This window comes from Microcebus murinus, chromosome X (assembly GCF_040939455.1).
Source record: "Microcebus murinus isolate Inina chromosome X, M.murinus_Inina_mat1.0, whole genome shotgun sequence".
Lineage (NCBI taxonomy): Eukaryota > Metazoa > Chordata > Mammalia > Primates > Cheirogaleidae > Microcebus > Microcebus murinus.
In genome coordinates this window covers 122,129,160-122,251,055 of record NC_134136.1, presented here as the reverse complement: position 1 = coordinate 122,251,055, position 121,896 = coordinate 122,129,160, and the positions used below count along the sequence as shown (strand labels likewise).

The 121,896-nt window shown below is 44.9% G+C and overlaps 3 protein-coding genes, 1 long non-coding RNA gene, 1 other non-coding gene and 1 pseudogene across 12 annotated transcripts in view; 2 read left to right on the top strand and 4 right to left on the bottom strand.

Moving 5' to 3' along the window:
* Window positions 1-13,133: 13,133 nt before the first annotated feature.
* Window positions 13,134-41,461, top strand: LOC105856405 (uncharacterized). Of its 3 annotated transcripts, none has more exons than XR_001147111.3 (7): window positions 13,134-13,264; window positions 13,351-13,414; window positions 17,312-17,394; window positions 18,057-18,149; window positions 19,478-28,279; window positions 35,870-35,999; window positions 36,138-41,461. It is a non-coding gene; the product is annotated as an uncharacterized LOC105856405 (long non-coding RNA). The 3 variants fall into 3 exon arrangements; XR_012916040.1 differs by having other exon boundaries at window positions 13,157-13,273; XR_001147110.3 differs by lacking the exon at window positions 18,057-18,149.
* Window positions 16,909-17,012, bottom strand: LOC142866151 (small nucleolar RNA U13). Its single transcript, XR_012916210.1, has one exon. It is a non-coding gene; the product is annotated as a small nucleolar RNA U13 (small nucleolar RNA).
* Window positions 41,462-41,558: 97 nt separating the features above from the next.
* SUV39H1 (SUV39H1 histone lysine methyltransferase) lies at window positions 41,559-55,007 on the bottom strand. Of its 3 annotated transcripts, none has more exons than XM_012738062.2 (6): window positions 54,792-55,007; window positions 52,592-52,737; window positions 50,632-51,294; window positions 44,050-44,196; window positions 43,836-43,965; window positions 41,559-43,104 (listed from the first exon to the last, which is right to left on the bottom strand). In XM_012738062.2, exons 1-6 carry the CDS (start codon window positions 54,808-54,810, stop codon window positions 42,971-42,973), a joined length of 1,239 nt encoding a protein of 412 aa, XP_012593516.1. In that variant the 5' UTR covers window positions 54,811-55,007; the 3' UTR covers window positions 41,559-42,970. The 3 variants fall into 3 exon arrangements, with proteins under 3 accessions (XP_012593516.1, XP_012593514.1, XP_012593512.2); XM_012738060.2 differs by lacking the exon at window positions 54,792-55,007 and adding an exon at window positions 54,116-54,444; XM_012738058.3 differs by lacking the exon at window positions 54,792-55,007 and adding an exon at window positions 54,167-54,444.
* Window positions 55,008-59,756: 4,749 nt separating this feature from the next.
* On the bottom strand, window positions 59,757-67,956 carry WAS (WASP actin nucleation promoting factor). Its single transcript, XM_012738055.3, has 12 exons — window positions 67,741-67,956; window positions 67,272-67,412; window positions 66,096-66,182; window positions 65,894-65,996; window positions 65,738-65,779; window positions 65,591-65,644; window positions 64,367-64,541; window positions 62,220-62,262; window positions 61,868-62,021; window positions 61,256-61,665; window positions 60,890-61,004; window positions 59,757-59,946 (listed from the first exon to the last, which is right to left on the bottom strand). The coding sequence occupies exons 1-12, from the start codon at window positions 67,870-67,872 to the stop codon at window positions 59,891-59,893; spliced, it is 1,512 nt and encodes a 503-aa protein (XP_012593509.1). The 5' UTR covers window positions 67,873-67,956; the 3' UTR covers window positions 59,757-59,890.
* Window positions 67,957-86,185: 18,229 nt separating this feature from the next.
* Window positions 86,186-86,282, top strand: LOC142866149 (uncharacterized; annotated as a pseudogene).
* Window positions 86,283-120,894: 34,612 nt separating this feature from the next.
* WDR13 (WD repeat domain 13) overlaps window positions 120,895-121,896 on the bottom strand; it is a 6,909-nt gene continuing 5,907 nt past the window's right edge. For all 4 annotated transcript variants that reach the window (XM_075999662.1, XM_012738043.3, XM_012738048.3 and 1 more), the window contains 2 exons: window positions 121,657-121,775; window positions 120,895-121,229 (listed from right to left, as the gene is read on the bottom strand). In XM_075999662.1, the coding sequence (XP_075855777.1) occupies window positions 121,045-121,229; window positions 121,657-121,775 (304 nt within the window). In that variant the 3' untranslated portion in view covers window positions 120,895-121,044. The remainder of the gene's footprint in view (window positions 121,230-121,656; window positions 121,776-121,896) is intronic.

Sequence of the window (121,896 nt, the reverse complement as noted above, 5' to 3'; positions counted from 1 at the left end):
CCAGATTTCTCCCTGACTTTTCTAGGTTTTCAGAGAGCCCAGTTGGCAGGGGAAGGTGAAGGAAGAGGTAGAGATGGAGTCAGAGCACGTCTCAAACTCAAATGCCTGGAGGGCCTGGTTTTCTTATAAATGAAACCAACCTGGCAGTGGGCATAGATGGCATTAGGGACCCTGTGACCTACCCAAGAGGGGAGTCATACCCACTCCAGTCTACTGTTGCTGCACAGATGGTCAGATCTTCCAATGTCTCAACAAAAGCCAGATACTGCCAATTTAGTAGACAATCTTTTACTTTTTAAAGGTTGGCCACTAATTAAATATATTTTAAAAAAAATCTCTTGTTGCCAATAGGCAAGTGGGCAAAAGATTTGAACAGTCACACTACAGAAGAGGCTCTCCAAATGTCCAATAAACATGCAAAAGATGTTCAACCTTATTACTCATCAGAGAAAGGAAAAATAAAATCATAAGAGGAACATTGCATCATATCAGATTAGTAAGTTTTTAAAAATGCGATTGTTTGTTCTCACCAGGAAATTGGTTTCACTGATCGACATTTAAGGGAAATATAGGAATAACATTTATCGGGCGTAGGGCAGATGGGGCAGGGGAGGAGGGGATGGGTATATACATACATAACAAGTGCAATGTGCACCATCTGCGGGATGGACACGCTTGAAGCTCAGACTTGAGGGGGGAGGGAGTGGCAAGGGAACATACGTAACCTAAATATTTGTACCCCCATAATGTGCTGAAATTTAAAAAAAAAGAGAAAATGTGATTGTTTATACACCGTTGATGGGAGTGTGAAAGCATGCAACCACTTTGGAAAACCATTTGGAATTATTTAAGAAAGTTTAAAGATATGTATCCCTGGTGACCCAGAAATTCCACTCTATAGATAAACAAATTGTAGAATATCTACCCAATGGAATACTCCATAGCCATGAGAATGCATAGATCACAGCTACACCCAAAAATATAGATGCACCTCACTGATGTAATTTTGAGTAAAAAGAGCAAGACACAAAAAATATATCACATATGAGTTCACTTATATACTATTGAAAACAGGTAAAACTAAACCATGTTGCTTAGGTTCACAGATGTAGGTGGCAAAGAAAAAGGAAAACAAGGAAATCATGACCAAAAAAGTCAGGAAGGTGGTTTTCTCGGGGAGCAGAGAGGATGATGGGCTTGAGAAGGGGCCCTCTCAGGACTCTGCTGTCCTGGTGATGCTGCTGTCTTTCAGGGACCAGCAAACTACACTCAGAGGGCCAAATCTAGCCTGCTGCCTATTTCTGTATGGCTGTGATACTAAGATTGGTTTTTACCTTTTTAAATGATTAAAAAAGAATAAAAATAGAATATTTTGTGACATGTGAAAATGATATGAAATTCAAATTTCAGCATCCATGAATAAAGTTTTATTGGAACACAGTCACCCTCAATTCATTTACCTGTTGTCTATGGCTACTTTCTGCACAGCGACAGAGTTGACTAGTTGTGATAGAGACAATATGGTGGCTTGCAAAGCCTAAAATATTTACTACCTGGCCCTTTGCAGACATCTGTTCTATTTCTTGATCTGGCAGGCAGTTTTTCTGGTGTTCGCTTTATACTGTAGTGCATCAATTCTATGAGACACACTTTTCTGTGTATGGTGGCTGGGTCCAAGGTAGGATTGCAGGTGTCCTGTATTGACTTTGTCAGGATGCCTCCAAAATTCTGTTTAGCTTTTTTCAATAAATCACAAAAATTCAGCAGTTGAAACTATTTTGCAGCCACAGTAAATTGGCTCTTAAATCACCTAAATGGCAAGAGTACTGAAAATCCTACCTCCCCAAATAAAGATCTGGACAATTCCTTATGGTTTCTCCCACATATTTGGCTGAGAGAAAACCAAAAGGGGTGACTGAGGAATAAAATTACTTATTTTTCATATTGAAGAAAGAAAAGGACTGTTGGTGGACCAAGTCCCAATTTGTGAACAAGTAACCATTGTTAATAAGAGATAGCTCTGGGTCCGTACTCTGAAAATCAGCCAATAAGCGATAGCCAATAAGTGACCACACTTCTGAGAGTTAGCAAATTAATGACAGCCCCAAGTTTCCAAAAGTCAATAGACAAATGGGCAAAAGATTTAAATATGCGCATTAGAGAAGAGGATGCCCAAATGTCCAATAAATGTGAAAGATGTTTCACCTCAGTATTCATGGGGAAAAGCGAATTAAAACCACAGTAAGGACCATCACAATAATGGTTAATTTTATGTATTAACTCGACTGGGCTAAGGGATACTTAGACAGCAGGTAAAGCATTGTTTCTAGGAGGGTCTGTGAGGGGGTTTCTGGAAGGGATTATTAGCATTTGAATCAGTAGACTGAGTGAAGAAGATCCTCCCTCACCAATGTGGGCAGGCATCATCTTCTCTGCTAGGGGCCCCCTCAAATAGAGCAAAAGGCTAAGGAAGGGCAAATTTTCTCCTCTCTTCTAGAGCTGAGACCTTTATCTTTTCCTGCTCTAGGACATAGAATCTCCTGGTTTTTGGGCCTTGGGACTCAGGGACTTACACCAACTCCCACCTGATTCTCAGGCCTTCGGCCTCTGACAGTTACACCATTGGCTTCCCTGGTTCTTAGGACTTCAGACTGGGACTGAATTACACCACCAGCTTTTCTGCCTATTTCTCCAGCTTGCAGAAGACAGATCATGGGACTTTTCATCCTCCACAATTGGTTGAGCCACTTTCCCTAATAAATCTCCTTTTACCTATCTAAATCTCTATCTATCTTGGTGGTTCTCTTTTTCTCTGGAGAACCCTGATCAAAGCAATCACATAACATCAGATTGGTATTTTTTTTAATGTAATTATTTATACACTGCGGTTGGGAGGGTAAAATGATGCAGCCACTTTGGAAAACTATTTGGAATTATTTAGGAAAGTTTAAAGATACTCATCTTCTGTAACCCAGAAATTCTAGCCCTCATGAACACTAAGAGAAAGGATAAGCATATCAAGGAATATACTCAATTATTACTGGATGTTAAATGCCCAGTCCTGAAACTCAGCCAATCAACAATGGCCACCTCCTAAAACTCAGCCAATCAGTGATCAAATCTTCCCTCTTAAAAGTAAGCCAGGCCTACCGATGGCTCATGCCTGTAATCCTAGCACTCTGGGAGGCAGAGGTGGGAGAATCACTTCAGCGCAGGAGTTTGAGACCAGCAGGAGCAAGAGTGAGACTCCGTCTCTACTAAAAATAGAAAAAATTAGCCAGGTGTGGTGGCACATGCCTGTAGTCCCAGCTACTCAGGAGGCTGAGGCAGGAGGATCACTTGAGCCCAAGAGTTTGAGGTTGCTCAAACTAGGCTGACAACATGGCACTCTAACAAAAAAACAAAACAACAGCAACATAGCATGACCCTGGGCTCTAAAACAAAAACAAAACGAAAACACCCAAACAACAACAACAAAAGAATTAGCTGTGAGTGGTGAGGCCATAGTCCCAGCTACTCTGGAGGCCGAGGCAGGAGGATCACTTGAGTTCAGGAGTTTGAGGTTGCTCTGAGTTATGATGGCGCCACCGCACCCTAGACCAGGCGACAGAGAGCGGGCAACAGAGAAAGACTGTCTCTAAAAACAATTAAAAAAAAAGTCAGCCAATCAGTGACAGCCACACCCTTCTAGAATGCAGCCAATGAGCTAGCACTCCTTCCAGACGCTACCATTTGAAATTCGCCTAGAGTACTTGAGCATGCTGAAAGTCTTGCCAGCCCTCGCTCGGCACTCTTGCTTCTTAACGTCCACCAATCGCTGAAGGCCAGGCTTCCCAACACCTCACCAAAGCTCTGGCTTTGTTCTGGGAGATCGTGTCTTACAGGTACAGCTCTCTATCACAGGTAAATGTGAAGTTTGACTTATTTATCTAGTACAATTTATTGTAAGTTCATGAGCTCTCACTATTTGATTATGCATTCCGACATGAAAGATACACTGTGAGATCACAAAATTCAATCTCTTCAAGTCTTGCAGTGGTTGCTAAGTATCTGTTTTTTGTTTGTTTGTTTGTTTTTTGAGACAGAGTCTCACTTTGTTGCCCAGGCTAAAGTGAGTGCCGTGGCATCAGCCTAGCTCACAGCAACCTCAAACTCCTGGGCTCAAGCAATCCTCCTGCCTCAGCCTCCCGAGTAGCTGGGACTACAGGCATGTGCCACCATGCCTGGCTAATTTTTTCTATATATATTAGTTGGCCAATTAATTTCTTTCTATTTATAGTAGAGATGGGGTCTCACTCTTGCTCAGGCTGGTTTCGAACTCCTGACCTCAAGCAATCCACCCGCCTCAGCCTCCCAGAGTGCTAGGATTACAGGCGTGAGCCACCGAGCCCGGCCAGTATCTGTTTTTTATTTGTGTATATTTAGCTCCCCAAATGCTAACACGTAGGTATAAATTTTGTGATAAACTTTCTGAACAGTAGACATTTATTTTCAAGTGAGAAAAAGTCCTTCTGAAGCTCTTTGAACGCTATCCAATGGTTCATTCAATATCAAAAATGGTAGAAAGTCAGATATAAACCAACGTAGTATATAGCTAAACACAAGAGACATGATTTCCTCAACTTGCACCAAAGAAACTGATAAAATAATAAATTTTTGGCTAAGGAATTCGGATGAATAAGATGAATTAAACACAGCAAAAGTTGTTATGGCTTTCCACATGATATTATCATTAATCATTGTCTCAAATGACTGTTTGAACTTACTGCTACCAGCAGTATTTTCTAATTCCAAAACTGCAAGCTATTTTTCAAGTGCTAGGATGAAATCTACTGCAATAATAAAAAATGTAATAGCTCCATGTACTATTATAGATATTATCAAAGATCTAAATGCTTCACTTTTTTTCTTGAGACAGCGTCTCCCTCTGTCACTCCTGCTAGAGTGCAGTGCTGTCATCATGGCTCACTGCAACTTCCAACTCCTGGGTTCCAGCGATATTCCTGCCTCAGCCTCCCAAGTAGCTGGGACTACAGGCTCGCCCCACCACGCCCAGTGCTCCTGATCTCAAGCAATCCGCCCACTTTGGCCTTCCAAAGTGCTAGGATTACAGGGGTGAGCCACTGCACCTGGCCTAAATGCTTCACTTTTTAAAGGTATAACAATAGATGTAAGTAATTGCAATGCAGAGGAATAATTTTCCTTTGCTTGTGCAATGTTTTTCTCATGAAAAGGGCTTTCTAATTAGGCTATTTTGAGTAAAATTCCTTCCAATTAAGATTTCAGAAACAATAGAAAATTTTTGCAGGGACTCACTTACTGAGAATCTTATTCTCTTATGACGAGCTAATAAGCTTTTTGTGTTACAGAACTGGCATTTGGTTCCACTGATTTTCTCTATGGTTTTCCTGTTTTCAATTTCATTGATTTCTGCTCTTATCTTTATTTTTCCTCCCTTCAGGCATAATTTTTCTACTTTCCTAAGTTGGAAATTCAGATAATTGATTTGAGATCTTTCTTCTTTTCTCATGTAAGCATTTTAATGCTATCAATTTTCTTCTCATCACTACTTTAGGTGCATCCCATAAATTTTGATTTGTTGTGTTTTCATTTTTATTCAGTTCATAATAGTTTGTAATTTCTCTTGTAATTTTCTCTTTGGCTCATGGGTTACTTAGAAGTGTGTAGTTTAATTTCCAAATATTTGGGGATTTTTCAGATATATTTCTGTTATTAATTTATGCTCTAATTTCATAATGTCAGAGAACATATTTCTGTGATTTCAATCCTTTTCAAGTTGTCAAGGTATGTTTCATGGCTTAGAGTATGGTCTATTTGTATGAATGTTTCATGTGTACTTATGAAAAATTTGCATTCTGCTGCTGTTGGTTGGGGTACTTTTCCTGAGTCTGTTAATTTGTGTCATCCAAGTTTGGGGAGTTTGGGGCCATTACTTCCTTCAATTTTTATTCCATACCAATTTTATTCTTTTTCTGAGACTCTTAATGGCATGTATATTAGACATTTTGATATTTTCCCACAAGTCCCTGAGGTTCTGCTCATATTTTTCTCTTTGTTCTTCAAATTAGATAATTTTTTTGAGACTAAGTCTCACTCTGTTGCCAGGGCTAGAGTGACATGGCGTCAGCCTAGCTCACAGCAACCTCAAAACTCCTGGGCTTGTGATCCTCCTGCCTCAGCCTCCCGAGTAGCTGGGACTACAGGCATGTGCTACCATGCCCGGATAATTTTCTATATATATATTTAGTTGGCCAATTAATTTCTTTCTATTTTTAGTAGAGACGGGGGTCTTGCTCTTGCTTCAGGCTGGTTTCGAACTCCTGACCTTGAGCTATCCTCCTGCCTCAGCCTCCCAGAGTGCTAGGATTACAGGTGTGAACCACCGCACCCGACCTAAATTAGATAATTTTTATTGATCTATCTTCAAGTTCACTGATCCATTCCTCTGTCATTGTCTATCCATTTTGCTATATTGATCCCATCCTGGGCTTGAGTGATTCTCCTGCCTCAGCCTCCCGGGTAGCTGGGACTACAGGCATGCACCACCATGCTGGGCTAATTTTTTTTCTATATATATTTTTAGTTGTCCAGATAATTTCTTTCTACTTTTAGTAGAGACGGGATCTCACTCTTGCTCAGGCTGTTCTTGAACTCCTGAGCTCAAAGGATCTGCCCACCTCAGCCTCCCATGGTGCTAGGATTACAGGAGTGAGCCACCAAGCCCAGCTGTTTAGGAGCCCCTTTTCCAAATTTCTCTGGCCAGAAGTTTCTACCAAAGTTTTTGCCTCCCACACTGCTGTTGCATGGCTTCACAACTAGGGCCCATCCTCATCTAAGCTGTGAGAGAAAACAAAACAGAGAGACTGGCCCCCATGCAGGTTGCTTCCTCAAGTTTTAATACCTCTTCCCTACCCACCTGCTTTTGTTACATTTTCAGATTCCTCAGGTAGTTACTTTTCTAAAAAAAAAAAAATGTTTATTTTGGAATAACTTTAGATCAACAGAAAAGTTGCAGAGATAGTACGGAGTTCCCAGAAGTAGTTGCTTTTATAATTTTTGTCCAGAGTTTTTAGTTGTAATGAGGAGACTAGATAGACTCAAGTGAGAGTATTCCACCTTGTCTGGCACTCGGAGGTATTTAGGTATTTGGCAGTTTGGTATTTGGGGCAGAGCATGGTATGAATTCTTTTTTTTTTTTTTTTTTGAAACAGAGTCTCGCTTTGTTGCCCAGGCTAGAGTGAGTGCCATGGCGTCAGCCTAGCTCACAGCAACCTCAAACTCCTGGGCTCAAGCGATCCTCCTGCCTCAGCCTCCCAAGTAGCTGGGACTACAGGCATGCGCCACCAGGCCCAGCTAATTTTTTCTATATATATTAGTTGGCCAATTAATTTCTTTCTATTTATAGTAGAGATGGGGTCTCACTCTTGCTCAGGCTGGTTTCGAACTTCTGAACTGGAGCAATCCGCCGGCCTCAGCCTCCTAGAGTGCTAGGATTACAGGTGTGAGCCACCGCGCCTGGCCATGGTATGAATTCTTTACAGTTTGGGGTCTTGTGCTCTTTGGAGTGAGTTCTCTTAGCTTATTTGGGAAAGATGCTGTGTATTTCTTTTTTTAATTTTTATTTATTTATTTATTTATTTATTTATTTATTTATTTTTGAGGCAGAGTCTCACTCTGTTGCCCTGGCTGGAGTGCCGTGGCATCAGCCTAGCTCACAGCAACCTCAAACTCCTGGGCTCAAGCAGTCTTTCTGTCTCAGCCTCCCAAGTAGCTGGGACTACAGCCATGTGCCACCATGCCTGGCTATTTTTTTCTACATATTTTTAGTTGGCCAATTAATTTATTTCTATTTTTTAGTAGAGATGGGGTCTTGCTCTTGCTCAGGCTGGTTTCAAACTCCTGACCTTGAGCGATCCTCCCTCCTAGGCCTCCCAGAGGATTCTGTGTATTTCATATTGTCCTGTCTCTGTGCTGTGTTGGGTGTTGTGGTTCTAGGTGGGAGATCCTTATGCTGTTTGAAGATCATTCCCAGAAAATGTGGTCTCTCAGTTCTTTTGGGGGTTTGTATCTGAATTAGGACTTCTTTTAGATATTTGGGCACCTGTGACAAAGAGTTGGAGAACCCTGAACTGTGTGTGTGTGTGTGTCTAGTGGGTTGCTTTCTGTGTCCCATGACATGAGGTCTCTGGGATGTTTGGGGTGTATTTCCAGGTGAGAAGTGTCTGCTCTTTGGGGGTCTCAGTCCCAGGGTGTGATATGTGTCTGGATCTTAGGATGTAAATTCCCAGAACTCTTTGGCATCTGTCTTGCAAGGTGTGAAGTCCCTGACCATTTGGGGTATGTTTGTTGGCATGATGTCTCTATTCCTTTTGGAAGGTCTCAATTCCAGGGCTGATGTCTCTGATTAATAGGGGCCGTTTATCCAGGCTATGAGTTATCTGGCCTGTTTATCAGTCTGTGTCATAGAATTTGAGGTCTCTGGACTATTTGAGGGGGCTGTGTATCAGGGTGTGAGGTCTCTGGGATATTTGTGGATTTGTGTGCCACAGTGTAAGGTTTCTGAGCTCTTTGGGAATCTGTTTCTGGGGTGTGAACTCTGAACTGTGGAAGTCTGTAATCAGGGCATGACGTCTTTTGAGATGTCTTGTGGTTCCTGTCCCAGGGAATGAGATCACTGAAGTGTTTGGAGTCTGTTTCCCAGGGCTGGAGTCTCTGACATTTTGGGGAGTATGTGTATCAGGCTGTGAGGCCACGGAACACTCACCAGCTCTGTGCCTCATAGTGTGTAGTGTCTGAGCTCTTTTGGCGATGTGTGTCTGTGGTATGTTCTCTGGAATTTTTTGCATTCTTTTCCAAGAGTTTGAGGTCTTTGAACCATGTGTGAGATTTTTGTCCTAGAGTGTGAGGTTCAGTTTTGGGGTCTGTGTCCAGAGTGTGAGGTTTCTGAGGTATTTGGGTGGGGAGGTGTCTCTGTGGCAAGGTGTATTTTGTGAATTACTAGGTCCCTGGGTGCAAGAAGTCAGGACACCCTTGGGGTCTGTGTTCCATAGTGCAATGTCTCTGAGATGGTTCTGTGTCCTAACATGTAAAGTCTCTGAGTTTCTCTGTGTTATGTTTGTTTTTGGTGTGATGATTATTGTTTTCGAGTCTGTGTGCAGGGAGTGAGGTCTCTAAGCTGTGTGGGAATCTGAGCTGTCTGAGGGTGTGAATTGTCTGAGTTCTCTTAGGGTCTGTGTTCCATGCCGTGAAATCCTTGCGTCATTTGAGGTATGTTCCAAGGTGTGAGGTCTTATATTTTTTATGGTTTCTCATATTTTTGGCATGCTGCCTCTGACCTATTAGTGGTCTTTTCCTTGGGTATCAGGTCTTAGAGTTTGGTTGGGTTTGTGTCTCAAATTGGAGTTTTCTTTGCTAATTGGTTTCTGTGAAGTTTTTGAGCCATTTAGGAACCTGCTAGAAGGTTTCTGAATGGTTTGTGGTCTGTGTCCAAGGTGTGAGAGAGTGTCTGAACTCTTTGGGTAACTGGTGACTGTGTCCAGGCTGTGAGGACTTTTCCTGGGGCCTGTACCCCATAATGTGATAGCCCCTGGATTTTTTGGGGATCTGAACCCCAGCACATGAGGTCTCTGAGCTCATGGGCATCTGTGTTCATGACATGAGGTCTCTGAATTGTTTTATGGCCTGTGTTCAAGGATGTAAGTTCCCTGAGCTGTTTTCGGGCCTGGGTAATAGTATGTGAGCTTTCTGAGATTTGGAGATCCAGGATGTGAAGTCTTTGAGCTGTTTTGGGTTCTGTGTTGCAGGATGAGAATTCTAAGCCATTTGGGATATGTTTCCAGATGTGAGGTCTCTGACAACTGTTCTGTTTCCAAAGGCCTCTGGGCTATTGAGTCATCCGAGTGAAAGCATGTGAGATTGCTGCCTGTTTATAGATTTCAGTTCCAGAGCATGAGATCTCTGAGCTGCTTGGGGTCTTGTCCCCAGAGTGTCACGCTACTGAGCTGTTTTGGTTGGCCGAATCTCAGGAGATAAGATCGCTGAGGGCTAGAATCCCAGCTATTTGGGAGGCTAAGGCAGGAAGATCATTTGAGACCAGGAGTTCATGACCAGCCTGGGCAACATAGTGAGACCCTGTCTCAAAAAATAATAATAACTGAGGTACTTGCCCCAGGGGGAGTTGTTGGGGTATGCATACCAGGGTAAGAGTTGTCTGAGCTGCTTGGGGTGTGTCGAGGTTTGAAGTTCTCTGAGGTAATAGGGGTTTGTGTGAAGGATATGAGATCTCTGGATTTTGGGGTTTCTCTGTTCTCACAAGGTATGTGAGGCTGGGTTGGGGCAGGAGAAGAGGTCTGTGTCCAAATTTTAAGGCCTGAGTACAGTTGTGTACAAAGTGTGAGATCTCTGAGCTCTTTGGGACAGTGTGTGTCAGGGTGGAAGTTCCCTGCAGTGTTTCTGGGTCAGTGTCCCAGCTATGATGTCTATGTCCAGTGCAGGAGGCCTCAAAATTGTCTTATGTTCTGTCCCAGAGTGTGAGGTCACTGTGGTTTTTGAGTCTGGTACCACAGAATGATATTGCTGAGGTGTTTGTGTTTCTTTTTGTCTCAATGCAAGTTTTCTGAGCTGCTGGGATGTCTTTCCCCCCAACATGTGAAGTTTTGGAACTCTTCTGGGATATGGTTCCAGGCTTGAAGGTTTCTGAACTTTGTTATGAGTCTCTGTCAAGGGTGTGAGATGTCACAGCTATTGTGGGTCTAAGTCCCATCACATGAGATCTTTGAGCTGTTTGGCATGTGTTCCCATATGTGAGGTCTTTGACATTTGTGTGCGTCTCAGTCACAAGCGTGAGGTGTTTGATTTATTTCAGGGTGTAGTTCCAGAGTCTGAGGTCTTTGAGGTATTTTCATGAGTGCTATGCCATGGTGTGACACCTTTGAGGTGTTTCCTGAGTATGGAGTCTCATAGGCTATTTGGGGTTTGTTTCTAAGGTCTGAAGTCTTTGATCTATTTATGGGTCTTTGTGCCAGCTTGTGAGGTTTCTGAAATGTTTTGAGGTGTGTATCCAAGATATGTGGTCGCTATGTTGTTGTGAACACTATCACAGGTTTTGGGGTGTCTGAGATGTTTGGAGACCTTTGTTAACAGAGTGCTAAGTCCCTGAGCTGTTTTAGAACCTTTCTTCCAGGATGTAAGATCTCTGAGTTTTTAAATGGCTGTGTTGCTGAGGGTGTTGTAGAAGTGTTTATGATTTGTGTCACAAAGTTTGGACTCTGAGTGCAAGATCTCAACACTTTGCAGGGCTGGTTCTCACATTATGAGGTCTTTGAGCATTTTTTCCCCACTTGCTTTTCCTCCATTAACAGCATGTCCTTTAAGTGGTCCCTCTAGACAGTACAGGTGCATCACCTTCATTCTGTTTGTGTCCAGGCCTCTGAATTGTTTTGTGGTCTCTGTCAAGAACATGTGGTCTTTGCCCAGATTATCTATATCCCAGGTGGCGAGAGGTTTCTGAGCTGTTTTGAAGTCTGTGTCCAGGGTGTGAGCTGTTTGGGATTTGTTTCCCAGTGTGGAAGTTCCCCGAGGTGTTTTGGCCTCTGTCCCAGAGTATGAAAGATCTCTGAGATGTTAGTAGGAGTTTGTGAACAGAGGATGTCTATGAGATGACTGGGAATCTATGTTCCATTATGTGAGTTCTCTGAGCTTTTTGCCAGTTTTTTTTAGCCAGAGTGTGAGGGTCTCTAGGCTGTTTTGTGGTCTGTGTTCACAGTGTGAGCTTCCTGAACTGTTTTGAACTCTGTGTCCCATGGTGTGATATCTCTGATCTCTTTTCTGCTGTGCCCAATGATGTGAAGTCCCTTAGCCATATGGGGTTGGCTTCCAGTGATGAGGTTTCACTCTGTTCCACAGCCAACTGGTACTCTATGGTTTACCTTTATTCATTTCCCCCTTTCCCCCCTAGTTGTTTGTTCCTCCCATTCTTGTGCACACAAACCTGTACACGTGTGTGATTATTTTTTTCATTTTTTAAACATTTCTATTTTTTATTTCTTTTTTTGTTTGTTTGTTTAGTTTCCCACCATAATTTGTCCTATATTTCTTTAGAACAAATACTTAGAAGTGGAATGGCCAGGCCAAAGGAGTCATATTCAACAAATAGCCTTTTGAGCACCTACTATGTGCAGTGCAGTTTTAGGCATGGGGAGACACCAGGGAACTAGAAATTCACATATCCCTACCGTAGTGGTGCTGACATTCCAGTAGGGAGGAGTGTCAGTTTTCTATTTTGACAAATGCACACTTCCATCAGTGGCCTCCAGGGAATGAACGCCCGTTATGGGCCGGCGCTTGACAGCAAGGGGTTACACGGCCAGCTCTTTGCTCTCAACGAGATCATCAGGTTATGGGGCTAGGACTGTCCATTGCTGGACGTGTGGGAGATGGAACGTGAGTGGGAGGAAGACATGAAAGAGTCTATTTAGTTGTTTTGGAGTGAACGGAAGATTGATTTACGCTACATTGACATGAAAAGTCCTTCCTAGATCATATACACAAGAAGAGCGTGATGGGTGGGAATGAAGAGTTAATGACTAGACAGGCTTTGGGAGAGACCACTGCGTGTTGCAGAGATGGAACAGTCCACTCTGGAAGATACCACAGGGGAGGAGTCATTTATCCATTATGTCTGTGGAAACACGAAAGGTCTTCTCATTCCGCTAGTTAATTGGCCTCTACCCTACCGGAAGAAGAGAATGGCTCTGCCTTGATCAACCCCAGCCCCAGGCGTACCCCACCTTCAGCCTAAAGCCTCCACCTATCTGTAGCAGCCACCGCCATGATCTTCTATCTGGTCCCGCCCGCGTCGGCGCTAAGATTCGAATCAACTACTGGGATAGGGTGGGGTGGAAGGCCACGGAACGGTGATTGGCTCAAGGACGAGTTAAATAGGGCGGGATCAAGTCCCTCCCTGAGCTCTGGTTGGTTACTGCAAACTTGCCTATACAAGCTCTTCCAGGGTACAGAGGTTTTTCCGGAATCACGTGGAGGTTACGAGCCGGGTCCTCCGGCTGTGTGCTCTCATTGGCTGCCGGTTCAGTGCAGGCGCTGTGGCTCCTGGGTTGGCGTTCAGGGTTGCTGAGGCAGGACTTCGGCTCACGGAGACCATAGGTTCGAATCCCGTTTAGGAACTTCAACTTGCGCATCTCTAAAAGAAGCTGGAATTATTGGCTTGTACTCAAGAGTATACAGAGTGTGTCGGGTAATCATTTCCATTCTATTCTACTTACTCTTTTTTAAAAAAATAATACTTATTGCATACTATTATATTGATTTCAGGACTCACCGTTCACAACAGCACTGAGAAAAACTTTCTCCAGGATCCCTGGCAACTGTCTTTAAGGTCTGTGTCCAGCAGATAAAGTTCAAGGCAATCTCATAATCCTCCTCCTGGCCAGCCCCTCTCCCGCTGGGAGAGGATGACTTGGAGGCTTCGTGTGTGTGTGTGTGTGTGTGTGTGTGTGTGTGTGTGTGCGTGCGCGCGCGCGCATGTACTTGTGCGTGTGTGTGTGTGTTTAGAAGTAGGGTGAGGGGATGGGCCATAAATGACTAAAGAGAGGCATGGGGCCGGGAGCATATTCCGCGCTCACGTCTGTAATCCTAACAGTCTGGGAGGCCGACTAGGGAGGATTGCTTGAGATCAGGAGTTCCAGACCTGCCTGGGCAACATAAGGAGACCCCCATCTCTACAAAAAAAATTAAAAAATTAGCTGGGCACGATGGCTCACGCCTGTTATCCTAGCAGTCTGGGAGGCTGAGGCAGGAGGATGGCTCGAGCCCAGGAGTTTGAGGTTGCTGTGAGCTATAATGATGCCACTGCACTCTACCCAGGGTGACAGAGTCAGAGTCTGTCTCAGAAAAAAAAAGAGAGAGAGAGGTATGGTTTCATGCTCTGGGATGGTGAGGTGCCTGTGGCAATTAAAAGGAGAATTTTTTTTTTTTTTTTTTGTTTTTTTTTTTTTTTGAGACAGAGTCTAGCTTTGTTGCCTAGGCTAGAGTGAGTGCCATGGCGTCAGCCTAGCTCACAGCAACCTCAATCTCCTGGCTCAAGCAATCCTTCTGCCTCAGCCTCCCAAGTAGCTGGGACTACAGGCATGCGCCACCATGCCCGGCTAATTTTTTTTTGTACATATATATATTAGTTGGCCAATTAATTTCTTTATAGTAGAGACGGGGTCTCGCTCTTGCTCAGGCTAGTTTCGAACTCCTGACCTTGAGCAATCCGCCCGCCTCGGCCTCCCAGAGAGCTAGGATTACAGGCGCGAGCCACCGCGCCCGGCTAAAAGGAGAATTTTTGAGGAGGACGACACAATTCAAAAAAGTACACTTTTAATGATGGGGTTTTCTTTTTTTATATTTATATTTCTTTAAAAATTATATTTCTTTTCTTTTATTTTATTTTATTTACTTTTTTTGTTGTTATTAGAGTCTCACTCTGTCACCCTTGGGTAGAATGCAGTGGCATCAGCCTAGCTCACAGCAACCTCAAACTCCTGGGCTCAAACGATCCTCTTGCCTCAGCCTCCCGAGTAGCTGGGACTACAGGCATGCACCACCATGGGTATAACATCTATGTACAGGCTGTGAAGTCTCTCTGCTGGTTGGAAATCTGTGCCTTAGGGGTTTAGATATTTGAGATGTTTACGGTTTCTGTGCCAGGGTGTGAAGTGTCTAAGCTGTTCATGGATCTTTGTCTTCGGATGTACAGGGATTTTTTTTCCTCTTAAAATTGAATTCCAGGCTGGGCACGGTGGCTCATGCCTGTAATCCTAGCACTCTGGGAGGCCAAGGCGGGCGGATTGCTTGAGGTCAGGAGTTCGAAACCAGCCTGAGCAAGAGTGAGACCCCATCTCTACTATAAATAGAAAGAAATTAATTGGCCAACTAATATATATAGAAAAAAATTAGCCAGGCATGGCGGCGCATGCCTGTAGTCCCAGCTACTCGGGAGGCTGAGGCAGGAGGATTGCTTGAGCCCAGGAGTTTGAGGTTGCTGTGAGCTAGGCTGATGCCATGGCACTCACGTTAGCCTGGGCAACAAAATGAGACTCTGTCTCAAAAAAAAAAAAAATTGAATTCCATTTTTCTTTTATTGGCATTTCTCTGACTGCTGGAGGAGCTTAACATTGTTTTCCGTGCTTGTTGGCAAGATGTATTTAAGTTTTATTAACTCCCTTTTATGTCTTCTGATCATTTTTCCTTTTTTAAATTTTTTAAATTTTAAAATCATTTAAAAAATGATTACAAAAGTAGTACAGAGTTGTTGTATACCCTTCACCCAGCTTCCCCTGATGTTAACAACTCACATGACCAGAGTACAGTTTTTAAAACCAGGAAATGAACTATGCTGTTGTTCATGAGCTGTTGTTGAACTGCTTGGTATCTTTGTCCAGGGTGTGAAATATCTGAGTTCTTTGGACTCAGCGCTCACTTGGGTTTTGTGTCCCATGATGTGATGTCTCTGATTGTTTGGTGTATGTTTTTAGATGCTAGCTAGGTATTTCATTTTCTTGGTGATCTTTGTCCTAGAGTGTGATGTCTTTGACCTATAGTAGAGGTCTGTTCAGGGCTTGTCTTCTCCGGCCCGTACAGGCTTTTGTGTTGAGGGTGTGAGGTATCTTGAGCACTTTGGGAGGACTGTGTTCAAAGCTGGGTGCACTCTAAGCTAGTGTTTATTGGCCTGTATCAGAAATTATGATGTCACTAAATACTTTAAGGTCCTGTATCTAGGGCAGTGTTACTGAACCTCGGGACCATTGACATTTTGGACTGGAAAATTCTTTGTCCTGGAGGGCTGTTCTGTGCCTTGTAGGAATGGTATTAGTTTACTAGGGCTGCTGTCATAACAAAGTACCACAATCTGGATAAACAACAGAAATGTATTGTCTCACAGTTCTGGAGGCTAGAAGTCTGAGAGGTGTTGACAGGGTTGGTTCCTTTAGCAGGCTGAGAAGGAAAATCTGTTCCATGCCTCTTTCCTAGCTACTGGGGGTTTACTGGCAATCTTTGGTGTCCTTTGGCTTTTGCTGCACTACCCAGATCTCTGCCTTCGTCTTTTTTTTTGACAGAGTTTTGCTCTGTTGCCCAGGCTACAGTGCTGTGATGCTGTGACATCAGCCTTGCTCACAGCAACCTCCAACTCCTGGGCTCGAGTGATCCTCCTGCCTCAGCCTCCTGAGTAGCTGGGACTACAGACACATGCCACCACGCCTAGTTAATTTTTTCTATTTTTAGTTGCCTAGCTAATATTTTCTAATTTTTAGTAGAGATGGCATCTTGCTCTTGCTCAGGCTGGTCCGAACCCCTGATCTCAAGTAATCCTCCTGCCTCAGCCTCCCAGAGTGCTAGGATTACAGGTGTGAGCCACCATGCCTGGCCTTCTGCCTTCATCGTTACATTGCATTCTCCCTGTGTGTATGTGTGTGTGTCCGTCCTAATTTCCCCTTTTCATAAAGATACTGGCCATAATTGGATTAGGGGTCCACCCTACTTCAGCATGACCTCATTCTACTTTAACTAATTACATCTGCAACAACCCTATTTCCAAGTAAGGTCACATTTTGAGGTACCGGAGGTTAAGACTTCAACATATGAATTTGGGGGCAGGTTGCAATTCCACCCATGACAGATGTTTAGCAAGAGAGAAAAAGGAAGGGGGGAAGAAGAGAGCAGCCCCTGACATCCAGAAGTGGACCTGGCACCCACCGCTAGGCCATGTAATTCTCCTATCAGACATAATCTCACAGAATACCAGCCACAGATAAGGTTAGTCTGAGGCCATGATAAAACGGGACAAAACAAAGCCACTTAATTTTTAAATTTAAAACAATTTTTTCATGTCAGGCAGGTAATGTGCCAGTGTCACATCCAGGTTTGAGGGAGACACATCTCATTTGTGAGCATGAAAACCCAATTACCATGCTCGTGAACTACACAAGGATCACAAAGCTACTTTATAATGTTGTCTAAACACAGCCAAAAATAAGGTCTGCTGTCTTAACCATAAGATACCAAACATCCCCCTTCTCTTGGTTAAAATGAGTGCCTGCTAATTATCAATTACAGCTTCAGCCTCACTCTATCCTGCCCTCCCCATAGATAAGATTTATGGAGATACCCAAGCATAAAATTTCCCCCATTTTCTAACAACATCCAATCTAGAATGAGCCCTCACTTCCTTGGATGCTCTCCCAAACCACTCAGCCAAAGCTGAAATGCTATCCTTGTTTCTTTCTAACAGTCCCTTACTGAGATGTCCCATGGTTCCCTGTGGAGTGCCTTCTTCACTGCAATGAGTAATAATCCCAACTTGTTCAACTACAGGTATGTTCCTGGTAGGGGGGTCTTTGGCTAAAGGGCACTGGCAAACAGCATCCCTGGCTTCAGCCCACTGGATGCCAGTAGCACTCCCTCACACATTGTTGTGACAGCCAAAATGTCCCCAAATATTGCCAGATGTTGCTTGGGGGACAAAATTCCCCCTGGTTCAGAACCACTGGTCTGGAATATGATGTGTTTAAGCAATTTGGGAGTGTTTGCCTGAGGGTTGTGTTCTCTGAAAGGTGTTTGGATCTTTGACTCAGAGTGTGAGGTCTCCGGGCTGTCTTAGGGTTTCTGTCCCAAGGTTTGAAAGCTCTATGCTCTTTGGGGTTTCTGTATCAGGAAGGAGTGACTTCATCATGAACCAAAATCCAGACATGAGGTACGTGTAACATTCCCCCGCCATGCCCCACCCCACCTGGGACATAGGTCAGTTCAGAAAGGCAGTGAGAAGCAGGAGTCACATGATTGGCTATGAACACCTCCATTTTAGGATTGGGGTTCACAGCATTCCTGGCTTCTTTGTATAGACCATGAAGTACAAGTGACCTCCTTCCTTCACAACCACTGTGTCGCCCTCTGTTCTGGAGGTCACAGTCTCCCTTGACACTGTTTTTGCAGATTGTGTCATAGGGAGATGTTTGTTCTGTGTCTCCCAATACCAGCCATGGAGTGGGGACTCCTGTTTCTCAGGATGGACGTTGCTCAGATGGTTGTTGGAGTCCATCTCTCCTCAGGCCTACGATAACCCAGCACAAGTGAGTTTGGGAGCCTGGTAGACCCTCTGTCAAAGCCTAGAACCCCCAAGTCTTGGTTGGATGGTAGGAAAATTTAGCATTTTGGATCATCCCTCTAAACCTTAACTTGACCTGCTGAGGTTTTTACAAGACTGGTCAGAATCAGGACAGCGCACATTCCACTCACCTATGCCCTGATTTCAACCCTTCCCCCTAGTCACACACCCTTTCTGAAGGCAGGGCGGGGGAAGGGAAGCAAGCGACCCGGGTAATTGCCATTGCTGACCAGAGGCCAGTGTGGGCCTGAGACTGTCTCAGTTGGAATGTAGTAGTAATCTGCATATGTCGTTTAATATAAATGTATGTTGTGTTCAAGAAAGAGTAAACACTCCCCAGAATTGTGTCTCCATCTCTAGGAAACCCACAGTTTTACTTCAGCTGTTCTCTTGAGAACATACATAACATGAGGCAAGGATACACAATGAAAAAAAACATTGTTCCCCTTCTGAAAATTATAGATCTGGTTATAAGAGCAACAGGTTTATACATTAATGTGAGAACTAGTCTATAGTTCCCAGTATAAGAGCTTTCTTATTTTTTTGTGGGTATATATGTAAGAGGTAGGATATGAGCTCCAGAGAAAGGCTTTGGGAGAGAGTATAGGGCCTCAGTGGCTTGAAGTCTCAAGAGAAATAAAAAAATTTGGACTAAATGAAAATGAAAATAGGCCAGGTGTAGTGGCTCACACCTGTAATCTAAGCACTCTGGGTGGCTGAGGCAGGTGGATCACTCAGGGTCAGGAGTTTGAAACCAGCCTGAGCAAGAGCGAGACCCCATGTCTACAATAAATAGAAAGAAATTAATTGGCCAACTAAAATATATATAGAAAAAATTAGCCAGGCATGGTGGCGCATGCCTGTAGTCCCAGCTACTTGGGAGGCTGAGGCAGCAGGATTGCTTGAGCCAGGAGTTTGAGGTTGCTGTGAGCTAGGCTGATGCCATGGCACTCTAGCCCGGGCAACAGAGCAAGACTCTGTCTCAAAAAAGAAAGAAAGAGAGAGAGAGAGAGAGAGAGAGAGACACGAAAGAAAAGGGAAGGGAAGGGAAGGGAAGGGAAGGGAAGGGAAGGGAAGGGAAGGGAAGGGAAGGGAAGGGAAGGGAAGGGAAGGGAAGGGAAGAAGGGAAGGGAAGAAGGGAAGGGAAGGGAAGGGAAGGGAAGAAGGGAAGGGAAGGGAAGGGAAATAAACTTTACCAAATTTTTGGGATGCAGCAAAGCAGTGCTTATTTACGGGGAAATTTAAAAGGCACTGTGGCTTCTGCTGTGCTTTTCCTTGGATCTCTTACTCTAGTGGAAGCCAGCCACCATGTCATGGAGACACTCAAGGAGTCTCTCGAAGAGATACACACACTGCAGAATCGAGGCACCCCAGCTAAAGCCAGTACTACCGTGCCAGTCATGGGAGTAATCCAGCTTGGAAGTGGAGCATCTGGCCCCAGTCAAACCTTCAGATGATGGCAGCCTGAGAAACCCAAAGCCAGAGCCACCCAGCTAAGTTGCTCCTGAATTCCTGACTTGCAGAAACTGTGTGAGATAATTAATGTTTACTATTGTGTTAAGCCAGTAAATTTGGAGGTAATTTGTTACACAGCAATAAATAACTCATAAATGTTGTTTCTGAGCAATTTGAGGATCTGTCCAGGGTTCAAGACTTCTGAGACTTTTCATGGCCTATATCCATGCTATGATGTCTGGATTTTGGGGGCATTCTGTATTTCACATTTTTAGGTCTCTGTTTTTTTTTGGTTTCCCTCTCTCTAGGATTTTAGATCTCTGAACTATTTGGAGACCTATGTCCCACAGTGTAGGGATTCTGGGTTGTTTTTCTGTGCATGTTCAGAATGTGATCGTAACTGTTTGGGATCCTTTTTTTTTTTTTTTTTTTTTTTGCTCAAGAAACTGAAATCTATGTTTGGGATCCTTAATGCTAGGGTATGATGTCTCTAAGATACTTTCTACTTGGCTCCAGAATTTGAATTCTCTGAGCTTTCTGGCAGACTGTATTCTGAGTGTGAGGTCACTGGGGTGTTTGGGAGTCTGTGTCTTAGGTTTCACATCCATGAACTCTTTGGAGGACTGTATACTGGTGTTGTTTACTCTTTGAGGTGTATAGATTTTTAAATCCCAGGAGGAGACATCACCAAGGTGACTGGAGCCTGCATCCAAGACACTAGGTGTTAGAGTTGTTTGGGCCACTTAGTCCTTGGATATGAAATTTCTAATGTGTTTGAGAGTCTATGTCCAGATATTGATATTTCTCAGTTTGAAGGGAGAGGGAATCAGTTCTCTGAACTGTTTACCAATATATGTCCCAGGATGTAAGGTTCCTGAGCTGTTTGTGGTTGTGCCTGACATGTTTATAGCTGTATATCACAGTGTATGAGGTATCTGTTCATGGGTATATGTACCAGGGTGTGAGGTATCTGAATTCTTTGAGTGTGTGTGTCCAAGGTTGTGAGATCTCTGATCTATTTGAGTCTATAGTTCCTAGAATGAGAGCTTTCTTATTTCTTTGTGGGTATATATTCCAAGGTGTGAGTTCTATGATCTGTTTGGGTATGTATGTGAGGTTTCTGCTCTGTTCGTGGGCATATGTCCAATGTTGTAAGGTTTCTGATCTGCTTGTGAGAATATGTCCCAGGGTATGAGGTCTCTGATCTGTTTTTAGTTTTATGTCCCTGGATATTAGATCTCTGATCTCTTTGTGGGTATAGTGCCAATGGTGGGAGGTCTCTGAATTCTTTCAGGTTATATTTCCCTGAATGTTATATTTCTGAGTTTTTTAAATTGTATTTTCTAGGGATATGAGTACTCTTATCTGTAGGTTATATGGGTATTGCAGAATACAAGGACTATTGTTTCCAAGGGTATATGTCCCAAGGTGTGAGATCTCTGTCATGGCTGTGGGTATATGTCTCTAGGTGTGAGGTCCCTAAAATGTTTGTGGGTATATTTCCCAGGATGTGAGTTCCCTGAGCTCTTTCTTAGTGGGTGTATATCCCAGAATATGCAATCTATGATCGATTTGTGAGTATATGTCCCAGAATGTGAGGTCTCATATCTATCTATCCCTATATATGTTCCAGTACGTGAGGTATCTCTTCATGGGTGTATGTCAAGGGTATGAGGTCTCTGATATTTTTGCGGTTATATGTCCCAGGGTATGAGGTCTCTGATCTGTATGGGGGTAAATTTCTCAGAGTGAGTTCTCAAGTCCATTTGTGGCTATATGAGCTAGGATGTTGGTCTCTCCTCTCTTTGGGTGTGTTTGTCCCATGGTGTGAAGCCTCTGAGCTCCTTGTCAGTATATATGCAGACATATGATGTGTCTGATCTCTTTGGTGGTATATTTCCCATGATGTGAAGTCTCTGGTCCATTTGTTGCTGTATACTAATATGTGCCTATCTTCACTGGTGTATGTCAAAGTCAATTTGTGAGTGTATTTTCCACGGTATGAGGTCTCTGATTTATTTCTGGGTGTATGTCTTGAAGTAAGAAGTCTCTGATGTGTTTGTCCACATATGTCTCTGTATATAAGATCTCTAATCTGTTCATGAATATACGGAGAATTTGAGGTCTTTCATCTTCTTTATGGTTATAATCCCCAGATGTGATGACTGTGTTATGTTTGTGGCTGTATGTCCTAGAATTTTAGGTATATGTAAGTATGTCCCCAGACATTCTCTGATCTGTTTATGGGTATATGTCTCAGGATTCTTATTTTGTTTTTCATTTGCTACCCTTTTTTCCTATTATTTATTTATTTTAATTTCAGAATATTACAGGGGTACAAACACTCCCCTTAGGTGTGAATTTACCCATCCCCTCCTCCCCCCTCACCTGCCTGACACCCAATGAATGTGGCTTGAGTGCCTCTTCTGTGCCAGTGCCCCTCAAAGCAATGTGAATATATTATTAGGTAATTTAATTCTAAAAATGTTCTGAAGTAGGTACTGTTATTACTCTCATTTTATAGATAAGGAAACTGAGGCTCAGAGAGGTCAAGATCACTCAGCTAGTAAATGACCCAACACTCTCTTGCTCCAGAGCTTGTTCTCTTAACCCAGTTAGAGGTAAATAGATTCTTGATTTTTCCCCAAACGCTGCTAAGAATGATCATTTGAAACATGTCTTCATATGCATTACAGTAAAAATAAAATTAGCCAAAGCTTCTTGCTAATGCCCAACACAATTTATTCCTCACATTTAATCCTCACAAACAAGAAGAAACCAAAGCTCCGAGGAGCTGACTTTGCCTAAGGGCACTGCTCATAATAGGTTGAGGCAGCACTCACACATCTCAGCGCAACTCCAAACTCCAAAGAATGTCTCAGGATTTGAGGTTGAGGTCTCTGATCTGTTTGTGGATGTATTTTCCAAATGGGAGATCTTTGACATGTTTGTGGATGTATGTTCCACAGTGTGAGGTCACCGATATGTTTGTGCATATATGTCCCAGGATTTGAGGTCTGTGATGTGCTTGTCACCGTAATTACCAGTATGTGGGTTATCTTTCATGAGTATATGCCAAGAATGGAAGTCCTCTGATAGGCTTGTGATTGTATAAATCTGGCTATGAGGTCTCTTTATCTGTTTATGGGTGTGTATCTCCATGTGTGAGGTCTATGAGGTCTTTGTGTGTTTTTGTTGTTGTTGTTGTTTGTTTGTTTGTTTTTTTGAGACAGAGTCTCACTCTGTTTCCCGGGCTAGAGTGCTGTGGGGTCAGCCTAGCTCACAGCAACCTCAAACTCCTGGGCTAAAGCAATCCTCCTGCCTCAGCCTCCTGGGTAGCTGGGACTGCAGGCACATGCCACCATGCCTGGCTAATTTTTTCTATTTTTAGTTGTTTGACTACTTTCTTTCTATTTATAGTGGCGATGGGGTCTCACTCGTGCTCAGGCTGGTCTCAAACTCCTGAGCTCAAGCATTCCTCCCACCTTGGCCTCCCAGAGTGCTAGGATTACAGGTGTGAGCCACGACGCCCGGCCTATGAGGTCTTTTTGGATGTGTGTCTCCTAGTGTAAGGTCTCTGATATGTCTGGGGGTTTATTTACCAGGATATAAGGTTTATGATCTTTTTCTCATTGTGTGTCCCAGGATGTGAGGTCTGTGGCTGTCATTGTGTGTCCTGTTATGTGAGGTCTTTTTTCATCGGTGCATGTGAAAAATGTAACATCTTTGATCTATCTGTGGTATTATGTCCCTGGGTGTGAGGTCTCTGATCAGTTTGTGGATTCTTAGAGTTTGATATCATCGATCTGTTTGTAGGTATATGTCCCATAATGTGATGTCTCTGATCTTTTCAAGGGTATATGTCCCATGATATGGAGTATCTAATCTATTCCTCAGTGTGTTTCCAAATGTGAGATCTCTCACCTGTGCAAGTGTGTATGTTCCATGATGTGAGGCCCCTATCTTTTGGCAGGTCTATTCCAAAGAGTATAAGCTCCCTCATCTCTTTTGGGTGGTATATGTCATAATTTGAGAAGGCTCTGCTTCATTTCTGAGTTTATTTTCCAGTATGTGAGGTCTCTGATCTGTTTGTGGTATATTCTGCAAGATCTGAGTTCTTCATGGATATACATACCAGGCTTTGAGGGCTCTCACATGTTTATGTGTATGTATTGGGTGTATATAACCTAAGCTCTTTAGTTGTGAATGTCTAGGGTTTGGGGTTTCAAAGTGCTCATTGTGAATGTATGCCCCTTGGTCTAAATCCTCTGGTCTCTTTGTGGGTACATGTCCCTGGATATGAGCTCTATTATCTCTTTGTGGGTGTATCTTACAAGATATTAGGTCTATGATCTATTTCTGGATCCTTTGCATGTCTGGTTTCTCATGTGCTTGTGCATGTATGTTACAGCATTTGGGATCTCTGATTGTATATGGTCTCTGATGTGTTTTGGAGTATATCCCATGATGTGAGCTCCCTGATCTGTTCGTTGGCATATGTCTCAGAGTGTGAGGTCTCTGATCTCTTTGTGGGTGTATGTTGCAGGGTTTGAGGGCTCTGTGGTCTCTTTGTGGTCTAGGTTGGGAGGTCTCTAATCTCTATGTCGAGGTGTATGGGAACTCCCTGATCCTTTCTGTGGGTATGTGCCTAATGATGTGAAGATTCTGATCTGTTTTCTGGTAGATGAACCAGGTTGAGGGGACACTGACATGTTTGAGGGTGTTTTCTCAGTATGTGAGTTCTGTGACCTGTTTCTGAATACATGTCCTAGGATATGATGTCTCAGAGCTATTTGTGGATGTGTATGCCTGGCATGAGTTTTCTGAGCTGTTCATGGATGTATGCCCCAGATTGTTAGATCTGTGATGCTTTTGGCATCACTTGCAAGAATATGAGATTTCTGATTTGTATACTTGTATATATAACAGGTGGCAAAGTTTATTATTTGTTAAGGTGTGTATATCCAGGGTATGAGGTATCTGAGCTCTTTGTGGGTGTACATCTCAGGGTCAAGGCCTCTGATCTGTTTGCAGGTATATGTCCTAGGCCCTCTCTCATCTTCTTGTGGGTGTATACCCCAAGATGTCAAGTATCTTTAATTATTCTGAGTGTATTCCATAGGATGTGAGATCTCTAATACGTTGTAGGTTCTTGCTGTAGGATTTGAGGTCTCTAATCCATTTTGGTTGTATTTCTCAGATGATGTCTCTGATCTGTTTGTGTACATATATCGCAATATGTGAGTTTTTAAAAACATCTCTTTTGTTTGCTTGTCAAGGATGTGAGGTCTGTTCTGTTTGTGGGATCTCCTAATATGTGAGATCCCAGACCTGTTTGTGGGTGTATGTCCCAGAACACGTGTGAGTCTGCTCTCCTAAGATGTATGTCTAAAGATAGGAAGTCTCTGATCACTTTCTAGATGTGTAACACAGGATGAGAGATGTGAGCTGTTTGCAGTGTATGTGCCAGGACTTTAGGTCTCTGAGCTTTGTGGAGGTATGTGTTTTGTGATGTGAAGTCTCTGTGCATGTATGTCTCTGTTGTGCTGACTTAAGGCTCCTTAAGATTCCCATGTTCTAGGCCGGGCGCTGTGGCTCACGCCTGTAATCCTAGCTCTTGGGAGGCCGCGGCGGGCGGATTGCTCAAGGTCAGGAGTTCAAAACCAGCCTGAGCAAGAGCGAGACCCCGTCTCTACTATAAATAGAAAGAAATTAATTGGCCAACTGATATATATATATATAAAAAAAAAATAGCCGGGCATGGTGGCGCATGCCTGTAGTCCCAGCTACCCGGGAGGCTGAGGCAGAAGGATCACTCGAGCCCAGGAGTTTGAGGTTGCTGTGAGCTAGGCTGACGCCACGGCACTCACTCTAGCCTGGGCAACAAAGCGAGACTCTGTCTCAAAAAAAAAAAAAAAAAAAGATTCCCATGTTCTAGTCTTTGGAAACTTTATATGACATTACATGTTTAAAGAGTCTTTGCAGGTGTGATTAAATTAAGCATCTTGGGATGGGGAAATTTTCCTGGATTTTCTAGGTGGGTCCAATATCATCACAAGGGTCCATAAATGAGAGGGACAGGATTGTTGTCACTGAATACAATATAATGACACAAGCCAAGTCAGAGATAGCAGTATGATGATAGAAGTATTTTGGGGTATGTGTCCCAGCTTGTGAAGTCTTGGCACCATTCATGGGAATATATCCTAGGACGTGAAATCGCTAATTGTTTGTGCACATTTGTCTGTGGTCGGCTGAATAAAGCATCCTCCAAAGAGGTCCATTGAAAGAGATGGGACCAGGGAGCCCTGAATGAGGCAAGGAGATGTGATGATGGAAGCAGAGTCAGAGGAGATGTGTCAACAGAGGCAGAGATCAGAGAGAGATTTGAAAATGAAACGCTATCTGCTTTGAAGGTAAAGGAAGGAGTAAGGGATGAAGGGCTGCAGGCAGCTCTAGAACCTGGAAAAGGCAAGGGAACACATTCTTCCCTAAAGTCTCCAGAAGGAAGACAGCTCTGTTGACACCTGACTTGAGTACTGTAAGACCCATTTTCAGGTTTCTACCCTACACAAATGTAATATAATGAATAAATTTGTGTATCACAGCACTAAGATTGTGGTAATTTGTTACAACAATGATAAGAAATGAACATAGTGTCCCAGGTCATGATGTCTCTATTTGGTTGTTGGTGAACATCCCAGGATGTGAATCCCCGATCTGTTTGTGAGTATGTGTCTAATGTGAAAGGTCTCTATCTGTGTGTGGGTGTATGAACCAGGGTGGGAGGTCTCTGACTTGTTCGAGAGTGTGTCCATAAATTTGTTGTCTCTGAGTTTTTTGTGGGTGTACACCTCAGGATATGATCTGTTGGTGTGTACATGTCCTAGGATGTGAGATCTCTTGGCTGATTTGGGGTGTATGTTCCAGTATGTGAGATCTCTGAGGTATTTGTAAGTTCTGTTTAGGTCATTAGGTCTCTGATGTTTCATGGGTATTTCTTTTTTTCTTTTTTTTGTTTTTATTTTTGTTTAATACAGGACCTAAGATCATGGGTATTTCTGAAATATGAGGTCTGTGATTCATCTGGGAATCCATATATAAGTTAAGCACCCCAAATCTGAAAATCCAAAATCTAAAATGCTTCAAAATCCAAAACTTTTGAGCGCCAACAGAATGCTCAAAGGAAATGCTTATTGGAGCATTTCAGATTTCAGATTTAGGATATTCAACCAGAATGCAAATATTCCAAAATCCAAAAAGAAAAAAGAACCCCAAATCCCAAACACTTCTGGTCTCAAGCATTTCGGATAAGGGCCTCTGTTGTGTTTAAGTGTATATATCCAACTGTGAGGTTTGCAGCTCATTGTGGATATATTATGCATAGCTTGGTGTCTCTGATATTTTTATGGGTCTATATCCCAGGATATGAAGTCTCTGAATTATTTGTGGGTATATTCCAAAGATGTCAGTCTCTAACTGTTTTTCCTGGAATGTGAGATCACTTATTTGATTGTGGGTGTAGGTTGCAGGACTTGAGATTTCTGATCTGTTTTGTGATTGTCTTGGGGTGTGAGATCTCTGATCTGTTTGTATGTATTGCAGGAATTACAGTCTCTCATCTGTTTGTGGGGGAATTTTTTTTTTTTTTTGAAAGGGTGGAGGGTTGTGAGGAGGAGTGTTCAGTTGCCTTGTTTTTTGGTTTTTTGTGGGGTTTTTTGTTGCTGTTGAGACAGAGTCTTACTCTGTTGCCCTGGGTAGAGTACAGTGGCATCATTGTAGCTCACTACAACCTCCAACTCCTGGGCTCTAAGCAATCCTTCTGCCTCAGCCTCCTGGTTAACTGGGACTACAGGTAGAGTCTTGCTCTTGCTCAGGCTGGTCTTGAACTCCTGACCTGGAGGGATCCTCCCACCTCATCCTCCCAGAGTGCTAAGATTATATGTGTAAACCACTGCGCCCGGCCTGTGGGGAAATTTCTTAGATGAGTTCTCCATTCTGCTCTTGTCTTTATTTCACAGTATTTAAGTTTCTAATCTCTTCATGTGTGTTTGTCAAGGATGTGAGTGTCTTCTGTTTGTGATTATATGTCCCAGTGTGTGAGGTCCCTGCCCTATTTGTGGGCATTTGACACAGAACATGTGTCTTACTTCTTTTTTGAATGTATGTGTGAGGGTGGGATGTCTCTGATCTCTTTGGAATTGTATGACACAGGATGTGGGGTCTTTGAGCTGCTTATGTGTGAATACCTCAAGAAGTGATATTTTTAATTGCTTAGTGGATATATATATTGGGTTGGTGGAATGAAGGTCCCTGAAAGATGTCCATGTCCTAATCTCTAGAATGTGTCAATATGTGACCTTAACATGTTAAAAAGTCCTTTGCAGATGTGATTAAGCAATCATCTTGCAATGGGGGAGATGATCCAGAAGCAGACATCAGAGAAAGATTTGAAGCTGAAATGCTGCTGACTTTGAGGATGGAGGAAGGGACCACAAACCAAGGAATACAAGCAGCTCTAGAACCCGGAAAAGGCAAGGGAACAGATTCTCCCCTAGAGCTTCCAGGAGCAACATAGCTCTGCCGACACCTTGATTTTAGCTCTTTGAAACCCATTTTTGGCTTCTCACCTGCAGAAAGGTAAGCTATTACATTTCTGTTGTTTTATAACACTAAGATTATGATTTGTTACAGTGGCAATATCTATCTGTTGGTGCAAATTCAAGGGTGTGAATTCCATGTCTGTTTGTGAGTCTGATGGTGGAAGTCTCTGATCCATGCACAGGTGTATGAACTGTATTGAGAGGTTTCTGAATGTTTGAGGGTATGTGTCCCAGAATCTGTGGCCCCTGAGATGTTTGTGTGTGCATGTCCTAGCATGTGACATCTCTGAGATGATTTTTGGTAGTACATCCCACTATGTGAGGTCTTTGAGATATTTGTAGATTATGTTATATAGGTTGTTAGGTCTCTCATCTGTTTGGGATTATTTCCTATGATATAAGGTTTCTGATTTGTTTGGTTATATATGTACCAGGATGTTAGGTTTGTATCTCCTGTATGTGAGGCCTCTGATCTGTTTGCTAGTAAATGTCCCAGCATATGAGCTCTCTGATCTATTTGCAGGTCTGTTATCAGATGTCAAGTGTATGATCTGTTTGTAGTGTTTTCATAGCCTGTAAGGTCTGTGACTTGATTGTGGCTGTATATTGCAGGATTCAGATCTCTGATCTGTGTATGTTTCAGGTGTGTATGGTCTCTATAGTGTTTGTGGAATATATCCCAGGAAATGAACTTTCTGATCAGTTTGTTATGTATGAAGTTTCTGATCCTTTTGTGGGTATGTGTTGCAGAGTTCGAAGTCTATGGTCACTTTGGGTTCATGTGCAAGTTGTGAGGCCTCTAATCTGTTTGTTGGTGCATACCCCATGATTTCAGCTCCCTGATCTGTTTGATGCTTTATAGCACATAGCATGAAGTACCTGATCTGTTTGTGGCTACATGTTCAGGTTGTGAGGTCTGTTATCTCTTTGTTGGTATATGTCCCAGGATGTGAACGCCCTGATATACTTGTGGGGGTGTGTCTGATGTTGTGAATTCTCTGATCTGTTTTTGGGTCCATGCCCTAAGATGTGTGGCCTCAGATCTAGTTGGGTATGTATGTCCAGGTAGGAAGTTTGTAAACTCTTTGTGGTTTTAGGTCCCATGAACTGAAGCCTCTGATGTTTGTGAGTACATGTCCAGGTTGTGATGTCTCTGATCTGTCTGTCAGTGTGTGTATCCCAGGATGTGAATTCCCTGATCTGTTTGTGGGTGGCATCTGATGGTATGAAATGTCTACTGTGTTCACTGATGAATGAACCAGAGTGTGAAGTCTTTGACCTGTGTTGAAGGTGTTCGCCCAGGATCTGGGTTTTCTGATCTTTTTATGAAAGCATGTCCTAGGAATGTTTGGTCTCTGAGCTGTTTATGGATATACATCCCAAGATGTGGGTTCTCTTAGCTGTCGGGGCATGCATTATTCTAGGTTGGCATATCTCTTGAGTTTTGGGGGTATATTTCTAAGCATATGTGATTTGTTTTCTGATACATATATATATTTTATATATATATTTATTATGTAACATATATATTTTATATCTATGTTATATACATATATTTTATATATGTTTATATATTTATTATGTTACATATATATTATACAGTCATCCCTCAGTATCTGTGGGGCATTGGTTCCAAGAACCTGAAGATACCAAAATCCATGGATACTCAAGTCCCTTATATAAAATGGTATCATATTTGCATATAGCCTACACATATCCTCTTATATACTTGAAATCACCTCTAAGTTCATATATATATATATATATATATATATATATATATATATGATCTATTGAGGTGTGTATGTGTCCAGGTTGTGAAGTTATTGAGTTCTTCATGGGTTATTTCCCTTGGTTTGAAAACGTGTTTGGGAATATGTCTCAGAATACAAGCTCTCTTATCTCTTTATGGGTATATGTTGCACAATCTCAGATCTATGATCTGTTTCTGGATCTTTTTCCTAGCATGTGAGGTCTCTGGCTTGATTGTGAGTATATAATGCATGATTTGAAACGTCTGTTTTTTTTGTGGGTATCTATTTCAGGTTGTGAGGTCTCTGATCTGTTTGTGAGTATATGTCTCAAGATGTCAGGTCTCTGTACTTATTATGAGCATGTATCCTGCATGTAAGTTCTCTAGCCTGTTTGTAGTTTCATATTGCAGGATATGTGGTCTCTGATCTCTTTTGGGTTGTATTTCTTATATGAGGTCTGTGATCTCTTTGCTAGTGTACATCACACTATGTGAGTATATGATATCTTTGTGTGTGTTTGTCAAGGGTGCGAGGTCTATTCTGTTTGTTGTTACATCACATCCCAGTCTGTGAGGTACCTAACCTGTTTGTGGGTTTATGTCTAAGAATGTGTTTCTCTCTGCAATTTGTGTACGTCCCGGGTTTGGAGATTTGAGCTGTTTGGGGGAATATTTCATGGATGTGGGGCTCCTGATCTCTTTGTGGGCATATATCCTATCATGTCAGGTCCCTGTTCTCTCTGAGTGTGTACATCCCAGATGGCGAGTTCACTTATATGTTTGTGAGTTTAATTCCAAGTGATTGAGGACTCTAAGCATTATTTGGTGTGTGTCCCAGAATGTGTATCTCTCTGCTTTTTTTGATGTATGTCAGAGGTGTATGAGCTATTTGGAAGTGTATGACTCAGGATGTAAGGTCTGTGAGCTGTTTGTGTGTGTGTGTTTCTCTCATGGCTAGAAAATGGCACTGCAAAGATGTTCACTTTCTAATACCTGGAACCTATGATTATGCTGATTTACATGGAAAGGGGGACTTTGCAGGTGTGATTAAGTTAAATATCCTTAGGGCAATTATCCTAGATTATCTGGGTAGGCCCAGTGTAATCACAGGTGTTTTATATGAGGGAGGCATGAAGACAAGAGTTAGAGAAGGTGATGGAAGCAGAGTGAGAAAAGATGGTATGAAAACATAAACAGAGATAGATATAGCATATATGTGTGTGTGTGTGTGTGTATATATATATTTATATATATATATATATATATATATATATATATATATAGAGAGAGAGAGAGAGAGAGAGAGAGATGGATCTAAAGAGAGAGACAGAGACGGGAGAGGGAGAAAGGGAGATAGAAAGAGAGATTTGAAGGTGAAACACTGCTGACTTGCAAGATGGAGGAAGGGGCCAGGAGCTCAGGAATGCAGGTGGCCCACAGGAATTGGATTCTCCCCAAGGAACTCCAGAAGAAAGTCAGCTCTGCCCACACCTTGACCTGTAAACCTTGTAAACCTCCTCGTCAGTCTTCTGATCTGCTGATCTGCAGAAATGGAATATAAATGTCTTGTTTTATAACAAAAAGCTTATAGTGATTTGTTTCAGCAGCAATAGAAAACCAATAGTGTCCCATGTTGTGGTGTCTCTATCTGGTTGTCAGTGCATACCCCAGAATGTGAATTCTGTGACCTGTTTGTGAGTGTGTGTGTCTGATAGCAGAGGTCTTTGATTTCTGTGCAGATATATGAACTAGGGTATTAAGTCTCTGATCTGTTTGATCTATTTCATGGTGTGTGTCCCAGAATTCGTGCTCTCGGCTTTTTGGGTGTGTGTGTCCTAGGATGGGAGCTCTCCAGTCTGATTTGTGTAAATGTCCCAGCATGTGAGTCCTCTAGTCTGTTGAGGTGAGTAAGTCCAGAGCGTAAGGATTCTGAGCTCTTGGTGGGAGTATATTCCTTTTGCTTGAAACCCCTGATCTGTTTCTGGGTTTATGTCCCAGGATGTGAGACTCCCTGATCTATTTGTTTGTCTCTGTCTCATGGTGTGAAGCTTCTGGTGTGTTTGTTGGTGAATGAAGCAGAGAGTGAGGTCTCTCACCTTTCTGAAGGGGTTCTCTCAGAAAGTGAGTTCTCTGATCTGATTCTGAATGCATGTCCTAGGATGTGAGGCCTCTGATCTGTTTGTGGATGCACATCTCTGGAGTGAGTTTTCTGAGTTGTTCGTAGGTATAAGTTCCAGGTTGTCAGATCTCTGATATTTTGGGGGTACTTATAAGCATATGAGATTTCTGATTTGTGTGTTGGTATTTACAGCAGATGTCAGCTTTCTTATCCATTGTGGTATATGTATCTACAGTGTGAGGTTTCTGAACACTTTGTGAGTTTATGTCTCATGGCATGAGATCTCTGATCTTGCAGGTATATACCCAAAGATGACAGGTCCCTATACTTCTTCAGGGAGTGTTTTCTGCATGTGAGGTCTGTGACCTGTTTGGTGGTTCACGTTGCTGGATCAGAGGTCTCTGCTGTGGTTTATAGGTGTGTTTCTCAAGTTAGGTCTCTAATCTGTTTGGGTGTGTGTGTCATAGTATGTGAGTGTATCATCTCCTCAGGGTGTTTGCAAAGGGAGTGAGGCCCATTCTTTTTGTGGTTATATGTCCAGTCTGTGAGGTCCCTGACCTGTTTGTGGGTATATATCAGTGAAATGTGTTTTTTTCTGGTCTTTGTGTTTGTGTATGTGTATCCCAGAGTTGGAGGTGTGGTCTGTTTTGGGGTGTTTGTCCCAGAATGTGGGGTCCCTGATCTCTGTATATCCTAGCATGTCAGGACCCTCTTCTCTTTTGATGTGTACCTCCCAGAAAGTGAGTTATCTTATGTATTTTGGGGTTTAATTTCCAGGGTGCGAGGACTGTAAGCTTTAGTTTATGTATGTCCAGAGTGTGTAGCTCTCCGATGCTTTTCGACATACTTCCCAGAGTGAGAGTTCTCTGATCCCTTTGGAGGTATATGACTCCAGATGTGAGATCTGTTAGCAGTTCATGGGTAAAAGTCCCAGGATGTGAGATTTCTCTTTGTTTGTGCATATATGTTCTGTTCGGTTAAATAATGGATCCCCAAATATGTTCTCACCTCACTCCTAGAACTTGTTAATATGTTGCCTTATTTGGAAAAAGGACTTGGAAAATATATTATTAAGTAAGCATCCTGAGATGGACAACCCAAGTGGGCCCGCTCTAATCATAAGTCTTTATATGAGGAAGTTAGGACCTTCAGGGTCAGAGAAGACTAAATGATTATATACATTGTTGAGTCAGAGAGGGCCATGTGATGACAGAAATAGAGTCACAAAAGGTGAAGTAATGATGGAAGCAGAGGTCACAGAGAGAAGGAGACACTTGAAGCCAAAATGCTTGCATCATCTGATCTCTTTGGGAGTTATGCTGCAAGGTGTCATGTCTGCCATCTGTTTCTGGGTGCATTTTTTAGCATGTGAATTGTGACTTGATTATGGCTATATATGGCAGGATTTGAAGTCTCTGACCTGTTTGCTTTTTTGTGCTCTAGGATGTGAGGTCTCTGAGCTGTTTGGCCATGCATATTGCTGGATTGGAGGTCTCTGATCTATGTGTGGGTGCGTGTCCAGGTTGTGAGGTCTTTAATCTTTTTGTCAGTGTATATCCCAGGATGTGAGCTCTCTGATCTGTTTGCAGCTATATTCCTAGGATTTCAGTCATTGATATGTTTCTGGGTGTGTGCCTCAGGATCTGTTGTCATTGTAGTTCCAGGCTGCAAGGTTTGTGAATGGTTTGTGAGAGTGTTTTGTAGGATTTTATGTCTGTGATCTATTTGAGGCCATGTGTCCTAGGATATGAGGTTTCTGATCTATTTTGGGGTATATTTCCTAGCATGTGAAGTCTGTGAACATTTGTCAATGTCCCAGGAAATGATATTGCTGATCTCTGCATGTGTATTGTCAAACATTTAAGGTCCCTGATTTGTTTCTTGCTATTTGTTCCAGGATGTGAGATCCCAAACTATTTGTGGATATGTGTCTTTAGGGTATGTGGTCTCTAATCTGTTTGTGGGCTTGTATATTCCACTGTTTGATTGTCTTTACTCTCTTTGTGGATTATTTATTCCCCAGTATTTTTATGAGTATTTCCTAGGATGTACATTCCCCTGGTCTTTTTTCAGTGTATGTCCCAGGGTGGGCAGTATTTGATCTCTTTGTGGGTATATGTCCCTTGATATATGATCTCTGATCCTTTGCGAGTCACATCTTAGGATGTGAGGTTTCTTTTATGATTGTGAGTGTATATCTTAAGACAGCAGTCCCCAACCTTTTTGGCACCACATATTGGTTTCATGGAAGATGATTTTTCCATGTACCCCAGGGGGTGAGGGGTGTGGTTTTGGGATGATTCAAATGCATTACGTTTATCGTGTATTTATTTCATTATTATTACATTGTAATATATAATGAAATAATTATACAACTCACCATAATGTAGAATCAGTTGGAGCCTTGAGCTTGTTTTCCTCCAACTAGACATTCCCATCTGGGGATGTGGGAGACAGAAGACAGTGACACCTGAAGTGTGTTACGTATGTCCAGACTAATCTTGTTTTGGTTGCTGTCACTGCAGAAAACCCTGCTTCACAAAGATAAGATGTTAGAAATGGAAGCAGGCTTCTCAGTGCTTTTGTGGCAATCTCAGGATATTCTGCCTTGACTTTAATCCAAAACGTATGGAGATTTGACGTTGTCTCAAACATACTGTTAAGGCCACTATCATTTGCAATCTCAAGCAGTTGATTTTCTTCTAGCATGGAAAAAGTCCATTCACCTGGCTTATTCACAAGTGTGTCCCAGATCTAGTCCTTCCCAGTTTGGGGATATTCTGTGGTTGGGAAGTAATGTTCAAACTCTTTTTAAAGTTGAGATAGGTGATTATGCACCAGCTGGGAGAAAGAAGGCCCCAGCTCAGTCTCTTTCAAAATCTCTGCTAATGTTTGAAACATGTCAAGAATCCCAGTGTTCACTAGTCGCCCCCATAATTCCAGTTTGGCTTTGAATGCAGCCACTGTATCTGTGTACTTGAACACAGTTGTCCTTCTCCCCTGAAGTGACAGATTGAGTTTGTTGAGCAGGTTGAATATGTCACACAAGTAAACAAATTTTGCAGCCCATTCTGTGTCACTGAAATGTGCTGCCAGTGGTAACTGTTTTTCTAAAAGATATCTCTAGAGTGCCTCTTGTGACTCAAAAATTCTGGCCAGTGATCTACCTTTAGAAAGCCATCTCATTTCTGTGTATAAGAGAAGATGTGTGTGCTCTGCATCCATCTCCTCACAAAGCTGCGTGAACAGACATGAGTTAAGGGCATGTACTTTGCTTGATAATTTTAATCACATCCTGCAAAATGTTTGGTTTAGGTGACATTTTTCAGCTAGCCAGCATTTCTCTATGGATAACACAGTGTGTAGACTCACATTCAGAAGTGACCTCCTAAACCAAGTAGTGAAACCAGAAAGCCGTCTAGTCATGGCAGCTGCTCTCTAACAATTGTGCTTCCATGTCCTCTGCTATTTCGTCAACACGTCTAGTTATGGTGCTAGCCAAAAGAGGAGTACATGCCACCTTTTGAACTGTAGCCTCTCCTAGAAGTTCATGGCCAGTGTCCTTAGCAGCGGGCAGGATCGACTGTTCACCAATACTAAGGGGCTTCTTAGCTTTAGCAATGTGGTTAGTCACTGAGAATGATGCTCTCAGTACAGACACATTTGATGAAGCGGTGGCCGTGAATAATTGCTTCTGTTCTTCATGTTCACGTTTTGTGCTTTGACACACTTCAAAGGCTTGTCTTTTAATGCAGGATGCTTGGTCTACATGTGGTGAAGCACTTTTGAAGGTTTCATGGCTTCGTTGGATAGCAGGTTACCACATACTATACAAAGTGAGCTTGGAGAATGTGAATCACCTGTTGCAGTATACCTGTAATTTAGGTAGGATTCTCAGTATTTTCTTTTAAATGCTGCTTTCATTTTGTTGGCAGCCTTAGCGTCTTTTGCTGTCTCATCATTGTGTCTTTCCTCCTTTTCAAAGCTCTCCAGGGACATTTGTTTTTTACTCATTTTTGCTAGGGTTAGCTTGTGGGCTTACCAAAACCATGACTGAGACAAGGGTGCAGTGCAGAAAAGAGGTCCAGACGAAAGTGGTAAGTAAAATAATGGGTGGGCCATGTGCGGACTAAGGTAAGTGTCAGATTCTAACTTAAAGCCTGCCACCAGATGCAGCTATACAATGAAGTACCTCAACTCAACTTGCCGCTATAAAGCCTGTCACCAGATGCAGCTTTACAATTGAAGTAAGATGCTCCCTTGCAACTCCAAAGCTTGCCACCAGATGCAGCTTAATTGTCACTTGCGACTCATGGATAGGGTTTTGATATGAGTCTGCAAGCAACTGATTTATTATGTTCTCTGTACAGTCAAACCTCTCTGCTAATGATAATCTGTTTTCGCAGCCACTCCCTAGCACTAGCATCCCGGCCTCAGCTCCATCTCAGCTCATCAGGCATTAGATTCTCATAAAGAGCCACAGCCTAGATCCCTCACATGTGCAGTTTACAGTAGGGTTTACGCTTCTATGGGAATCTAATGCTGCTCCTGATCTGACAGGAGGCAGACCTCAGGCAGTGATGCGAGCAACGAGGAGTGGCTGTAAATACAGATGAAGCTTTACTAGCTCACCATTCACCTCTTGCTGTGTGGCCCAGTTCCTAACAGGCCACAGACCAGTACCAGCCTGCAGCCTGGGGGGTGGGGACTGCAGTCCTAAGACATGAGTTCTCTGGCCTCTTTTTGGGTATATGTCCTAGAATGAAAGGTCTTTCATCTAGTTCTGTGTGTATTTCCAGCTTGCAAGGTCTGTTACCTGTTGGTAGGTGTATGTCCAAGGGTGTAAAGTCTCTGGTCTCTTTGAGGGTCTGTGTTCCAGGATGTCAAGTCTCTGATTTGGTTGTGGCTGGATGTCAAGGTATGAGTTCTCTGAGCTCCTTGTGGTTCTGTGTCTCAGGATGTTCTAATCCGTTCCTGTCTGTTTATCAGCAGTGTATGGTCTCTGATCTGTTTGTGGCTCTATGTCCCAGGTTGTTTTGACCTGTCTTTGTCCCAGCATGTGAGGTCTCTAAGGTGTTTGGGGTCTCTGTTCTTTTTGGGGCTGTGTTTCCTAAGAATTTGAATTTTCTGAGCTCTGTGTGTGTGTGTGTGTGTGTGTGTGTCACAGGGTGTGAAGTCCCTGATCTGTTAGTTGATGTATGTCCAGGATGTGAAGTCTCTGATCGCTTTGGGTGTGTATGTCTCACATGACGATTTGATGTTCTGCACCCAGCATATTAATTCTCTGAACTATATTTTGGGGTCTGTACCGTAAGTTTCAGAAGGATTTCTGAATCCTGAATTTGAGGGTTCTGCACTTTTTCTGATCTGCATTCCAGGGGGGTGAGTTCACTGGGCTGTTTGGGTAACTGTGTTTACATTGTGAGGGCTCTGAGCTATTTAGCTGCTTGTGTCCTAGGAGACGTGGTCCCTGAGCTCTTTTGGTTTCAAAGTTCCTTGACCTGTTTGGGACATATTTTCAGGTGTAAAGTTTGTATTCCTTTTGGGAGGCCTCAGTCCTAGAGTGTGATATATCTGACTCGTTAGGGGTTTGTTCCAGGGTCAAGGTTCAGATTTTAATGAGTATGTGTGCACCAGTGAGTGACTTTTCTGAGCTGTTTGGAGGTCTCTGTGTGTGAAATCGCTTAACTCTGTGGTGGTCTCTGTGTGGATTATGGTATCTCTGACCCACTTAGCAGTTTCTCTTTTCAGGTGTGAGGTGTCTGTGACCCTTGGGTGAGAACTCCGATGTGTTTAGGTGTCCTCCCTCTGAACTGTTTTGAGCTGATGTCCCAACAAATGAGTTCTCTATGATGTTGTGGATTTTGTCCTAGAGTTGATTTTTCTGAGCATTTTCCAGATCTCTGTCCAGACTGATGTCTTTCTACTGATTTATTTTTACTGTTTCAGGCCTTGGAGGTGCATCACCCTTTGTGTCACAAAGTGTGAGATCTCTGATCTCTGTATTCCTTGGTGTTGAGGTCCCTCAGCTATTGGGTTATGTTTCCAAGGGCAAGGTAGTTACTGTTGCAGGAGTCTCAGTTCCAAGGTATGAGGCCTCAGACTTATTAGGTATCTGTTTCCTGAGTTTGAGGTCTCTGAGCAGTTTGGGGTTCTGTTATCAGTTGCTGATGTTTCTAGGGTATTTAGAGGTCTGTGCTGAGAGTGTATGTCACTGAGCTGTTTGGGGATCTGTGTACTAGAAGGTAAAGTTGGTTAACTCTGAGCATTTTGGCATTGCCTGTCTGCTGTGTGAGGTCTCTGGCGTGTTTGAGGGTCTATTTTCCAGGTCGTGAGGTTAACTCTTTGAGGGTTTGTGTCCCATAATATGAGGTGCTTGAGCCGTGTGGGCATATGTAGTCAGGATATGATGCCTCTGAACTGTCTGTCTCCCAGGTTAGACGTCCTCTGAGCCATTTGGGAGTCTGTGTCCACAGTGTGAGGTCCCTAAGCTGTTTTGGGTCTGTGTCCCAGTTATGAGGTCTCTCTGCTGTTTGTGATCAACTTTGCACAGAATGTGAGGTTTCAAAGCTGTTTGGTGATATGTGTCTATGACTTCCAGGTATCCGAAATCTTTCTGGATATGAGTTCAAAGTACAAGTTCCATGAATGATTTTGAGGTCTAAGTCCAGGGTGTGATATTTCTGAAGCATTTAGAGGTCTATGTTTAGAGCGTGAGGATTGTGAACTATTTGAGGTTGGAGCCTAGGATATGAGGTTTCTAAGCTGTTTGGGGTCTGCGTCCAGGATGTGTGATCTCAGAGTTAGTTAGGGTCTTTATCACAGAGTGTGAGGTCTCTAAGCTATGTAGAGGGTTTGTGTCCAGATTTTTCAGGTCTGTGAGGCCTCTGAGCTGTTTGGGGATCTCAGTGTATAATGGCTGTGAGGTATTTTTGGGAAATCTGTGTCCAGTAAATGATGCCTCCAAATAGGAATCGGTGTCCAGGGTGTGAGCTCTCTGAGTTGTTTTAGGACCTGTGTTCCCGCGTATGTGATTTTGGAACTCTCTGGTGTCGTGTTCAGGGTGCGAGGTCTCTCCACTGTTTGTCTATCTTTGTCCGTTTGTGAATTCTCTGAGAAATTGGCCGGTCTTATTCCTTGCTTGTGACTGAAGTCTATGAGCTTTGTGAGGGTCTACAAGATTTTGGGCACGTGGATTACAAAGTGTGAGGTCTCTGAAGTGTTTGGTAGTCTGTTCTAGGGTGTCCTGACTCTGAACTGTTTGGAGGTCTGTGTCCGAAGGTGTGAGGCCTCTGAGCTATCTATACAGATTTGTTTCCCAGGTATGAATTCTCTGAGTGGCATTTGTTTCCAGGCTGAGATCTCCAAACTCTTGGAGTCTCTGCCCAAGACCTCGTGAGGTCTCTGGGATGTTTAATGGTCTGTTGTTTAGAGTGTCTCTGAGCAATTTGGGGGTCTATGTTGAAGGTATGAGTTTCAGAACCACTTAAGGATCTATGGCTGGGTGTGATGGCTCACGCCTGTAATCCCAGCACTTTTGGAAGCCAAGGTGGAAGATCACTTGAGGCCAGGAATTCAGAGTGTAAGGTCTCTCAGGCGTTTGGGTGGTCTGTGTCCAGGGTGTGACATCTCAGCCGTTTGAAGGTATGTCTCAGGATATGAAATGTCTGAGCAGTCAATGATCAGGCTCCAAATAGTTTGGGTAGTGATATCTCAGGTTGTGAGTTCTTTGAGATGTTTGTGCAGCTCCATCACAGAAGGAAAGTTCTCTGGTGTGTTTGGAGCATGGATCCTGGTGTATGAGGCAACATGAGGTCTCGGAGCTACTTAGGAGTCTGTGGCTCATGGTTTTGTTGAAGCCTGTTATTTGGGGTCCAGGTATGAGAGCTCTGAGCTTTATGTAGGTATGTAACCCAGGATGTGAGGTTTCTGAGAGGTTTGAGGTCAATATTCAGAGTATAAGGTCTATGAGCTATTTGGAAGCCTGTGTCCTAGGTGCCCTGTGTGTGAGGTCTCTGGATTTGGGGATCTTTATCACAAGGCATGAGGTTTCTGGGCTGTTTGGGATGCTGTCACCTGTGTGTGAGATCTTTGAAATATTTGGGTATCTGTGTCACAGCACATGAGATCTTGGAGCAAAAACAAAGAGTGCTGGCTCACGTCCAGGTTGAGGGATGACGAAAACAAGTTAAGTATATTTGAAACGTTATGTCTTGTTATGTGCTTTATACCCTGGCACACATAGGTGCTCAATAAATACTTGCAGAAAAAGCTTCTCCAGGCCAAGCACAGTGGCTCATGCCTGTAATCCTAGCACTCTGGGAGGCCGAGGCAGGTGGATCCTTTGAGCTCAGGAGTTCGAGACCAGCCTGGGCAAGAGCAAGACCCCATCTCTACCAAAAATAGAAAAAATTAGCTAGGCATGGTGGCACATGCCTGTAGTCCCAGCTACTCAGGAGGCTGAGGCAGGATTGCTTGAGCCCAGGAGTTTGAGGTTGCTATGAGCTAAGCTGATGCCACAACACTCTAGCCTGGGCAACAGAGCAAGACTCTGTCTCAAAAAAAAAAAAAAAGATTCAGTAAGACTAACTTCCTATTTGGTTAAAGATAAAAGAAAAAAATAATAAAAATAAATTACAAATTATTTAAAAAAATAAGAAAGAAAAGAAAAGAGCAGAGCAGAGCTTCTCCAGCACACACAAACTTTTCTTTTTGAATGCAGGAGGCAGGCTCTGGGTTCAAAGCCTTTAAGAGCAAGGAGGTTCCTGCTAGAATTATACCGTGTTTCCCCGAAAATAAGACAGGGTCTTATATTTATTTTTCCTCAAGAAGACACCCTAGGGCTTATTTTCAGGGGATGTGTTATTTTCCCCTCAAAGCCTCAGCTTACAGCACACGCAGGATGGCTGGGACCTGACAAGGAGCCGACCTTGTTGGTGGGGCTGCCCGCAGCTGTCATGATGGGGCAGATGAGAAGGGCTGCTCGTCTTGTTTACCGCTCCTCAAGGAAATGCATGGGTTGTGCAGATACGCTGTGTAGCCACACCTATCACTAGGTCTTATTTTCGGGGTAGGGCTTATATTGCGCAAATGCTTAGAAATCCTGCTAGGGCTTATTTTATGGGTAGGTCTTATTTTTGGGGAAACACGGTATCATATTTCTGTATTTCCACTGTATTTATTTCTCTGGTTTTGTTTGACAAATGCTAATGTTTGCCCGTTTGGACAGCAATGGATTTAGTTTGCTTTTTAAGTGCATTTTTAAATTTAAGTATAAAGGAAGCTGATCTTAAGTCAAGATGTTATGTAGTTGATGGTGCAAGTGAGATGCTCTGGGGGACCAGAATTGGAAAGGCTAGAGCCAGATGGCTGAGGTTTGAGGAACATGCTCCTGTATAAGCCTGCCCACAATGCACATGCAAGGCCCTCAATGCTCACGCCTTCCTTTGTTCAGTCAATAATTCATTTTATTGATGCCCACTCTGGGCTGGGTGGGGCCAAGGGGTACACAAGAGGAGAGCCAGATTTAGTCCATGCCTGAAGGTCAGTCTTGGGGAGAGGGCAGGATGGACACATAGACACACACACAGATCTGGCATCTGGTAGCAGGGCACACAGTCTCACATGGGGCACTCTGGGCACAAGTAGTCAGGAAAGGCTTCCTAGAGAAGGCCTCATGGGGGTGGGGGAGCAAGGGGCGAGGCAGCCATCAGAACCTTTGCCTTTTGTACATTTGTAGGCAGGTAACTTTTGAGACCAGTAAACCCAGGGTGAGCGCAAAGGGCTGAGGACTGGGGCTGGCAGAGGCAGCAGAGACTTCACTGCCTACCACCTCCCCATCCCACATTGGGGAAGCCCCCCTTATGCTTGGCCTGTATGTCACCTTTGCCACATGGGCCCTTTCCTGGGACCCACCTCTGTGGTTTTCAAGGCTTCCCTGAGACAATCCACATGTACCAGGTGCTCTACCCAGTGCCTGGCACCTCATCAATGCACATTTCTGTCCTAAGTGCTATTATCTACGGACTATCTAGATCTTGGTTCTAGTTCTGAGCAGTCCCAGCAGTCATCACATCCCAGGTCAGGGCTCTTGACACCCCCAGAGCTCCCAAGAACCCTAGGTATCTTCTTTATACTCTTTGAAGGCAGAGCTCAGGCCCAGCCCACTGCCAGGGCTGGCCAAGTCTGACTGCCTTCCTCTCACTGGTCAGTGGGCCGCCATCCACTCCCCTTCCAGTGGCATGTGGCTGTCCACTTCTCAGATGTGCAGCCCTGAAGAAGAGACCCTACAGCTGCCAACATTGTAAGCATGAGCAGAAACCAGCCTCAGCCCCCAGCCCTGGAGACCCTGTTTCCTTCACTAGTATAAAGTTTCTGTGGTCAAGGAACCAGCTTTATGTCCTGCTGGGAACTCTGGGCTCTGATGTCTGCCTGCCCTGGAGTTGCTTCCCCATACCGTTGGGGCAGTAGGGAGGCGGCCTGCAGCAGACCCCTCAAGCTCCAGGCAGAAGCAGGTGCAAAAACAAACATTGTTCTATTCTGGGGCTGGCTGGGGCTCAACCCTTGGACCTCCTTGATAGGCCATGAATCTCAACTGCACAAAGTCCTGATGTTGAAAAATTACTTCTGAAGGTGGGTGAGGGTTTGTAAGTGCAACCCACAGATGGGGCTCGGACAGGGAAAGGGGACTCCTGGAGTCGGTCCTCACCGCAGCCGCAGCCCTGAGCGTGGAGCAGGTGGGGCAGGTGGAGGCAGGTGAGGCTCTGGCTGTCATTCCTTGACAGGAGGGCAGCTGTGGGGGAAGGGGCAGGCAGCTTCAGGCCCCCTCGATCAGTCTGGCCTCAGACTTCTAAGGGCTAGAAGAGGTATTTGCGGCAGGATTCAGTCCCACACTTGCATTCAATACGGACCCGCTTCTTGGGGGAGCCGGGGAGCCCAGCCAGACCAAAGTTGGAGTCCATGCGGGTGCTCTCCATGTCCACGGGGTCCACTGTGGAGTCACAGCCAGGGAGGGAGATGGAAAGGGAGGGAGGGAGGGGACTTGTTAGAAGGCCTGGATGAAGCATCCTGCTACCTTTTACTATTAAACGGGGATCTTGGGGACAGGAAGCAGCTCTGGGATTTGAGTTAGGAGGGATCTTAGGGTTGCTGGTTTGGGGCTAGGGCCAGGGCTCGGCACTGGAGGGGTGTTGGGGGTGGCAGCTACAATCAGGGAACCAGGAGGGTCATTTCAGGCAGGGGTCAGGGATGGAGGGCCACCTGGGTGTCCAGAGGGGCATCTGAACTCTCCTGCCAAAGATCTGCCCTTGAGTGTCTCAGAGCTGGCTACTTTGTTAAGGAGGGGAATGGCTGAAGGCCACAAGGGTGTCCAGAGGCTTGGAATAAAGAAGGCCAAGGGGGGTTAGGAGTGGGGAAGGGTTGGGGGACATTCACTCAAACTGGAGTTGGAGAAGTGTCTTAACTCTCCAGCCAAACATCTCCCCCCAGAAATCTTGGTATGCACGTCTCAGGGCTGGGGTTCAGGGTTTGGGAATGAGGGGGCCCCAAGGTGTGGACAGGTGTCTAGGAGTCCAGATGGGAGACTGGGAGTCAGGAAGAACATCTTAAAGCTCCAGCTAAAGAATTTCCCTTGGTTCTCTGAGTGATTGGTGTGCCTTAGGGAGGGGTCCTCATGTCCTGCATCGCTATGTGCCCCTGCCCCCATTCCCTTGCCACCCCCACCTTGCATGTTGTAATCAAAGGTGAGCTCCTCGCCTGCCCGGATGGTTCTTGTGGCAAAGAAAGCGATGCGGGGCAGCCGCTCATCAAGGTTGTCTATGAAGACATTGTACACCTGCAGGTTGGGATCACACTGGGCGAGAAAGAACAGTGGGAGAGTGAGGGAAGCCCCAACCTGCCCCTCCTCACCCCCCTCCCGCCTGCCGGGGGTACCCACACTGTGGTTGACGAAGTGGGAGATGTTGCCATAGTAGGCGGCATCCACGGTATACACATCCTCCACGTAGTCCAGATCGAAAAGGTAGGTGGCGCCCTGGCGGTCATAGATCTGGCCCCGCCGCTCTGCCTCCTCTGAGGTAATGATCTAGGGAAAGGGCCATGGGCGAGGGGAGATTAGACATGAAGGGTCAGGAACGCCAGCATGGCTCCTCTCCTGAGCCCTGAAGAACAGTGAGCAGAAGCACTCCTGCCCCATGGACATACTGGGGCAGCGATGCAGAGGGTGTCAGACCTTGTTAGGGTCTGGGCCTCAGCTACTTTCTGCCCGCTCCTCAGGGCTCTGGATGGCTGGATGGCATGGGGAGTTCTCTCAGTGGCAGGCAGAGGCTGGCTATAAGGTCCAGTTAGAGTAAAGCAAGCAAGTTCCTCCTGTTGTTGCCCAGCAAAAACAGTCTCAGAATTCCCAGAGCCTCCTGCACCCTGGGGACAGAGCAAGAAGGGGCCTGCATGGTGGCTCACACCTGTAATCACAGCATTCTGGGAGGCCAAGGTGAGAGGATTGCTTGAGCTCAGGAGTTCAAGACCAGCCTGAGCAAGAGCAAGGCCCTGTCTCTACTAAAAATAGAAAAATTAGCCAGGCATGGTGGCATGTGCCTGTAGTTCCAGCTACTTGGGAGGCTGAGGCAGGAGGATAGCTTGAGCCCAGGAGTTTGAGGTTGCTGTGAGCTAGGCTGACGCCATGGCACTCTAGCCTAGGTGACAGCATGAGACTCTGTCTCAAACAAACAAACAATAAAACAAAACAACAACATAGTATGATCCCAGTCTCTATAAAGAAAAAAGAAAGAAAGAAAGAAAAGAATTAGCCATGAGTGGCGTGCCTGTATTCCCAGCTATTCAGGAGGCTGAGGCAGGAGAATCCCTTGAGCCCAAGAATTTGAGGTTGCAGTGAGCTAGGCTGATGCCACTGAATTCCAGCCTGGGTAAACGAAAATGATGATAATAATAGTGAATTATATATATGTGCGTGTGCGTGTATATATGTATATATGTGTGTGTGTGTATATATATATATATATATATATATATATATATATAGAGAGAGAGAGAGAGAGAGAGAGAGAGAGAGAGAGAGAGAGATGGATATCCCTGCCCCCATAGTGAGAAAGACCCAAAGCGAAGGCAAGAGAGAAAGACACCCAGGACACACTGGGAAGAGAGACATTGAGTGATCCAGGGCAAGGGAGCCTGAGCCAACGGGGAACCCAGCACAAGACAGCTAGAGTGGCTCAGGCTGTGCAGACATTAAGGAAGCCACAGAGAACAAGGGGGAAGAGACCTGTAGAGACAAGAGTTAAAAGCGTGGATAGACTCTTGTAATGGGAGACTCAGGTCCAGAGAAAAGACCAAGAGCCCTAAGTCTGAGAGGGCAAGAAAGAGGCCGAGGACAAAAACTTCAGAGACAGAACAACAGAGGGGGGGAAAGATGAAAGGAGACAGGAGTGCAGATGAGAGAAACCCTCCCTCAGCCCGACACTGCTCCACAGTGTGGACAACTGGCACTCAAGACAGCAGCAGGTATCTCCTCCCAAGACCCTTCCTCCCCAGCCGGATCCCCATGTGTCCTAGTAAATGTGAAGCTGTAGCATCATCCTGGCCTCAGCCTGTCCTTGCCTCCCAAATGCTGTTGATAGGTCTTCCACCCCACCCTGTGCCAATAAATCTATCCTCTCTGGCCCCATGTCCTCTCTTCCTTCAGAGGCCAGTGACTACAGCATTCTGGCCCAAGTGTAGTTGCCATGACCTTCCCTGGGTGAGTGTCCCCCTGTACCCAAGACTGCCCCCTCCTCAGCCTCAGAGGACCCTAGACCAGGGCCAGTCTCACTGTCCACTCCTAGGTCTCCTACAACCTCTGCCTGGCCCTCAGAGGCGAATGCCACAAAGTGCATAGCACACAGGAGACACACAGGAACTGCTATTGATTTTTCTTTTGCTTTCTGGCTTAGTGACCTTGACTCTGTCCAAGTAGTGGTCCTCTAGGCAGCTCAAACACTCTCTTCCCCTACACCTCTCCTTCCTGCCCTCTCCCTTCTCCAGAGACCCACCCAGGCCTCCTTCCTTGCTCACCCTCATGTGGGTCAGTGACCACATTCTTCTGACTTGCAAATCTGTCCCCTTAGCCAGGATGGCCACACTGGTATCCTCACTGTCTCCTCCCTGCCTCTTACATAGTCACTTCCAGCCTGTGCTCTGTGCCAACTATGCCTTGAGCAAAGCAAGATTTACCCACCTCGGGCCATACTCACTGCCCATGTTCCAGCTCCAGTCCTTGAGGAAGCTGGCTCCCCACACCCAATTTTTGTTTGTTGACTCATTCATTCAGTGGATTTCTATTGAGGCCTGTCCTGCGCCTAGTCTTAGCTCTCAGGGCTCACAGTCTGGTGGGAGAGACACAGGGTCCAGGCTTGGTCACCATTCTCAGTAGTCACAGCTAGGTGGGGGACATAAAGGAACCAGACTTGGTCCCCACACTCAGGGGTCACAGTCTGGTGATAAAGACAGACTCAGACACCCACAGTGTAAGATGTTGATCAGGAAACACAGTGCTTAGGATTTGAGGGGGAATGGAAAAGAGACATATCCTCTAAAGCAAGTAAGTATAGCTCATAAAAGGGCTTTTGACAGCAGGTTGAAGAAGGGGAACTGTCTCCTGAGGGATGCAACAGGAGCCACGGAAGTGTTTTGAGGTGGAGTATGTCAAGATCAGTCCCCCTCTACTCCAGGAGAACATGCATTCTTCCTTGTGGCTCAAACGGCTTCTCCAGGCAGCCTTCCAAGCCTCCGGGTTCTCGCCCCACCTCAGAAGCTGGCTGCCTCTCTAATTAAGCACTGGGATCAAAGGGCAGCATCTCCTGGGCTCACAGGCATTCTGGGTGGTGTCTGAGCCATCTTTTTAATTGTAGCCCCTCCTCAAGCTAGTGGGAATGCCCACCTCCTCCCTGGTCTCTGTTTTCCTGCCTGTCTTGCCCCCACCTGCTCTCCCAATCTCACCAGGAGTGAGTCTTACTATAATCCCTCCAGGGCACAAACGGCTCCTGGTGCCTTCTCTGTAATGGTTGGTCCACTCGGGAACAGATCGGTCCATGTACCCCCTCCGTAGCAGTTCTCCAGAATGACTGTGGAAGACACAGGCTGTAAGCTGGCAGCTTGGAAAGGGTTCTGATGATTTAAACAGGAACTAGGAGACTTGCAGTCAGCTGCTTCTCTGCCTCCTGGATATGTCATCATGAATGTTCTCTTTCTGCACCTGTTTTCTCAGCCAAATTAAAAAAAAGGCCACCAGACCTGGCAAAGCACCAGTTTCAGAAACTTGGGCCTTTATTTTTTTTTTTACCTACTTTACTAGCTTTGTATCTTTGAGCAAATTACTATACCTCGCTGGTCCTCAGTTTTCTCATCTGTAGAATGGGAATGACAGTGACAAAATCTTGTAAAGACCAAGGAGATCATGGATGTGAAAGGTGTTTCTGTTTTTGATAGTACACTCAGCAATGTTAGGAGTGGTTATGAGTACTGCATCTTGTCAGAATCTAAGCTGCGCCCTTATTATATGTGCCCTTTACCAACAAAGGAAAAACTACCATTATTTAAATGATACATCATCATTTAATTAAATTAATTAAGACTCCTCTTCATTTCAGAGATGTTAAAATAGGAACAAAGTGCACATTTTTGAATGGATAAAATAGGCTAGCATTCTCTGCTGGGTAAGGGTGGGAATGCTCTGCAGGAATGTGAATGTTCTGACCAAACGTGGAAGGGTACAAAGGAGGGAAGGTCAGGTTGTTGGTGTCCCAATTGTAGAATCGAGTGGTGTACAGGTAGGGGGATATGCCCTCAATTACATAACACCCTGGTATAGTGTCTGGGACAGCACCACATAATCAAGTAAATTAGTATTTATGCAACAAAATTTATGAATATTCAACCCAAGTAAGATAAATAAAGACTATAAATAGGGCCCTACCAGGCCAGGCCAGGTCTTATAACCAGGTGGGTTACAAAACCTTCTGGTTTTCTGAGCATTTTGGATTTTCTGAATTTTGGACCGTACTGGCTAATGTTTATATAAAACTGATTATATACTGAACACTGCTCAAGTGCTTTTTCAAAGTGCTTCACACATAAAAACTCATTTAATTCTTATAACAGCCAGAGATTGCTTCAGTACAGCCGCAAAAAAAAAAAAAAAAAAAAATTAAATTCAAAATTCTTATAACAAGTGTAGGAGGTGGGTGCTATTATGGTTCCCATTTTACAGATTAGGAAACTGAGACACAGGTCACGTGACTAATGAGTGCTGGAGCTGGGATTCAAGCTCAGGCGGGCAGGCTCCAGGGTCCACCCTCCTGACCACTTTGCTATGCTGCCTCTTCAGAGGTGGATACGAAAAGATGAGTTGTCTCTAGCAGTGTTCAGGGGCCTGTGGCACCATCAGGAGGACCCATGGGTCTGAGGGTACTGGAGTGGGCCTGGAAGTCACCAGACGTGGCAAGAGGGAAGCCAAGAAGAGTGCAGAGAGAATGTGTGGAGAGTGGGAAGGGTGATAGTCCCTGGAAAACCCTGATGTTTCTAGTGTGGAAGAGTAAAAACACTAAGGAAGAGAAGCCAGAAAAGTATCAGGCCCAGGGGACTCTGAGGCGGCCTGTTGGATGTACTCTTCCACCTCCTCAACTGTCAGGATCCTGCATGGTAGACAGCTTTTCCTCTGGATATCAGAACTGTGGGGCTGAGCCACTTCCTGCTCTGTGCAGCCTCTAGAACTGTCAGAGGCCTATAGAGTCTGGACACCTCCTGTTCCAGACCATCAATTGCCTCCAGGGTAAGGAAACATTCTCCTCTAGACCGTTAGGGTCCCTCTGAGGTCTGGACACCTCCAGAATGTGAGGACACTGATATGGACATTTCTTCGAGACTGTCAGGGTGCTCTTGGGTGTAGACCGGCCTTTTCCAGACTGTCCGATCCCTCCGGGATGAGAATACTTCTTTTTCCTGTCAGGACAGTGTGGGTGTGGACACTTCCCAAGTCAGACCGCCAGGGCCCTCTGGGAGTGTGGAGAGCTTGAGCTCTTCCTCCAGGTCATCGGGATTACTCTGGGACATGGACACCTCTTACTGCAGACTGTCAGAAACCCTCTGGGTGTGGACACCTCCTCCTTCCTCCAGACTGTCAGATCTTTTGGCATGTGGCCATTTCCTCCAGCAGACTATCAGGGTTATCTGGGGTGTGTCATAGTCCTCTGTGACGTAGATTGCTCTGCCTGGAGACTATCTCTGTCTCTCTGTGGTCTGACCCTCTCTACTGTACAGCTCTTCTCCTTATCATCAATGTCAGTACTACAATGTGGATACCCTCAAGTGTGTGTCCCTCAGGCAAGTTTCTGTCATTTCCCAACCATATCACACTCCTAAGAAACCTATGGAAGTATACGGAGGTATCTAGGGTTGTCACCATGACAGGGCACACTCATGGACTTAAATGGTCAAGGTCCAGGGATATTAAATATTCCACAATGCATGAGACAGTTCCACATAACAAAGAATTGTCTCATCCCAAATGCCTACACCACACTCCACCTTAGAATATGACACTTTCTATTTCAGACATTTATTAGATATTCACCCAAAGCCTTTGTGTTTTCCACCTAGACATATGGCTAAAGCACACTCTCCCACCTCCCTTGCATTGAGGTAAGGCCAGTGACTCAGTTCCAGCCAACAGAGTGTGGGCAGAGTGATGTGTGTTGCATCCAGGCCTGGCCCCTTAGAACCTCCCCTTATAGACCCCGCTCAGCCCACCTGCCAGGCAATGCTAAGGCTCTAACAGCAACTCCAATGCTCCAAGGCACAACAAGGAAAGAGCCTGGGTGTCCCACTTGTTGTGTGAAAGGATACTCACCCAAACACCCACGCTAGACTGTTCTATGAGCAAAAAAACTTCCCGTGTGAAGCCGCTAAGATGGGGGGGTTGTTTATTACAGTGGCTGGCCTGCCTAATGCACTTGGTCTTCCCCCGGTGTCCTGAAAGTCCACAGGAGGAGGAAACCAGCCTCTGTCCAAGGCATGTCTACATCCAATTCTAAACTGATTGTGTTCCTTTTGTGCAGACTAGTAAAAGATGTTCCTTCAGGGCAGACACTGTTTGCTGATAAGACAGACCCTTGTGAAAGGAGAAGAGGAAGTGCCTTTTTGGGTGACGCAACCCTGTGCCAGACCACATGGCCTGTTAAGAGGAATGCTGCCTGGATCTCAGTTCCCACTTTTCTTCTTCGCTAGGTACCCTTATGAAGTCAACCCAGCCCAGAAGTATTTCGGTATTCTTTTAACTACCAGCAATGTACCAGCTTGGAATACTAGTCCCTGCCCCATGTCCCTGTGACAGTCAGATCAACCCCTCTCCCCCAGACCTTTCCCACAGGGAAAGCAGGGAGTGGCAGGCACACAGTGAGGAGAGTTGGGTGCACACACTACAAACACAGAGTGGGAAGAACTACACACACACCCGGTCCCATCTCCCTACCTCTCCCACGTACTCCATGACGAAGCTGTTCTTGCGGATCTTCTCTAGCGTGCGGACGCCCCAGCCACGCCCATCATCTGTGCGGAAGATGCAGAGGTCATAGCGGATGCCCTTCTGTACCACGCGATTGGGGCAGTCATAGCCACAGCGGCAGCGGGAGTTGCACTCATAGATGGGCAGCCCGGCTCGAAGCCGCACCTGGCCTTGGTCATTGTAGGCAAATTTGTGCAATGACGCCCCTGGGCAGCAGCCTCCAGTGGGTGCCCACAGACAGTCCTGGCACTCACAGCCCACAGCCACCTGGTTGAGGGTGATGCCTTCACCAACACGGTACTCATTGATGTACACAAATGCCCTTGGGGGGCCGTCCAGGTCCACCTCATTCTCCACGGTGATACGTCCCAGGTGGCTACGCTTGGCATTAAGCTCTTGCTCCCAGCGCCGGAGCGCCCGCCTCTGTTTGGCCTTCTGTACCAGGTAGTTGGCCAAGCTTGGGTCCAGGTGCCGGGGGGTCTTTGACCGATGGTGCCGCCGGAGCAGCTCCCTTTCTAAGTCCTTGTGGAACTGCTTGAGAATTCGTATACACTTGAGATTCTGCCGTGGCTCCCAGGTGCTCTCCGAGTCTGGATATCCACGCCACTTTACCAGGTAATATTCCTGTTCCTGTTAGGGGACGGGAAGGGGCATGGGGGCACCATAAGTGGCACGATCCTTGGGCCAGTCTTCATGGGGTTTCCATCCCAAAGCCAAAAGATAATTCCCCCCTACCCCCTTTTCTGGAATGACTCCATGCAGTGGTTAAAAAGCATGGGCTCCAGAGTGAGGATTACTGGGTTCGAGTCCTGCTCTCCCCCTTACTAGCTGTCTAAATGCCAACTTTTAATTTAATCTCCCAAATCCATTCCCTCCACTGTCCTCCCATCATCAGCTCCTTCCTTCTAGCTATCCAGCTCAGACTTCTAAAGTCATCCTTAACTCCTCTTTTTGCTCACTCCCTACAGCCACCCTCTGTACATCCCATCAGCCCCACATTCTCAATGCATCCAGACTCCAACCCTTTCAAATAAACCATGGTCACTGCCTGGACCAACAGGAGCCTCTTCACAGGCCCCTGCCTCCACCTCACCCCCTGCAGGCTGTTCACACAGCAGCCAGAGGGTGCTGGAATCGCCAAGAGGCAGCTCTAGAATAGAGTTTAACAGCACAGACTCTACACCCTGGGTGCAAATCCTGAATCCACCACTCCCTAGCTGTATGGCCTTAAGCAAGTTATTTAACTCTGCTGGGCCTCAATTTCCTCATCTGAAAATAAGAAAATAGCTAACATTTTCTAGCATTCATTATGTAGCAGGAACTGTTCTAAGCAATTTATGCATATTATTATTTAATCCTCACAACTTGCAATGGGATAGATACTATTAGTCATCCCCATTTTAAAGATGAGGAAAAATGAAGTACTGAGAGTTTGGGTAAACAGCCTGGGATTACACAGCCAGGATTTGAACCCAAGCATGCTGGCTTTCCAGTGTGTTCTCTTAACTCTCCTGCCATTACCTCCTCTGGCAATGATAACTGTTCCCACTTCAGTGTCTGTTAGGGGGATTAAATGAGTTTCTGAGAGTAAGTGCCTTGTATACTGAAAGTGCTCAATAACTGTGAGCTATCAACAACTCCACTCCTGGGCTCAGCATGTCAATCTTTGCAATTGTTTTGCATTCCTAGGGAGGTGGGAAGACAGATTTATTTGGAGATTCATTCTGGCTCCTATTCCCCTCAAAAAGCCACTTAGTTTCCCCATCCATAAAATGGGGATAAGAGGGTCTATTCATCCTGTTCTTTTCGGGATTAGGGTGGAAAATTCCCTTTGGAAACAGATGTGGGCAGTGGGGGGCAAGAAGGTTGGAAATCAATTTCCTCGAGACCCACCCCCCCTCCCAGGGCTTGGTCATCTCAGACTCACGCGGATCTTCTTGTAATCACACAGGTACTCGACTTCAAAGTCATAGAGATTCCTCTTAGAGATACCAAGGGCAGGGCAGGAGAGCTTGGCCAGGCGGCACAGGTCCTGCAGCTGATTCCAAGAAGACTTGCAACACACATTGCAGCCTGGAACAAGGAAGCCAGAAAGAACTATTACTGGGTGGCCTGATCAGGCCAGAGGCCAAAGGGGACCCAGGATCCTCCCTGGAACATCCAAAAGACTGCCTAAGAGTCAGGGAAATTTAATTCACAGGCCTTCCCTAATGCTGAGACTCTGCTGCAACAGAAATGTGCCACTTCCTTGAACCCCCAATGCTCACTGCCCAAGGTTACCCCTGTAGCAGCAGATCTCAAAGTGTGTTTTGCTACATGGACTGTCATAAGGGAATCTATTCCCAGAGCTCCAAACTCTCTCTACACTACTAAAAATGGCCTGCAAACCTACCTTGAGTTCAGGACCAACCAGATCACCCTTCTCCTCATTTTGCAAAAGAAAGAGAACAACCCCCATCTCAGTAGGGTGCATTGCACTGATGGGAGGGTGGTGGTGGGGATGTGATTAAAACTTCCAGGGGACCAAACAAAGATGTAACTGGAAAGACTGGTCCTTAATCCCTTATCTGAAACTCCTAGGCCATATGTGTTTTGGAATTCAAACTTTTTTAGATTTTACAAGTATAGTTCTAGGATATCCCAGACATCACCCTGTCCCTGTGGTCAGGGACATCAAGCCATATCAAACACATTAAATAGTTCTGCAGCAAAAGTATGGGTTTTCCACATTAAATAGAAGTAAAGATATAAAATAGGCTCAATGAATAGCCCCACTTTATAATCTACTTTCACCATGAATGGTGCCACATTTAAGAAAATATTTCCACTTTCAGGACTTCATAGAATTATGAATAAGAGATTGTGGAATGATATTACACTACAAGAAGGTTCCTTGAATGATCAATTTGGGTGCCTTAAACCCACAAAGTATATTTTTTTCACTCTGTATTTTGATTTTCTGTCTCATCCACATTTCTGTGAAGGATAAAGCTCAGCCAAAGGGTATGCTCTGAATTCAGGAACATGCAAAGGCATAGGTTAGTGACATCCAATTCTTTTAAATATACCTAGAATCTTTCTAGGGCTACTAAAATATTTCAAGACGCAGATTTAAAAATATATATTCCTTTGATTCAAGGCACATTCTTAGTGTGCTTTACAAGCCATGTTATCAAATCAACGTCACAAAACATTCCAAGTGTAGCTAATACTCATCCTATTTCATCTTTTTAAAATGTTAACTATTTTCTACTTCCCTTTACAAAAATCTTTAAACTCATGATAAATACTCTAGATGTCAACCTAAAGACAAGAGCTTTTCAAAATTATTTCGTGTGCTTTCCCCCCCCCTCCAAAGGCCTACCGGAGACTGAGCCTGTCTGTGCCCACGCTTTCCTGTCCCTTTCAAGCCCCTCGACTTGCATTTGAAACCCCGCTAAAGTGGTCCCACCATCTCCAGCTGCTCTGTTGGCTTCACACTGACCACGCTGGATTTTCGTACCACTGGGAGGCCTCCTCACACCTGTGGAATCCATCCTCTTCTCGGCCTTCCTCATGCAGAAGAGCCCCCAACATTCTGAGTCACCCGTCTTTGCCAGCACATGAGGGAGTCCAGCTCTCTTATCAAGGAGGCCCCATTTCCCTCTACTCCAAACCCTTCCCCCATCACGCTCAGAGGAGATAGCCGCCCCCTGATTAGTCCCTTGTCTCCCCACTCTAACGGGGGAGTCTGTCTCCCTTCTCTTCCCTCCCCTTCCGGCGTCTCGCGTGGACACCGAGCGGGTAACGGTCACCGGGGGCCAATTTTCCCGCGCGCGGGCGCATCCTCTTCCAACAAGCCCCCGCGCGTGCGCGCGACGGTCCAGTCGCGATCTGCGGCGCGCGCCCCCCTCGCGCAGCCCCACTTAGCCCCGCGCCCGCCGCGCTCCGAAGCGCGCGCCCCCTCCTCTCAGCCCCGCCCAGCCTCGCGCGCCAGGCCCGCGTTCCCCGGGCCCTATCCTTTCCGTGCCGGGCTTCCGGCTCCCAGCTCCGTGGCCTCGGACGCCAGGACCCCAAGCCCACGACGCCACCCCTCCAGCCCACCCGGCCTGGCCGGCGGGCCCGTGTCTCTACTGCCACTGCTTCACCTTTTAAATTTTCCGCCATCTTTCCCCACGGCTAACGACATTCGGGCCTAGCCGGCCTCGCGAGAAGACAGCTCGCGCGGGCGTGGCCGGGAACGCGCAGCCTATTGGCCGCAGCTCGCCGCGAGCAGTGCCCGCGCGGACCAACCGGCGAGCCGTGACCGGACCCCTCCCCGCCGCCTGGCTCGGTCCCCGAGGCTGGTGCTCGCCGCGCTTTCCCAGAGTGCGTCTGGGCGGCAGCGGCAGCGGCGTCGGCGGCAGCGGCTGAGCTTGCCCTAGGCCCTGCCCGTACGCAGGTCTGTCTGTCACGCTGGTAGCCAATCACGTCGTCAGCCAGTCAGACGGGGGATTCTTCGTCCTGTCAGACCCCCAATTACCACCATCAGTCAGTCCGTCGTCACATATTAACCCCAAGCAGGCCGTGACTCCTAGGTGGACTAGCGCCACATCCAGCTGGTCAGTTAACCACCCGATTCAAATCAGGCAATGGGTCGTCCACCCCGACAGGTGTCTAGTCAGACCCTCCCCCCATTCACACTGTTGATCAGTCAATGGCAGCATCCATTTGTGCCCTCGAGCCGGTTGCAATTTCCTGAAGGCAGACAGACCGCACTGTTAGCCTGCCTGTCATTCCCTCAGACCGTCCGGTCTTCACATTGTCAGCCGACCAATCAGCCCTCCTCACCCTCTACCCCTGCCCTTGGACCAGCTGTGATTTTTCCCTGGGGAAATTCTCTCTTAAGCTACAGCATCCAGCCTCGCCTTTGGGCATTGTCAGCATCTAATACAGCCCCATGGGGCAGTAAGACTATCAGTTGGTCATTGTAGTTCTCTCAGATTACTCCTCATTCACATCAGGAATCAGTAATAACACCCAGCTAGGCCCTCACAGCAAATAGTCACAGCAACAGTATGTTTAAGCTTCCACACCACCTGTCAGTGGGGCAGCCAGTCTGTCATTTCCAAGGCGACGAAACCCCTACCATCAGTCAGTCTATCCTCTGATGCTTTGGGCCCCTTGGAGAGGGTGGGATTCTATCAGGGCAGACAGTCGGTAACCACATAGAACCGTGGAGTCAAGCAGCTAGCTGATCTTGCTGTTGGTCAGCCAGACTGTGACTCGTTCAATCTGGCCCTCATATTGTTGGTCAGCATGGTAGTCATTCTCAGCATCAACTAACCAGTCAGTGGGAGCACCCAGCAGGCCCTCCAGCATGCTGGGATTCAGTGAGGGAGGGCATTCAGTCACCAGACACAGCTGCCTAGCAAGCAGCCACAGATCTGTTGATCAGTCAGTCTGGAATTCCCTAGGTAGCCCTGCTTCACACTGAGCCAGACAGTACAACATCCAGATATTTCCTCAGGCCAGCTGTGATTCCTGACATTAGGCAGCCATTCACGACATGTGGCCACCCAGACAGGCAAGTAGCATCACAGGTCATCAGTCAGCCAGCCTGCAAGGCCCTCAGGAGGCTGCATGTCATCACTGTCAGGCCACCAGCCCCAGCCAGTCAGTCCTAGGCGGGCTGTCATTCAGTTAGATGCTTAGGAAATCACGCTGTCAGTTCCTCAAATTGCCCCTCACCCTGTGACTCCATGAGTTCTATAGTCAACCAAACAGTTACACAGTTAACCAAACAGATGTTCTGTCTGCCTGCCAGTCCAACTGTGAACTAGTTGGAGAAGTGCCTGGCTTGTCTGAGGTTCCACAAGCCCCTGCCTGCCCTGAGTTGAACAGTCAGCCACGTACATCCCACAGGGCATCCTATTCCCTCCCTTAGGACAGAGTCAGATGGCGGTCCTCACATGCCCCTAAGTGTCCCCAAGCAGGCAGGTCCTCCCACTCCCGGGAGTCGGGAGACCTGTCTAACCCACGAGAGTGGTTTCAGACATGACCTCTGCTTGTCTGGATTTGGGGGGGAGATAGAGGGGTCTGTAGGCCGTAGGGCACATCCCTCGGCCCTCCCCAAACAGTGTGATGTGGTAGGTAAAGGCCGGGAGCCTGGAGCCTGACTCCCTGGCTCATATCTCCTCTCTACTATTTACTAAATTGTGTGATCTTTAGCAGTTTCTTCATCTGTGAAACCTCAGATGGTGACCTTGAGGTGTGTGTCTTCTGCTCCTCTGGAAATTGAATCTTTCTGGACTAGCACCATTTCAGCAGACCTCAAAAGAGGCCATCCTATTAGTACTGTATCCCACTCCCAGCCATTTATCTGTTCCTTCAGCATTAATTTAATGCCTACTGTATATACTGCTTTGCCCGATGCTGGAGCCAATACAAGGTTTTATCTATTGCAAGATGCACAGGTTTGACCTATTTTAATGTAAACCTCATTTTGGAGTGTAACATACATACAAAAGAGTACACAGACCAGGGGTGAATAGTGTAATGAGTTCTCACAAGCAAACATACATGTGGAACCAGAACACAGGTTAAGAAACAACATTACCAGCCAGGGCTTCAGAAGCATTTAGTTTTTTTTTTTTTTTTAGCATCTCCGCAATCACCCTGCGTCTTACAAGTAAGTACTGGTGAGTCATAATTTAAATGGCATCAGTTTTTTATCTTCTTAGTGATACATAAAATAATGGGGTGTTTGGGGGGAGAAACAACTTGAGGAGGTAGGAGCAGCAGTGAGGGAGGAGGTGTGGGGGTGGGAACTGGCTTTGCCCCTTAAGAATCCCCTGTGGAAGGGGAAATTCCACCCCCACCTCCACCCCCCCCCCCCGCCAGCTAGAGAAGGAGTCTCAGTTTCCCTTTAATTCATTTTTCTTCACCCCCACTCCACTCCCTACCTGTCCCCACCCCAGCCATGTCCCCAGGCAGGCACTGAGTCTAGAAAGGGCCCATTGGCATCACTTATCCCCGCTCCCAGTCCCCCACAGAAACCCTAGAAATCCAGTTTTCTGGGGTCTCCCCCCAAAATACCCCATTCCCTCCATGTTCAGAACTTCTTCCCCTGGTCTTGCAGAAGGAAGAAGCCAGCCCCCTCTCTTCCTCCCCTCTCTCCTCCTCTTCTAAAGGTAGGATATCTGAGATCTTGAATCCACCAGATTTCAGAAATGGGAAGAGACAGGGACCTCAATTCTAGGTTTTTTTTTTTTTTTTTTGAGACAGAGTCTCCCTTTGTTGTCCAGGCTAGAGTGAGTGCCATGGCGTCAGCCTAGCTCACAGCAACCTCAAACTCCTGGGCTCAAGTGATCCTTCTGCCTCAGCCTCCCGAGTAGCTGGGACTACAGGCATGCGCCACCATGCCCGGCTAATTTTTTATATATATATCAATTGGCCAATTAATTTCTTTCTATTTATAGTAGAGACGGGGTCTCGCTCTTGCTCAGGCTGGTTTTGAACTCCTGACCTTGAGCAATCCGCCCGCCTCGGCCTCCCAAGAGCTAGGATTACAGGCGTGAGCCACAGCGCCCGGCCAATTCTAGGTTTTGATGTGCGGGAGTTTCTAATTACTCCCTTGGAAAAAGCTTTAAATACCAGGAACAGTTTTGAATTACTCCTTTGTTTCTAGGGAAGCAAGTCCTAGAGGAGCAGGAGAGGTGACCTGGTGGGATCCCGGTTGGATGTCAGTAACCCCTGTTGTATACATGAGGAAACCAAGGCTCAGAGGTGAGGCATCTTGCCCAGGTTCTAGAGCAGACCTGTCTGATTATTAACTGTGTCTCTTCCATTGCAATTGGCTGGTGCTTGGTTTACACTGGGAACAGGGCAGAGCTAAATTTTATAATTGAGAGGGGGACCCTCCCATCAGGATCCTTGTGTGTGATTTTTTGTGTGCATGGAGAGTGGGGAGGTCTGGTAATTGGGTATGCTCTTGATCTAGTATTGTGTTGATTGAACAATTAAAAAAAATAATTAAATACATAAATGACTAAATGGCTCGCCCACTCATTCACCACAGCCAGCCTTACGCCAAGCTTTTCCTCACCTTTGCACTGGCTGTTCCCTCTGCCTGGAATGCCTTTCCCCCAAATATTCACCTGGCAGACTCTTCTCTCTCCTTAGGTATAGCACAACCATCGCCTCTTCCAAGTAGCCTTCCCTGACCCCCACCTGAATGTTGTTTCCTCTGTGTCTCTGTCTCAGCACTCATAGCACTTATGATCTATAGCCATCTTTTATTTCAATTTGATTTCTTGTTTCCTGTCTGCTCCCCTAGAACGTTGATTCCACCCCATGAGGGCAGGAATTTTTGTGTGTTTTCCACTGCTTGATCCCCAGCCCCTAAAATGGTATCTGGCCATAAATGTTTATGAAAAGACAGAAGGGCAGAAGGAAACAAAGAAACATGGGCTAAATGACTGAGGTAATGAATGACTATATACGTGTTATGCTAAGTAAATAAAATGGGATAAGTGAATAAAAGGGACTTTGAGGGAAAGGGACCCCAAGCTCCGACATTTGGAAAGTAAGCAAACTGAGATGTAGAGACAAAAAGACAATTCTTTTATTTTTGTTTAAGAATCCTTGAATGATGAGAACTGAGAACTTTTCTATAAAAAGGGCACTGGGTATTGCTAGAGTGAGTGTGGGAGCCAGGCAGGGATAACAGCATTAGAAGGGTTGATGGGGAAGAAACAGGGCTTGGGGGCCGGGTGCAATGGTTCACACCTGTAATCCTAGCAGGAGGACCTAGGAGGAGGCCTAGGCGGGAGGATCGCTTGAGATCAGGAGTTCGAGACTAGCCTGAGCAAGAGCGATACCCTGTCTTTACTAAAAATTTTTTTAAAAAAGTAGCTAGGCAACTAAAAATAGAAAAAATTAGCCAGGCGTTGTGGTGCGCACCTGAAGTCCCAGCTACTTGGGAGACTGAGGCAGGAGGATGGCTTGAGCCCAGGAGTTTGAGGTTGCTGTGAGCTAGGGACACCACAGCGCGCTCTACCCAAGGTGACAGAGTGAGACTCTATCTCAAAAAAAGAAAGAAAGAAAGAAAGAAAGAAAGAAAGAAAGAAAGAAAGAAAGAAAGAAAGAAAGAAAGAGAGAGAAACAGGGCTTGGGGCCCTGGAAGCAGAGAGCAGAGAGTGGCCCAGAGCAGATGGGCAGATGGAATGGGAGCTGTGGCCAGTGGGCAGAAGCACGGGGTGGCAACTCAGTCGTCCCATTCATCATCCTCTTCCTCATCACCGGCCTGGTCCTCCCCTTCGTCTGGAAGAAGAGAAAGATGTGGGGTGGGGCTCAGGCTGGGTAGGCGTGGAGGGGGTTCCTAGGACCCGGGAGGTGAGGACATGGCCCTGTTGGGCTGAGGTCACCGGCTAGAGGAGGGAGAGTTAGGGTTTCCCTTTAGGACTAGGGAGAGATTATAGTCAGGGTCTGGGTTCTAGTTGGAGTTGAGGTTAATATTGTCAAAAATCTGGTTATATTGTCACACAAAGGGTTAATATTAATCCATTTGTCACATAATGGGGCAAATTTAAACATTATTAGCAAAGGTGCGGTAATTTATTATTGTTTCGTGGCTGATTGATGCTAATATTGTTGACATAATGGGGTTAATGGTAGTAATATCACTGTCAAAAGATGAGGTCCGTATAATATTGTCATACAGTGGATTCAAGTTAATCTCATGGACACACTTTGTGGTTAATGTTAATATTATTGTCAAAGCTGGAATTAATTATATTATTATCACATAATAGGCTGAGATTAATATTATCCTCATATAAGGGGTTAATGAAAATATCATTGACACATTAGGAAATTAATATTAACATAATTATAAAAAGATTTGGCTAGTTATAATGTTATTATCACATAATGAGTTATAGTTAACAGTATTGTCAAAGTTGGGGTTCTTTACAATATTGTCATCACAGTGGGCTAATGTTAATAGCACTGAACATATGGGATTAATGTTACTATTGTGAACACAGCCTGGCATTAATGTTACTGTCAAAGATACAGTTAATTATATTATTGTTACATAGTGACAATGGTAACATTGTCAAAAAGGAGAATGATACAAGATTCATGTTAATACTGTCATCAACAGATGGGGCTAATGTCACTACTGATGGTGACTACTAGGGTTATTTTCAGGCCAGTGTTAGCCCTGAGAACCCAGCTCGCAGTCCTAGTGGGATCGGCTCACCCGAGGAGTGGATGGCTCTGCTTCTCTTCTGCATCACGTGCATCAGGGCCCCCACGAGCCCCTCCGAGCTCTGAGGTGGTGGCTGTGGCGCAGAGCTGTCTAGGGACCCAGGAGTCTGCACAAATAGGGTTCAGCATGGAGGGCTCAGAGCCTGGGAGAGGAGCATTTCTCCTCTCCCTGTCTCCATTATTTCTCCTCCCACACACTCCAATCTCCTTCGAGATTCTCCACCAACCTCCTGACCCAATCATTGAACCCCCAAAACCTAGCACCCCCATCAGTCCCAGTGTTACCCCCCAATATCCTGAGTCGCACAGGACACCCCAGAGTCCCACAGCCCCAATCCTCCGTCCTGCCCATCCTCACCTTGTTCAGCTGAATTCCCTGCCGGATTTGATCCAAAAGCGCCCCCCGACCCCCAACAGGGGCCAGGCCCCCCCCAGGCACCAAAGCAGGTGGGGGTAGGGGAGGGGCTGGCCCATTCCCTGAGCTGGGTGGTGGTGGTGGTGGTGGTGGAGGTGGTGGTGGCAGGGGCGGCCCCCCAGCCCCAGGAGGTGGAGGAGGAGGTGGTCCAGAACGTCCAGTGGCTGGAGGGGGTGGTGGTGGAGGGCCCCCTCGGCCTGGGGGTGGGGGTCCCCGGGGCGTTGGTGGGGGTGGAGCACCCCCCAAAGGTACAGGGGGCAGTGGACCAGAACGACCCTTATTACCCCCCACAATAGGGGGCCGTGGGGGTTGGTTCCCTCCTCGGGATGGTGGTGGGGGCGGTGGAAGTGGCTCTGTGGGGGCAAAATAACACATAGTTGTAATTACTATTTTCTTCTGAGCCTACGTTTTGCTCATCTGTATGATGGGTACCCCAATGGACCAACTCCTGATTCGGGCAGTGTAGGCATTCCCATGAGGACTGAGTGACTTCAGTATATCTCTTAGGTATCAGCTGCCAGGGCTGAAGAGGGGATATATGGAAGTGGGGCTTACCCTGGCGCCTCATCTCCTGTCGCACAGCCTCCAGCCCACCCTGGTCCTCAATGAAGTCGTAGATAAGTTTGGAGGTCTCAGCATCAGTGAGCTGAGCCTCACTGATTCCTGCCCTGGAGAACAGACTCCGAAGATCCGGGTCGAGATTGTTCACCTGCTCAGGAGGAAAAGGCCAGGGCAGGGGTAAAAGAATAAAGTGAGGAGGGAAAGGACATGGATTATTATTGGGTCCATCCCAGTGAGAGATCTAAGAGGGATGTGGGAAGGGTGGGGTCTGTGGGTGGAGTCTATGCAGTGGTCTCTAGAAGGTGGATGGATTGAGTAGGGTCCAGGGGACTTCAGAGTTACTCACGTCAAATCCATTCTGGGGGTCCCACCCCACGTGGCTGACATGTCTGGGGGAGATGAGGAGACTACAGTGAAGCTCCACTGCCCTTTCCCCTCCCTTCCTAGTGTTTTTTTGTTTGTTTGTTTGTTTGTTTTTGAGACAGAGTCTGCTTTGTTGCCCAGGCTAGAGTGAGTGCCATGGCGTCAGCCTAGCTCACAGCAACCTCAAACTCCTGGGCTCAAGCAATCCTACTGCCTCAGCCTCCTGAGTAGCTGGGACTGCAGGCATGAGCCACCATGCCCGGCTAATTTTTTTCTATATATATTAGTTGGCCAATTAATTTCTTTCTATTTTATAGTAGAGGCGGGGGTCTTGCTCTTGCTCAGGCTGGTTTCGAACTCCTGACGTCGAACAATCCACCCGCCTCCGCCTCCCAGAGTGCTTTTCACAGGCAGATTACAGGCGTGAGCCACCGTGCCCGGCCCCTCTCTTCCTAGTGAAGACCTTTGCTCTTTCTTGCCCAGAGGGACTCTGAGAGGCCAGAATTAATAACTGAGCCTGAGTGAGTGAATGAATATGAGCAGGAGTTTATAGAATTAGAAGGAGTCCATAGTTTGTGGTGCTGATCTGTCTACCTGTCCCTCTTTCTACCAGCTAGCCATCTACCATCCAGCTATGGAGAAGTAGTGGATCCGGCCAGGCGTGGTGGCTCACACCTGTAATCCTAGCACTCTGGGAGGCTGAGACAGGCAGATGGCTCAAGGTCAGGAGTTTGAAACCAGCCTGAGCAAGAGCGAGACCCCGTCTCTACTATAAATAGAAAGAAATTAATTGGCTAACTAATATATATATAGAGAGAAAAAATAGCCGGGCATGGTGGCGAATGCCTGTAGTCCCAGCTACTCAGGAGGCTAAGGCAGTAGGATTGCTTGAGCCCAGGAGTTTGAGGTTGCTGTGAGCTAGGCTGACGCCACGGCACTCACTCTAGCCTAGGCAACAAAGCAAGACTCTGTCTTTTTTGAGACTCTGTCTCAAAAAAAAGAAAAAAAAGAGAAGTAGTGGATCCCACAAAACATTCATTTGTCTACCTATCCATTCACATTCATCTGTTGGACCCCTGATCTGTCCCTACATCTTTCTCTCCCAACCATCTGCCTACATGTATCTGTTTACTGATTTGTCCACCAATCTGTCCTCACACACATTTGTCTATCCACCCATCCATCTACCCATGTGCCCACCTTTCCATCCACTCATTTTTCTACCCTTTCAACCACACACTTCTGTTCATTTATCCATTTTTTTTTTTTTTTGAGACAGAGTCTCACTCTGTTGCCCTGGCTAGAGTGCCGTGGTATCATCCTAGCTCACAGCAACCTCAAAGTCCTGGGCTCAAGCAATCTTTCTGCCTCAGCCTCCTGAGTAGCTGGGACTACATGCACATGCCACCATGCCCGGCTAATTTTTTCTATATATTTTTAGTTGTCCAATTAATTTCTTTCTATTTTTAGTAGAGACAGCGTCTCGCTCTTGCTCAGGCTGGTTTCAAACTCCTGACCTTGAGCCATCTGCTCGTCTTGGCCTCCCAGAGTGCTAGGATCACAGGTGTGAGCCACTACACCCGGCCTCATTTATCCATTGAACTGTCCTTTCATCCACTGACTGTCCACCTATCCATCCCCATCCACCTTGTCTGCAAACCAATCAGCCTGACTATCAATCTGTCCTTGCACTCATCCACTCACCCAGCCATCTACACACCTACTTCCCACAGACCCACCCACCTGTCTGTCCACCACTTACCCACACATTCTTCAACCCATTCACTCATTTATGCATTCATCCATTCATCTATCCATCCACCCACCCACCCACCCACTCCCCAGCCAGCCCACTTAGGGTGGGACTAGCATGAGGCAAGTGAGGTGCCTAGGGTACAAAATTTAAGGAGGCACTCACTCTCAAGAGTCAGAAATTACAGTGGCATGACCCTGAGAGTGACTACCTCCTTAAATTTTGCACCCTAGATGCCTTATTTACCTCTCCCTAGTCCCAGCCCTACACCCACCCACCTATCCATCTGCCCATCATTCCATCAACTCAGCTGTCCACCTGTTCATATGTCCCTCCACCCCCAGGGATCTGTGCACCCACTGGGGAAAGGTTCTTACTTGAATCCGCAGGGTGCACCAATATCAGCCTTGCTAATCTTCTTTTTCCCTGAACGTTTCTTATCAGCTGGGCCAGGTCCAGGTGCTGGGAGTCCTCGGTATCGTGAACTTGTGATGTCAGGGTTCTGGATGTCCACTGTCACCAGCCCCAAGGCCAGTGGGCCAGCTGATGTGCCTGTGGGGAAAATAGGGTAGCTGGACCACTGTCCCACTTGCCTACCAACCAAAGCATAGGGGCAAGAAATGGGAAGACTGTTGGGGGAATCTGTGTGTGTATGTGTGTGTATATATGTGTGATTGTCATGGAGGGAGTGGGTGAGGGGTCCAAGTAGGGTCTATGGAGAAGTGGGTGGATCCCACAAACCATTCATAAATTCACTGATTCATCCATTTATTTATTCACTCATGCTTGCTGCTTAAGTTTTTTTCTTTGTTTTTTTTTTTTTTCGGCATATGATGGGGGTACAGATTTTAAGGTTTCAATAAATGCCCTTTCCCCCCTCCCCCCAGCATCTACCCAAAAGATCCAATGACACTCTACATAAAAGACACCTGCACTCGAATGGTTTTGTTTTTTGAGATACGACCTCACTCTGTCACCTAGAGCACAGTGGCATCATCATAGCTCACAGCAATCTCAAACTCCTGGGCTCAAGTGATCCTCCCACCTGGGCCTCCTAAAGTGCTAGGATTACAGGTGTGAGCCACCATCCCCAGCTCCGCTTAAGTGTTAACTCATTAATTCACTGATTCATTGACTAATTAATTTGTTAAATTATTCATTTGCTCAATCATTGCTGTCATTTATTCACGGTTCATTCACTCATTCATTCATTCACTTAATCATCCATCCATCTATTCATCCATTTATCCACATATCCATTCACCTATACATCTATGTACTCATCTACATATCATATATCTATTTATGCTTTCATCCTCCCATCAATCCAACCCCCATTCAGCCATCTATCTACCACCAGTCCTTCCCCATGTCCATGCACCTGCTCATGCATCCACATACCCATCCTTCTACCCATCCACTCACCCAGTTATCCATCCATAAACTCATCCATTTGCCCATCCATCCGCCATACACCTATCTTCCCCTCCACCAGGCCATCGAGCCACCCATTCACCCACTTATCCACCAAACTACTTTTCCATCCACCCACTCCCCCCACATTCATTCAGCCAGAGACACAGGAAAGAATCAGTACTCACCCCCTTGATCTCCACTTGGGTGTGGGGGCAAGGGCGGGAGCCCTCCTCTTCTCTCTGGGAAGATGGAGTGTGTAGAGAGCTATCACAACCTGCCACAGGTTCCTGGGGTAGCCCCTTACTACTTAGTATTTGCACTAGAGGACTCACCTTCATTGGCTGGTGCTGGTGGTGGGGGTAGCTGGCGTCTGTCTGTGGAGAGACAGTAGGTAGATTGGGAGCCAGAACCATGAGAGGGGGCTTTTCTAGCTCCCACCCTTGTACTCACCGCTGCCCAACTTCCTTTCCTCCCCTAAGCCTTCTCACCTCCACTTTGTCTCTGATTCCTTTTTTGTATCTTCTCTTGCACCAGGGCCCGGAAGGCCTGGGCCTCGCCCTCGTCTGCAAAGTTCAGCCCTGCTTGGCAGTCCTGCACATGACTTGGGGTTAGCAGCCTTCCAGGCCCCTCACGCTTTCCCATCTCCTCCCCATACCCTAACTGAGGCCCAAGGGTTGGTTGGTCACTTACATCTCCAGCAAAGGTGTGGAAGAAGGGGGTGGGAGTGGAGTAGACCAGCTGTGAGTACAGCTCCTGTTCCCAGAGCAGCCGGCCAGCCTGGAGAGGTACAGGGTAGGAGACATGCTGGCACTGAGGCATGCAATGGGTGGCAGGCCTTTGTTATCTGGACAGGGAGCATGGTGTCCAGATTTGGGGTTCCAGGGTCTGATTTGGAGATTTTCAGCTCAGCATCAGAGTTGGGGGTATAGGTATCAGATATGGAGGGTTGGAGTATAGTCTGGGAGTCAGAAACTTTTGTGAAAGGTTTGGATTTGGGGTTCAGGGCCCTAGATGTGGGACTTGGGGGATTGAATTTGAGAATTTAGGACTCTAGTCCTAGGAAACTGAGGCTGATTCATAGACTCAATCTTTCACCTGCTCCCCCTTCATGGCAGGTAGGGTTCTAGTATTTAGGAGTTAGAGTTCAGACATACAGATTTGGGAGTTTTGAGAAGAGTCCAGCTAAGGTATATGTAATGTGGGGTCCATAGAGCAGAGTATGACTTTATCTGTTGAGCAGAGTATGGTCAATATCTGATGGCCTTGGGATCTTGAAGTTATGCTGGCTCCATCTTTATGAGTTTAGAAGCATGAATTTGGGGTTTAAGCCTGGAAAATTTAGGTTGGGGATTTATGGAACAGATTTTTTTTTCTTAGGAATTATGTCACTATTTGAGTGTTCAGGAGTTTTAATGGGAATTCTGGGGTCCATGCTATGAGTTTAGAAGGACAGATTTGGAGTTCAAGACTCATGTAATACTCAGGTTTGGGGTTTGGGGAACAGATTTATGACTTAAGAGCTAGGCAAACATTTGGGTTCAGGAGTTTTGATGGGGTATTCCTGGGATGAAAAATGTTGAGTTTTGAATAGGATGAGGCATAAATATAGTGCTCATTTTTTGGATTTGTAGAATAGATTAGGCTTAGGAGATGAGCTAATATTTGAGGGTTGAGAGATCTTGATATGGAGACTCCTGGGTGAGCACTGCAGACTTAGAATGGCCAACCAGAATTTGAGATCTTGATGGGGTTTTGTTTCTGGGCCTCAGGGGTTCACTGATCTTGTCCCAGGGCTCAGGGCCGTGGACACAGATCTGGGTTTGCAGGTTGAGAACTGGCTTGCAAGTCCGGGGCTGGGTTGGTCACCTGAAGGCCATAAAGGCGGATGAAGTAGGACTTCTGGGGGTTATCCTTCACGAAACACACAGCCCCACAATGCTCCTTGGTCCAGTACTCGGCTCCAGGGGGCAGCGCCAGGTACAGCTGAACAACTGCAGTGGCCAGGGTCTGGGAGAGGAAAGCAAAGGTCGGTAGAGTTTGGTTAGGGGTAGCCAGAGGGTCTTGGAGACAGACCCGGTCCTTCCTTGCTTGTGGCTGTCATGGACATGAAGGAAGAGCTGCAGCCAGGGGCAAGGCGAGTAGACATTGAGATCTTTCCGAGATGGGTGGCTGATGGTGAGTAGATTCTAGGAGAGGAGATGATGGAGAGGGACAGGAGGAGGGGGAGGAAAGAGCAGGAAAAGGGAAGGATGGGGAAGATGAGGAGGGAGGAGGAAGAGGAAAAAGAAGAGGAAAGGGAGGGAGACAGGGGAGGGCCAGATGATCCCCAGCTCACCCAGCATTTTCGTCCAAGCATCTCGAAGAGCCTCTGGTTCTCGTGGTCCTGGAGGAGGGTGGAGGGTATGTTCTGCTGAGCTGCGGATCCTCCCCGGCCCCCAGGCCTGCTTCCCACAGGGCCCCCACTCATGGTGCTTTCTGCCCTTGTCCTCTCCGGCTAGGCTCTGGGTGTAGGGTAAGAAGAGGAACTTCCGCAGTGAGCAAGGGAACAGGAAGTACAAAAAAACCACAAGGGAAACAAGTCCTGGGAGGGGAGGCCCTCGGTGAGCCTGACCTCCTCCTCCCTAGGACAGGCTTTGCCTCCTCCTTTAGATTGGGACCCTCTTCCTTTTGACTGGTTAGACGCATCTTTTTGACTAGGTCAGGTCCTCCTCTTTTCTTACTCTCTGGGGCTCATCTCCCTCTGGCTGGCAGTGAGAGGCCAGCCATCTACACACCTCCGCGTAGCTCCCTGCGGCAGGGGCAGGGAGGAGCCATGGGGCAGGACTGACTCCTTCCTACCCAGAGTACCCAGTTAGTTTGGGGCCGAGGTCCAAGGCCCTAGTCCTGAAGGGTTACTGCACCAAAACTCTTCCTTTTCATTACACAGTGAGCCCCAGATCCCATCTCTATCCCGAGCTCACATATGTTAACAGCACTGCATACACCCTGGCTCACTTCCTCATCCCTCACCCTTGCCTCCCTGCAGCTCCCAAACTACTTTCTGCACGTTATCCTCTTTTTTTAAAAAAAGGAACTTTCTAACATATAAAAATGCCTAAACAACATCTTCTTTAATTTTTGTGGTTTTTTAACTTTTTAAAAGTACATCATCATTTCACTTCTAGAAACACTAAAAAGAGGGGAAAAAAGTACATCATCTTAGGAGACTCGCTTTTTCCCCACTGGACATTCTACTAGTATCTTAACACTCATATAGCACTTAACACGTGTGCCAGGCACTGTTTTGTCCCCTACACTTTTTTTTTTTTTTTGAGACAGTGTCTCACTCTATTGCCCGGACTAGAGTGCCATGGCATCAGCATAGCTCACAGCAACCTCAAACTCCTGGACTCAAGCGATCCTCCTGCCTCAGCCTCCCGAGTAGCTGGGACTACAGGCATGCGCCACCATGCCTGGCTAATGTTTTTTTCTATATATGTTTAGTTGTCCAGATAATTTTTCTATTTTTAGTAGAGACGGGGTCTCGCTCTTGCTCAGGCTGGTCTCGAACTCCTGACGTTGAGTGATCTGCCCGCCTTGGCCTCCCAGAGTGCTAGGATTATAGGCGTGAGCCACCACACCCGGCCTGTCTCCTACACATTTAAAATCCTTTCAATCAGTTCAATCTTCACAACAGCCTGTGAGATAGACACTACCACCATGTTCATTTTACAAATGAGGGAACCAAGGCACGGAGTGGTTAAATGATTTGCCCGGCAGTCCCGGCAAGCATGGCAGGCAGGCTATGTTACGTGTGTCCCTCTGCTCCAGGCCTTCGCTCTCTGCTATGATTTGTATTTGCCTAAAGCTGTTGGCTGTTCATTTCCACCGCTGTGTAGTAGTCTATGGTGTGCGTGTGCAATCCATGCATCCATATTCTCCTGCTAACAGACTTTGGGGCTCTTTCTGGTTCTTGCTGTTGGGAGCAACGCTGCAGTGTTCATTCCTATACACATCTGGTCCACATAGGCAATGAATCGGTGGGTTGTAGACTTTATACCTCTAACTTTTCCAGATAACGTCAGACTTTTCCCCAAGTGAATGCTAGCTCAGCCCCCATGCCTCCCTGGGCCTCAGTTTCCCCATCCCTGAGGTAGGCCGTTTGGGAGCATAAAGCTCTCAGGCACAGGGACAGTTTTGGGGAGCTTAGCAGGTCTGGGTGTGACATTCCCAGGTACCTGAAAGGGGAAAGCACATCTCCAGGTGAGACCAGTCCTGCCTGGAAACCTCCATGGCTCCCTGCACCGGCAGGTCCAAAGCCTCTCCCTGAGCCTAGGCCCAAAGCCCCTTCTGGTGTGGCAGTTCCAACCTCCCTCCCTCCTCTCTCCATCACAACTCAGTTTATGGTGCCACAACTCACCGGACTCTGTCAAACCTCCAGGCCGGGAGCTCCTTCAACCTGTCCATTAGGGCAGGTCCCAACTTGGCCTTAAAAAGCCGTTGCATTCATTCACTTAACATTGCTTATTGAGCACTCACTGTATGCCAAGCAGATCTGCAGTATCTGGCACAAACCAGACAATAAATGTGTATTGAAGGAATGAATGAGGGATTAATGATATCCAATCTGACCTGGTGTCTTCTGAGATTTTTCTAAGTGGATTACATTTCTTATCTCACATTCCCAGGCAACCCCATGAGGTGATTACTACTGTTATCCCTGTTGCTCTGACAGGGAAGCTGAGGCCCAGAGAAGCCTGAGTAACTTGCCCCAGGTCACACAGCTTGTGGGTGGTAGAGTCCACCCTGTGGGGTACCACATGGAGGTCAAGAAAAAACAATGTGTTTCTCTACATAAAAAAACCTAAGGGAAATTGTTGTTCTTTTAGTCCCTAATAGGAGTTTTCCCACTATGGAATATAGTGATTTCTTTCTTTTCTTTTTTTTTTTTTTGTATTGTGATAAACATTCTCTTTTTTTATTTCCGCATATTATGGGTGTACAAATTATAGTGATTTCTTAAGCTTTTTTTTTTTTGAGATGGGGGTCTCACTGCACAGGTTGGACTCCTCCCACCTCAGCTTCCCAAGTAGCTGGGATTACAGGTACGAGCCACTGTGCCCAGCTCTTTATTAATCATTTTAATATTATTTCATATTACCCATATTGTTGGATTGCTCTGTTGAGCTACATCAATAATCTAGAGCTAGTTTATTTTACTTTTATGTGTCCCCATCAACTTTTTCTGCTCTGGATGCCAGCACCCAGTGGGCTGATGGCCTTGAAGATAATTTGTTCTCCTGGGCCTTGCAATAGATTTAGAAACAAAAACAGGAACCTTAATCCAGCTTTTCTGGTTGCTCTCGGCAGGAGAGTTGGTCTAATACAAGTCAGTCCACAAGGTTGGAAACAGAAGTGTCTGTTTATCCCTGGTGGTCTAGTAGTTAAAAGAAAGAAAAAAAAACAGAAGTGTCTGTTTACTTCCTAGTAATACAGTGAACACCAGGAGCCCCCAAGAGCCAGGACAGATCCAATAACCTATACCACACACCCCCATGCTCCCCTATCATCTACCCCTCCAACCCGCTGGGGCAACCAGATGGAGGATTGTTTCATATTTATATCTTGTGCTTATTTTGCTTCATGCTGGGAAGCTACTGTCAACCAGATCATGCTATCCAGATCACATGTCCTGAGTAATAATAAGACATGGGGCATCTTCCACACCCGTCACCGCTGATTCAGTCCATGGAAGAGACCTAGCCATGGGGAGGGTCCAACTGCTGTCTTTTAAAACCAAACTGATGGCAGTGGCACACGCCTGTAATCCTAGCACTCTGGGAGGCCGAGGTGGGCGGATTGCTCGAGGTCAGGAGTTCAAAACCAGCCTGAGCGAGACCCCATCTCTACTATAAATAGAAAATAATTAATTGGCCAACTAATATATATAGAAAAAATTAGCCAGGCATGGTGGCACATGCCTGTAGTCCCAGCTACTCGGGAGGCTGAGGCAGCAGGATTGCTTGAGCCCAGGAGTTTGAGGTTGCTGTGAGCTAGGCTGACGCCACAGCACTCACTCTAGCTTGGGTAACAAAGCGAGACTGTCCAAAAAAAACAAAAAAAACAAAAAAAACCAATCTGAGGCCAAGATGGCAAAATTTACATTGCCACACCATCCTTCTGCCCTCACCTTTATGCCCCTTGTGGCCCTCCGTACCCCTGACACAGGGGGACTTCTTCCTTATGGTATATAAGCCCTGGGTCCAGGAGCGAGAGGTAAGGGCAGGAGGATCCACCGTACTGTCTCACTTCTGGCCATATGGGACATAGCTTCCGTCCATAAGTCCCTATTAAATGTTTCTTTTTGAGAAATTGGATATGTAAACCTCTTTCTTTAGCCTTTGAGCTTTCTTGGCCTTTGGGGGTAGGAATGCATAGATCTGCCCACCGTGGAACAACACTGTTCACTGATGCTGTGGGCAAATGGGTGCTTTAGGGGCCCTCAGTCCTGGTGGGGATGGGCTGAGGACAGGGTGAGCAGAGAAAGCAGAGACATCTGTAGGGACATGAATGGCGCAGTGGCGAGACCACACAGTCTGGAGCTGCACAGCCTGCCTCTGGCGCTGGCCCTGGCACTCCTCAGCTGGGTACCTCTGGGCAACCTTTCACAGCCTTGGTTCTCTCACCCATACAGGAAAGATAGTGGTAGTAGTTAAAGTTGTTGTGAAGACTTAGGTTCATGGAAAGTGATTAGGACAGAGGTTAACACATGTTGTTATAATTATGCATTATTGTTGTTTTGTGAAATAGCTGAGTAACTTGAATAAATAAACTATCATCCCCTTGGCCTAGTATTCCCCCCTTGCCCCCTCCCTCCTCCATCAGACTTTCAGGTTCCACCACTGGTGGATGGTCAGAGACCCAGAACATATGCCCTTTCTTCCTTCTCCCCTGCTGCAAAGCCCCTCTGAGGTCCACTCTGGGAGCTCAGCCACACCCCTCCGGAGCTGTGACACGCTCCTGGCGCCTTCCCTGCCAACCTTGGAGGCCCCACCAACGACATTTCCCACCTACTGCCCCCACCCCCACCTGCACCGGAAAACACAGCCCAGCGAGGCCCAACCTCGGACCGGCCAGGGAACCAGAGGTCCCCTCCTAGTCCCTACATTGCCACCACCAACTCTTCCTGGTGGGCGCTCCTTACCTCCCTGCACCTCAGTCTGCCTCACCCCAGGAGTGTCCACCCCCCAATGTATGTGCCCCTATAATTCCAGGGGTGACTAAACCCCTGTCTATGGTCCCAGGAGGGCCCATTCCCGTCTGGGTGATCCCATAATTGATAAGGACGCAGCCTGGAATGGACCACAACGGGTGGGGGAGGAACGCACAAATGGAACAGTCCACCCAGGGTTGTACCACTAGGGAGGGGTAGCCATCTTGCAACGTATCATTTTGTTCGTGGAGGAGGAATGCCGGAGGAGCCTCGTCGTTGCACGGGGACCAGACTGCTCGTCCCCGTCCCATCCTCCAGACTCCCACACGCCTCGGGTGGCTCTCACTCTCTGGCTGGCCTTCGGACGCTCTCACGTCCGCCATGTTAACCTTTCGCCCCCCTTGATTCCTTCATTTAAACCAGCTCTCCCGCACCCAAGCAGCAATTGGCTCGGAGGCCGGCCAACGCGGGCTCCGATTGGGCGATGACTGAATTCTGGTCCCACCTCTTCCCAGAAGCTGCGCGAGGCTCGAGAAAGACGTGGCCCCGCCTCCGCTCCCCCGCGCCGGGCTCCCATTGGTCGCTGCCCTGGGGCATGCGCAGTGGATCCCAGCCCTGTGCCCGGTTCCGTAGAAGCCCGGCTTTGGGAGTTTCAGGTGGTGGTTCCCATACCGCCTCGATGTGTCAGATTGTTCGCCTGGAAGGGGTGGAAGAGGGTGCTTACTGTTGTGGGTTAGTGAGGTCACACACCAGGGCGTTTCCACTGGAACCTTCCTAGCGAACCTAGCAGAGTTTTCCTGCCTGCACCCAGTCCTTTTTTTTTTTTTTTTTTTTTTTGAGACAGAGTCTTACTTTGTTGTCCGGGCTGGAATGCAAAACCCCAGTCCTTCTTGCTTCCATTTATTCTCCAGTTTATCGCACCGAAAAATGTTGCTTTGAGTTTGGATCAGCTGGAGTAGCACGGGCACAGTGGGCGTCTGGTCCTCCTTGTACCGTGCATTGCAGTGAGCGGCCTGTGGTCGCTGGATAATTTTACATCTTCTGACAAACAGTTCCAAAGTTTACAGCGGCTAAGAAGCCCTAAGTGGTGGGGCCTTTGACGCAGCTCGTGAAAGGGGATAAACACTTTCTCCAGTTTTCTGTGCACAAAGTGATGGTTTGGGAGCATTAGGCCTGGTCAGTTGGGGCAAGATTGCTGCGATTGACACCTGTTATTTAGTACACGTCGCTGGTGAGGTAGCCACTTACCTCTTCTGAAGGTTGAAATTTTTACATTTTATATAGTAAGTTAAAATAGAAGTATGTATTACAGGCATCATAAAAGTGTATATCAATATGTATAAATACATGATTCATAGGGATATAGGTGTAGATGATATAGATGGAGCAATGGGGCCCCAGTTCACTGCCTTGAGGTCAGTCACATGCTGGAAGGGAGAGATCTGTTGATCATTTAACGTGGTGCCCGAAATTTTAGGAAGCCTGACCCCTGAGGCCCCTGCCTTCAGTAGGCAGGGCAAATTTCCCTTAATTAGCCTGAAAACTCCAAGTCTATGCCCAGTGCTGCTCCCCTACTGAGAACACAAGCCAGCCTTTGAATCAGCTCTGGTCCTGAGGAAAAGTGTTATTTTAAGTGTGTGTGTGTATGTGTGTGTGTAGGGGATGGGGGTGCCAGGTATAGCACATCAAAGGTTCAGTTACAGCATAGGCACTTTGTCATCACTGGATGTTTCTGAGGGTGGCTGGCTTTGTAACATACTCCATCAGGAGCCGTAAGAGCTGAGGGGTGCATTGTTTTTGTCTGGGATCTTGTCCTAATGGTTACAGTATGGTATAACCAAACACAGAATAAACTATATAATCTCTTTTTTTTTTTTTTTTTTTTTGAGACAGAGTCTTGCTTTGTTGCCCAGGCTAGAGTGAGTGCCATGGCATCAGCCTAGCTCACAGCAACCTCAATCTCCTGGGCTCAAGCGATCCTCTTGCCTCAGCCTCCCAAGTAGCTGGGACTACAAGCATGCGGCACCATGCCCGGCTAATTTTTTCTATATATATTAGTTGGCCAATTAATTTATTTCTATTTATAGTAGAGACGGGGTCTCACTCTTGCTCAGGCTTGTTTCAAACTCCTGACCTTGAGCGATCCGCCAGCCTCGGCCTTCCAGAGTACTAGGATTACAGGCGTGAGCCACCATGCCTGGCCCAATAATCTCTTTTTGAGAAACACCCAAAAGCAGAACAATTAAGACAGGAGTTTACAAAGAAAATCTTTTTGTTTTTTAGTTCAGCATATTACAGGGATACAAATGTTTAGGTTACAGATATTACCTTTGCCCCACGTGAGTCAGAGCTTCAAGCGTGTCCATCCCCAAGACTGTGCACACCACAACCGTTAGGCAACCCATCCCCCCTACCCCTCCCTCCTGACACCTGATGAATGTTACTACTATATGTGCACTTACGTGTTGGTCAGTTGTCAGTTGATACCAATTTGATGGTGATACAAAAAAAAATCTTGGCCGGGCGCTGTGGCTCACGCCTGTAATCCTAGCTCTTGGGAGGCCGAGGCGGGCGGATTGCTCAAGGTCAGGAGTTCAAAACCAGCCTGAGCAAGAGCGAGACCCCGTCTCTACTATAAATAGAAAGAAATTAATTGGCCAACTGATATATATATATAAAAAAAAATTAGCCGGGCATGGTGGCACATGCCTGTAGTCCCAGCTACTCGGGAGGCTGAGGCAGAAGGATCACTCAAGCCCAGGAGTTTGAGGTTGCTGTGAGCTAGGCTGACGCCACGGCACTCACTCTAGCCTGGACAACAAAGTGAGACTCTATCTCAAAAAAAAAAAAAAAAAAAAAAAAAAAAAAAAAAAAAGCTAAAAAAAAAAAAGAAAAAAAAAAAAAAAATCTTAAGCTTAGAAATAAAGAATAAGTACAAGTACACGAATGGGCCAAAAAGAAGAAAAAGAAAAACAAAAAGAAAATAAAATAAAAATAAAGAATAAGGCCAGGCGGGGTGGCTCACACCTGTAATCCTAGCACTCTGGGAGGCTGAGGCGGGCGGATCGCTCCAGGTCAGGAGTTGGAAACCAGCCTGAGCAAGAGTGAGACCCCGTCTCTACTATAAATAGAAAGAAATTAACTGGCCAACTAACAATAAGAAAATGAACAACCTGTTTTAAAAATGGACAAAAGACCTGAACAGACACCTCATCAAAGAAGATGCGCAGATGGCAAACAAGCACACAACAAGATGCTCAGCATCATATGTCATTAAGAAATTGCAAAGTAAAGCAACAATGAGGTACCACTACACACCTGTTAGAACAGTGAAAACCCAGCACATTGACAACAAATGCTGGCGAGGATGAGAAACAACAGGAACTCTCATTCATTGCTAGTAGGAATGCAAAATGGCACAACCACTTTGGAAAACAGTTTTGTGGTTTCTTACAAAATTAAACACACTTTTACCATACTGCACAGCAATTGCATTCCTTGGTATTTGCCCAAATGACTTAAAAGCTCATGTCTACGCTAAAATCTGCACGGGGATGTTTACAGCAGCTTTATTCATAATTGCCAAAACTTGGAAACAACCAAGTTGTCCTTCAGTAGGTGAGTGGATAAACTGTGGGACATCCTGACAATGTAATATTATTCAGTGCTAAAAGGAAATGAGCTATCAAGCCATGAAAAGACATGGAGGAAACTTATATGCATATTATTAAATACTAAGTGAAAGAAGCCAATCTGAAAAGGCTACACACTGTGCGAGTCCAACTATATGACATTCTGGGGCAGACAAAACTATAGCGGCAGTTAAAAAAGATCAGCAGTTTCCAAGGGCTGAGAGGAGGGAGGGACAGGCGGAGCACAGAGGATTTTTAGGGCAGTGAAACTACTCTTTATGATACAATGGTGAGGATATGTCATTATACATTGTCCAAACCCACAGAATGTACAACACCAAGAGGGAACCCTAATGTGAACCCAAAACTTGGGGTGATAATGAATGGGCATATTCATCAATTGCAACAAACATACCACTCTGGTGGGGGTGGTGATAGTGGGGGAGGCGTCCTGTGTGTGGGGGGAGGAGGGATACGGGGAAATTGAGCACTTTCTGCTTAATTTTGCTATGAACATATAATTGTTCTAAAAAATAAAGTTAATTTTTTAAAGAAAGACAAATTTCAAAACAATGATTCCATGGTCATTTAGGCATATTGACATTCTGAGTTTATAAACAAGGCTATGGTTATAAATAAGGTATGTTTATGGTCAGTGGAAGCTATACATTTTGTTGCAAACTGCTTCCTCAAAAAGTCTCTGAACTGCACATTTGTGAGCACGAATCAAGCTGAATGGATACAGTAAAAAACACTGTCCCTTGGTCTTCTCAAATGTAGGGGTCATTACAGGGTAAAAAGGAAGCCGTTACTCTTTTGTCTTCTTCATCCAGTTCCTACAGAGAAGGACAATTCGTAAACTGTTTTTGAGGGTATTTGTTTGACACCATTAATTCTTGTCATGCAATGCTTTTCTCTTTCCGTTCTCAGCATGGCAAAAGAGATGGAACAAAGAGAACTCCAGGCCTGGCTCAGTGAGTCTTCTTGGCCTTCTGTTAAATTCCTGGCTTTCTAATTGGGCACCAGCTGGGGAGGATCCCTGCTGCTTCCCCTGCCCCCCTGCCCAGGCCCCTTCTCCCTGCTGCTCCCCCCTGCTCTCTGCTGCTCCCCCCTGCTCCCTGCTGCTCCTGGGGCTTCCTGGGCCTCATGCAGCCTCCTCCCCACCTCAAGGGAGAGGAAGCGCATGGGTCTGTCCGACTGAGCTGAGGCTAAGTGCTCTCAAACCAGAAACTGCATCTGTTAGCTCATTTCAGAGTGACCTCCTAAAAGTCGCCTCTTGGCAACCCCCAGGCGATACAAGAGACTCCTGCTGCCACCCTCTGGGGAAAATGAATAACCAAAGTCAGTGTTTGAAATCAGAGGGGAAAACAAACATTGGGATGTCACTGAAAATTCATCCTTTCCATCAATTCCTTTACTAACCAACTGACATGTTTGGAATCTTCACGTGAGAAATTGCATGTGTTGTAGGCCTGTAATCAGCGACTGAATTCTACAGCCTTTGCTTGGTTACGGTTCTCCAGTGATTCCAAAGAGACTTGAGATTGTTTTTCAAAAAATACTTATTAAATACTTTGTTGCCTGTGGCAGTTTGTGAGAATGAAACAGGCCTGGGATCTCCTGTCTGGAAATTTGTCATTGCAGAAGGGCCCAGTAGTGTAAAGACATCTGTTTGGCCGAATCCAACATGCATTAATATTAAGTAAAAATACCAATTTTTTTTTTAAAGAGAAGGGCACAAGGGTACAAAAAAAAGAGCAGAGTCGGAGTGAACCAATATAGGGGTGAAAAGCTATTTCTCTTTAACATATTCTGAGCAGAGACACATGCATTTTGGAAACAGGGTTAAGAAACGGTAGAAAGCAAAGAATGGGGTTGCCAGAGAATAAGATTTTGACAGTAGTTGAGACTGAATCCCAGGTGGTTAATTAAACAAAGCCCATTAGCCAAGAATTCAAGCTTTCCTACACTGTACTCCTTCCGTCATCATCATCATCATCATTTTTTTAACTGTTACATTATATATTATTTACTTCCTGGCAGCTACCACCTAGTGGGGCACCTATGGTTCTAATTCCATTGTTCGCAGAATTCTTGTCCTTTTCTCTGTTTCTGTGTGTTTGTAGGGCCAAGGGAGAAAGATGACAAGCCTGGGCCACAGGGCAGGAAGTGAAAAATCAAACACATGACAACCACTTTCTTAGAAGTGCCCTTGGCTTCCAGCAGCTGGAGAAACCCCTAGCTAACCTCTCCACTCCTTGTTTCTTCTTCATCCCTCAAAGATTGCCCCTGGCCATTTCTTTCAGGCCAAGCCTAGCACTGGACCCCCCTTTGAGCTATTATCTATTTTGGTTTTGTTCTTTTAGAAAATCCACCCTTCTGCAAATATTGCTATTTTTCAGAGATAATATAGAGAATATTGGTGACTTTATTATAAGTTATTAATATATAATATATACATTTTGAAATGTAAGAAAATTAAATGCATACTATGGACACTAGTCAAACTTTTTTACAAACTAATGGATCCTCCTTCCTCCCCCCAAGCAAACCAGGTATAACTGTGGATGTGGATGTGTGAGAGGGGGCACAGGTTTGCCAACTTTCAATTCTGCCAAGTTAGGACATTAAACAAACTAACAAAGCCTCAACTTGTAAGTATTTTATGAAAGAAAGGACACTGTTTTCACATTCAAAAAACAGAAGGGACTTAGTCTCAGAATAAAGGCAGGCCATCCTCTGGAACTTCAGAGAAGAAAGCAAGAATGGGTGTGATTGCTAAAATAGATTTTTTTTTTTTTTTTTTTTTTTGAGACAGAGTCTCGCTTGTTGCCCAGGCTAGAGTGAGTGCCGTGGCATCAGCCTAGCTCACAGCAACCTCAAACTCCTGGGCTCAAGCAATCCTCCTGCCTCAGCCTCCCCGAGTAGCTGGGACTACAGGCATGCGCCACCATGCCCGGCTAATTTTATATATATATTAGTTGGCCAATTAATTTCTTTCTATTTATAGTAGAGACGAGGTCTCGCTCTTGCTCAGGCTGGTTTCGAACTCCTGACCTCGAGCAATCCGCCCGCCTCAGCCTCCCAGAGTGCTAGGATTACAGGCGTGAGCCACCGCGCCCGGCTGCTAAAATAGATTTTTAACGTTCTCATCACAAAAAACATGATAAACTGGTGCAATGATGGATATCTTGATGAGCTTGATTGAATCTTTCTACAATATATACATAAATCAAGACATCACATTGCAACCTCTAAATATCCACAATTATTGTTTGTCAATAAAAATTTAATAAAAATAATAAAAAGCATGGGAGTGAAGATGTCAAAGGCCAACCAGGAGAGTGAGAAGAAGGTAAAGACACTCCCAGATTTCCAGATGCTACAGGGTGAGACAGCTGCTGAAGGAATAAGGAAGTAAGTTGGGGGTACATGGTAAGATGTTGACAGACCTTTGAATAGAGATGGGGATTTCCCGCCAGAGGCAAAAAAATGTATTTGTGGTGGTGTTAAGGCCCAGGGGCACCTGTGGGCCAAGATCTCTTCTTGGTGTCAGAAATTGGCATGGCTGCACCTGTTATGGTAATGCTTTGGGGGGAACAGACATAGTACAAGAGCCATGGTGCATTTGTGGAAGCCTGGGAGGTCAGATCGTAGGCCAAGAAAATGAAATGTTTCTCTGTGAAGACCCACAGGAAAGCTTCTTCTAACTCTAATAACAGGTCCTTGAGGAAGTCAATCTTTGGTTGGGAGAAAGGTGGTGGTGGCGGCATGCCCAGCCAGTGCTTCTTATCTATGGCTCGAGGGTGAAGACCTGGGCTTATCTTCCATGCACAGACCATGGTTGCTGCTGCTGTGGTCGCTGGGGCAAGATAAACCTGTGTTGATCGCTCCTAGTTTTGGGTTCTCTCTCTCTCTCTCTCACATTGTGGAAAGAACACAACATGAGATCTATCCTCTCAACAAAATTTTAGGCATACAATAAATATAGTATTGTTGGCCTGGCCGGTGGCTCACACCTGTAATCTTAGCACTCTGGGAAGCCGAGGCAGGTGGATTGTTCGAGCTCAGGTCTCTACTAAAAATAGAAAAATTAGCTGGGCATGGTGGCGCATGCCTGTAGTCCCAGCTACTCGGGAGGCTGAGGCAGGAGGATCGCTTGAGCCCAGGAGTTTGAGGTTGCTGTGAGCTAAGCTGACACCACGGCACTCTAGCCTGGGCAACAGAGTTGAGACTCTGTCTCAAAAAAAAAAAAAAAAATACAGTATTGTTAACTACAGGCATTACGCTGTACAGCAGATCTCTAGAACTTCTTCATGGTGCATAACTGAAAGTTTTCACCCACTGAGGAACAACTCCTCATTTCCCTCTTCTCTCTGTTTCTATGAGTTTGATACTTTAGATATAAGTTAAATTATGCAGTACAGTCATGCACTGCATAATGACGTTCAGTTGATGATGGACCAAATGTACAACGGTGGTCCCATAAGATCATAGTGAAGCTGAAAATTCCTATCACCCACCTAGTCATATTGCAATGCATTATTCATGTGTTTGTGGCCATGCTGGTGTAAACAAACCTACCTCCCTGCCGGTCGCATAAAAGCACTGTGTAGCACATACAGTTATATACTGCATATGACACTCCATAAGAATAACAAACGACTATGTTACTGGTTTATGTTTTACTACACTATACTTTTTTTTTTTTTTTTTTGAGACAGAGTCTCAACTTTGTTGCCCGGGCTAGAGTGCCATGGCGTCAGCCTAGCTCACAGCAACCTCAAACTCCTGGGCTCAAGCAATCCTCCTGCCTCAGTCTCCCAAGTAGCTGGGACTACAGGCATGAGCCACCATGCCCAGCTAACTTTTTCTATATATTTTTAGTTGGCCAAATAATTTCTTTCTATTTTTTTAGTAGAGACGGGGTCTTGTTTTTGTTCAGGCTGGTTTTGAACTCCTGACTTTGAGCGATCCTCCCGCCTTGGCCTCCCAGAGTGCTAGGATTACAGGTGTGAGCCATCGGGCCTGGTCGCTGGTATCTACTTTTATTCTTTGTGAAACCCAAAGCACTAACCTCTTTAGGGATACCACAAGCAGATATTCAGTGTTATGGAGGGAGGGTCTATACTATATTTTTAAACATTACTGTAGCACGTATTCCTTCTACTTATGAAAAAGTTAACAGTAAAATAGCCTCAGGGAGGTCCTTCAGGAGGTGTTCCAGAAGAAAGCATTGTTGTCATAGGAGATGACAGCTCTGTGGATGTTACCGCCCCTGAAGCCCTTCTAGGGGAACAACGGGTGGAGGTGGAAGACAGTGATATTGATGATCCTGACCCTGTATAGGCCTAGCCTAATGTGTGTATTTGTGTCTTAATTTTTAACAAAAAAGTTTAAAAATTAAAAAAAAATTAAAAATAGAAAAAAGCTTATAGAATAAGGATATAAAGAAAGAAAATATTTTTGTAAAGCTGTACATTCTGCTTTAACCTGAGTGTTATTGCAAAAGAGTCAAAAAGGTTTTGGGTTTTTTTTGAGACATAGTCTCGCTTTGTTGCCCAGGCTAGAGTGAGTGCTGTGGCGTCAGCCTAGCTCACAGCAGCCTCAATCTCCTGGGCTCAAGTGATCCTCCTGCCTCAGCCTCCCAAGTAGCTGGGACTACAGGCATGCACCACCATGCCCGGCTAATTTTTTCTATACATATTAGTTGGCCAATTAATTTCTTTCTATTTATAGTAGAGATGGGGTCTCGCTCTTGCTCAGGCTGGTTTCGAACTCCTGACCTCAAGTAATCCACCCACCTCGGCCTTCCAGAGTGCTAGGATTACAGGCGTGAGCCACCACACCCGGCCTAAAAGAGTCAAAAAGTTTTAAAAAATCAAAAAGTTAAAGTAAAAAATGTTACAGTAAACTAAGGTTAATTTATTATTGGAGAAATAAAAATATTTTTATAAATGTGGTGTAGCCTGAGTGTACAGTGTTTATAAGGAGTACAGTGGTGTACAGTAATGTCCTAGGCCTTCACATTCACTCACCACTTACTCACCCAGGGCAACTTCCAGTCCTGCAAGCTCCATTCGTGGTACCACTTTTTATCTTTTATACCATATTTTTACTGTACCGTTTCTATGTTTATATACACAAATACTTAGCGCTGTGTTATAGTTGCCCATAGTACTCAGTACAGTCACACGCTGTGCAGGTTTGTAGCTTAGGAGCAAAAGGCCACCCCATATACCCTGGGGGGGGCAGTTGGCAGTACCTCCAAGTTTGCGTGAGTGTGGTCTATGATGTTCACACGACGACAAAATCACCCAACGATGCGTTTCTCAGAACGGATTCCTGACGTTAAGCAGGTGTGACTGTATTTGTTCCTCTGTGCCTGGCCTGTTACACTTAGCATCATGTCCCCAGGTTTCATCCATGTGGTTGCATATGGCAGGATTTCCTTCTTTTTTAAGGCTGAATAATATTCCATCGTATGTACATACGACATTTTCTCTACCCATTTGTTCTTCAATGGACATTTGGGTTGTTTCCATACCGTGTCTATTGTGAATAATGCTGCGGTGAACAGGGGGGTGCAGATATCCCTTTGAGACAGTGGTTTCCTTTCTTTTGGATATATACCCAGAAGCAGGATTGCTGGATCATATGGTAGTTCTATTTTTATTATTTTGAGGACCCTCAATATGATTCTGTATAGCAGCTACACAATTTCACATTCCCATCAACAATGTATAGGGATTCCAGTTTCTCCATATCCTCTCCAATATTTATTATCTTGTTTAAAAATAATAGGCATCTAAAAGATGTGAGGTGATATCTTGTTGTGGTTTTTTCTATTCTTTTTTAAAGACAGAATCTTGCTGTTTTGCCCAGGCCGGAGTGCAGTGGCGTCATCACAGCTCACTGCAACTTCAAATTCCTGGGCTCGAGCTTATGCAGTTGGTGCTGCAGGGTACAGGATAGCCTTGCTCACACATCTGGCAGCAGGCAGGCCGCTGGGTCTAGCAGTGTTCTGCAATGGGTTGGCTTATCTCTGCTCCAGCAGGCTGGCCTGGGCCTACTGTCCCCAAGAGCAGCATATGTAAGCACTTCCCAGGCCTCTGTTTACCTTACAGTTGCTATTGTGCCATGGGCCAAAGCAAGTTCTAAGGCCAGCTTAGATTCAAGGGGTGGAGAAATAGACTCCACTTCTTGATGGGAGGCTTTGCACAGGAACAGAGATACAGTGAGTGGTGAATTCAGGCCATTCGGTAACCTACTACAAATAGGTTTGATTTCTAAGCATTAAATGCTTAGAGGCCTGTGGGTGTTACTTAAGTTGATTATGAATTTTATGTTTGTCAAAGTGTGCAGACAGAAAGCCTATAATTTAACTGAATCTTCTTGCTTTTTTACAGGAATTTATTTTGCTTTTAAATGGAATTTAAATGCTTTTCACAAATTTATTTTGCTTCACATTATCTGATTCTCAGTATGATGCTGAATTGCGGCACAAAAAGGAAACTGCCTCTAAAATCACCTCCTTCTAAAGTCACATTTAGATTAGAGGAAACCATGGACCTTTTAGGACTTTCTTTGGAAAACAAAGACCTTTGCTTCAGAGGCAATTCTCCAGGCTGAGCCTACATCTGATTCAGATGGGGCTAAAGTTTCCTGTAACTTCACCCCAACGTTGGCTCATATAGGTGGTGGCCTGGGTTGGGAGACATTTGTTCACATGTTTTATGGAACTTAGGTTGATGGAGGAAACTTGGGTTGCAAGGATTAAAGAAGCAAACGACAGCCTGAGACATCCATCCCAACTGTTTTGCCCTCCCATCAGCACCTCCATTCTGTACCTGGGCGTGTGTGAACCCTCTTTGCACAAGCAAAAGGATTGAAATGGCTGAGCTCCATCTATCATGGAATGAAATATATTAAGAGAATAAAGGATAAGAAAATCACATGATCGTCTCAATAGACATTTGATAAAATCCAACATATTTTCATGATAAAAACATATGACAAACTAGGAATGAATGCGAACTTCCTCAACCTGATAAAGGGCATTTACAAAATATCTCTAGCCAACACTGTAATGGTGAAAGACTGACTGCTTTCACCCTAAGACTGGGAAGAAGTCAAGGACATCCACTTTTACCATTGCTAGTCAACATAATACTGGAAGTCTTAGCCAGTGCAATAAGGCAAGAATAAGGAAAAAAGGCATATAGATTGGAAAGGAAGCAATTAAACAGTCCCTAGTCACAGACAAGATTGTCTATGTTAAAAATCTCAAGGAATCTACAAAAATCCCCAAAACCTCTTAGAACTAATAAGTAAGCTTAGCCAGGTGACTGTATACAAGGTTGACAAACAAAAATTAATCATATTTCTATATGATATCAATGTACAATTGGAAACCAAAAGAAGTACAATAGCTCAAACAAAATAAAATATTTAGTTTTAAAGTTAACAAAATCTGTGTAGGAACTATATACTGTAAACTACAAAATGTTGAAAGAAATCAATAAGGCCTAAACAAATGGAGAAGACATACTGTGCTCAGGGACTGGAAGACTCGGCATAGGAAAGATGTCAGTTCTCTTTAAATTGATTGAAGTATTAACACAATAACAATCAAAATCCTAGTAGCAGTTTGTGTAAACATAGACAAACTGATTCTAAACTTTATATGGAACACAGAGGAACTAGAATAGCTAAAAAAATTTTGAAAAGGAAGAATAAAGTTGGAGGAATCACACTACTTAAATTTAAGACCAGGCGAGTGGCTCATGCCTGTAATCCCAGCACTTTGGGGGGCTCAAAACAGGAGAATCACTTGAAGCCAAGAGTTTCAGACCAGCCTGGGCAACATAGCAAGAACCTATCTGTACAAAAAAAAAAAAAAATAGTCGGGCATGATGGCACCTGTAGCCCTAGTTACTCAGGATGCTGACATGGGAGGATTGCTTGAGCCCAGGAGTTTGAGATTACGGTGACCTATGATTGTGCCACTGCACTCGAGCCTGGGTGACAGAGTGAGATCCTATTTCTAAAAATATAATTAAGACTAACTGCAGAACCACAATAATTAAGACAGTGTGGTACTTAGAAGGATAGACTCCTAGATCTATGGAACAGAATAGAGAATTCAAAAATAGAGGGGAGGGGAAAAGAATTCAAAAATAGACTTGCACAAATATTGGCATTTAATTTTTTACAAAATTGCAAAAGAAATTCAATGGTGGCAGGAGAGTTTTTCCAACAAATGGTGTTGGAACAATTGCTTATCCATATACAAAAAAAAAAAATGAGCCTCATTGGATCATAAATCTAAATGTAAAACTATCAAACTATTAAAAGAAAACATAGGAGAAAATCTTTGTAACCAAGTGTTAAACAAAGAGTTCTTAGATATGACCAAACACCATAATCCATAATAGGAAAAAGTGATGAAATTAAACATCAACATTTAAAAATTTGTGGGCCGGGCACGGTGGCTCACGCCTGTAATCCTAGCTCTCTGGGAGGCCGAGGCGGGCGGATTGCTCAAGGTCAGGAGTTCAAAACCAGCCTGAGCAAGAGCGAGACCCCGTCTCTACTATAAATAGAAAGAAACTAATTGGCCAACTGATATATATATATAAAATTAGCCGGGCATGGTGGCGCATGCCTGTAGTCCCAGCTACTCGGGAGGCTGAGACAGAAGGATCGCTCGAGCCCAGGAGTTTGAGGTTGCTGTGAGCTAGGCTGACGCCACGGCACTCACTCTAGCCTGGGCAACAAAGCGAGACTCTGTCTCAAAAAAAAAAAAAAATTTGTGCTCTGTGAAAGATACCATTAAAAGAACGAAAAGACAAGCTACAGACTAGCAGAAAATATTTGCAAATTACATATCAGACAAAGGACTTGTATTCAGAATATATAAAGAACTCTCAAAACTTAATAATAAAACAAACTAGATGCTTTTGTAGTTCATAAGTGTGATGATTCATGCTCATGTGTGAGATGTGCCTCCCTCAAACCTTGTTAGCATTTCAGCACATTACCCATGTGACATGAAAAAAGAAAAAAAAAATTAAAATGGGGAAAAGGTTTGAATAGATACTTCACCAGGCTAGGGAAGGTGGCTGTAATCCCAGCACTTTGGGAGGCTGAAGGGGGAAGATAGCTTGAGGCCTGGACTTTGAGACCAGTCTTTTTTTTTATTTCGGCATATTATGGGGGTACAGATTTTAAGGTTTCAATAAATGCCCATTCCCCCCCTTTGCCCACAAGTCTGAGTCTCCAGCATGACCATCCCCCAGATGGTGCACATCTCACTCATTATGTATGTATATACCCGCCCCCCTCCCCCCTCCCACCTGCCCAATACCCTATTACTGTAGTACCTGTGTTAGACCAGTCTTGGCTACATAGCCAGACCCTGTCTCTAATTATTTAGAAAAAAAGTCAAAACAAGGAAATAACATTAGCAACATTGTTTTAAGGGTAAACAGATGAAATGAGGGTGTGAAATAGTGTATATGGTATTTTAATTGTATGAAAGAAAAAATATTATATATTGTTTATAAATGTTTACAGCTATACTTAAATATATTTTACAAGATGAGTATTATATAGATTGTACTGATGAATCCTGGACATTTTGTATCCATGCTCATATATATTAGATATAATTAACTGTATGTAAATAGATATAGTATGAAATTATGCAAATCAAGGCAATAATAGTGGATATATTTCTAGAAAGTTAGGTTGAGAGTTGAGAAACTTATTTGATATGTTTCTGTATTTCTGAATTTTTCACTATAATTGTTACGTTTCTATTTATTTATTTTTTCTATTTTATTTAATTAATTTATCTATACTTCTTTTTATTTTTTTTTTATTTTTTTTATTTATTTATTTATTTTTTTTTTTGAGACAGAGTCTCGCTTTGTTGCCCAGGCTAGTGTGAGTGCCGTGGCGTCAGCCTAGCTCACAGCAACCTCAAACTCCTAGGCTCGAGCAATCCTTCTGTCTCAGCCTCCCGAGTAGCTGGGACTACAGGCATGCGCCACCATGCCCGGCTAATTTTATATATATATATCAGTTGGCCAATTAGTTTCTTTCTATTTATAGTAGAGACGGGGTCTCGCTCTTGCTCAGGCTGGTTTTGAACTCCTGACCTTGAGCAATCCGCCCGCCTCGGCCTCCCAGAGAGCTAGGATTACAGGCGTGAGCCACCGCGCCCGGCTATACTTCTTTTTAATATAAATTTTTTTTCTTCACTACAGTGCACGTACAGTTACATTTTTATTTAAAATTGTGTAAAATATGCATTCACAAGTTAACGTGACTGGAAAACTGCATGTTATCTAACAGTATGACAGAAGTGAAAAATACCATCCAAAATGATATGTGGAAGTAAGCCTAGTTTTATAAAAATATTTATGTAAATATAAACATGGACATTGAGAAAGACATAAACATTGAAAGTACAGAAATAAATTATTCCTCGTGTGTTGGGTGTATGTTAGCCATTTATTTCTCCCTTGTAGTTTCTTCTTTTCTGAAAAACTTGTAAGCCTCATGGATGAAGTTTTTCTAAAGATAAAACACTGTCTCTGCATTGGCCTAGGCAAAGAGTTTATGAAGAAGTCCCCAAAGGCAATCAAAGCAGCAACAAAAATAAATAAATGGGACACGATGAAACTAAAAAGCTTCTGCACAGCCAAAGAAAAAGTCATGAAAGTAAACAGACAACCTACAGAATGGGAGAAAATTTTTGCATCCTACGTATCTGATAAGGGGCTGATAACTAGAATATACTTAGAACTCACGAAAATCAGGAAGAAAAAATCAAATAACCCTATTAAAAAGTGGGCAAAGGACTTGAACAGAAACTTTTCTAAAGAAGACAGAAGAATGGCCAACAAACATATGAAAAAATGCTCAACATCTCTAATCATCAGGGAAATGCAAATCAAAACTACAATGAGATATCACTTATCTCCAGTGAGAATGGCCTTTATGGAAAAGTCTCCAAATAACAAATGCTGGCGTGGATGTGGAGAGAGAGGAACACTCCTACACTGCTGGTGGGACTGCAAACCAGTTCAACCTCTGTGGAAAGCAATATGGAGATACCTTAAAGCGATACAAGTGAATCTACCATTTGATCCAGCAATCCCATTGCTGGGCATCTACCCAAATGATCCAATGACACTCTACAAAAAAGAGACCTGCACTCGAATGTTTATAGCAGCACAATTCATAATTGCAAGGCTGTGGAAACAGCCCAAGTGCCCATCAATCCAAGAATAGATTAATAAATGTGGTATATGTATACCATGGTGTACTATTCAGCTCTAAGAAACAATGGTGATATAGCACATCTTATATTTTCCTGGTTAGAGCTGGAACCCATACTACTAAGTGAAGTATCCCAAGAATGGAAAAAGAAGCACCACATATACTCACCAGCAAACTGGTATTAACTGAGGAGCACCTAAGTGGTCACATAGGTACTACAGTAATAGGGTATTGGGCAGGTGGGAGGGGGGAGGGGGCGGGTATATACACACATAATGAATGAGATGTGCACCATCTGGGGGATGGTCATGCTGGAGACTCAGACTTGTGGGGGGAAGGGGGCAAAGGGCCTTTATTGAAACCTTAAAATCTGTACCCCCATAATATGCCGAAATAAAAAAAAAAAAAAAAAGGCCTGGTGAGGTGGCTCACGCCTGTAATCCTAGCACTCTGGGAGGCCGAGGCGGGCGGATTGCTCAAGGTTAGGAGTTCAAAACCAGCCTGAGGCCGGGCGCTGTGGCTCACGCCTGTAATCCTAGCTCTTGGGAGGCCGAGGCGGGCGGATTGCTCAAGGTCAGGAGTTCAAAACCAGCCTGAGCAAGAGCGAGACCCCGTCTCTACTATAAATAGAAAGAAATTAATTGGCCAACTGATATATATATATAAAAATTAGCCGGGCATGGTGGCGCATGCCTGTAGTCCCAGCTACTCGGGAGGCTGAGGCAGAAGGATCACTCAAGCCCAGGAGATTGAGGTTGCTGTGAGCTAGGCTGACGCCACGGCACTCACTCTAGCCTGGACAACAAAGTGAGACTCTGTCTCAAAAAAAAAAAAAAAAAAAAAAAAAAAAAACCAGCCTGAGCAAGAGTGAGACCCCCGTCTCTACTATAAATAGAAAGAAATTAATTGGCCAAAAATATATATATATAAAATTAGCCGGGCATGGTGGCGCATGCCTGTAGTCCCAGCTACTCAGGAGGCTGAGGCAGAAGGATGGCTTGAGCCCAGGAGTTTGAGGCTGCTGTGAGCTAGGCTGACGCCACGGCACTCACTCTAGCCTGGGCAACAAGCGAGACTCTGTCTCAAAAAAATAAAAATAAAAATAAATTAAAAAAAACACATACAAAAAAACACTGTCTCTGAAATGAAAACAAAGGAAATAGGATACTCTGGTTTCTCTTCAGATCGTTATAAATGTTTCGCCTTTTAAAGGAAATAGGAAGCAATGAAAAGCTATTTAATAGTAGCAAACAGGGCTCTCATTCCAATGGTAAGTGATAAAACCACAAGGCAAAACTGTCCCTCACCTCGGACTGGATTCCACGCGCGCACACACACGCACAGACGTGTGTCCCTCTAGGTGAGCATTGTAGAGTGCACACTGATGAACTGATGGGCACCCTCTGGCGAGCCATGTGAGGACCTGTGCCAAATAGCTACTTTCTACTATAAGTCGTTATTTGGCATACCTGGCCTAGCCCAGAGGTTCTGAAACTTTAGTGCCCATCAGAATCCCCTGGGAGGATTTGTAGAAACACCGACCACTGGGTCCCATCCTCAGTTTTGGGCTCTGTGGGTCCTGGGGCAGGGTCTGAGAATGTACATTCCTAACAAGTTCTCAGAGATGTGGCTGCTGCATGTCTGCGGACCCTACTTTGAGAACCACTGGCCTAGCGTCTGGGTCAGCAAGTGGAGGACACCGGGAGGCTGCAAAGGGCATGAGGCCTGGGCCTTGTGGCTTGTTGGCTGGAGATGTCCTCCTACGGGCTGGCCTAGGGCTCCCTGGAGTTTGGTGTCCTCAAGCTGGCAACTTCCAAACAAGAAAGCTGCGGGGGGAATCTCACGTGCAGTGAGCCAGTGCGGCCTCACATAGCTCAGGCTGGGCAGAAATGGAATTCTAGGTGTGATGTCTGACTAGAGCTCGCAATTTAGACCTCGGAATGATCTCGATGCAAAGAGGAAACAAAAACTGCCTTAGTGACAGCAGCTGCAGCGGCGTGAGCAGGGGAGGGGGGAGGGGCCAGGTTGCCCACAGAGTGGGCGGAAGGCTGCGGGCTCTCCAGCTACCTTCTGGGCTCCGGGGCGTTTTTTTCAGACCCGAAGGGCGGGAGGAGAGGCAGTGTATTTGGGGCTGGAGGAGGGAGTGCGGGACTTTTTGGCCTTTCTGGAGCAACACTGCCACCAAGAGGAAACTGTGATATTTGAGTCTCAAGACGTGAATAAACAAGATAAGCCTGCGATGCTAGAAAGGAGAAGCCATGAAAAAAAGAGCCAGCGGACGCTGGGCGTGATGGCGCCTGAAGTCCCAGCTGCTCCGGAGACTGAGACAGGAGCTCGAGGCTTGCAGTGAGCTATGATCGCACCTCTGCGCTCCAGCCTGGGCGACAGAATGAGACACTATCTCTTAAAAAAATAAAAAGTCCAGAAGCCAACTTGAAGACGATCCCTACTGATTGAAGTGAGACAATTTAAGCACTATGACTATAATTGGCTTCACATCGCGGTTCTGCCACTTACTCACTGTGTGATCCTGGGCAAGTTACTCAACCTCCCGGTGACTCATCTGTACAATGCGGATAATAGTACCTATTTCATGGGGTGTTAATTAATTCATATGTGGAAAGTATTTAGGGCCTGTCTGCTGGGTCCAGGAAACTCTTTGCAGTTCCCAGAAATGACACATTGTGTATTTGCCTACCCACGCAAAACTTACTCAGTTTGTCAAGACATTACTTAATTCTGGCTCTCCACATACAATTTAAGACGGTATGGCTAGCAGTGTGGGCCTGAGTCATGCTCTCAATATAGGTATAGAACAGTGTTTACAGCTTTTGCCTCCATAAAATTATTTTTATGTTATGGAAAATTTCAAACATAGAAAAGTACAGAGAACAGTATAATAAAAAAGTATTTATCACCCAATTCAACATTTATCAGTTCACAGCCAACCTTGTTTCTTCTATGTCCTCTACCTACTTCCCCATCCCCATTGGATTGTTTGGTTTGTTTGTTGATTTTATTTATTTATTTATTTCAGAGACAGGGTCTCACTCTGTTGCCCAGGTTGGAGTGCAGTGGCATCGTCATAGCTCCATGGACCCTTGAACCCCTGGCCTCAGTTGATCTTCCTGCCTGGATCTCAAAGTTCTGGGATTACAGTTATTAGCCACCATGCGGACCTGGCCTTCCCACTGGAGTATTTGGAAGCAAAACTCAGCTATCATTTCATGTTTTCCATAAATATCTCAAGATGAGGCCGGGCGCGGTGGCTCACGCCTGTAATCCTAGCACTCTGGGAGGCCGAGGCGGGCGGATTGCTCGAGGTCGGGAGTTCGAAACCAGCCTGAGCGAGACCCCGTCTCTACTAAAAATAGAAAGAAATTAATTGACCAACTAAAAATATATACACACACACAAAAAAAAAATTAGCCGGGCATGGTGGTGCATGCCTGTAGTCCCAGGTACTTGGGAGGCTGAGGCAGGAGGATCGCTTGAGCCCAGGAGGAGTCTGAGGTTGCTGTGAGCTAGGCTGACGCCACGGCACTCACTCTAGCCAGGGCAACAAAAGTGAGACTCTGTCTCAAAAAAAAAAAAAAAAAAAAAAAAAAAAATCTCAAGATGTTTCTGTAAATGATAAGAACTCTTTTGAACAAGTCATGATCATACCCATAAATTGTGATCATATCTCAAAAAATTAACAAAAATTCTTTAATATCATTAATTATCCAATCTTTTGTCTCTTTCTCTTTATTTACCAATTTTCAAGATAATGAGTTGCCTCATTAGCATCCTCCAAAGGTGGCCAATGAGGCAAAGGTAGCATCTTTACGTTCTCGCAGCTAGTTGATATATTTCAATTTATTGTAGTTATTGTTCTTTTTGATGGTCAAATTGCCCCATCTTTGGCCAGTGAGCCTTTTAAACTTGCTTGATATGAACCCAGTGATCTTCTATAACTTCTTTCTTTTTGGTATGACACAATTTTTAAATTAGTATATAATTTTATAATATAATGATTATATTGACATGGCTCAAAATTCACGAATAGTATGGTATATTCAGACAAATCTAGTTTCTATCCCTGTCTCCTCCACCTTCTTCTCTCTCTCCTTCCATAGAAACCATGTTATCTTACTTTTTGAAATGTATTACTTTTTAAACAGCTGATTATATATTTTTGGTTTACCTCTGTTAAAAAATATATAGACAGCTATATTTTTTTAGCAGTAAACATCAGTGTTTGGGATGTTTCATTTATTTATTTTTTATTTTTATTTCAAAATGTTTATGGGGATACAAACATTTGGGTTACATCTATTGCATTTGCACTGCCTGAGTCAGAGCTACAACCGTGCCCCTCCCATACCATGCACATGGCCCCCTTTAGGTGTGAGTTTACCCATCCCCTCTTCCCACCCCACCTGCCTGGTCCCCGATAAATATTAATATGATAAGTGTACATAAGTGTTGATCAATTAATACCAATTTGATGGTGAGTACATGTGGTGCTTGGTTTTCCATTCTTTGGATACTTCACTTAGTAGAATGATATATATATATATATATATATTTTTTGAGACAGAGTCTCACTCTGTTGCCTGGGCTAGAGTGCCGTGGCATCAGCTTAGCTCATAGCAACCTCAAACTCCTGGGTTCAAGCAATCCTTCTGCCTCAGCCTCCCAAATAGCTGGGACTACAGGCATGCACCACCATGCCCGGATAATTTTTTCTATTTTTGGTAGAGACAGGGTCTCACTCTTGCTCAGGTTGGTCTCGAACTCCTGAGCTCAAACAATTCACCCACCTTGGGCCCCCAGAGTGCTAGGATTACAGGCGTGAGCCACCTCACCCAGCCTAGAATATTTTTTAAAGTTTTTTTTTTTTTTTTTTTTTTTGAGACAGAGTCTCACTCTGTTGCCTGGGTTAGAGTGCTGTGGGGTCAGCCTATCTTACTCACAGCAACCTCAAACTCCTGGGCTCAACCTCAAACTCCTGGGCTTAAGCCATCCTACTGCCTCAGCCTCCCAAGTAGCTGGGACTACAGGCATGTGCCACCGTGCCCGGCTAATTTTTTCTAAATATTTTTAGTTGTCCAGCTAATTTCCTTATATATATATATATATATATATATTTTTTTTTTTTTTTTTTTTTTTTGAGACAGAGTCTCACTTTGTTGTCCAGGCTAGAGTGAGTGCCGTGGCGTCAGCCTAGCTCACAGCAACCTCAAACTCCTGGGCTTGAGTGATCCTTCTGCCTCAGCCTCCCGAGTAGCTGGGACTACAGGCATGTGCCACCATGCCCGGCTAATTTTTTACATTAAAATATATCAGTTGGCCAATTAATTTCTTTCTATTTATAGTAGAGACGGGGTCTCGCTCTTGCTCAGGCTGGTTTTGAACTCCTGACCTTGAGCAATCCGCCCGCCTCGGCCTCCCAAGAGCTAGGATTACAGGCGTGAGCCACAGCGCCCGGCCTAATTTCCTTATATTTTTAGTAGAGACTGGGTCTTGCTCTTGCTCAGGCTGGTCTCGAACTCCTGAGCTCAAACAATCCACCCGCCTCGGCCTCTCAGAGTGCTAGGATTACAGGTGTGAGCCACTGCGCCTGGCTGAAAGTAAATTAAAAAAAAAAAAAAGTAAATTCCTAGCAATAGAATTCCTGGATCAAAATGTATACAAATTTAAAACTTTGACAAATATTTTCAAACTTCTTCCAAAACACTTGCTCAATTTTATATTGCCACCTATTGTGTATTATTATATTTCCTCATACTTGCCAACACTGGATGTTGTAAAATGTATACAATTTTATCAATCTGAAAAGTAAAAACATGTCATTAATTATTTCAATTATGAATGAAATTCAGCATATTTTCATATGTTTATTGGCTGTTTGTCTTTTTTATGAACGTTGCATTCATTTTTTTTTCAAAGTAAAAGTCATTGGAAATGCATTCATCTCTTTTGTCCATTTTTTAATTTAGCCCTTTGTCTGTGATGTGTTGCAAATATTTTCCCCAGTACACCATTTGTCTATACATTTTGGTTTTGGTATTTTAATCTGTTTGGAAAAATTTTCAATTATGTCTTGTATATCTTAAACTATGAATTTTGCTTTGTGATCAGATTTAGTTATATCAGTATGTTTTAATATGTAATGTTTTCATTACATTTTTTTTTTTTTTTTGAGACAGAGTCTCGCTTTGTTGCACAGGCTAGAGTGAGTGCCGTGGCGTCAGCCTAGCTCACAGCAACCTCAAACTCCTGGGCTCAAGCAATCCTCCTGCCTCAGCCTCCCGAGTAGCTGGGACTACAGGCATGCGCCACCACGCCCGGCTAATTTTATATATATATATATTAGTTGGCCAATTAATTTCTTTCTATTTATAGTAGAGACGGGGTCTCACTCTTGCTCAGGCTGGTTTCGAACTCCTGACCTCGAGCAATCCGCCTGCCTCGGCCTCCCAGAGTGCTAGGATTACAGGCTTGAGCCACCGCGCCCGGCCACATTTTATTTTTTATTTTTGGAGACAGAGTCTCACTCTGTTGCCTGGGCTAGAGTGCTGTGGTGTCAGCCTAGCTCACAGCAACCTCAAACTCCTGGGCTTAAGCAATCCTTCTGCCTCAGCCTCCCGTGTAGCTGGGACTACAGGCATGCGCCACCATGCCTGGCTAAGTTTTTTGTATATATTTTTAGTTGTCTACCTAATTTCTTTCTATTTTTAGTAGAGACAGGGCCTCGCTCTTGCTCAGGCTGGTCTCAAACTCCAGAGCTCAAGCAATCCTCCTGCCTCAGCCTCCCAGAGTGCCAGGATTACAGGTGGGAGCCATTGTGCCCAGCCTATATATTTTTTTATTATTCTAGCTTTTCTGCAAATTTTGGCTTATTTATATGTTGATGCAAGAGTTAAGAGAGCTAAATTAATTTTTTTACCAAGCTATTAGAGTTTTATAGTTTTGTTTTTGTTTTAAAAAATCAAAGTTTATTGAATTATAGTCAAAGAATGTGGTCTTATCCATTTTACTTTTTGGAATGTATTGAACTTTTCTTTGTGGCCTAATATGATGGTCAATGGTTATTAATGTTCCATAGTCGGTGACTGACTACAAGATGTATTCACAGTTATAAGAAAATACAATTTGATGTAGTTTTATTAATTATATGATTTTTGCTTAACCTGTGTTTGCCAGATCTATCGTTGGCTGACAAAGGTAAGTTAAAGCCTCCTGCTGCTGCTGTGTTTCCATCATTTATTTCTTTCATTGGAGGCTGTACTTTTTGCATTCTTGCCACTCTATTACTTAGTACATACTGTATTTATGATAGTTATAGCATATTGTGAACTGTACCCTTTAGCTTCTGGAGCCATTCTAGGTTTCTAGTACTAAACTTGGAACTATGTCACACTTTGCCCTCTGGTCATTTGACATGTTTCTGGTTGGTGTTTAAAAGTTATTTGTAGGCTGGGCGTGGTGGCTCATGCCTGTAATCCTAGCACTCTGGGAGGCTGAGGTGGGAGGATTGCTTGAGCCCAGGAGTTCGAGACCAGCCTGAGCAAGAGCAAGACCCCATCTCTACTAAAAATAGAAAGAAATTAGCTGGACAACTAAAAATATATACAAAAAATTAGCCGGGCATGGTGGCGCATGACTGTAGTTTCAGCTACTCGGGAGGCTGAGGCAGGAGGATTGCTTGAGCCCAGGAGTTTGAGGTTGCTGTGAGCTAGGATGATGCCATGGCACTCTAGCCCGGGTAACAGAGTGAGACTCTGTCTCAAAAAAAAAAAAAGTTATTTGTACATTCCTTTTCTTTAGACTTCCCAGAATCGAACAACTACAAATGCAAACATATTATCAGTGCTGGTGGTTTGTTACAAGGATTCACAAGAACATGTGATAAGATCAGGAATATTCTTATCGTCTCTTAACCCACCCAGTCATTTGGAATTCCATCCCTTCCAAAGCTCTTGGCTTAGTGCAGACTCAGAACAGTGAGCAGCTCGGCCTCATTGGGAAATCATGTGGCCCCTAGTTTGCAGTTCTTAGTTCCCTGAGCATTTAGACTTAAAACTAGTTGTCTGGCCTCAGTTGCTGGGAGAGGGAGGGCGGGGCCCGAGGTGGGCGGGGCCGAGTGAAAGGCAGGCAGGCGAGGGCGGGCTGGCGGATTCAGCGAGCACCGCTGCATTAAAAATAAAACAAAAACAAAAACAAAACTAGTTGTCTTAACCACAACGAGTAAGAAGTGCAACGTTTGGGGGATGGACATGCTTGAAGCTCTTACTCGAGGGGGAAGTGGGGGCATGGGCAATATAAGTAACAACACTTGTACCCTCATAATACGCTAAAATTAAAAAAAAAAAAACTGGTTGTCTTTTACTCACCACCTACTCTGAGCCAGGCATCATGATAAGCACTTTAATTACATTACGTCATTGGACACATTGAACAATTGTGAGACTATTATCATCATGAGCTTTATAGACGATGAACCCAAAACTTAGAGATTATACCAAGGCTAAACATCCATTGAAAACATTCTTCAATTATTTATTATATATACAGCAGTTGTGCCAGTAAGAGTTTCAGAGCCAGAAGTCCAATCCAGCTTGACACTCAACCTGTCTTGCTACGCAACCTGTGTACTCCACTGCTGCCTGCCAAGCCTCCCTCTCAGCCACCTCCCAAGAGATGCTTTGAGCACCATCACCCAGCACAGGTGCCTCTGTTGGCTGAGTTGGTAGGCTTTCTCCATATGGGGCTGCCTTCTGCTGACACATCAACTCCAGATCTCACTTGCTGTGGCCAGGGTGGCAGAAAGGTTCTCAATACACAGGGAAAAGCCATCATAATCTGGATCACAAAGAACCAAGAGTGGCCCCCTTCCTCCCAGGGAGTGATATAATTAGCAGCCATTTCAAGGCTTCCAGAGACTGTGTATAATAGAAAAGAGCTCACATAGCAGGCCCCAGGCTGCTATCCTTAGAAAGGCCCGCTCAGAAAGGTTGGCCCTTGGCTGGTGTTATGGCCTGAATCATGTCTCCCCGAATTCCTGTGTTGAGGGCCTAACCATCAGTGTGACTGTATTTAGAGATAGGGCTTTTAAGGAGGTAATTAAGGTTAAATGAGGTCAGAGAGGTAAGGCCTTAATCCAATAGGACTGATGTCCTTATAAGAAGGGGAAAGGACAGCAGAACTCCCTTCACCCCACTCTGTGCTCACACAGAGGAAAGGCCATCTGCAAGCCAAGAGAGAGGCCTTGCCAGAAACCAACCCTGGTGCTACCTTAATCTTAGACTTCCAGCCTCCAGAACTGTGAGAAAATAAGTCTCTACTGTTTACACCACCCAGCCTGAGGCATCTTGTTACGGCTGCCCATGCTGACTAACATAGCTGGCATCTGGGAACTTAGATTTTGGGAGGGTCACCACCATTCCTTACATGATAAGAGTGGTGCACTGTGCTTAACTTGTTTATGCAAACAACATGGGTTATGTTGAATACCTGCTTTCCTTCTAGGATTATGGAATTTTAGTACCTGCTAAGCAGAGGCTATCTGCAGGGCTGGCACCTGATTAAATCTCAGATTCTTCAGCTCAGGTGAGCTTCCTTGTAGACAGTATTTCTGATGTGTTGTCAAAACTTGTTGCTGAGGAATTAAACGTGTCTTGTGTGAATCCACTGGGAGAGGAGTCTTAGCAGCTCACTCCTGGTTTCCTCCAGACTTTGCCACATACACCTTTTCCCTTTGCTGATTTTGCTCCGTGTCCTTTACTGTTTACTCTTCTTCTTCTGCTTTTTTTTTTTTTTTTTTGAGACAGTCTTACTCTGTTGCCCGGGCTAGAGTGCTGTGGCGTCAGCCTAGCTCACAGCAACCTCAAACTCCTGGGCTTAAGCAATCCTTCTGCCTTAGCCTCCCGAGTAGCTGGGACTACCGTCATGCGCCACCATGCCCAGCTACTTTTTTGTATATATTTTTAGTTTTCCAGCTAATTTCTTTCTATTTTTAGTAGACATGGGGTCTCGCTCTTGCTCAGGGTGGTCTCGAACTCCTGAGCTCAAGCAATCCTCCCGCCTCAGCCTCCCAGAGTCCTAGAATTACAGGCATGAGTCACCATGCCTGGCCCATATTTTTAAATATTTCCAATAACTCATGGTTAATGAGAATTATTCAGTAGCTCTTTGGGGGTGGGCTTTTAAAAGGATACACCCCTGTAATTAGCACAACTTTTAATATACAAATGGTGGCTGTTGAAATACTTAAACATGATGATCTCTCCACTTCAGACAGTCAAACACAAACCCCCTGTCTTTTCTGTACTTAACCCCACCCATGGACTGGAGGCCTGAATTTATAGTTTTATTGAACAATTTTAACTAATAGTATTTATACTAATTATCTCTTGCTGTGTAACAAATTATCCTCAAAATTTGGTGACTGAAAACCACAAACATTTGTTATCCTGCCCATTTTCTGAGGGCCAGGAGTCCAGGAGTGCCTTGTATGGGTGGATCTGGCTCAAGTTCTCTCAGGATGTTACAGTTAGGATGGTGTTGGGGCTGTGGTCTCACTAGAAGGATCATTTGGGCAAGAGGATCTGCTCCAAGTTTACTCACATGGCTGTTGGCAGGAAGCCTCAGTTCCTCACCACCAGGGCTCCTCCATAGGGCTGGTTGATATCTCCTCACAACCTGGCCATCTGGCTTCCCCAAGAATAGGTGATCTGAGAGAGTGAGCAAGAAAGAAGCTCCAATACCTTTTCTGGCCTAGTCTTGAAAGTTACATACTGTCACTTCACCCAATTCTATTTGTTAGAGTCAAGTTACTAAGCCTAGCCCACTCTCAAGTGGAGAGAATGAGGCACCATCTCTTGAATGGAGGTGTATCAAAGAATTTGTGGACATATTATGAAACCACCACACTAATACATTACAGTTTAACTTCCTTAATGAAAGAGGATATGGAGCCTAGTATGTCTTATATATAAAGCACAAGGCAGTGCAAGGACTTGAGTCTCAGAGGACCCTGTGTTTTGGAGTGTCCTCCTCAAACTTGTCTAAAATCCCCTTTTGTGGTTGAGACTGGTTGGGCTCAGAAGTACCCTATGAATGAGGTGCCCTGAGTCTGGGCTTGGATCCATTTGGGCCCTGATCCCATTTCTCCTTTTTGGGGGTACTGTCACTTACCCATAACCCTTTGTGTGGGGTCAGACAGACATCCTAGAAGCTCTGGCACTTATACCTATGGGCTTAGCCCCAGGGCTGTGTGGCTCCAGTTCCAGGGGCATGACCTGGTAAGTGGATTGCTCCTGATAGCTGGTATGGCATTTCTTTCACAGGATCTCATGAGATTTGGCTATCAGAATGATGCCGACATGCTGACTTTGGTTGACTATCCTTCATGTCATTTACAAGACAAGTTCAGGGCTCTAGGCTGCCAATAAGCCACTGCCAACCCTTTGGCTTGAGCTGTATGTATAGGCCCATGTACCATCTCTCACCTATGAGGGGCTGCCTCCTCTAGAGCACTCAAAGGTGGCAAGGGTGGTGGCAGATGTCTTTACCCTATCTGTCCCCACAACACTGCACCCAGGACAGGCATTCCCTCCACAGCTCCACCCCAGGTGTCAGGTAGTCCTCTGAGTCATGCGTACTTCCTCTGAGGACTTTCGAGACTATTGCTCCACAACTCCAACAGGGGCTTTAGCATCAATGTCCTCTCTTGACTTCCATCAATGCACCCTTAGGTCAGGCGCAAGCCAGGCTAGATGAGGAATGGACATTCTTTGTACAAGAGACTCCTCTTCTCACTCTACCCATGGCCCCTTGCCTATCCTTCTCATTGACAGTGGTGTGGAAGGCAGGGGTGCGGTCAAGCTTGAAATACATCTCATTCCAGGAACACAATGATTATTGTCTAAAGAGTTCAAGAGAAAACATGGTTAGAAGATGTGTTGTTCTACATTTATACTATACAATTTCAAACACTAATTCCAACACAACTGGAAAATGAAGTACTGTTCACACTTTCCTGCACACTCTGGGTAAGGCTTGCTTTTCAGTCCTTATCAACAAACACAGTAACAAATTATGAGAGCATCATTGGTGTCCATTATTCATGGACAGCCCGATATATGATGCAGCATCATGAGTAATAATGTAACTAGCAGTAAATAAATGGTATTAGGAACCTACAGGGGCAAAAAGAACCATATTTTTTCAATACAGACATTGTGAATAATCATGATGTTGCTACCTTCTTCTGGTGGGAGATATGAAGTTAACCAGGAATAGCACATTTGACAATAAAGAACGTACATAAAGAACAAATAAATGGTTCCTGGACCTGAATAGGAAGAGATGGAACCTGAAGACTATGAGGATTCTTCATGTGCATTGATTGGACAATAAACAAATACCTAAGTACCTCTTCTCTACACATTGTTCTAAATCTTCATCAATAAATCACAACACCTCATATGGACCCATGATCTTGAAATATACTTTTTTTCTTTTCTTTTCTTTTTTTTTTTTTGAGACAGAGTCTCACTCTGCTGCCAGGGCTAGAGTGCCGTGGCGTCAGCCTAGCTCACAGCAACCTCAAACTCCTAGGCTCAGGCAATCCTTCTGCCTCAGCTTCCCAAGTAGCTGGGACTACAGTCATGCGCCACCATGCCCGGTTAATTTTTTTCTATTTTTAGTAGAGCCAGGGTGTTGCTCTTGCTCAGACTGGTCTTGAACTCCTGAGCTCAAATGATCTGCCCACCTCGGCCTCCCAGATTGCTAGGATTACAGGCGTGAGCTACCACACCCAGTTTTGTAATACACTTTTAATTCAAATTGTTTATATAGACAGAGGCCCTACAAAAATATTTGTCTGGGGCCCCACACACTTTAGGGGCAGTGTGATAGTCAGCCTCTAAGATCATCCCCAATGACTCCCTCTCCTGGTGTTTGTGCCTTTGTGTAATCTACTCCCCTTGAGTATGGCCTGGATTTAGTGACTCACTTTTAACAAATAGAATATGGCAAAAATGATGAGATATCACCTCTGAGATTAGTTTATAAAAAGACCGCAGCTTCCATCTTGGGTTTCTCTCTCTCTCTCTCTCTCTCTCGAATTGGAGGCCAGACATCATGTAAAGAAATCTTGGCTCTCCTATTGGAAACGCCACATGAAAGAGACCTCAGAGGCTGAGAGTCATATGGAGGAGAACTAAAGCACCCCAGCCAATAGCCAACATCAACCATCAGCCACATGAGTGGACTTTCTTCAAAGCAGATCCCCCCACCCCAGTCAAGCCTTTAGATGACTGCAGCCCCAAATGCAACTTCATGAGAGACCCTGAGCCACAACTATCTAGCTAAGCTACACCCAGATCCAACACTTGTAGATACTGTGAGATAATAAATGTTTATGGCTTTAAGCCACTCCAAAAAAAAATTTTTAGACAAAATGTCTCTAAGGATAATAATTAAACTTATTTTCAAAGAAGTCAGTGAATGCTACCTCTGGTTTATAAAAATGAATGAACAAATTTTTATAGAGGACAACATCTTGATATATAATATATAATAATCCTGAGACATAATATGCCAGGAATATCAAGTAAAAGAATCTGTAAATCTGGAGTAGATTCTAAACATCTGTATTTTATTTTTATTTATTTTTTTTAAGTTTTTTTTTTTTTTTTTTGAGACAGAGTCTCACTTTGTTGCCCAGGCTAGAGTGAGTGCCGTGGCATCAGCCTCGCTCACAGCAACCTCAATCTCCTGGGCTCAAGTGATCCTGCTGCCTCAGCCTCCTGAGTAGCTGGGACTACAGGCATGCGCCACCATGCCCGGCTAATTTTTCGTATATATATATTTTAGTTGGTCAATTAATTTCTTTATATTTTTAGTAGAGACAGGGTCTCGCTCAGGCTGGTTTTGAACTCCTGACCTTGAGCAATCCGCCTGCCTCGGCCTCCCAGAGTGCTAGGATTACAGGCGTGAGCCACCGTGCCCGGCCAACATCTGTATTTTAATAAAACTTTATGGGTAAGTCTGGTGTGCATTGAGAACCACCAACCTAGAAGATGCTAGATTTAAATGAAAGAAGTTAAAGTTGTGATCAATTAAACATTTATAATAAGAACTGATATTATGACTAATAACTCTATATTGCTGTTGTCTAATATCATCTGGCAAAGTACTATCAGGACTCTGATAAATATAGGCAAATTCAATGGAAATATTTCATAAGAGTTTGGGTTAGTGTTTCCTCTGAGTTTCAACATATGAAAAGAATGAACACAAATCTCTGGGGACTTCCTATACAGCATACACTTTCTAAAATGTTTATATTAATGACTTTTTTATAATTTTTTTTTGAGACAGAGTCTCACTCTGTTGCCCAGGCTAGAGTGCCATGGCATCAGCCTAGCTCACAGCAACCTCAAAGTCCTGGGCTCAAGCAATCCTCCTGCCTCAGCCTCCTGAGTAGCTGGGACTACAGGCATGCGCCACCATGCCCAGCTAATTTTTTCTATATATTTTTAGTTGTCCAGATAATTTATTTCTATTTTTAGTAGAGACGGGGTCTTGCTCTTGCTCAGGCTGGTTTCGAACTCCTGACCTTGAGCGATCCTTCCGCCTCGGCCTCCCAGAGTGCTAGGATTACTTAATGACGTTTTAACCATAGAAATTTAGCTTAGGGAAAGCTGAGGATCTTTTAATTTTTTTCAAAATATTAAGGGAGCACAAATGTTTTTGGTTACATGGATCGCTTTTGAGATGCTTCAGTCACACCTGTAAGTGTGATATATGTATACCATGAAAGCCATAAAAAGGAAGAATTAATGCCTTTTGATGATCTGTTTTGTTTTTTTTTTTTTGACAGAGTCTCACTTTGTTGCCCAGGCTAGAGTGAATGCCCTGGTGTCAGCCTAGCTCACAGCAACCTCAAACTCCTGGGCTCAAGCAATCCTTTTGCCTCAGCCTCCCAAGTAGCTGGGACTACAGGCATGTACCACCATGCCCGGCTAATTTTTTCTATATATATTAGTTGGCCAATTAATTTCTTTCTATTTATAATAGAGATGGGGTCTCGCTCTTGCTCAGGCTGGTTTCAAACTCCTGACCTTGAGCAATCCACCTGCCTTGGCCTCCCAGAGTGCTAGGATTACAGGCGTGAGCCACTGCGCCTGGCTGAGGATCTCTTTTTTTTTTTTTTTTTTGAGACAGAGTCTCACTTTGTTGCCCAGGCTAGAGTGAGTGCCGTGGCGTCAGCCTGGCTCACAGCAACCTCAATCTCCGGGGCTCAGCGATCCTTCTGCCTCAGCCTCCCGAGTAGCTGGGACTACAGGCATGTGCCACCATGCCCGGCTAATTTTTTTTTTTGTATATATATTTTTAGTTGGTCAATTAATTTCTTTCTATTTTTGGTAGAGATGGGGTCTCGCTCAGGCTGGTTTCGAACTCCTGACCTTGAGCAATCCGCCCGCCTCGGCCTCCCAAAGTGCTAGGATTACAGGCGTGAGCCACCGTGAGGATCTCTTTTGATTTGAATTTTCCCATACAACTCATAAATAGTGACACATCAAATAAAATTAATTATTTCCAGCATCTTTTTGATAAAGTAAAAGAACAGATCTCTGCGATTTTCTAGGGGCCCTGTGTGAAATCTTGAAGATAGTTTTGGTTACAAAAGAAATCCTGAAAAAAAAAAAAAAAAAAAAAAAGAAATCCTGAAAGTTGAATTTTATTTAATTTTTTTCTATATTCAGGTCTGACTTTGGGAAGGTAAAAATCAAAAACTTTGTCAGAGGAGACTTAGACACTTGATTAAGACAGGATCATGGGTGCCTGAGAAACAATGTCAGTGACCTCTTTAAACAAAGTGACAATAAAACATATAAAAATAAACACAGAAAGTAATATGATTATAAAGGAGTTACGTGAGAAAATGTTCTTTATATTTCTTTTCCTCAAAAATTAAGGACAGGCAGGGTGCAGTAGCTCCAATCTGTAATCCTCCTAGCACTCTGGGAGGCTGAGGTGAGAGGATCACTTAAGGTCAGGAGTTCGAGATCAACCTGACCAACAGAAAAATTAACAAGGCATGGTGGCATGTACCCATAGTCCCAGCTACCTGGGATGCTGAGGCAGGAGGATCCCTTGGGGCCAGGAGTTTGAGGTTGCTGTGAGCTATGATGATGTCACTGTACTCTAGCCTGGGCAACAGAGCAAGATCCTGTCTCAAATAAATAAATAAAGATATCATAAAGCCAGATAAAACACAGAAAGCTATTCTGGTAAGACAGAGTCTGCTGTCTAGGAAGATGAAATAGAAAGTAAAGAATAACCACTCATGTTGTAGGCAAAGGCAATAGCAAACAGTAAACCAAGAAAACAAGCCTAAGATGTGGATGCATGGGGTAGCTTCCTCCAAGACTCAGGTATTATAAACCAAGGCAAATAAAATTCGCTTTCCAAGTTTTGTCCTTCACAATTGTCCTTCATATTCTGGAATAAACTGACACTTTACTTGAAGACAGATGTCAGGGGTCCACAATGTCAGAACTAATTTCATAATAACACTAAGATATTATTTATGATAAACATGCAATGCATTCATCACTGCTATCATCAAATGACTCAATAAACATTTCCAATGTTCTCAGTTTTAATTTCTAACCTGGCAAGTATCAATAGCTATAACCCACATAAATCAATGCTCTTTAGCATCTTTGATAAGCCCTAAGACCGTAAAGGGGTCTTGAGACCAAAATATTTGCAAACCATTGCTTTTACTTTGCTCCCTTGTAAAGCAAAAGCACATACATGGTTGTATATCTCTGTCACTATTGCTCCAAAGTATAGTTACAACCACTTGTAGTCAGTCTAACTTTTTTTTTTTTTTTTTGAGACAGAATCTCACTCTGTTGCCCAGGCTAAAGGGAGTGCCGTGGTGTCAGCCTAGCTCACAGCAACCTCAAACTCATGGGTTCAAGCAATCCTTCTGCCTCAGTCTCCCAAGTAGCTGGGACTACAGGCACATGCCACCATGCCCGGCTAATTTTTTCTATATATTTTTAGTTAGCCAATTAATTTCTTTCTATTTATAGTAGAGACAGGATCTCGCTCTTGCTCAGGCTGGTTTCAAACTCCTGACCTTGAGTGATCCTCCGGCCTCACCCTCCCAGAGTGCTAGGATTACAGGCGTGAGCCGCCATGCCTAGCCAGTCAGTGTAACTTTTAACTAAAATAACTAACTTCAATTTCACAGGAAACACTGGGCATGGACAATTATGAATTGCCTGTCATTTTAGCAACTAGCTGAGCTCAAGGGTACACCTAACTCAGCTTGCTGGAGCTGCCCACAGCCCTCACACAGCTTCTTCACAGGGCAAAAAGGGACATATTCATTGACAGACCCAAAGATAGAGCCTCTCCATAGCTATATAAAAATAAGAAGCAAAATTATATCAACTTAAAATTATACTTAGTAATGAGTGTTTCAGTTTTCTTCCTTGGTCATCCAATGAATATCCATCCATTAATTAATTCAATTGAGTATCAGTCCAAGTTTTCAGTCACCTAAAGATATTGGAAATTATCTTCAAGCTGAATACTACCAAACATAATTACTCTTGAAATAAATTTATAAGAATAATGATTTAGTCAAATGCAAATATACATTTTTCATAATGTTCAACATTATGTAGGACTAGTGGTAGCTTATTTGATGAGTAAACCTGCATAAATTTAGGAAAACACAAACCTAAGTGGAGTAAAATGCACACTCCAATTATACTTAACACTGATCAGAGAGAAAACATATATAATAACATAATAATAATTGTTGTTATTAACTCAAATAAATAAACTAGTCCAATTCACCAAAGATTTACCTTAATTATGTGAACTTGGATTCTTAAAAAGTATTGGAGTTAGTTTTTGAAATAGGAAACTTTTTAAAGTCTAGCACATTTAAAGTATTAAAAGTTCAATTTTAAGGCCAGGCGTGGTAGCTCACGCCTGTAATCCTAGCACTCTGGGAAGCCGAGGCGGGCGGATTGCTCAAGATCAGAAGTTTGAAACCAGCCTGAGTAAGAGCGAGACCCCATCTCTACTATAAATAGAAAGAAATTAATTGGCCAACTAATATATATAGAAAAAATTAGCTGGGCATGGTGGCACATGCCTGTAGTCCCAGCTACTCGGGAGGCTGAGGCAGAAAGATTGCTTGAGCCCAGGTCTTTGAGGTTATTGTGAGCTAGGATGGTACCACGGCACTCTAGCCAGGGCAACGGAGTGAGACTCTGTCTCAAAACAAAAACAAAAACAAAACAACAACAAAAAAAACACAAAAAGACCTCATAGACCAAACTGAGGGCCGGGTACGGTGGCTCATGCCTGTAATCCTAGCACTCTGGGAGGCCAAGGCGTGCAAATTGCTCAAGGTCAGGAGTTCGAAACCAGCCTGAACAAGAGTGAGACCCTGTCTCTACTATAAATAGAAAGAAATTAATTGGCCAACTAATATATATAGAAAAAATTAGCCGGGCATGGTGGCACATGCCTGTAGTCCCAGCTACTCAGGAGGCTGAGGCAGCAGGATTGCCTGAGCCCAGGAGTTTGAAGGAAGGAAGGAAGGAAGGAAGGAAGGAAGGAAGGAAGGAAGGAAGGAAGGAAGGAAGGAAGGAAGGAAGGAAGGAAGGAAGGAAGGAGAGAGAGAGAGAGAGAGAGAGAAAGAAAGAAAGAAAGAAAGAAAGAAAGAAAGAAAGAAAGAAAGAAAGAAAGAAAGAAAGATTAATTAATTAATTAGCTGGCCAACTAAACATATACAGAAAAAACTAGCCGGGCATGGTGGTGCATGCCTGTAGTCCCAGCTACTCGGGAGGCTGAGGCAGGAGGATCGCTTGAGCCCAGGAGTTTGAGGTTGCAGTGAGCTATGACTGTGTCACTGCACTCTATCCAGGGTGACAATGTAAGACTCTGTCTCACCAAAAAAAAAAAAAAAAAGAAAAGAAAAAATGAGTAATGTTGATGTGTTGAGAGCTGACTAGATCAAGGCTGTCATGAGCATCACCAGGATTGAAGTCTTACCAAGCATGGTTGTTGACTTAAAAATGGTCCAGGTTCAAAGTCATAATATAGGGCATGGGTGATGAACTAGTTAACACATGCCAAGGTCAATGCTTTAAAACAAGAGGGTATTGATGGTGAACCAACCAAAACCCTTGTTTTAGGCCTGGGTGGAAGGCAACACTACCAGGGAGGGAGGAACTGATAGTGGAAGAATGAACAGAAATAAGAGGGACATTGATGATAGAAGAGTTAACGCACAGAGTTCAATGACTGGCCAAAAATTCATTGATGATGGAATAAAGACACTGAAATTTGAAGTCAAGTAAAAGGGGCCAGGATTATTAATTAGTTAACAATTGTTCTGTTGACTAACAGAGAGGTGGGTATTGATGTTGGGACACTTAGAAAATGCTTAAACTCAGATGAGGGGAGCATTCAAGGTGTAATAGTTAGCAGAGGCCCTGGTTTAGGGTCAGACCAGAGAAATAGGGATGAGGACAATTGAATAAATATCTTGTTTTGAGGTCAGTCATGAGGGGACTAGATTCTAGAATAATTAACAGAGCCTGGAGTTTGAGTTCAGACTCTAGGGGCAATGATGTTGAAAGACAGAATAATTGCACAAGTTCAATGACAGACCCACAGGGCACTGGTGATGGAGCAGTTATTAGAATATCAGGTTCCAGGTCAAACCAGAGGGGAGCTGATGGTGGTATATGTAATAGAAGACTGGTTTGAGAAGGCCTGGAGTGGAAGGATTTTTGGAACAGTTAAATGGCTGTGTTGGCTAACTAGACCCAGCAGATCTTTGAATATGAGATAAACAAGTCCTGGTTAAGAATCAGACAGACCAGAGAACAAAGATAGTGGAAGAGCTTTGATTAGGGACCAGGTTGACATAGAAGGTGGAATGACTAGAAAAGAGAACTCTGCTTTGAGAACAGGCCAGAAGGACATTGATAATGTAGTGGTTAATAGTGAAGCAGGTTTGAGGTCAGACCAATGGAACACTGATGGTTTAAGAATTAAAATGGAGGGGAGGATCAAGATGGCAGACGAGAAACACCACCAATCAGAGTGTCTCTGCAGAAAAGACAGATTCTAGCAGAAATTAGAAAAAAGAAGAAAGAAGATGAGCATACAGTGGACGAGGGCTGGAAGGAGGGGTACCTGAGACCCCGGGAGACTCCACAGGAGGAGGCTGCGAAGGAGAACTGGAAGCTGAGACCGCTGGAGCAGCCCGGAGACCAGCGGGAAGGGTAGGTGGATTTGCCGTTTCCCCTCCCCTGCATTTGGGACTACTGGGTGGGCTCCCCAGCGGGTGGAGAGACCTGCAGACACCAGCCCAGAGACGGCCGCCGCCAGCTAGCGGTGAGCCTGTAGCAGACGTGGCACCAGGCTCCCAACTTCCTCCGGGCACCTCTGTGTGCACAGACCTGAGCCGCGTGGCAGGCGCCATATTGCCTCCTCCTCCCCTATGCCGACCCTACCCGAGGCTGCCCAGAGAGACAATACAGCCACCAGCTGGAGGCACCTCCAGGGAACAGGACATTCCCTTTTGGGACCCTACAGCTGACTAAGGGGAACTCAGACTGTGAGCTCCCTACCCGCCAGCCCTCCCAGGGGCTGCTGGCACGGTGTTCCCAGGAGAACGGTGCCGACTCAGAGGCTGAGAGACATAGACACAGCTTGGGCTCCCTGTGGGTGAACTGGGACTGGAACTCCTCTCCCTGGTGGGGATACAGTTTGAACTCTGGGACCCAGAGGTCGGACCTGCAGACCAGATCCCATGCACTGAGGTCTAGTATTGTCCGGGGCACAGAAGGGATATACGTGAACAGCCTACTGAGGTGTGTGTGCCTTCAGGGGCAGATCAGCGTCCTAGAGGGCAACCCTCCTCCCAAAAGGAGGTTGTATGCCCAGCCCACGTGGCGTTCCTGCGCAGGGAACCTCCCTGCAGGCATCACATTCTGGGGAAGCCTGGTGGCATGTGGTCTGGCCTGCTGGCAGAGGCCGAGGAGTAGCTGCGGAGTTGGGGAGGGTGGACAGAAGCGAGGCCCTCTCCAGACTGCGGGTCTCAGACAGTCCCACCCCCACAAGCAGACTTTCTGGCTGAGCGCAACCATTCCAGCCCCTCGCTGACAGCTTTTCCTGGAAGCAGAGAACAGAACTTTGACCCCTGCTAACGGCATTGGTGGTGCCTGAGGGCAGGCTTACCCAACCCAGAACAAGAGCTGATAACAGGACACAAAATCAACAGCATAGCCTGTTCCTCCAAGCAAGCGCCACCTACTGACAGGGACGGCATCCTGCATAGCCTTTTCATGGCCCACACTGACTCATTATACAGGGAGTGGTCCAATCTCACCCACAGACACCACCTAACGGCTTAGAAACTAAACAGGCGTGTGAATACCCAAACAAAAACCTAAAGGAAAGAAACAACAACTGATCGACATGGGAAGAAATCAGCGAAGGAACTCAGGAAATATGAAGAACCAAACGGAAAACACCCCCCCAAAGAGGAGCCCCAGCCCCCAAGAAATGGGCACCAACCAACATCAGGCAACCAAAATGACAGAAGAGGAATTTCGTATGTGGATCATAAGAACACTCACTGACCTGCAATAACAACTCAATAACCAACACAAAGAAACCACAAAAAGCCTCCAGGACCTAGAAGAAAAGTTCACTAAAGAAATAGACACAATGAAGAAAAGGTTAACCGAACTCCTGGAAATAAAGAATCAATTCAGGGAACTACAAAATACAGTGGTAACTCTCAAGAACAGGGTAGATCAAACAGAAGAAAGACTCTCAGAGCTTGAAGATAACATCCTCCAACTAAATAAAACTGTCACAGAGATAGAGCAGAGAAACAAGAGAAAAGAGCAAAGCCTACAAGAGATGTGGGATTATGTGTAGAAACCTAATGTGAAGGTCATAGGGTTACCAGAAGGGGAAGAAGACAACACTCAAGGGTTGGACACGCTATTTGAAGATATAATAGAGGAAAATTTCCCAGGCCTTGCTCAAAATCTCAATATACAAGTTCAAGAAGCTCAGAGGACCCCTGGGAGATTCAATGCAAACAGGAAGACGTCACAACATGCAGTCATCAGACTGACCAAAATATCAACTGAAGAGGCCCTTCTAAGAGCTATAAGATGAAAGAAGCAAGTGGCATACAAGGGAAAGCCAATTCGAATGACACCAGACTTCTCTAATGAGACTTTACAAGCAAGGAGAGACTGGGGCCCCATTCTCACTCTTCTGAAACAAAACAATGCCCAGCCTAGAATCTTATTCCCTGCAAAACTAAGCTTCATATTCACGCCTGTAATCCTAGCTCTTGGGAGGCTGAGGCGGGCGGATTGCTCAAGGTCAGGAGTTCAAAACCAGCCTGAGCAAGAGCGAGACCCCGTCTCTACTATAAATAGAAAGAAATCAATTGGCCAACTGATATATATATAAAAAATTAGCCGGGCATGGTGGCACATGCCTGTAGTCCCAGCTACCAGGGAGGCTGAGGCAGAAGGATCGCTCGAGCCCAGGAGTTTGACGTTGCTGTAAGCTAGGCTGACGCCACAGCACTCACTCTAGCCTGGGCAACAAAAGCGAGACTCTGTCTCAAAAAAAAACCAAAAAACTAAGCTTCATATATGAAGGAGAAATAAAGACATTCTCAGACAAGCAAAGTCTCAGAGAATTCACCAAGACAAGACCAGTCCTACAAGAAGTACTCAAAACAGTGTTACGCACGGAACAACATAATAAAAACTCACGAATATAAAAAGAACCAAAACCCAAAGATTAAAGGCCAGATAATACCATGGCTCAAGACAGAAATCAAAACAACAACATCCAACCCAACAGAATGAACAGTAATCTACCTTACCTATCAGTTCTCTCAATAAATGTGAATGGCTTAAACTCTCCACTCAAGAGACATAGGCTGGCTGAATGGATAAGAAAATACAGGCCAAGTATATGCTGTCTTCAGGAAACACATCTAACCTGCAAGGATGCATATAGACTAAGAGTAAAAGGGTGGAGATCAGTATTCCAGGCAAGTGGAAGCCAAAAGAAGGCTGGCGTGGCAGTTCTAATTGCAGACGATTTAGTTTTTAAACCAACAAAAGTAGTGAAGGACAAAGAGGGTCATTATATAATGGTGAAGGGCACACTTCAACAAGAAGAGATAACAATTTTACTTATATATGCACCCAACTTAGGTGCACCCAGTTTCATAAAGCAAACCTTACTGGATCTAAGCAAATGGATTAATAGCAACTCCATAATCACCAGAGATTTCAACACCTCGCTGATGGCACAAGGCAGATCCTCCAAACAGAAAATTAATAAAGAAATAATGGACTTAAACAAAACCCTGGAACAACTGGGTCTGACTGACATCTACAGGACATTCTACACCAAATCCACTGAATATACGTTCTTCTCATCAGCTCACGGGACATTCTCTAAGATTGACCATATCCTAGGACACAAAGTAAATCTCAAAAAATTTAAAAAAACAGAAATCATACCATGTACCTTCTCAGATCACAGTGGAATAAAACTAGAAATCAACCCTAACAGAAATTCACATTTCTACACAAAAACGTGGAAATTAAACAACCTCCTACTAAATGATTACTTCATAAATGAAGAAATCAAGATGGAAATAAAAATATTCTATGAAGAAAACGACAATGAAGAGACAAGTTATCAAATCCTCTGGGACACAGCTAAAGCAGTTCTGAGAGGAAAGTTTATCTCCATAAATGCCTATAACCAAAAGACAAACAGATCACAAATAGACAATCTAATGAAACGACTCCAAGAGCTGGACAAAGAAGAACAGACCAACCCCAAACCCAGCAGAAGAAGTGAAATCAACAAGATCAAATCAGAACTAAATGAAATTAAAAACAGGGAAGCTATTCAGGAGATTAATAAAACAAAAAGTTGGTTCTTTGAAAAAATAAACAAAATTGACACACCATTGGCTAAGCTAACGAAAAGCAGAAAAGAGAAATCTCTATTTAGCTCCATCAGGAACAAAAAAGGAGATATCACAACTGAACCCAAAGAGATACAAGATATAATTTATGAATACTACAAAAATCTTTATGCACACAAACTGGAATATGTGGAGGAAATGGACAAATTTCTAGAAACACACAGCCTTCCTGGGCTCAACCAGGAAGAAATAGATTCCCTGAACAGACCAATCTCAAGAGCTGAAATAGAAACAGCAATTAAAAATCTCCCTAAAAAGAAAAGTCCCGGTCCAGATGGTTTCACACCCGAATGTTACCACACTTACAAGGAAGAACTAGTACCTATCTTGCAGAAACTATTCCACAACATCGAGAAGAATGGAAACCTCCCCGACACCTTTTATGAAGCAAATATTACTCTGATACCAAAACCAGGAAAGGATGCAACAAAAAAAGAAAACTACAGACCAATATCCCTAATGAATATAGATGCAAAAAATTTCAACAAAATCTTAGCTAACTGAATCCAGACGCTTATCAAAAAAATAATCCAAGGCCGGGCGCTGTGGCTCACGCCTGTAATCCTAGCTCTTGGGAGGCCGAGGCGGGCGGATTGCTCAAGGTCAGGAGTTCAAAACCAGCCTGAGCAAGAGCGAGACCCCGTCTCTACTATAAAATAGAAAGAAATTAATTGGCCAACTGATATATATATTAAAAATTAGCCGGGCATGGTGGCGCATGCCTGTAGTCCCAGCTACTCGGGAGGCTGAGGCAGAAGGATCACTCGAGCCCAGGAGTTTGAGGTTGCTGTGAGCTAGGCTGACGCCACGGCACTCACTCTAGCCTGGGCAACAAAGTGAGACTCTGTCTCAAAAAAAAAAATAAAAATAAAAATAATCCATCACAACCAAGTGGGCTTCATCCCAGGGATGCAGGGATGGTTCAACATATGTAAATCTATAAATGCAATTCACCACATAAACAGAAGCAAAAACAAAGACCACATGATTCTTTCAATAGATGCAGAAAAAGCTTTTGACAAAATTCAACACCCTTTCATGATACGAACACTTAAGAAAATAGGCATAGAAGGGACATACCTAAAGATGATACAAGCCATATATGACAGACTCATAGCCAACATCATACTGAATGGGGAAAAACTGAAATCATTCCCACTTAGAACTGGAACCAGACAAGGCTGCCCACTATCTTCACTTCTGTTCGACATAGTGCTGGAAGTCCTGGCTATAGCAGTCAGACAGGAAAGAGGAATTAAAGGTATCCAAATAGAGACAGAAGAGATCAAACTTTCACTGTTTGTTGATGATATGATGTTATATCTAGAAAACCCCAAAGATTCAACCAAGAAACTCCTGGATAAATGAATTTAGTAAAGTCTCAGGATACAGAATCAATACACAGAAATCAGAGGCATTCATATACGCCAACAACAATCTAATTGAGAACCAAATCAAAGACTCAATTCCCTTCACAATAGCAACAAAGAAATTAAAGTACCTAGGAATATACTTAACCAAGGAGGTAAAAGACCTCTACAGGGAGAACTATGAAACACTGAGGAAGGAAATAGCAGAGGATGTAAACAGATGGAAATCCATACCATGCTCGTGGATCGGCAGACTCAACATCATCAAAATGTCTATACTACCCAAACTGATCTACAGATTCAATGCAATACCTATTAAAATCCCATCAGCATTCTTTACAGATATAGAAAAAATAATTTTATGCTTCGTATGGAACCAAAGAAGACCCCGAATATCAAAAGCAATTCTAGGCAACAAAAACAAAATGAGAGGCATTAATATGCCAGATATCAAACTATACTACAAAGCTGTAGTAATTAAATCAATCTGGTATTGGCACAAAAATAGGAATATTGACCAGTGGAACAGATGTGAGAATCCTGATATAAAATCATCCTCATATAGCCATCTAATCTTTGACAAATCAGACAAAAACATATGCTGGGGAAAAGAATCCCTTTTCAATAAATGGTGCTGGGAAAACTGGATAGCCACCTGTAGAAGGCTAAAACAGGACCCACACCTTTCACCTCTCACAAAAATCAACTCACGCTGGATAACAGACTTAAACCTAAGGTATGAAACTATTAGAATTCTAGAGGAAAAAGTTGGAAACACTCTCCTAGACATTGTCCTAGGCAAAGAGTTTATGAAGAAGTCCCCAAAGGCAATCACAGCAGCAACAAAAATAAATAAATGGGACATGATCAAACTGAGAAGCTTTTGCACAGCCAAATAAATAGTCATGAAAGTAAACAGACAACCTACAGAATGGGAGAAAATTTTTGCATCCTATGCATCCAATAAGGGACTGATAACTAGAGTATACTTAGAACTCATGAAAATCAGGAAGAAAAATCAAATAACCCTATTAAAAAGTGGGCAAAGGACTTGAACAGAAACTTTTCTAAAGAAGACAGAAGAATGGCCAACAAACATGAAAAAATGCTCAACATCTCTAATCATCAGGGAAATGCAAATCAAAACCACAATGAGATATCACTTAACTCCAGTGATAACGGCCTTTATCAAAAAGTCTCCAAACAATAAATGTTGGCATGGATGCGGAGAGAGCGGAACACTCCTACACTGCTGGTGGGACTGCAAACCAGTTCAACCTCTGTGGAAAGCAATATGGAGATACCTTAAAGCGATACAAGTGGATCTACCATTTGATCCAGCAATCCCATTGCTGGGCATCTAGCCAAAAGATCCAATGACACTCTACAAAAAAGACACCTGCACTCGAATATTCATAGCAGCACAATTCATAATTGCAAGGCTGTGGAAACAGCCCAAGTGCCCATCAATCTAAGAATGGATTAATAAAATGTGGTATATGTATACCATGGAGTACTATTCAGCTCTAAGAAACAATGGTGATATAGCACATCTTATATTTTCCTGGTTAGAGCTGGAACCCATACTATTAAGTGAAGTTTCCCAAGAATGGAAAAACAAGCACCACATATACTCACCAGCAAACTGGTATCAACTGACGAGCACCTAAGTGGTCACATAGGTACTACAGTAATTGGGTATTGGGCAGGTGGGAGGGGGAGGGGGCGGGTATATACATATATAATGAGTGAGATGTGCACCATCTGGGGGATGGTCATGCTGGAGACTCAGACTTGTGGGGGGGGAAGGGCATTTATTGAAACCTTAATATCTGTACCCCCATAATATGCCGAAATTAACAAAATTATTAAAATGGCCTATGTTCAAAGTCAGATCAGAGGGGACTGAAGTTTGAATAGTTAAAAAGAAACCCAGGTATGACCAATGTGGCATTCTTGGATGAAGAATTAACAGAGGTCTGGGTTTGATTTTAGATCAGAGGGGCCATTAAGCTAGAATATCAAATGAAGACCTGGGTTCAAGGCCATGCCAGAGGAGCAGTTATGGTAGAATAGTTAAAAGACCCCTGTCTTTTGAGGCAGACTATAAGGCCACTGATGGTGTAATTGTTAATAGAGGAGATCAAACCAGAGAGGTGGGGATGTTAGAATAGTTCAAAATCACATCAGAGGACCTTGATGTTGGAAGTTAACAGAATTCTCAATTGATGGTCAGGATAGGGGGCTGATGATGATGGAATAGTTTAGAGAGGTCTGGATTCAAGGTCATGGCAGAGGAGCCTGCAGTGGAATAGCTAACAAAAACTCTGGGTTTTGGTTTGATGAATGGCCTGTGGTGTTGGATTAGTTAAGAGATGCCCACGTGAGAATTAGGATCAAAGAGGATCTTGATGATAGAGTCAAAGCTAATGGAGTCTAAATTCAAGGTCAGACCAGAGAGGCCTCAGTGGTTCTAGAATTCACAAAGGTCCAATTAGAGCAGAAGGCCAGTAATGGTGGGATATTAACCAGAGGCCCAGATTCAAGGTCAGACCAAGGAATAGCCAGCAGAATTTCACTTCCAAATGAAACCAGAGGGGTACTGATGGTAGAATAGTTTGCAGAAGCTTGGCTCCACAATAGAGTGGAGGCCATCATGGAACAGTTAACAGATACATGGGTCTGAGGCCTGCCTAGAGGGAATTGATGCTTCAAGTGTGACCAGTGCCCAAGGTTCAAGATCAGATCACAGGGGCAATTATAGAGGAATAGTAAATAGAGGCCAGGGTTTGAGGTAGGATCAGAGGGATATAAATAGTGGAATAATTTATTGAGATCAGGCCAGGGAAGCATTGAGTGTGGAAAAGTTAACAGAGACCTGAAAAGTACTGATAATGCATTAACTGAGGTCTGAATTCAAGGGACTGGCAGTTATCAATGGTGGAATTACAGTGTCCCAGGTTAGAGTTTAGGACAGCATAAACTGATGGAAGAGTTAAAAAGACTCAGGTTTTAAGTGTCCATGAATGATTGAATGGATAAAGAAAATGCGGTACATATACACAATAGAATATTATTCAGCCATAAAAAATGAGTGCTGGGCATGGTGGCTCATGCCTGTAATCCTAGCACTCTGGGAGGCCAAGGCAGGAGGATCACTTGAGCTCAGGAATTTGAGACCAGCCTGAGCAAGAGTGAGAACCCATCTCCACTAAAAATAGAAAAATTATCCAGGCGTGGTGGTGTGCGTCTATAGTCTCAACTACTCAGGAGGCTTAGGCAGTAGAATTGCTTGAGCCCAGGAGTTTGAGGTTGCAGTGGCCTACGATGATGCCAATGCACTCTAGCCCAGGTGACAGAGCAAGACCCTGTCTCAAAAATTAAATTTTAAAGAAGACTTAAGTTCCAAGTAAAACTGGGGGTCTTGATAGTGGAAGCATTAAGAGAGGCCCAGGTTTGAGGGTAGAGCAGATGGACACTGATGATGGTAGAATTTAAAGTACCTGGCTGAGAGGTCATAATAGACAGGCATTGGTGGAGGAAACATTAAGAGATGCCCATATTTGCAGTCAGACCAAAGGAACAGTGATGGTAGCTAGTTAACAGAGGCCTTGGCTTAAGTTTGGACCCCATGGGCATCAATGGTACAACTATTAATATAGGGGTACACGTTGGAATTAACACCATAAGGGTGTTGATAGTGGAATGATTAACCAAGGCCCAAATTCAAGGTCAGGACTGAAGGTCCTCGAGGTCAGAACAGAGCAAAAGGGCATAGATCACAAAATACAGTAGTTAGATGTTCAAGTTCAAGGTCAGATCAAAAGACAACTGCTAGTGGAATATTGTGCAGAAGACCTGGTTTGAGATTTGACCAGTTGTACACAGGTGGGGTAATAGTTAACCAAGGCCCAGTTTCAGGCTCAGACCAGAGAGACTCTTGATGGTGAAGTAGTTATTAATAACAAACACACAGGTTCAGAGTCAGGCATGGAACAGTTCCTGGAGGCCTGGATTTGAGGCAAGACTAGAATGGCACTGATGGTGGAATGGTTAACAGAACTCCAGATCTGATGTCAAATCAGAGGCACAGTGATGATGGGAAAGTTAACAGAGGCTCAAGTTTGACCAATAACTGTCTTTTTATTCTTTATTATTTGCTCATTCTTTCTGTTTATTATTTTTATTTCTTTTGTCACCATAGCACCTCATTCATGAATTTATTTCCTCTTAGGTTGTGAGTCAAGAAAAGTATCACCAAGATGAATTTAAAATAGAACATCAACTCTGCCACCTCAAAATTTCACAAGGAGGAAACCCCCAAAATCATGCACAATATTCATGATCAATCACCTTGAGTCCAGAAATAAAGAACATGGAGAGTATGAAGAAAAGAAAATCTTAGAGACAAATGAGGATCCCCCAAATTACCTTTCCATCCAGACCTTGGTTGAAACTGGGAATCTATTTGGTGTTGCATATTGTGCAGAAATGAGTTCACACAGCAAGCCTGAACTGATATCCTCTGAAAGGCCTACTTCGAGGTTGACCCTTGGCTAGTGTCTGGGAACTTACATTTTGGGTGGGATCCCACCATTCCCTAAATGATAAGAGTGGATCACTGTGCCTCAGTTGTTTGTACAAACAATGTAGTTTATGTTGAACACCCGTTTTCCCTATAGGAGTCCGGGATTTGGGTATGTGCCAGGCAGGGGGCACCTATGTGACCAGCCCCTAATAAAAACTCTGGGTGTCAAGTCCCTAATTGAGCCTCCCTGGCAACATTTCACTCATGTTGTCACAAACCATTACTGGGGCAACTGAGCACAACTCGTGTGACCCTGATGGGAGAGGACCCTTGGAAACCTGTGCCTGGTCTCCCTGGAACTTTCCAGCTCCGTGCACCATTTCCCTTTGTTGACTTTGCTCTGTAATAAAATCTATTGATTTTGCTGTAATAAATCATAGGCATGAAAGTAACCAGATGCTGAGTCTTTTTTTTTTTTTTTTTTTTTTAGAAAGCCAATGAAAGCCACACATGCTGAGTCTTGTGAGTCTTCCTAGCAAATCACTGAGCCTTGGGGACCCTGACACACACAGACATATCTTTACCACACAAACAATCCAGCCCACTGATACCCCTGTCTCATCACTATTTACCCTAAGGTCTGTCAGATGGAAGTACCAGTTAGAAATGCTTTTGGGGGCCAGACATGGTGGCTCACACCTGTAATCCTAGCACTCTGGGAGGCTGAGGTGGGAGGATGGCTTGAGCTCAGGAGTTCTAAGACCAGCCTGAGAAAGAGCGAGACCCCGTTTCTACTAAAAACAGAAAAAAATAATTGGACGTGGTGGCACACACCTGTAGTCCAGTTACTTGGGGGGCTGAGGCAGGAGGATTGCTTGAACCCAGGAGTTTGGGGGCTCAAAAAAAAAAAAAAAAGAAATGCTTTTGGATTCAAGGAGCCCAAATAATGTTAAATAATAACAAATTATATTTGTTAAATAATAACGTATTGAACAAATAGAAGATTATTTCCTCCTCCAAGACTGCTGGTGTGGGTTCAGCAGCTCAACAATGTTGGATAAGGTTGAGTTGATGTGACTCTGTGGACAGACCCTGAGGTCCCAAGATGTTAGCTGCAGTTCCAATTGGGGAAAGGGAGGGGCTGAAGGAAGAGCCTCTTTGACATTCCTGGTAACCTTGACATGTTCTGGTGACTCAGGCCGTCGACAAAAGATTTTGGTTATTTATCCCTGGTCAATACCCAAGCTTTCGCTTCTCACTTGGGGCTCCCCTAAAATACTGAACATTATTTCTTGGTATCTGAGCTTGCACTTGGGCCTTGGGTGGGCATGGGAGAAGACAGGGGTGGTCTGAGGAATGGAGAGAGACTCCCTATCACTGCCACCCCACAGCAGGACTCCCCAGCTCAGCCTTAGTCCTACTTGCCCCTGTACCAAGTACTCAACACTTCTGCTCCCTGCTTGCTGGAAACAACCCAATGCACAGACAGGGGTGGGGCTTGAGCTGCCATGTGGGAGAGTCTGGGAGCCTCAGCCCCCCTGAGGAGCCAGCAGAGTCCTCCAGTCTAACATGATGAACCCCTGGGGTCAAACCCAACATTCCCTACCCAGCTCCTCCACTGCTGCCAGCCTGTTTCAAGTCCCCATCACTGCTCTTGCAGTGGTCTCCAATTGGGTCCCCTGCTTCTACCCTCACCCCTACAGTTTGCTCTCTTCACAGCAGCTAGAGGAAGGTTGTATGACCAAGTCAGACTATGTCCCTTCTCTGCTTAAACCCATCTCATGACTCACCCCACACTCAGAAAAAGTGCCAAAGTCTTCACTGTGTCTCATAAAATCCTATAACACCTGGTCTGTCCTACATCATCTATTGTCACACTCTGGCCCAGCAAGACTACTGCCTATACAATGATCCCTCTGGCATGCTACAGCGCTAGGGCCTTTGCACTGCCTTTTCTCTCTTCTACCCCATACACTGTGGCTCCCTCTCACTTCATTCAGGTCTTGTTTAAATGTCACCCTGTCAGGAATGTCCTCCCTGGTGATATTACCAAAAAGAGCCCATCACCCCCTCACTCCTGCAACTGTCTCCCATCCTCACTTTATTTTTCTTCGCATCACTCACTGTTAGTGACCTATTGCCTATTTTGCCTATTGTCTACTTGTCTCCACTAGGATGCAAGCCCCACAAGGACAGGGATTTCCATCAGTTTAGGTCACAGCTGGATCCCCAGTGCCTAGAACAGTTACTGGCACACAGTTGGTGCTCATTAATGTCTGTCAAATATATGACTGTGTAAAACACTAAAGGTGGTGCCTATGACACAGGAGACATTCAATAAATGCTTGTCGACAGTGAAAACACTGATGCACAAATGAGTAAATGATCCACATTCCACCTTGGGTCCTGGAGCTGCCCACTCCCTCGCCCTGCCCCCGGCAGACCTGGGAGCCGGCCCTCGGCACAACCACAAAATCTTTATTTACAACATGAGGCTGAGGGTGGAGTGGGGCAGTGGGCAGCGGCAGGACCCTACTTCTGCTCCCGCCTCCAGACGATGACCATGCCACTGGCGTCACTGGAGGCCAACAGGCTCTCGTCGCAGTTGAAGCTGACGTCAAGCACAGGTGCACTGTGGCCCTGCAGCTTGTTGACAGCGGCCTTGGCTGCCCGCTCCACGTCAAAGAAGTGCACACACATGTCCTCACTGCCCGTCACTGCCAAAGTGAGAGGGAGAGGCTGTCAGGAGGTGCCTGGGGTCCCCTGGGTGTGAAGCCCCTGAGGCGTCTGAGATGTTGAGGGGTTTATGTATGAGACATGGGGTCCCAGTGTGGCTTGGACAGGTCTGAGGAGGGCACATCCTTAGATGGGCGGGCACCTGGCTGTTTTGATTCTGTGTGCAGTGCGAGGTCTCTGGGCTGTTTGTGGGTCTGTGTTCAGAGTGTGTGTGAGCTCTATGAGCTGTTCGGGGCTGTTGAGTCCCAGCGTGAGGCTGATGGGGTGTGAAAGGTTGCAAGGCCCAGGAATTCAGGGCACCAGGGTGTCATGATATCTGAGCTAGTGCTCAGATGAGTGCTAGATGGGCACCAGCTCCAGTCCCTGCCCTTCCCCAGCTGCCCAGACCCCTGTCCCTATGGGACTCACCCACACAGGCCCCCTGGCGGAAGGACATGAGGGGGCAGAAGATGCTGCGCACAGGATGTGAGCTCTGCTCAATGGGGAAGCTTCTCTTCAGCTGCAGGGTTCCCTCGTTGTCCACCACCCTAAGGGGACGACAAGAGAGTGGGTTACAGCACAGCTTCAGTCCCAAAAGGGGGACCAGTGGTAGGCTAGTCTGTGTCCCCACCCCTGTGCCTGAGTTCTTTTCAAGGTTCATGAAATCCA

Bases quoted from the DNA above. Each gene is read 5' to 3' on its own strand.
- SUV39H1 (XM_012738060.2), bottom strand. From the start codon at position 54,221: ATGAGGAAGGCCGAGAAGAGGATGGATTCCACAGGTGTGAGGAGGCCT. The intron at 43,966-44,049 runs GTGGGTACCCCC...TTTCTCGCCCAG, and splicing joins CCCACTTCGTCAACCACAGT to TGTGATCCCAACCTGCAGGT. The intron at 43,105-43,835 runs GTGGGGGTGGCA...GTGACTCCACAG, and splicing joins CTTTGATTACAACATGCAAG to TGGACCCCGTGGACATGGAG.
- WAS (XM_012738055.3), bottom strand. From the start codon at position 67,872: ATGAGTGGGGGCCCTGTGGGAAGCAGGCCTGGGGGCCGGGGAGGATCC. The intron at 66,183-67,271 runs GTGACCAACCCA...GTACCTCTCCAG, and splicing joins TCCGCCTTTATGGCCTTCAG to GCTGGCCGGCTGCTCTGGGA. The intron at 62,263-64,366 runs GTAAGAACCTTT...CATCTCCCCCAG, and splicing joins GGTGCACCCTGCGGATTCAA to ACATGTCAGCCACGTGGGGT.